This window comes from Periophthalmus magnuspinnatus, chromosome 24, assembly GCF_009829125.3.
Source record: "Periophthalmus magnuspinnatus isolate fPerMag1 chromosome 24, fPerMag1.2.pri, whole genome shotgun sequence".
Lineage (NCBI taxonomy): Eukaryota > Metazoa > Chordata > Actinopteri > Gobiiformes > Gobiidae > Periophthalmus > Periophthalmus magnuspinnatus.
In genome coordinates, this window is record NC_047149.1 from 25,677,269 (window position 1) to 25,809,910 (window position 132,642).

The 132,642-nt window shown below is 42.8% G+C and overlaps 2 protein-coding genes across 4 annotated transcripts; both read left to right on the forward strand.

Moving 5' to 3' along the window:
* The first annotated feature begins 4,549 nt into the window (after positions 1–4,549).
* On the forward strand, positions 4,550–93,916 carry evlb (Enah/Vasp-like b). Its single transcript, XM_055232068.1, has 13 exons — positions 4,550–4,868; positions 68,684–68,852; positions 70,977–71,154; positions 82,791–82,857; positions 86,054–86,121; positions 86,904–87,148; positions 88,088–88,188; positions 88,272–88,299; positions 91,296–91,347; positions 91,430–91,487; positions 92,200–92,257; positions 92,334–92,391; positions 93,728–93,916. Exons 1-13 carry the CDS (start codon positions 4,864–4,866, stop codon positions 93,763–93,765), a joined length of 1,125 nt encoding a protein of 374 aa, XP_055088043.1. The 5' UTR covers positions 4,550–4,863; the 3' UTR covers positions 93,766–93,916.
* A 5,256-nt stretch (positions 93,917–99,172) lies between these two features.
* Positions 99,173–107,604, forward strand: yy1b (YY1 transcription factor b). 3 transcript variants are annotated; one of them, XM_033990926.2, is made up of 5 exons: positions 99,173–99,843; positions 101,231–101,381; positions 102,026–102,086; positions 103,779–103,937; positions 105,866–107,597. In XM_033990926.2, exons 1-5 carry the CDS (start codon positions 99,306–99,308, stop codon positions 106,046–106,048), a joined length of 1,092 nt encoding a protein of 363 aa, XP_033846817.1. In that variant the 5' UTR covers positions 99,173–99,305; the 3' UTR covers positions 106,049–107,597. The 3 variants fall into 3 exon arrangements, with proteins under 3 accessions (XP_033846817.1, XP_033846816.1, XP_033846818.1); XM_033990925.2 differs by having other exon boundaries at positions 99,189–99,843; positions 101,219–101,381; positions 105,866–107,599; XM_033990927.2 differs by having other exon boundaries at positions 99,193–99,843; positions 101,219–101,381; positions 102,038–102,086; positions 105,866–107,604.
* Positions 107,605–132,642: the final 25,038 nt, after the last annotated feature.

Here is a 132,642-nt window from a genome sequence, read left to right on the forward strand (position 1 = left end):
GGAGGAGAGGAGAGGTGAGAGGAGGAGAGAGGAGGAGGGTGAGAGGAGGAGAGAGGAGGAGAGGAGGAGAGGAGGAGAGGAGAGGAGGAGGTGAAGGGGGTGAAAGGAGGAGAGGAGGAGGAGTGAGAGGAGGAGACAGGAGGAGAGAGGAGGAGGGGAGGAAGTGAGAGGAGGAGGAGAGAGGAGGTGAGAGAAGAGAGGAGGAGACAGGAGGAGAGGAGAGGTGAGAGGAGGTGAAAGGAGGAGAGGAGAGAGGAGGAGGAGAGGAGGAGAGAGGAGGTGAGAGGAGAAGAGAGGAGGAGAAAGGAGGAGGAGAGAGGAGGAGGAGACAGGAGGAGGTGCTGTGTGACTCACTCTGCGGGCAAAGTGAGTGTCTGGTTGTGTTTGTGTGTTTTTTGTGTGTCAGTTTTCAGTTTTACTTCAGTTTGTGTTTTATTTATTACTTTAACTTTATTTCAGTGTGAAAATACTTCACATGTGACTCTGGGGTTGAGGAGTAAAGTCTGTACTTCACTTACATCTTTAAGTATCTGTACTTCACTTAAGTATATTTTACAGTGTGTACTTTTTACTTTTACTTCACTACATTTGAGAGCAGTATCTGTACTTTCTACTCCACTACATTTCTGAACAGATACTTAAATACTTTTACTTAAAGCTGCACTATGTAACTTCAGAGGTTGAGGCCCTGCCACTCGCTCGTCTCCATGGATATGTTATTTCTCTGCATGTAATGTTCCACTGTTGGGCTTTAAACACATCAGCCCTGTGTGTTTACATTTACAGTTGTTTTTAGGCTCATGCTCAGCTCGCCTCTCCACAGATCTTACCATTCACTTGTCTCCATTGCGATTCCCAAACATAAATCCATCTATACTTTGGAAAAATCAAGACAAAACAGGATTATCTCCCTGGAGACGAGCAGAAAAGTTACACAGTGCACATTTAAGTCGACTTTTTCATGTGATACTTTTACTCGAGTAACTTTTCCCCTCTGTATTTGTACTTTTACTTGAGTAACACAGTGGAGTACTTCATTTCCCACAGCTCAAAGTTCAGACTCGGGATGTTTTCTTGTTGTTTGTGGTTGTCATGGAGATTAGACGTGTGGTATTTCCTGTTTTTCTTGTTTAGTTTTGTGTTTTTCTTGTGTTTCTCTTTGATTTGGATGATTTTTTTGATGTTTTTTTGATGTTTTCTTGATTCTTCTGTTTCTCTTCGTCTGAAGTTCATTTAAATTTCTCTTTTGGGACTTTGCTCTCAGAAAAATAAACATTTATCTTCTGGTTTGTGTCTCGTCTTTGTAAACGGCAGAAAACTGTTTGGAAAAGAGGCTGAAATATGAGCCGTAAGACACAAGAGCGCCCCCTACAGCACGATCTACTGAAGGAAGAGAGGAGAGGAGAGGAGGAGAGGAGGAGAGGAGGAGAGGGAGAGAGGCTGAAATATGAGCCGTAAGACACAAGAGCGTCCCCTACAGCACGATCTACTGAAGGAGCACAGGAGAGGAGAGGAGGAGGAGAGGAGAGGAGGAGAGGGAGAGAGGCTGAAATATGAGCCGTAAGACACAAGAGCGTCCCCTACAGCACGATCTACTGAAGGAGCACAGGAGAGGAGAGGAGGAGAGGAGGAGAGGAGGAGGAGAAGAGGAGGAGGAGGAGAGGGAGAGAGGCTGAAATATGAGCCGTAAGACACAAGAGCGCTCCCTACAGCACGATCTACTGAAGGAAGAGAGGAGAGGAGAGGGGGAGAGGAGGAGGAGGAGAGGAGGAGAGGGGGAGAGGAGGAGAGGGAGAGAGGCTGAAATATGAGCCGTAAGACACAAGAGCGCCCCCTACAGCACGATCTACTGAAGGAAGAGAGGAGAGGAGGAGGAGGAGAGGGGGAGAGGAGAGGGGGAGGAGGAGAGGGGGAGGAGAGGAAAAGAGGGTGAAATATGAGCCGTAAGACACAAGAGCGCCCCCTACAGCACGATCTACTGAAGGAACACTGGAGAGGAGAGGGGGAGAGGGGGAGAGGGGGAGAGGGGGAGGAGAGGAGGAGAGGGGGAGGAGAGGAGGAGAGGGGGAGGAGAGGAAAAGAGGCTGAAATATGAGCCGTAAAACAAAAGAGCGCCCCCTACAGCACGATCTACTGAAGGAGCACAGGAGAGGAGAGGAGGAGAGGAGGAGGAGAGGAGGAGGAGAGGGGGAGGAGAGGGGGAAAGGGGGAGGAGAGGAGGAGAGGGGGGGAGAGGAGGAAAGGAGGAGGACAGGAGGAGAGGGGGAAAAGGGGAAAGGAGGAGGAGGAGAGGGGGAGAGGAGGTGAGGAGAGGGTGAGGAGAGGAGGAGAGGGGGAAAGGAGGAGGAGAGGGGGAAAGGAGGAGGAGAGGGGGAAAGGAGGAGGAGAGGGGGAAAGGAGGAGGAGAGGAGAGGAGGAGAGGGGGAGGAGAGGGGGAAAGGAGGAGAGGGGGAGAGGAGGAGGACAGGAGGAGAGGGGGAAAGGGGGAAAGGAGGAGAGGGGGAGAGGGTGAGGAGAGGAGGAGAGGGGGAAAGGAGGAGGAGAGGGGGAGAGGAAGGAAGGGAGGAGGAGAGGGGGAAGAGGGGGAGGAGAGGGGGTGCAGAGGAAGGAAGGGAGGAGGAGAGGGGGAGGAGAGGGGGAAGAGGAGGAGAGGTGGAAAGGAGGAGGAGAGGAGGAGGAGAGGGGGAGAGGGGGAAAGGAGGAGAGGAGGAGGAGGGGAGAGGGGGAAAGGAGGAGGAGAGAGGGAGAGGGGGAAACGAGGAGGAGAGGAGGAGGAGGGGAGGAAGTGAGAGGAGGAGGAGAGGAGGGGAAGAAAGGAGAAGTGGGGAGGAGGAGAGGATAGAGGGAGAGAAGGAGAGGGGGAAACGGGGAGTGGATGTTGCTCTTGTTACCGTTAGCAACAGGTTTGATTGACAGGTTGTCAGATGACACGTGGGGGCGGGGCTTGTGTGTTGTTTTAAGGAGCAGGTGACTGTACTTTTTTATTTTGCCTTGTTCTCATTAGTTCGTCTTCCTTCTATTCTTCCTCCTTCTCTTCTTTCTCTTGAGGCTTTGTGTTGTTTTTTTTTAAGCTTTAAAATAATAAAATAAAATATGGGGAATAAATAAAGTTAAAGTTCATGAGATAAAGTTCAAACAGAGACAGACTCCACATGTGTCCACCAGAGGGCAGCACCTGCCCCGCACTCACATGTGACAGCTCTATCTCTGTCTCGCTCTTTTTCTTTCTCTCATCTGTCTTTCTTTTTCTCTCTCTATCTTTCTCTCCTCCTCTTTCTCTCCTCTCTCTCTTTCTTGCATTCTTTCTCCATCTTTCTCTCCTCCTCCTCGCTCTTGTCTCTCTCCTCCTCCTCCTCCCTCTCTCTTCTCTCTTTTACTCAAACTTTTACTTTGTGTCAAACTTGTTCTTTTACTTTTCCTCTGTTTTTATTCACATCTTCATTTTGTAGCAGAGTCTGAGGCAACAGAGCAGAGTTTAGAGTTTTCAAAGAGTTTTCAAAGAGTTTTTAAAGAGTTTTTAAAGCTCATGTGACTCTGTTCTGTTGTTTCCTCGACACACACAGACCTGGAGTTGTGTTTTGTTTCTCACACATTTAACACAAACTCTGCAGATTTAGGCCGAGTTCTTCTTTTAAACTTGTGTGAATGAAACAAAACACAAAGTCTGATTTTGACACAGAAATAACATTAAAACTCGGGTTGAACCTCACACATTTCCACGATCCACAGCTCAACACGAAAACAACAACAACAAACAAACTCAGGGAATATGTCACTTTTATTATTTCGTTAAGTCCATATGTTTGACTCTGTCCTAAGTAAAGACGCGACACTGTTTCTGCAAAATAACTTCACCGATATAAGAGAATAAAAGAAAAATAGAAAAAGTTTTGTTACTAAAGTAAAAATACAAATACCAGAACAAAAAAATACTCGAGTAAAAGTAAAAGTATCATATGAAAAAGTAAAAAAAAAAAAGAAAAAAAAAAAAAAAGGAAAAATATTAAAGTTTAAAAATGTACTTAAAAACCAAAAAGTCAAAGTATTTTACAGATTGATTCTTTTAAAACTTCAAATGTGGAGATTTTGACGAAGATTTGAGCTGAATTTTTTGTTTTTCCGTTTTTATTTGTACATTTTTGATTTGTTTAAATTATAAACGTGTTAAAAATAAACCCTCAGACTTTTCAGCAGGTCTCAGACAATTATGAAAAATACTTTTACTTTCTGTACTTTCTGCTCCACTATATTTTTGAACTGGAAAAGTAAAAGTAAAAAGTATCATCTGTAAAATGTACTTAGGTAAAGCACAGATACATACTTTTTTTTTTTTTTTAACTTAAATGCAGTACTTTTACTCCTTTTACTTGCTTGTGCATCACTGGTTTAAAGTTTTTCCATGAGTCTCTTTAAACTCAACTTCACTCAAACTGTCCCACGCTGCAGTACCGCTCTACACCGACGGGGGGCGCTGTGGTGCAGTAAACGCGTCGTGCACGAGCAGCAGCAGCCTCCTCCTCCACCTCCTCCTCCACCTCCTCCAGTCCAGCTCAGCCTCCAGCGGTTGGTCCAGGGGTGAAGATGGATCCTGAGGCCGCTGTGGTCGCGTCCTTCCCGGGTCTGTGCTCCTGATGTGCCCCCGGAGCTCCAGCCGCCATGGCGCTCTGACCAACCCGGGACTCCAGCGCCTCCGCCCCGCGAACTGTGGCCGTCCGTGTAGCATCTCCACACCCTCTCCACCCCTTCTTCCACCTCACAAACCCCAACGCGACGCCAGTGTTTTGGGGGGAGGACTATTTCCGCAGCGTTTTTGCGTCATTTTGGACTTGTGCGCACGAATTCAACGAGTCCCCGCTCTGCAAAATGAGGTAAGATGCGGGTTTTTTGTGCGTAAAATCCACGTCGTGTGACATTATTGCGCATTTGTGTTTGGCGTCAGCGCACGTTCAGCTGCTTTTGGCGCTAAATGTGACGCAGTTGTGTTGAATCTCCGCACAAAAGAGCGGCTCGTGACCATGTGCGGGTCAGAGCGTCACCTGTGTGCGCCATGAGCCGAGCGCACGCGGCTCCGGAGCGGCTCGAGCGCGAGAGCATCCGCGGCTCAGAGTCACGTGGAGGCTGGCGGCGGATGAAAGGGAGGGAGGTGTTGTCATGGAAACCGGGGTCAGTTTGCTCCTTTAGCCGCAAAAGAGGAGCTTCAGCGGGAGTCCGGGTGTTTGTGGCGCAGATGTGCGCGTGTCTGAGGCGCGTGATGTTTTGAAGACGCGAGTTTAAAGGAAAAAAGATGAAAAATGAAAAGAAGCTGCGCAGATACACGCCCTCATACGTCACAGCCAATCAGAGACGAGAAACGAGCCGCAGCCCCGCGCGACGTGTCTCCTCCTCACCTCCTCCTGCTCCTCTACTCCTCCACTCCTTTACTCCTCCACTCCTTTATTCATTCACTCCTTTCCTTCTCCACTCCTCTGCTCCTCTGAGGTGGGGGCGGGTGGTGCTCACATGTACCGGTAGTTTGTTGTCGGTGCAGCTCCAGCTCCACAGATGAAAGCTGCTGTTATGTCCTTGAGCAAGACACTTAACCCCCCCTCACCCACACACAGAGAGAGAGAGAGAGAGAGAGAGAGAGAGAGAGAGAGAGAGAGAGAGAGTGTGTGTGATGTAAAGTGTGTGCACAGTGATAAAGAGCTGCATAAAAACATGACCTTTTACACAATTTACAGTCGTACAGTTTAAGACGAGAGTGTTCAACTGTTAAACACACAACATAAACACACAACACACACACAACGTAAACACACACAACATAAACACACACACAACATAAACACACACACACACAACATAAACACACACACGACATAAACACACACACGACATAAACACACACACACGACATAAACACACACACACGACATAAACACACACACACGACATAAACACACGCACACAACATAAACACACGCAACATAAACACACGCACCATAAACACACACACACACAACGTAAACACACACACACAACATAAACACACGCAACATAAACACACACACACACACAACGTAAACACACACACACAACATAAACACACACACACAACATAAACACACACAACATAAACACACACACACAACATAAACACACACACACAACATAAACACACACACATGACATAAACACACACACTGAACAGCTGCTCTTGGATGATCCGTGTCTTTTCCTTTTGTCTTTGTTTCGTTGCTGCTTCACAAATTTCATGTTTTTATGGCCCTGATGTTTTATAGAGCTGCTCTGTAGGGGGCGCCACACACGCGCACACACACACACACACACACACACACCCCCACCCCCTCACATACACACACGCACACACACACTTGATTCATGGAGACGTGTTTTTGGTTCAGGGTGAAATCAGGTCCTTGTGATGTAAATGTGTTTTTATTGGACGAACAACAGGGGTCAAAGGTCAGATATGGTTCAAATAGGTTGAGTTAGAGATTAGGTTATGGTCAGATAAAAGGGTGTGTGTGTGCGTGTGTGTGTGTGGGGGTGCGTGTGGGGGTGTGTGTGTGTGTGTGTGCGTGTGTGTGTGTGTGTGTGTCAGTGGAACAGCCGTTGATCTGGTTTAATCGACTCTTCCTCTTGTTTTTCTTTTATTAACATTGATGTGATTTTATTAAAGTTCAAATAAAATAAGAACCGCCACCTTAACGTGGTGGAGGGGTTTGAGCACCCGAATGATCCTGGGAGCTATGTTGTCGGGGGCTTCATGCCCCTGGTAGGGTCACCCATGGCAAACAGGTCCTGGGAGACGGGTCTGACTAAGAGCGGTTCAGAAGCCCAGCATGGAAAATAAAAGATCAAGGCCGGTTACGTCGCCCGGACTGGCGTTACCGGGGCCCCACCCTGGAGCCAGGCCTGGGGTGGGTGCTCGGCAGCGAGCGCCTGGTGGCCGGGCCTTTCCCCACAGGGCCCGGTCGGGCCCAGCCCGAAGAAACGACGTGGGGCCGTCCTCCCGTGGACCCACCACCTGCGGGAGGAGCCATGAGGGGCGGGTGCGGAGAGATCCGGGTAGCAGTCGAAGGCGGGGACCTCGACGACCGGATCTCCGGACATGGAGACTAGCTCTGGGGACATGGAATGTCACCTCGCTGGGGGGGAAGGAGCCTGAGCTTGTGCGGGAGGTTGAGCGTTACCGGCTAGATATAGTCGGCCTCACCTCCACGCACAGCTTGGGCTCTGGAACCCATCTTCTTGAGAGGGGTTGGACTCTCCATTTCTCTGGCGTTGCCCGCGGGGAGCGGCGGCGAGCTGGTGTGGGCTTGCTCATTGCCCCACAGCTCAGCCGCTGCGTGTTGGGGTTCACTCCGGTGAACGAGAGGGTCGCGTCCCTGCGCCTTCGGGTCGGGGACAGGTCTCTCACTGTTGTGTCGGCCTACGGGCCAAACAGCAGTGCAGAGTACCCGGCCTTCTTGGAGTCCCTGGGAGGGGTACTAGACAGTGCACCAACCGGGGACTCCGTTGTTCTCCTGGGGGACTTCAACGCCCATGTGGGTAACGACAGTGACACTTGGAGGGGCGTGATTGGGAGGAACGGCCTCCCCGATCTGAACCCGAGCGGTGTTTTGTTATTGGACTTCTGTGCTAGTCACAGCTTGTCCATAACAAACACCATGTTCGAGCACAAGGGTGTCCATCGGTGCACATGGCACCAGGACACTCTAGGTCGGAGGTCGATGATCGACTTTGTTGTCGTGTCATCTGACCTCCGACCGCGTGTCTTGGACACTCGGGTGAAGAGAGGGGCTGAGCTGTCAACTGATCACCACCTGGTGGTGAGTTGGATCCGCTGGCGGAGGAGGAAGCCGGACAGACCTGGCAGGCCCAAGCGCATTGTGAGGGTCTGCTGGGAACGTCTGGCGGAGCCCTCTGTCAGGGGGGTCTTCAACTCCCACCTCCGGGAGAGCTTCTCCCTGATCCCGGGGGAGGTTGGAGACATGGACTCCGAGTGGGCCATGTTCTCCACCTCTATTGTTGATGCGGCTGCTCGTAGCTGTGGTCGTAAGGTCTGTGGTGCTTGTCGCGGCGGCAATCCCCGAACCCGGTGGTGGACACCGGAAGTAAGGGATGCCGTCAAGCTGAAGAAGGAGTCCTATCGAGCCTTGTTGGCTCGTGGGACTCCTGAGGCAGCTGATGAGTACCGGCGGGCCAAGCGTGCCGCGGCTCGGGCAGTCACAGAGGCAAAAACTCGGGGTTGGGAGGAGTTCGGGGAGGCCATGGAGGAGGACTATCGGACGGCCTCAAAGAGATTCTGGCAAACCGTCCGACGCCTCAGGAGGGGAAAGCAGTGCTTCACCAACACTGTTTACAGTGCGGGTGGAGAGCTGCTGACCTCGACTGGGGATGTTGTCGGGCGGTGGAAGGAATACTTTGAGGATCTCCTCAATCCCACTGTCACGTCTTCCGAGGAGGAAGCAGAAACTGGGGACCCAGGGGCGGACTCGTCCATCACCCTGGCTGAAGTCACTGAGGTGGTTAGCAAGCTCCTCGGTGGCAAGGCTCCGGGGGTGGATGAGATCCGTCCTGAGTACCTCAAGTCTCTGGATGTTGTGGGACTGTCTTGGCTGACACGTCTCTGCAACATCGCGTGGCGGTCGGGGACAGTACCTGTGGAATGGCAGACCGGGGTGGTGGTCCCTCTGTATAAGAAGGGGGACCGGAGGGTGTGTTCCAATTACAGGGGAATCACACTCCTCAGCCTTCCCGGTAAGGTCTATTCCAGGGTGCTGGAGAGGAGAATCCGACCGATAGTCGAACCTCGGATTCAGGAGGAGCAGTGTGGTTTTCGCCCTGGTCGTGGAACACTGGACCAGCTCTATACTCTCCATCGGGTCCTCGAGGGTTCATGGGAGCATGCCCAACCAGTCCACATGTGTTTTGTGGATCTGGAGAAGGCATTCGACCGTGTCCCTCGTGGTGTCCTTTGGGGGGTGCTCTGGGAGTATGGGGTCCGGGGCTCTTTGCTAAGGGCTGTCCGGTCCCTGTATGACCGGAGCAGGAGCTGTGTTCGCATTGCCGGCAGTAAGTCAGACCTGTTCCCAGTGCATGTTGGACTCCGCCAGGGCTGCCCTTTGTCACCGGTTCTGTTCATTATATTTATGGACAGAATTTCTAGGCGCAGCCAGGGGCCGGAGGGGGCCTGGTTTGGGAACCACAGGATTTCATCTCTGCTGTTTGCAGATGATGTTGTCCTGATGGCTTCGTCGAGCCAGGACCTGCAGCAGGCACTGGGGCGGTTTGCAGCCGAGTGTGAAGCGGCTGGGATGAGAATCAGCTCCTCCAAATCCGAGGCCATGGTTCTCGACCGGAAAAAGGTGGTTTGCTCTCTCCGGGTGGTGAGTCTCTGCCCCAAGTGGAGGAGTTCAAGTATCTCGGGGTCTTGTTCACGAGTGAGGGAAGGATGGAGCGTGAGATTGACAGGCGGATCGGTGCAGCGTCTGCAGTGATGCGGTCGCTGTATCGGTCCGTTGTGGTAAAGAAGGAGCTGAGCCGGAAGGCGAAGCTCTCTATTTACCGGTCAATCTACGTTCCTACCCTCACCTATGGTCATGAGCTTTGGGTAATGACCGAAAGGACAAGATCGCGGATACAAGCGGCTGAAATGGGTTTCCTCCGCAGAGTGGCCGGGCGCACCCTTAGGGATAGGGTGAGGAGCTCGGTCACACGGGAGGAGCTCGGAGTAGAGCCGCTGCTCCTACACGTTGAGAGGAACCAGCTGAGGTGGCTCGGGCATCTGCTCAGGATGCCTCCTGGACGCCTCCCTAGGGAGGTGTTCTGGGCATGTCCCACCGGGAGGAGGCCCCGGGGAAGACCCAGGACACGCTGGAGGGACTATGTCTCTCTGGCCTGGGAACGCCTTGGGGTCCCACCGGAGGAGCTGGAGGACGTGTCCGGGGTGAGGGAAGTCTGGGAGTCCCTGCTTAGACTGCTGCCCCCGCGACCCGGCCCCGGATAAGCGGAAGAAAATGGATGGATGGATGGATAAAATAAGAGAAAAAGCTCACGATCAACTTTTACATATAAACTTTTCTGATTGTTCAATTGATACTTTGCCGCTGACGTCATCCACGGCGTGACGCTAACTGTGGGCACTGCTCTGTCTGAGGCTTTATTACACTTTAATCGGAGTTTTATTTTAACACAATCTGACCACAAAGAAGTGACTTAACAGGAAGAACAACTCTCAAATAACATTACAGTCACAAGCTAGCATTAGCATTAACATAAGCATTAGGAGGAGGCGTAGATGTGACAAGGAGGTGTGGATATGAGAAGAGGAGGTGGGGTTTTGTGTGGAGGAGGTGGGGGGTCTTTTTGAGGAGGAGGGGCGGGCCTTTGTGAGGATGAGGCGGGACTTTTTGCGGAGGAGGCGGGTCTTTGTGAGGAGGTGGCGTGTCTTTGAGGAGGAGGGGCGGGGCTTTGTGAGGAGGAGGCGGGTCTTTTTGAGGAGGAGGGGCGGGGCTTTGTGAGGAGGCGGCGTGTCTTTGAGGAGGAGGGGCGGGTCTTTGTGAGGAGGAGGCGGGTCTTTTTGAGGAGGAGGGGCGGGGCTTTGTGAGGAGGAGGCGGGGCTTTTGAGGAGGAGGGGCGGGGCTTTGTGAGGAGGCTGGTTCACTGGAGGAGCTCTACTTTCATAAACACGGCGGAAAATCCAGTGTCGCCGTACGGTCCGCGGGTTTTGGCCTTTTTTTTTTTTCAGACGCTCTTGTGCAGGTTTGACCTCTGAACCCTGGCGACCTCACTGTTAGCGTCACTACTTCCTGTTCAGTTTTATCTCTAAGAGTTTTTTTCCGAGTTACACTAAAATTAGTAAATATTTAAAGATCAAACAGTGGACACGGAGCTGCGGGTGGGTCAGGGGTCAGGGGTCAGGGGTCAGAGGTTAGGACGCTAGGGTCAGACAGTGGACAGGCATCTGCAGATTTAGAAAGAGACACGTTTGCGTCTCAATGCTAACGCTAATGCTAATTTTGAGGCATAATAAACATTAAAACAACACGAACTGAAATTTTCTACATTTATAAATAATTTGAATTTTAATAGGTTGTTTAATGTTTTCCAATTTTCAATAGACTGTGTGTCTGTCCAGAGCTGCTGACTCTGTTACTGCACCGTGACAGAGAGGGGCTTCAGAGGGAGGTCAGCCCAAAAGATCATGGGCCGCCCTCTCCCCTCCCTGATGGATATTTACACCTCCCGCTCAGCAGGGCCAAAAACATTAAGGAGCCCCCACCCTGGCGTCGACCTGTTTCACCTGCTGCCCTCGGGGAGGCGCTACAGGGCCATTAAAGCAACGACCACCACACTCAAAGAAAGTTTTTACCCCGAGTGCCATAACCCTGTTGAATTCATGTATGTACTGACCTCTGACTTGTGCAATATTTATCACAGTGCAATACTTGTTCAGTGCAGTATGTGACTCTGCAGTATTTACTTGTACATTTTGTGTGAGAGTTGTGGTCTGGGGTTTTAATGTTTTAATGTCTGGCACTAGTTATTTTAGTTACACTGTGTTGTAAGTGTCCCATGTGTGTATTGGACGGTGAGTTGTTTTTAATCTGTGTATGTGTAATGTGTGTGGTGTTGTACGTGTGTGCGGTGTTGTGTGTGGTGCTGTACGTGTGTGTGGTGTTGTGTGTGGTGCTGTACGTGTGTGTGGTGTTGTACGTGTGTGTGGTGTTGTACATGTGTGTGGTGTTGTATGTGTGTGTGGTGTTGTGTGTGGTGCTGTACGTGTGTGTGGTGCTGTACGTGTGTGTGGTGTTGTACATGTGTGTGGTGTTGTACATGTGTGTGGTGTTGTACGTGTGTGTGGTGTTGTACGTGTGTGTGGTGTTGTACGTGTGTGTGGTGTTGTACGTGTGTGTGGTGTTGTACATGTGTGTGGTGTTGTACATGTGTGTGGTGTTGTACATGTGTGTGGTGTTGTACACGTGTATAGTGATAATAAATGTATTCTATTCTATTCTATTCTTTTTTATTTTAAGAAAAGTGACTGTTAGCTTGGGGACACAGTGAGCTAGCTAGCGTCCATTTCCTGTTTCTTATTTGTTTAGATTAGCAGCGTTAGCCTCACTTACCTCGAGCTGTGTGCGGGGGGAGGGGACGGTTTTGGGGACAGTAAACTTTGGATTTGAAACCTCCGACCTGCCGTAGCCCGTCGGTCTGACCCAGCTCTCGCCCTCCTCTCGGGGCTCATCTCCTCCGCCGTTCGCTCTCCTCCGGGTCATTTACCCTCACTGTCTCGTATATATTGATTTATTTCCTGAGATCCGCGTCCTCCTTTTTCCACGGACTTTTAAAATTCTTAAAGCGCCAGAGAACACAGAGCTGACTCTTGTTAAAATGTTTCCTCCTCATGAACAGACCTGGAGTTGTGTTTTGTTTCATTCACACATGTTTGAGTCACACTTTATTATTAGTCTGTTACATCTCCAAAGCTCAAAACGCTCTGTTCCACCTTGTGATGTCATCAAGTGGTAGTTTTCATGTTAACAGCTCCTTTTACCTTTAGTTCAGAAGAGATTGGCAATAAATCCAGAAGCTGAAATTATCCAAATGATTCTAGAAATGAAGGTGTGTGGAGTTTAAAAACACAGCGGAGCACTTCCTGTATCACCACATGATGACATCACAAGGTGGAACAGAGTGTTTTCTGTTTGTGATGAGGAAACATTAGAACAGATCAGAAAAAATGGTAAAAATGTGCCTTTCTGTGCAGGGTTTACTTATTTCTCGTTGCGTCTGTGTTTGGCTTTAAGTACGGGTCAAATGCACAGGGTCAATCTGCAAAAAAGTGGACGCTTTTCCAGATCTTGATAAAAAATTGTGTTTCCTGTGAGTAAAAGTCTGTGGTTTGGGGCAGAGTTCAGATTCTGTAATAAAATATCATAAAATACTATAGTTAATTTGGGTTAAATGTCAGTGATTCAAAATTGGTCTGGTTTATGTCCTGAAAAGTGAGATCAAGTCCGACTGTGCTCGTGTGTCTAGAGCTGTAGCGCCCCCTGTGGACAGATGCACATCACACTAGAGCAGCACTTTTTTATACATTTGTACCAAAATGACGACGCGACGCTGCAGAATCCTACGAGTATCAACGATTAAGAAAATAAAACTGGAGAAGGAAGTGCGGACGTCACAGTGGGCGTGTTGCAGTGGGCGTGTCACCGTGGGCGTGTCACCGTGGGCGTGTCCTTCGCAGTCATGAGAGAGGAGACAAGGAGATAAGAGAGGATACGAGAATGAAGAGACAGAAGAGATGAGAATGAGGAGACGAGAGACGAGAGGAGAAGAGAGACGACAAGAGGAGACGAGAGGAGACGAGAGACGACGAGAGACGACGAGAGACGACGAGAGACGACGAGAGACGACGAGAGACGACGAGAGGAGACGAGAGGAGACGAGAAACGACGAGAGGAGACGAGAAACGACGAGAGGAGACGAGAGACGACGAGAGACGACGAGAGGAGACGAGAAGAGACGAGCGAAGAGACGAGAGAAGAGACGAGAGAAGACGAGATGTGAAAGAGGAGACGAGAGTGAGCGACAGTGGGCGTGTCACAGTGGGCGTGTCACAGTGGGCGTGTCACAGTGGGCGGTGAAATCAACAAAATGGCGTCTTGAAAATGATTAAAAAATTTAACTCAAACATGAATCACTCCGAACACAACTTCAGAGGCTCAACGAGAAGAAACGACTAGAACATAAATATCTCTGCTTTAAAGCTGCATTGTGTAACTTTTCTGAGTAATTACATCTCCACGGAGATGTAATTACTTTGTTTGGAACGTCATCTGTTTTTCTTGCATAAATCTATTTACACATGTTTTTATTTGCTCAAAAACACCTTGAAAAAACTCACATTCTCACCATGAGCGGCGTCGCCTCTCTCCACAGATCTGACCTGTAACTTGCCGTGGTGATGTCATGTACTTGTGTGAATAGAGGTAGAAGAGTAATGCTGCACTGCGGAACATTCCAGACAAAGCAGCAGCACCTCCACTGAGACAAACTTGCAGCTTTGAGTCGTGTTTTAAGCGGAAATAAAAACTGATACAAAACACAAACATTTGACTGAACGTTCTGCGTCGTACCGCCCCGTCACGACCGCGTCTCCTGTTCCGTCCCCGGCTGGTGGCGTCTCTGCCTCGCCTCGGTGTAAGTGGGTCTGCGTGCGCGTCGATGTGGCCGTATTGATCCCGTGTCGTCACCGGCTCCGCTCCGATCGACCGCTGCACTCGGGTCGCTCGAGTCTGACCCATTTGTGCAGCTGTGGTTAAACACGAGACTGAAACTGCGACGATTATCAAAAAAAAACAACAACTGCGATTAACGATTATGTAATGTTAACTTTAATAGACAATTTTATGGATGAGCAGGGGCGTCGAGTGAAATTTGGGGGCCCGGGGTAATAAGCCTCACATGGGCCCCCTGTAATACAAATGAATAGAAAGAGGGTCCAATTCTGGGCCCCCTAAGAACCTGGGGCCCCAGACAACAGACTCTTTGTCCCCCCCGTTGACTCCCCTGTGGATAAGTCATTTTTTTCTGCACATTCTGCTGATAAACGATTATTACGTTGACGATTATGTTTGTTGGTGAGTGTGAGTCGCTCTGGAGTCGCACCAGACGAAAAAAAAGTAGAATAATGAAGAAAAAAACATTTCACATTTACTCAGGTGCAACTTTTTCTTCATTATTATGCAGTTTTTTTGTCTGGTGCAACTAAAACAGGACTGAACCAGGACTGAACCAGGACTGAACCAGGACTGAACCAGGACTGAACCAGGACTGAACCAGGACTGAACCAGGACTGAACCAGGACTGAACCAGGACTGAACCAGGACTGAACCAGGACTAAAACAGGACTAAACCAGGACTAAAACAGGACTGAACCAGGACTGAACCAGGACTAAACCAGGACTAAATCAGGACTAAACCAGGACTAGACCAGGACTAGACCAGGACTGAACCAGGACTAAACCAGGACTGAACCAGGACTGAACCAGGACTAGACCAGGACTGAACCAGGACTGAACCAGGACTAGACCAGGACTGAACCAGGACTGAACCAGGACTAAAACAGGACTAAACCGGGACTAAACCGGGACTGAACCGGGACTGAACCGGGACTGAACCGGGACTAAACCGGGACTAACCGGGACTGAACCGGGACTGAACCGGGACTGAACCGGGACTAAAACGGGACTAAAACGGGACTGAAACGGGACTGAAACGGGACTGAAACGGGACTGAACCGGGACTGAACCGGGACTAAACCGGGACTAAACCGGGACTAAACCGGGACTAAAACGGGACTAAAACGGGACTAAAACGGGACTAAAACGGGACTAAAACGGGACTAAACCTTGATTTACAGACACAATAGTGAAATAAAAACCCCAGGATCATTTAAGACCAAAGTGAGTGACAGTTTTTCAATAGAAAGTGAATTGGAGCCAGAGTCGAGTGCACACATGATCAGTTTGTCGCGCGGCGGCTAGCGTGTTAGCTACGTCATGTACATAAACCGTCTGTGCTCTTGATCGCGTCTTGATTAGAAAAACCTCATTTGGACTTGAGTTTATTAAAGTTAAATTGCAGAAATGGACGAGGGCCGAGACTCACAGGACGATTTATCGCTCAGGCCCAGAGGAAATGACCCTTGACCCTTGTTTTCGCTGCCCGTTGTGTTAATGTTTTATTGAAATCCAGTGCAGTCGTGTGTGAGAGGTAACCATGGCAACAAAGTAATTTAATGAAGTATCGAGAATGTGACTGAACCAGGACTAGACCAGGACTAGACCAGGACTAGACCAGGACTAGACCAGGACTAGACCAGGACTAGACCAGGACTAGACCAGGACTAGACCAGGACTGAACCAGGACTGAACCAGGACTGAACCAGGACTGAACCAGGACTAAACCAGGACTGAACCAGGACTAGACCAGGACTAGACCAGGACTAGACCAGGACTGAACCAGGACTAGACCAGGACTAGACCAGGACTGAACCAGGACTGAACCAGGACTGAACCAGGACTAGACCAGGACTGAACCAGGACTGAACCAGGATTGAACCAGGACTAAACCAGGACTAAACCAGGACTAAACCAGGACTAAACCAGGACTGAATCAGGACTGAATCAGGACTAGACCAGGACTAGACCAGGACTAGACCAGGACTTAACCAGGACTTAACCAGGACTTAACCAGGACTTAACCAGGACTTAACCAGGACTTAACCAGGACTGAACTAGGACTAAATCAGGACTAAATCAGGACTGAACCGGGACTAGACCAGGACTAGACCAGGACTAGACCAGGACTAGACCAGGACCAGACCAGGACCAGACCAGGACTAGACCAGGACTAGACCAGGACTGAACCAGGACTGAATAACAAAATAATCTAATGAAGTTTTGTGAATGTGATGTTTATGTTGATGATTCTGTTTGGACAGATCTGGACCTTATATTTTGATTGTTCTTGTCTCGTTTTCCCTCACTCTGCCTTTAACTTACAAAGAGTTTACAGAGTACACAGTAAAAAACGTGTGGGAAGTACTCAGATATATTTACTTTACTACTTTACTTAACAAATATTTACTTTACCACTACTTTAGAGGAAATTGTTGTTTATTTTTCAGCGTACTTTTGAGTCTATATCATCAAGCAGTTCAGTACTTAAGTAAAAATTGTAGGTATTTGTACTTTACTTAAGTACATTTTAAACTGGATTAATTTTACTTGAGTACATTTGAGAGCAGTATTTGTACTTTCTACTCCACTGTATTTTGGAACAGGACTGAAAAGTAAAACTAAAGTAAAGTATTTTTTATTGTTGTCTGAGACCTGCTGAAAAGGCTGAGGGTTTATTTAAAAATATATAAAAATATACAAATAAAAACACATAGAAAAACACTTTTTACTCTTTAAGTACATTTACCAGTACAAGTACAAACAGGTACTTTAATACTTTGCATCGTTTCCTCGTCACAAACAGACCTGGAGTTGTGTTTTTTGTTTCATTCTCACATATTTAACACACAAACCCTGCAGATTTAGGCTGAGTTCTTCTCTCAAACTGAAAACACTCTGTTCCACCTTGTGATGTCATCATGTGGTGATACAGGAAGTGCTCCGCTGTGTTTTTAAACTCCACACACCTTCATTTCTAGAATAATTTGGATCATTTCAGCCCAGGAATTTGCAAATCTTCTACTGAGCTAAAGGTAAAAGGAGCTGTTCACTTTGAAAACTGCCACTTGATGACATCACAAGGTGGAACAGAGCGTTTTGAGCTTTGGAGATGTAACAGACTAATTTACATGGGAGCTGTAAACCTAAAAATCAGACCTGGAGTTGTGTTTTGTTTCATTCACATGTTTGAGTCACACTTTATTATCAGTCTGTCACATCTCCAAACCTCAAAACGCTCTGTTCCACCTTGTGATGTCATCAAGTGGTAGTTTTCAAAGTGAACTGCTCCTTTTATCTTTAGTTCTTTAGTAAATGGGTAATTAGTTTATCTCATAATGTCACGATTAAAAGGAAATAAAAAAATTTCGGATTTTCCAGGATTTATTTTGAAGTTACTTTAAAAAAAAATCCACATAGTAACTTTTTTCAATACAGAAAATGAGCGGTGGAAGTAGTACTGCATTTCGTACAAATACAGGGGCTAAAGATTACACAAGTAAAAGTATCACAGGAAAAATATTTAAGTAAAAGTATTTAAGTTTTCTGTTTAATGCACTTAAAGAGTAAGAAGAAAGTATTTCGCAGAGATTTTTAGCCCTATTAAAGCGTCAAATGTAGTGATTTTGAAAGAATTTAGCAAATTTTAAGTGATTCAAATGCTCTGTTCCACCTTGTGATGTCATCAGGTGGTAGTTTTCAAGTTAACAGCTCCTTTTACCTTTAGTTCAGTCGAGATAAGTGGCAACTCCAGGACTGAAATGATCCAAATGATTCTATAAATGAAGGTGTGTGGAGTTTAAAAACACAGTGGAGCACTTCCTGTATCACCACATGATGACATCACAAGGTGGGACAGAGTGTTTTCAGTTTGAGAGAAGAACTCAGCCTAAATCTGCAGTTGTGTTTGTGCGTTAAACGTGTGTGAATGAAACAAAAAAACACAAGTCCAGGTCTGTTTGTGAGGAGGAAACGACATTAAAACACAGATCAGAAAACAGCGTCATATTTCCTCTTTAAAATAATTGAAGTTGTTATTTGTGCTGATTCAAATGTTTTCACCCTGGGGGAACTTGCTCGTCTTGTTTTCTTCTAATCCTTTCACCGCATTCCCCGTCGCTCCCCGTTTCGGCGCTCCCAGGTGGATGGCGTTGGCGAGAGGCGTCGGATTGGATTATTCCAGACTAAATACGAGCGTAAAACTGAAAAAACTGATTTGGCGTCTGACACATTTGTTCCAGCTGCAGATGGAGGATTAGGAAACACGTAATGACACGGCACCAGCCCCCAGCTCAGCGCACACTCGGCTCTACAGCAGCAACCGGCGTCTGTCTAAGCTCCTTTATGTGGCATTTATAAGATCTACATGTGTGTCTATGGCGGAATGTGCAGCGGTTACCACGGCCACGCAACACGGTCAAATAAGTCTTGAGATAAGTCTGAAAATTCAATTTAAAAAAAACAATAGTGATTTGAAGAGCTCGTTTTCAAGAGCCGGTGATTGATCCGAGCGTTCGATTTAATTTTCAACAAAAAGGTGTGAGCAGCTAACTGCTAAACTGTTGGCTAATGCTAGCTAGCGTGCGACAGTAATGTTATTTGTGAAGGACTTGTTTAACAACACAAACATCATGTAACGCTAAGTCAGCTCGGCGGACTGACCGCTTAAGTAACGTTGTTTTACTGTAGAGGATCAGAAAACTAAATTCAGAAAAGAGCCATAAACTGGACACAGGGTAAAATGAAAATATGAATATATTATAGATATTTCAATGTGCATTTACATATAACCAGGTATGTAATAATATTCAATAGATACAACAACAATATGTGTATATGATAGACATGTATATTAATATATAAGACAGGACAAAATGCAATGAATGAAATGAAAATCAAACCAAAAGGACGACTTCAGTGCTGAATATTTCTAGTCCCGTGAAACTACTGAATGTCCATGTCTTTTGAACCGTGTTTCAAAGTTCAAAGTTCAATCCAAGAATAAATAAAGTTCGATTTCCTACCACAATGTGGTGTTTGTATCTCGCCATCACGGGACTGAAGAGGAATCTCCTTATACCAGAAGATGAAGAGGAAAAGAAAAACCTGGTCAAAGGAAAAATACAAATTAAATTCACATCATTAATTAGAGCTGTAAGCCTCCGAACTAATGACATAAATATAAATTAGCAATTATTTTGAAATGCCATAAATTTAAATGTTCAATAAATTTAGAAATTAAATTCCTAGATTGTTATATTTTAAAAACACTGAGCTCAATAACAAGTCAAAGTGCAGCTTTAAATCAAAATGAGCTGTAAAGCTTACAGTTCATCAGTAGCTTTAAAAGCTTATCAAATATTTTCAAATCAAATTCACTTAGAATCATCTGCGCAAAAAAAAAAAAAACCCAACAAAATATGTAGCTACATTCATTCATAATACATCACAGTAGAAAACTATCATGGCCGCCAAAAGAGTAACACAAAATAACAAAAACGGACACTAAAACGGGCCCATATAACATAAATGAAAGTGTCTTTTAAATACTAAAGGTTTGGCCTTTAATTCGGCAGGAATAATAAATCAAATAATGTCCGTATTTAATCAATAAACACGCTAATAGGTCGCGCTAATAACGCGCTAGCATTAGCCGAATTAGCTGCGGCCTCCGAGGAGTTTTGAACACTCAAACGCAAGATAGCGGTAAAGTGGCGTGTGTTTAACTTTTTAACTAAAACAACGGCAACTTAACATGATATCGTGACTCACCGATGAGCGGAAGATCAGATGGACGGTAAGTTGAGGAAGAATGAGCCACGGAAAAGTTAGGACGCCAACTCCAGAGCACAAACAGCAGCAAACAGCACCACAGTGAGCAGCAGCGGGGAGCAGCAAACAGGAAGTGACGGGGCGGGACCAGGTGATACTGAAGGGGCGGGGCCAGGTGACACTGAAGGGGCTCACCGGAACAGGAAGCAGAGATGGGGGCCGCTAAGTCACGTGGGTTACAATCAGCTCATCCTGTTGTCGGCCCGTTCTTTCTGCTCTGATTGTTGTTCAAATATAGGTCGAACGTGAGTAACAGCGCCTCAGACAGAGCAGTGCCTCGAGTTAGCGTCATAAACAGCTTTTCTTTACGTATACGTTGTTGCCTTCCCTATAAACAAAAATCCGTTCACCTAAGCCGGCTTTTTATGGTCAGAATGTGTTAAAACAAAGCTCGGAAAAAAGTGAAATAACTAACAGAGCTTTAGACAGAGCAGTGCCTCCAGTTAGCGTTACCCCCCAGTTCATTGCATTGGTTCGTACAATATAATTTAACGCACTGACACAAAAACTTGTTATAGCACCAGACATGTACTTGTTTTCTGTTGGAGAGCCCAAAAACCTGTTTCTTTCGTTACCTGGAATATTCCTCAATGTGGCATTAAACTTATCTGTCTCCACGGATGCGAGTGGCGGGCGACGCAACCACGGCCACGTTACAGGTCAGATCTACGGAGAGACAAATGAAACGCCTGTTTTTGATTGCGCTTAAAACTGTAAACACAACTGCAACAGGATAAATTCGCTAATGCCGCACTGTGAAACATTCCCTACAATAACAGCATCTCCATGGCGACAAGCAGGTAGCAGATGCCGCGCCGGGAAATTTACGTAGTGTCTCTTTAATATGTAAGAGATGCTTTGTGTTAGAGACAGGAGCAGTTTCTCGGTGACACAGAGGTTGTCGGTTCAATTTTCGCTTTACGGGTTGTTGGTTTTTTTTACTCTGTTTTTGCGTCATTGGGCAAGACACTTAACGACCGCGCTCGTACATTATGGATGTGATTGTCTGCTCCAGAACAGCTGAGGCTAGAAATAGATCGAGCAGTGAATGAATAATGTACCAGAGTGTAAAGCGACTTGTGTCTTGAAAAGTGCTAGAATGGAATCGCCACGGTAACCCCATTGTGTGTATGTGTATGTGCTTCTATAAAATATATTTAAATGTCCAATATTACACAAAATGGACTCTTATGAGCTTTAAGTCGTGTTATAATGATGTTTCCTCCTCAAAAACAGACCTGGAGTTGTGTTTTGTTTCATTCACACATGAGTATTATATGAGTATTTTCCGGAGTATAAGTAGCACCAACCAAAAAATGCATAATAATGAAGAAATAAACATATATAAGTGGAATTCTTTGGGGAAAGTAACAGTTAATCAGATAACTAAAGTATAAAAAAAAGACTGCTGCACAAGTCTAGAGCGCCCTCGTGTGGTCGTCACTTTGACAATGACAAAGATGTGAAATTATATATTTTAATAATTTCACATATAAGTCACATCTGAGTATAAGTCGCACCTCCGGACAAACTATGAAATAATATTGCGACTTGTAGTCCAGAAAATACAGTTGTTCTGCCCCCAGTGGAGAAAGATATTTCTGTTTGAGTTAATGTGTTTTGTCTATCCAGAGCCGCCGTAGCTGCCATATTGTTCCAGACTTTCAACAGTTCAGTCACTTTTCTCTGTGTTTAATCTCTGTAAACTGTCATTTGTCCCCATGCTGCTATCTGTCTGTGAGTATTGTAACGTTATAATATGTTAGCTCACTTTATAAACTCATCTGAGTCACTTTAAGTTGACTAACAATGTAAAGTCCCTCTAAAATAGAAGACGCTAATAGCGCTAGCATGTCTATGGGATTTTCCATTCATGTTAGCATGATGCTAATCGACATCGATATTTTCATTAGTTGTAGCTATTTTAAAGCTAGTGTTGTGCGTATATTATATTTGAATAAGCCACTATATGTTGTTTAAGTAGCTCTACATAATATTTGTTTATAGGAATATAAAAGCATGGTTGTAATATGCAGATATTTCTTTGTATGTTACAGTTTTTCAGTCTACTCCAGTAAATGTCCAGAACAGAAGAGGTTTCGTGCTCTGTAAAGCTAACTCCAAACACTACTGGAGGCAGAATAACGGTAATATGGGCCCTTTAAATATTACATACTTTTATTTAATTTAAATCTAAATCTAAATCTAAATATAAAGGAATAAGTTTTGTATTTGTTCTGTTATTTCCTGATACCTGTGTCTAATTATAAGCATTGTATTGTTATTTAGCATGTTAGCTGTTGTTAGCTTGACCGTGATAGCAAATGGTCTGGTGAAAAGTTTTACAAAGTGATTTTAAACTCATCATGGTGAATAATTAGAACGTTCTGGATGCATAAGGAAAAATGAGGAACATCTTTGAACCTCTGCAAGCTGTTTAAAATGAACTTTTTCACGTTTTTAAGGCAGAAAAAATCAGGTACAGTCGTATTTTTGATCCCTGTTCTTTTAAATAGCAGTTTAAATCTTCGGTCTGTGCCATAATGTGTTTATATTGCGTATCGATGGTGGTCTCCTGTGTTCATTGGGCAGTAGTAAAGGTGTTATCAGCCGCGCTCAGCCTCTTCATCCTCTTCATCAGCCCTGCAGTGTAAATAAACACATTACAAACTGCGCTGTCAGCTATAACTGTTCAGCGCTGTCATCATCATAAAACCCATTACCTGCTGTCGAAAGTGTCATCAAATCAGACCGGCTCCTCAGAATATATTTAGAAATAGACAAGTTTATTTGTATACGACAAATCAAAAACATAGATAATCATAAATAATCATCATTTCAGTCACATACACAGCTCAACAGAACCGTTTGAGCCTGGATTTAAATACTGTCAAAGTAGAGGCCCGTCTCGTGTCTTCAGGAAGAATGTTCCAGGTTTAAACTGCGCAAAACTGAAATGCTGATTCACCATGTTTAGTCCTGGTTTAGTCCTGGTTTAGTCCTGGTTTAGTCCTGGTTTAGTCCCGGTTTAGTTCCAGTTTAGTCCCGGTTTGCTTCCGGTTTAGTCCCAGTTTAGTTACAGTTTAGTTCCGGTTTAGCCCCGGTTTAGTCCTAGTTTAGTCCTGTCTGTCTCACCTCTCTCTCTCTCTGTCTCTCTCTCTCTCTTCTCTCTCTCTGTTGCTGTCTGTATCACCCCCCCCCTCCTCTCTCTCTCTCCTCTCTCTCTGTTTCTGTCTGTCTCACCCCCCCTCTCTCTCTCTCTCTTCTCTCTCTCTGTTGCTGTCTGTCTCACCCCCCCCTCCTCTCTCTCTCTCCTCTCTCTCTGTTTCTGTCTGTCTCACCCCCCCTCTCTATCTCCTCTCTCTCCTCTCTCCCTGTTGCTGTCTGTCTCACCCCCCCTCTCCTCTCTCTCTCTGTTGCTGTCTGTCTCACCCCCCCCTCTCCTCTCTCTCTGTTTCTGCCTGTCTCACCCCTCTCTCTCTTCTCTCTCTCTGTTGCTGTCTGTCTCACCCCTCTCTCTCTTCTCTCTCTCTGTTTCTGTCTGTCTCACCCCTCTCTCTCTCTGTCCTGCTGGTCTCGTCCTTGTCACACTTCCACTGTTGAGGTGATTGTCCACCTGTGTCCAGGACTGAAGGCCGACCACCACTCATCTCCTCTCATTCTCTCTCTCTCACTCTCTCTCTTTCTCTCTCTCTCTCTCCCTCCCTCCCCCTCCCTCCCTCTCTCTCCTGCTGGTCTCGTCCTCTCTGTCCTCACACTTCAGGTGATGTCATTGTCCTGCTGTGTCCAGGACTCAAGGCCGACCACCTGCTGTTTTATAATAGACTCTAACAGGAACTCCAACAGGGAACTGCTATAGGACTGGTAAATAGAATGGTCCTGGTTTGGTCTTGGTTTGGTTCTAGTTCGGTCTTGGTTTTGTCTTGGTTTAGTCCTGGTTTAGTCCTGGTTTTTTCCTAGTTAGTTCCTGGTTTGGTCCTCATTTGGTCTTGGTTTGATCCTTGTTAAGTCCTGGTTTGGTCCTGGTTTGTTCCTCTTTTAGACTTGGCCTGGTCCTGTTCTCGTCCTGGTTTGTTCCCAGTTTGTTCCCGGTTTGTTCCCAGTTTGGTCCTGGTTTGGTCCTGGTTTAGTCCTGGTTTAGTTCTGGTTAGGTCTTGGTTTGGTCCTGTTCTAGTCCTCGTTTAGTCCTGGTTTAGTCCTGGTTAGATCTTGGTTTGGTCCTGTTCTAGTCCTGTTCTCGTCCTGGTTTGTTCCCGGTTTGGTCCCGGTTTAGTCCTGGTTTAGTCCTGGTTAGGTCTTGGTTTGGTCCTGTTCTAGTCCTGTTCTAGTCCTCGTTTAGTCCTGGTTTGGTCCTGGTTTAGACTTGGCCTGGTCCTTTTCTAGTCCTGGTTTAGTCCACATTCCCAGGTGCAGATAAACTCCCTGCGGTGCCAGGACTATTTTGTTAAAGGGACAGTACTCAATTTTCCCCTGTAGGCTCAGATGCGCCATTCCAGCTTTTTCAGTTCTGATCCTTTATACCCAACATCAACCGACACCACAAAAAACTAAACTAACTAAAAACTGGATTTATTTCCTTAAAAAAAACAAAACAAAAGAAGACAAAACTCTCTATTAACTCCATTGCATCACTAAAAACAAGTGCTGTCCCAGTGTTGATATATTGTTAGCGTCAAAATGAGACCGCTGTGCACTGTTTGCATCTAAAGTTTTATCGTCAGCAAACCAGGAAGTAATGCTGGTGCACTGTTAGCATGCTAGCTGCCGTGTGCTTTACCGTAATGGAAAAACTTCACTCTGAAATGTGCTCATAAACTCATCACCACTTCAAAAACTTCAACCGTTTTTCTCTGTATGGCCCAGTTCTACTTCCTGGTTGAATTAATATAACATGTTTCTTTCTTTCTTTTTGTAATCCATCTCTCGTCGTCGTTTTGTTGCTCGTTCTTTGTGTCTAACCCTGAGCTGTATCTACCGTAAACCACTGACCACCGCTCTGCCTTTTCTGTTGCATTTTTCATGAAGTTATTTTTATCTTTACGTTTGAGACTCGCTCGGCGTTAAACAAGACCGTGGGCCGACCTGCTCAATACATCAACGTTTGTAAAGAGGACGACAAAGATCGACTGGAGCAGACGCGGCGGCCGATGTTGTCAATGTTCCCTATGGGGGTGTGATGCTAACTGGAGGCACTGCTCTGTCTGAGGCGTGGTTAAACTTTGATCTTTATTCGAACACAACCTGCCCAGAGCTACACCAGGTGCGCTGATGTTTGTGCTGTTAAACAAGTCCAGCTCAAATAGCATTTCCGTCATGTACTAGCTAGCATTAGTCAACAGTTTTTCAGTTAGCCGTTCTCACCGTTTTGTTGAAAATCGAACTCCTAAACGAGACAGTGAACGCTCGTGTTGATCACAGGCCCCTGAAAATGTGCTGTGTAAATCACTTTTGTGTTTTTTTCTTGAGTTTTCAGACGATCTTAAAGCTTTTTTTTTTTACCGTGTTTGCTAACGTGTGCTGAATATTCTACCATAGAGTTACATGCAGAACAACATTTTCAGATGGAAGGAAGGGGCTTGTATAGTGTAAATTACTATAGAGTGTACCTGAATATAAGCCGCACCAGCAAAATTTAAGAAAAGAAAATAAGAAAATAAATTTGACACATATGTAAGTAGCACCTTAATATAAGCTGCAGGTTTTTATATTTTAATATGAGATATTTACACAGAAACACGGTACACGGATGTTTTTTGGAGTTTTAATTTAAGACACGCTATAATTTATATATTTTTTAACTGTGCCTGAAAATCGGCACCAACACGACAGTAACACGGGATGAACATACCTGCGGGTTTAGAAAAAAGAAAACAGCATCAACTCGGGCCATCTGAAAGGTTTTGTCGTCTTCCCACTGCTGCCTCCAACGTAGCTCCTTCAGTTCATTGATGTCAAACTTACGGGCAGTGGCTCCATTTCCTTCTTTAATACCAAACTTACGTGCAGTGGCTCTATTTCCTTCTTTAATACCAAACTTACGTGCAGTGGCTCAGTTTCCTTCTTTAATACCAAACTTACGTGCAGTGGCTCTATTTCCTTCTTTAATACCAAACTTACGTGCAGTGGCTCAGTTTCCTTCTTTAATACCAAACTTACGTGCAGTGGCTCTATTTCCTTCTTTAATACCAAACTTACGTGCAGTGGCTCTATTTCCTTCTTTAATACCAAACTTACGTGCAGTGGCTCTATTTCCTTCTTTAATACCAAACTTACGTGCAGTGGCTCCATTTCCTTCTTTAATACCAAACTTAAGTGCAGTGGCTCTATTTCCTTCTTTAATACCAAACTTACGTGCAGTGGCTCCATTTCCTTCTTTAATACCAAATGTACGTGCAGTGGCTCTATTTCCTTCTTTAATACCAAACTTACGTGCAGTGGCTCAGTTTCCTTCTTTAATACCAAACTTATGTGCAGTGGCTCTATTTCCTTCTTTAATACCAAACTTACGTGCAGTGGCTCTATTTCCTTCTTTAATACCAAACTTACGTGCAGTGGCTCTATTTCCTTCATGATGTGCAAAATGCCAGTTCAAAATCAAAACTAGTGCATTCTTCAGCGTATAATCTTCACGTCTGTCCCACTTTTGCGTTTACTGCTAGAGAGCGCCCCCTGGTGGCCGTTAGTCAGTTAAAATCTATAAATTAGCCACACCCTTGTCTGAGTGTGGGGAAAAAGTAGCGGCTTATAGTCCGAAATTTAACTCTATTGTCTGGGATTGGCTCCACAAACTTGCCGTATTAATCTTAAGGTTTAAAGTCCTTTTGACTGACCATAACCACGTATTTGGGTTTGAAAAAATTATGTACAAAACCAGCAGATAAACGAACTAAACCCTTACAGAGATAAATAGTTGTGTAGTTGTATTGTGTACCCTGATCTAATTGGACATAACCATTTTCCACATCCCGTAAACTTGAACACTCAGGTTAACCATCACTAAACCACAGAGAGTTGACCCTTTGAACAAAACAAAATGAACCACGTTAGCATTAGCCGCTACATGTCCAGTCCAATCAATGCGCCCCCTCTGTCCTGCAGGCAGACACAGCGAGCGGACGACTGGAAAGAGGGCAGCTGTTGGGTTAGGTTTTTCCTTTACATCAACGATTTGGGAAAAATATTGAAATGTGATTTTTTTTTTTTTTTTTTTTTGACTAACATTGCGATAATTATAATAATAATAATAGGATTTGGTTCAAATTTCACATTTCTAGAAGAACTGACTAAAGACTGAAATCTGCACTGACAGTTTTTTGTTTTTTTTAGTTATTTTGAGCTTTTTTTTTTTTTTTTTAGGCTTTATTTTAGGGTTGGTTTTTTTGTTATTTTGAGTTTGTTTTTTTTTGTTTTTAGTTTATTTTCTTTATTTTTTTGGTTATTTTTTATTTGTTTTGGGGGTTTTTTTTAGGGGAGAAGGGGAGGAAAGAAAGAGGGTGAAGTAATGTAGGGACAGAGAGAAAGAGAGAGAGAGACAGACTGAGAGAAAGAGAGAGGGATGGGGGAGTAAGAGCAGAGAGGTGGGGAAGAGAGTAGAGAGAGTAAGAGAGAAAATAGAGAGATATGAAGAGGGAGAGAGGGAAGACGAGGAGAGGGGGAGGAAAGAAAGAGGGTAAAGGAATGTAGAGACAGAGAGAGAGAAAGAGAGAGACAGACCGAGGGAGAAAGAGAGAGGGATGGGGGAGTAAGCAGAGAGGTGGGGAAAGAGTAGAGAGAGTAAGAGAGAAAATGGAGAGATATGAGGAGGGATAGAGGGAAGACAAGGAGAGGGGGAGGAAAGAAAAAGGGTGAAGGAATGTAGGGAAAGAGAGAGAGACAGACCGAGAGAGAAAGAGAGGGATGGGGGAGTAAGAGCAGAGAGGGGGGGGGAGAGTAAGAGAGAAAAGGGAGAGATATGAGGAGGGATAGAGGGAAGACGAGAGGGGGAGGAAAGAAAGAGGGTGAAGGAATGTAGGGACAGAAAGAGAGAGAGACAGACCGAAAGAGAGAGGGATGGGGGAGTAAGAGCAGAGATGGGGGGAAGAGAGTAGAGAGAGTAAGAGAGAAAAGGGAGAGATATGAGGAGGGAGAGAGGGAAGATGAGGAGAGGGGGAGGAAAGAAAGAGGGTGAAGGAATGTAGAGACAGAAAGAGAGAGAGACAGAGAGAGAAAGAGAGAGGGATGGGGGAGTAAGAGCAGAGAGGGGGGGAAGAGAGTAGAGAAAGCAACAGAGAAAATGGAGAAATATGAGGAGGGTTAGAGGGAAGATGAGGAGAGGGGGAGGAAAGAAAGAGGGTGAAGGAATGTAAGGAGTGAAGAGAGAGAGAGAGACAGAGGAGGGGAAGAGAGGAAAGATAAAGGAGAGAGAACAGCTTTTGTCCCTTAAATGTGACTTTTTTAGTATCGATACTTGACTCAAACGAGTGTCTAGTTTGTGTTTTGCCTGTTCCGTTTCATTTCGTTTCATTTCGTTTCATTTCGTTTCATTTAGTCTCATTTCGTCTCATTTCACATGTGGTCAGAGGAGCAGGAGACTAAAAAGGGGCAGTCGTCGTGTAGTTTTTTTTCCTTTACAGTAAAGTCAATATGAAGAGGATTTATTTGTGATCACAGGGGGATGTAAAACAGGCCTGGCGCTTAATCCGGCCGCACTCACGGTTTATGGTATATGCGCGTTAATCTGGAAACGTTTGAAGTAAAAGGGACGACATTTTGCGGAAATAGGACGAGGAAAAACGCAACAACTGTCCAAGAAAATTCAGAGCAAAAAAACAAGAAAATAGATGTGTTAATTTATCAGAAAACTCAGATTAATAATGTTATGTTAGATGGAATTATATTATATGATCCTATTTCTTTATATCACATGTCAAACTCAAGGCCCCCGGGCTAAATGCGGCCCCCCACGTCTTTTTATGTGGCCCACGACAAGATAAATTAAAAGGTTTGACTGTCTTAAAATGTCAGTTTATGAGGAGATACAGTTACACAGCCATATTTTTACATCTACGGAAATGTATATGCGATATTTGTAACTCAAAAACAAAATAAATACAGAGAGAGTTAACGAACGAGTCAAATAAGTAGTTGCATTTATTTATTTTACCATTTTGCTGATGTGGCGCTCGGTGAAAATGAACTGGGCTGTGTCGCAGTTTAATGACAGAGTTTGGGATAAGATCATAAACGCCATAAAACGAGACAATTTGATTCATCTAAACCTGTCAAAATCCGTCATTCTGATCTACGTTCGGTCATTTAAAATCCGTCCGTTTAATTTCTTCCTCTTATCCGGCGGGGAGTTCCAGGCTTCCCTCTCCCCAGACACGTGTCCTGGGTCAAATGTAAATCTTCTTTTTGCGTTTGACTTTATGTTATTAATAATTCAGTGACGTTGTAAATCAGGAAACACGTCTCAGAATCTCGATATAACGAATGTTTCCAACCAGCAGCAGCGGAACGTGAAGTAAAAGTAGTAAAGTACAGTGTTTAAGTATCATTTTTAGGTATCTGTACTTTACTTAAGTACATGTTACAGTTGATACTTTTTACTTTTACTTCACTACATTTGAGAGAAGTATCTGTACTTTCTACTCCTCTACATTTTTGAACAGGACTGAAAAGTAAAAGTACTTTTTATTATCGTGCGAGACCTGCTGAAAAGTCTGAGGGTTTATTTTTAACACGTTCATAAAAATATACAAATTAAAAAATGTACCGTAAATTTCGGACTACAGAGCGCACCTTGATATAAGCCGCACCAGCTAAATTTGAAGAGAAAATCAATTTTGTACATATATAAGCCGCACCTGAATAAAAGCCGCAGGTTTTCATATTGTAACATGAGATATTTACACAGAAAGACGGTGCACCGACATGCTTTTTTTTAAACTGTGCCTGAAAATTGGCACCAACACGACAACAACACGGGATGAACACATCTGCAGGTTTAGAAAATAAAGCTGCACCAACACGGAAAATCTGCTTTTATTTCCTCTGAAAACTTTTGTCGTCTTTTTACATTGACCAAGTTGGATTCATTGATGTCGAGCTTACGTGCAGTGGCTCTATTTCAGGGGTCGGCAACTCGCGGCTCCGGAGCCGTATGCGCCTCTTTCAGCCTTATACTGCGGCTCTGCGTGGCTTGGGAACTGACACAGACACAGCTCACAGTCCTGCGTAAAAAGCCCTGATTTTCAGACGTTGTGCGCACAGGGGTCAGGAGCAACTTTGGCCCGTCCCTAATGACACACTAATAAGCTCGTCCGTAGATGTATCATGAAAATCCTGCTGGAAATCGCCACAGAAATCTATTTGATGTAGTAGCAAGTATATTATCTGCTCTTGTCTCCGCGGTGACGTATCACGTATAACACATCAGACACGACGCCCAAAAGTAGAGCCACAAGCGAGTGAAAATGAGTCAAAACAAAAGTCTTTGGAGATCTTTTTAACAAAGGGGAAAAGGACAACTGAGGAGCCAGAAGAAGAGACTACGACCTCCAAGAAAAAGAAAGATAAATTTAACAGACAATGCCTACCGTAAATTTCGGACTACAGAGCGCACCTTGATATAAGCCGCACCAGCTAAATTTGAAGAGAAAATCAATTTTGTACATATATAAGCCGCACCTGAATAAAAGCCGCAGGTTTTCATATTGTAACATGAGATATTTACACAGAAAGACGGTGCACCGACACGCTTTTTTTAAACTGTGCCTGAAAATTGGCACCAACACGACATCAACACGGGATGAACACATCTGCAGGTTTAGAAAATAAAGCTGCACCAACACGGAAAATCTGCTTTTATTTCCTCTGAAAACTTTTGTCGTCTTTTTACATTGACCAAGTTGGATTCATTGATGTCGAGCTTACGTGCAGTGGCTCTATTTCAGGGGTCGGCAACTCGCGGCTCCGGAGCCGTATGCGCCTCTTTCAGCCTCATACTGCGGCTCTGCGTGGCTTGGGAACTGACAGACACAGCTCACAGTCCTGCGTAAAGAGCCCTGATTTTCAGACGTTGTGCGCACAGGGGTCAGGAGCAACTTTGGCCCGTCCCTAATGACACACTAATAAGCTCGTCCGTAGATGTATCATGAAAATCCTGCTGGAAATCGCCACAGAAATCTATTTGATGTAGTAGCAAGTTTATTATCTGCTCTTGTCTCCGCGGTGACGTATCACGTATAACACATCAGACACGACGCACAAAAGTAGAGCCACAAGCGAGTGAAAATGAGCCAAAACAAAAGTCTTTGGAGATCTTTTTAACAAAGGGGAAAAGGACAACTGAGGAGCCAGAAGAAGAGACTACGACCTCCAAGAAAAAGAAAGATAAATTTAACAGACAATGCCTACTTAAAATCTGGGTTTGTCGCTACAGGTGACTCTCACGCACAGAGTCCGCTCTGCGTAACATACGGGAAAAGCAAATGAGGCAATGAAACCTTCAAAACTGCTTTGGCACATGGAGAATAAGCACCTGGGATTAAACGATACGCTACGAGTTTTTTTGTTGTTGTTTTTTTAAAGAAACTGCGGAGTAGAGTAGACATAATCACATAATCAGCGCAGGGCTCCCTCTGATGCAGCGGTTTGGTGAGTTGTATTTTTTTAATGCACTTAAGTTGTTTTTGCCATATTTATCTGCCACGTGTAGAAGGCTTGTCCGTGAAAGTAAAACCTACATTATTCCGTTACATTATTGTTATTATACAGTGTTATCTTCATTTTAGATGTCAAAAAGTATTTGCGGCTCCCAGTGTTTTATTTTACGTGGAAAGTGGGTCCAAATGGCTCTTTGCGTGTTAAAGGCCGACCCCTGCTCTGTTTCCTTTCTGTTTCTTTATCTTAAAAACTGCATCATATCCATTTCATGATGCGCAAAATGATCGTTCAAAATCAAAACTAGTGAATTCTTCAGAGCAGAATCTTTCCCCACGTCTGTCTCACTTTTACGTTTACAGCTAGAGAGCGCCCCCCAGGGGCCGTTATCCAGTAAAATTCCATATATAAGCCGCACTGCTGTAAAAGCCGCAGGGTTCAAAGCGTGGAAAAAAAGTAGCGGCTTATAATCCGAAATTTACGGTACTTAAAATCTGGGTTTGTCGCTACAGGTGACTCACGCACAGAGTCCGCTCTGCGTAACATACGGGAAAAGCAAATAAGGCAATGAAACCTTCAAAACTGCTTTGGCACATGGAGAATAAGCACCTGGGATTAAACGATACGCTACGAGTTTTTTTGTTGTTGTTTTTTTAAAGAAACTGCGGAGTAGAGTAGACATAATCACATAATCAGCGCGATGCATGATGCAGCGGTTTGGTGAGTTGTATTTTTTTAATGCACTTAAGTTGTTTTTGCCATATTTATCTGCCACGTGTAGAAGGCTTGTCCGTGAAAGTAAAACCTACATTATTCCGTTACATTATTGTTATTATACAGTGTTATCTTCATTTTAGATGTCAAAAAGTATTTGCGGCTCCCAGTGTTTTATTTTATGTGGAAAGTGGGTCCAAATGGCTCTTTGCGTGTTAAAGGCCGACCCCTGCTCTGTTTCCTTTCTGTTTCTTTATCTTAAAAACTGCATCATATCCATTTCATGATGCGCAAAATGATCGTTCAAAATCAAAACTAGTGAATTCTTCAGAGCAGAATCTTTCCCCACGTCTGTCTCACTTTTACGTTTACAGCTAGAGAGCGCCCCCCAGGGTCCGTTATCCAGTAAAATTCCATATATAAGCCGCACTGCTGTAAAAGCCGCAGGGTTCAAAGCGTGGAAAAAAAGTAGCGGCTTATAATCCGAAATTTACGTTACGTTTCAGTTTTTTCTGTTGAACAAAATTAAGCTCAAATCTTTCTCAAAATCACCACATTTGAAGCTTTAAAGACTCAAAATCTGCACAAAATACTTTTACTTTTTAGTCTTTAAGTACATTTTTAAACAGGTACTTACTTACTATACTTTTACTTAAGTCAGTTTTTCACGTGATACTTTTACTTGAATATTTTTTTGCTCTGGTATCTGTACTTTTACTTAAGTAACAAAATGGAGTTCTGATCCTTTTACATTTGTCTGTTACTCAAATCTGATGCATTTAAATAAAAATAAACATTAAAAAAAAGCAAATAATAATAAAAGAAGAATGAAAAGCGCTATATAAATAAAATATATTATTATTATTATTATTATTATTATTATTATTATTATTATTATTTAAAAAATGAACAAATAAATAAATAAAATAAAATAAAAAAACACATTTAAAAACTTGCTTTAGCACATATTTGTTGAATTACCAAAATATTACTCCAAAAAATGTTATTATGTTTTATCAATATCGTCACACTAAAACAAACTGAACAAAACACATGTATATTTTGTTTTTAAATGCATTTAAAGCATTTTTGGTTTTATGAAATGATGAATATTTATAATAATTCACCTTTATGTTTTCATTTTCCCCCCGTACAGTCGCCTGCTCCTCAGACTCTGCACGTCTCACAGGTTTATGTTTGTAGACGTGTTTCTTTGTTCTTTTCCACCTGTGTCCTCGTCTCGCGGGCAGCCCCGGCTATGAGGTCACTGTGTGTGCACGTGAGAGTGAGCGTGCACGTGAGAGTGAGCGAGTCGCGTGCGCCCGGCTCCACCCACGGCTATACACACAAACGCACAAACGCACACACACACGCCACTTTTAATCAGAGGAGCAGGAGACGTGAACCATCAGATGAATTAAAAACGCTCCGCTCCTCCCCGTTTTGAGACAGAGCCTGACGCGTCCACCGGCGTTTGACCAATCAGAGCGCGGAGTCTGGAGAGAACAGGGGGGGGAGGGGGAGGGGCCACAGCTGGGAGGAGAGAGCGAGAGAGAGAGAGAGAGGGTAGAGGAAAGAGGAGAGAGACAGAGGAGAGAGGAGACAGGGAGGAGGGAATACACACACACAGTTTGGGCGTTTGGGCAGAGGGGAAACGCCTCATAGCGCTGCGAATCTCTCTCTCCATCTCTCTCTCCCATCTCTCCATCTTTCTCTCTTCTGTCTGTAAAGCGTTCCGACCCCGCAGGACCATCATCTCATTCAGAGTGTCTGCTGCTCGGCTTTGGACGACACCTGTTTTAATCTCTCCGACCGGTTGGTTCACCTGTTAAAAAAAAAAAAATGCAGCGCTGATCAAAATCCGGATTCATATTTTGTCGTTTTTTGCCCGTTTTTTTCCTTTGACTTTTAAGAAACTGCCGGATCATCTTTGTCCGAGCGCAGCCGCTGACTGTACAACGTGGAAATAGGTTAGTAGTAGCAGGCTGCAGAGGTGCGTAAAGTGAAGTTACATGGAGGACGCCGGGACACGGGACATGCTTTCTCAGGCGTAAACTGAAAATCTTCGCCGGAATCTGTGGGACGCTGTTGGGATGAACTCGGGAATTTGGTGCTAGACAAGATCCGAGACAAAGAGGCTGAGGAACCTGCGCTAGCTGCTAACCGCCGCTACTCCGTCAAGGTGCTGCCGCTGCTGCGTGTGGAGAGATCATGGATATTAACCTGCAACACCGATTCTACTTCCCCCCGATTTACTGTGCAGAACCCGGGGCGCAACCGCAGCTCCCGGAATTCAAAGTCAGGTACGCGCGCGGACGTTTAACCCGTCCTAACACGCTCCAGCGCTAATTTGTGTTGTCGTTTGGTTGTGATTGTCAGTGGACCTAATGCCGCGGTCGCTCTTGTGCTTTCTGATGCTGCATATGTCGCGCTGTGTGGAGGATGCTGGGTAACCTTGCAGGGGGATGGGGCTGCATGCTAATAGGAGCTAGCTGCGCGGGTAGTGTACTCCAGGGAGGAAGTAGAGGGCATTGATGGCACCGGTCAAGCGTTTGTGCCAACTTTAGGGCCCCAGACGTGACAGTGCCTCGGTTTGTGTGGGGCTCTGGAGGTGCGTCTGCGGGAGGTCGGGTCCATGAGCTGCAGAACGGTTAAATGTTAGGACTGTTGCTATAGCGATGGACATGTTTAAATACAGATATTATGGATTTTTGAAATGTCAGCGATAACAAGAAGATGAAATTCATAAAGGAGTTATCTGTCTATGTGAAGAGGTGGAATCAGGACTAAACCAGGACTAAATCAGGACTAAAACAGGACTAAAGCAGGACTAAAGCAGGACTAAAACAGGACTAAACCAGGACTGAACCAGGACTGAACCAGGACTGAACCAGGACTGAACCAGGACTAAACCTGGACTGAACCAGGACTAAAGCCAGACTAAAGCCGGACTAAAGCCGGACTAAAGCAGGACTAAACCAGGACTAAACCAGGACTGAACCAGGACTGAACCAGGACTGAACCAGGACTGAACCAGGACTGAACCAGGACAGAACCAGGACTTAAGCCGGACTAAAGCCGGACTAAAGCCGGTCTAAAGCAGGACTAAAGCAGGACTAAAGCAGGACTAAAGCAGGACAAAAACCAGGACTAGAGCAGGACTAAACCAGGACTGAACCAGGACTGAACCAGGACTGAACCAGGACTAAACCAGGACTAAACCAGTGTTATGGCCCAGTTCAGACAGAGACAGTGGGAGTAACAAAACAAACATGGAAAATGGTTAAATAAAGTCATATTTAATGAACAGGAGTGTAAAAGGTAATTTAACAAGGATAATCAAAATAAAGAGGCTTTTTACAAGGACAACAGCAAAACCAAAAGATCCACAAACCACTAAGTGAGGAAAGAACAGCTGTTTACACACGAAAGCTACGACTGAGAGTTTGAGTGTCTCAGGTCACAGCACAGACTGTAAAGAAGTGACTGAGTGAGTCTGACGTCACCACAGAGTTCAGCTCCAGATGAAGCTCCTCGAGGCCGGAGCAGGTGGAGAGACTAATGTGGAGCAGAGTCACAGTGTTTGTGATTCTGACCACGAGTATCAAAGCAACCAAAGAGCCAATCAGGAGCGAGGCTGTTGAAGGTAACGCCTCTTCTCACCTGCACTGCTGGTTTAGTGTTTAGCAACGCTGTCAATCAAACCTGTTGCTAACGCTAACAGGAGCGACCTCGGGGAAAGAAGACGCCTGATTTGTCTGTTTTTAATGTTCATATCTCGATTTACAGACACAATAGTGAAATAAAAACCCCAGGATCATGTAGAGGGTTAATACGAACATTTAAGACCAAAATGAGTCTGAAGCAGCAGAGACAGAGAGAGGACACAGAAAAATACAAAAAAAAAAGAAAACACAAAATACACCCAAAATAAAAAAAAAAAAAAAAAATCCTAATAATTAAAAAACAAAAATTCAAAATAAAAAGAAAGAAAATAAAAAAAAATCTAACTTTAAAAATATAATAAAAATAACAAATAAAAAACCCTCAAAATAAAAATAAATAAATAAAAACCTCAAAATAACTAAAAAACAAAACAAAACAAAAAAAACTCAAAATACCTAAAAAAACAAAAACAAAACTTAACCCCAGGATCATGTAGAGGGTTAATACGAACATTTAAGACCAAAATGAGTCTGACAGCAGCAGAGACAGAGAGAGGAGACAGTTTTTCAATAGAAAGTGAATTAGAGCCAGAGTCGAAGGAGCTGGAAGTGCACACATGATCACTTCCTGTTTGTAACGCGGCGGCTAGCAGGTTAGCTATGTCCATTTAAATAAACAGTCTATGTTTAGTTCGACAGTGTCTCGGGTCACAGGTGTGGACAGTTTCCTTAAATAGAGGACGTGCTGCAGGTGGAAGAACAGGACATAAAGCAGCAACCAATCAGAAACAGGCAGGTAAAGAGTCCTCCAATCAGGAGCCAGAGTTCACGCAGCCCGAGAGAGACGGGAAACTTTAACCACACATACAAAATTTAACAACATTATGGCCCAAAGGAAAGAGCTGAGGCCTGAGGCGGAAACATCACACCTGAGTTTAGACGTTTAACTAAAAACATCAGATTATGAGCCAGAGATGAACCAAAACTGAATAAAGACTAAACCGGGACTAAACCAGGACTAAACCAGGACTAAACCAGGACTAAACCAGGACTAAACCGGGACTAAACCAGGACTAAACCGGGACTAAACCAGGAGTAACCCAGGACTAAACCAGGACTAACGCTAGACAGACCTGAGTATTTCCTAGTTCCATACAAGTATACCATCTCTCTCTCTCTCTCTCTCTCTCTCTCTCTCTCTCTCTCTCTCTCTCTCTCTCTCTCTCTCTCTCTCTCTCTCTCTCTCTCTCTCTCCTCTCTCCTCTCTCCTCTCTCTCTCTGTACCAGTGCTCAGGCTCTTGCTGTGGCTCTTTGCATCCCTCTCTCTGTGTCTCTCGCTCTCTGGCTCTTGCTGTGGCTCGTTGCATCCCTCTCTCTGTCTCCTCTCTCTTCTCTCTCTCTCTGTCTAGCTCAGGCTCTTGCTGTGGCTCTTCGCATCCCTCTCTCTGTCTCTCTCTGTCTCTCTCTCTCTCTCGCTCTCTGGCTCTTGCTGTGGCTCGTTGCATCCCTCTCTCTGTCTCCTCTCTCTTCTCTCTCTCTCTGTCTAGCTCAGGCTCTTGCTGTGGCTCTTCGCATCCCTCTCTCTGTCTCTCTCTGTCTCTCTCTCTCTCTCGCTCTCTGGCTCTTGCTGTGGCTCGTTGCATCCCTCTCTCTGTCTCCTCTTTCTTCTCTCTCTCTCTGTCTAGCTCAGGCTCTTGCTATGGCTCTTCGCATCCCTCTCTCTGTCTCTCTCTGTCTCTCTCTCTCTCTCGCACTCTGGCTATTGCTGGGGCTCGTTGCATCCCTCTCTCTGTGTCTTCTCTCTCTCTGTACCAGTGCTCAGGCTCTTGCTGTGACTCGTTGGATCCCTCTCTCTGTCTCTCCTCTCTCTTCTCTCTCTCTCTGTCTGTCTCTCTCTCTGTACCAGTGCTCAGGTCTTGCTGTGGCTCGTTGCATCCCTCTCTCTGTCTCTCTTCTCTCTCTCTGTACCAGTGCTCGGGCTCTTGCTGTGGCTCGTTGCATCCCTCCCGTCTCTCTCTGTATACCGGCTCTCTCTCTCTCTCTCTTTCTCTCTTTCTCTCTCTCTTTCTCTCTCGTCGCATCCACTCCACACTCCTCCATCGTGGCTGCAGACAGCTCCACGGCGCATGCTCCCATCCTCCCCAGACTCTCTGCTCTTTGTCTGAGAAGAAGAACAGAGCTGGAGGTGTGAGCCGGAGCCAGAGCCAGAGAAAGAGCCAGAGAAAGAGCCAGACACAACATAAAACTCACCTGTTCCTCTGGACTTTACAGCGTGAAACTGCAGCTGTGGTTTTAGTGAGAAATAAGACAATAACACACAACTTTCAACGGTATTTTTTACAAGAAACGTGGGATTTTTTTTGTTTTTTCGGCACCAGAAAGAAGTGAAAAACCTTATCCATAGAACTATGTGTCCAGATGATTGTAGTGAAGGTGTGTGGAGTTTAAAAACACAGCGGAGCACTTCCTGTATCACCACATGATGACATCACAAGGTGGAACACAAGATTTGTTTTCAGCCTAAATCTGCAGTGTTTGTGTGTTAAACGTGTGACTGAAACAAAACACAACTTTATTATAACATAGATCAGAAAACACTGTAATATGGGCGCTTTAAAGCTCTACTGTGGAGTTTTTCTGAGCAGGCGGGGTTCTAGCTGCTTTCTGCGTGTCTGGAGATGCTGTTGCTATGGTTTCCCTGGATATTTTCTCAGTGTGGCATTAAACTTTACTTTTTTTCAGGCACTTAACCTAACAATTTTACAGTTGGGAAAAAAAAAAGACACTGGTGGTGAAGAGGAAAAGATGAGGAGATGGTGTTTATTTTGCTGCTGAGGAAATAGCGCCCGATTTGTCTGATATTAATGTTCATATCTTAATTTACAAACATAAAAGTGAAATAAAAATCATGTAGAGGGTTAATATGAACATTTAAGACCAAAATGACGAGTCTGACAGCAGCAGAGACAGAGAGAGGACACAGTTTAAATAAATAAATAAATAAATAAATAAACTCAAAATAACAAAAATAAATAAAAACACAACTAAAAAAAAACCCCAAAAAACTCAAAATAACAAAAAAAGTAAATGCATAAAAACACAACTCAAACCCCCCCCAAAAAAACCCTCAAAATAACAAAAAAAATTAATAAAACAAACAAATACACCTCAAAATAACTAAAAAATAAAGAAAATAAAGTTAAAAAAAACACCTAAAAACAACTAAGAAAATATGTAATAAAAATAACCAAAATAAAACCTCAAAATAACAAAAAAAATAAATAAATATATAATAACAAAAATAAAATAATAATAATAAAAAAATGAAATAAACTCAACATAACTAAAAAAAAAATGAACCCCAGGATCATGTAGAGGGTCAATACAAACATTTAAGACCAAAATGACGAGTCTGACAACAGCAGAGACAGAGAGGACACGGTTGTTCAATAGAAAGTGAATTGGAGCCAGAGTCGGCTATCAGGTTAGCGATGTCCGTTTATACGTACAGTCTACGTCTCGGCGTTGGCTCGCGGCTGCGGTTGCCGTGGTAATCCTCCGGCGATATGATTGACGAGTCTCCGCTAACAGCTCTGATTAGTGCAGCTTTTTGTCCCTTAAGCAGCTTTAGCTCAGCCACAACTCCAGGCACCGCTGTCAGCGCACGGCCAGGTCCATCGCCATAGAAACGGCACAGAAAAGAAACAATGACGAACATGATCAAATCCAGGGAGTGGGATTAGTGTTGGGCTGTGTGGACTGGGAGCTTTTAACACTGTTTTAAAGCCAATTCAACCAGGAGGTAATTAGACGGAGACAAACGAGGGAGGTGTAATGAAATGAACAGAAGGGTTTAACAGCGAGGAATAATTGGGACCATTGTCACAGGATAGAATTTGGTAATTGAAAGTGGTCCTCAAAATGGCGTCCGCAATAGAACTGACACCCATGAGTAGTTTGAGGTGTGTGTCAGTGATGAGGCTGGGGATGCACCAATAATAATGAAAAAAATAGCAAAATAAATACATAAAATAATATAACATTTAATAAATACATAGATAAATAAATCAAAATAAATTAATACAAATGAAATAAATATAAATAAAATGTAAGAAAAACTATAAAAATTTAATAAATAAATATGAAAATTAAAAATATTCAAATAAATATAAAATAAATACATAAATAAAAATAAATTATAATGAAAAAATTTACAAAATAAATAGAGAAAATAATATAAACATTTAATAAATACAGAAATAAATAAAACAAAATAAATAAACATAAAATGAATAAATAAATAAAATAAAGAAAGAATAAAAAACTATAAAAATTAAATAAATACATAAATAAGTACAAAAATTAAATAAATAAAAATAAACAAATATAAAGTAAATACATAAATAAAAAAATACATACATAAATAAAATGCTGCAAAAAGAGCTGAGTAAAAATAAAAACCTTTCTTTGTAATCCTTGGTCCTCTGCACTTTTGTGGTTAATTTGCCATATTATCACTTTAATATCCTCCTAAAAAAATATAGAGGTATCTGTCCTGGCCAGTTTAAACACAGGGACTAGACTCTGGTGGTGAAGAGGAGAGGAAGAGGAGATGGAGAGGCTGAGGAGGCTGTTTATTTTGCTGTGGAGGTGGAAATAGTTGAATAAGTATGACTGCTGGAAGCTGAAATAACAAAATAAGACAGTGGCTCGGTTGGTGATGTGTTTGTCCAGTGATTTGAAGGTTGGCGGCTCGAATCCCAGTCTCACAGATGAACGCTGTTGTTGTGTCCTTGGGCAAGACACTTAACCCACATTGCCCTCACTGTCTGCGCACACTGGTGTATGAACGTGCGTGTGAATGAGTGAGTGGTTCCTTGATGTAAAGAGCTTTGAGCCTTGAAGCTGAAAAAAAGCACTACACAAAAAATTCGGCGCGTACCATTATGAGCGTCTCGAGAGGTGATTGGTCGAGAGGCGCGGATACTGGGCTGTGATTGGCTGACGCTGACATAAAACAAGGAAATCCAGTCTTTGAGATGGAGTTTGGAGCCGGAGTTTCACCCCAGTGACCCCTGACAGCTCACGAACAGGTCAGATCATGTCAGTGGCTCTCAGTCTGTCAGCGCGTGGCCTTAGAGGGGAAAACATTCGCACATTTCCGAATAAAACTCACACGTTAGATCCTCAGGGGCCATTTTGTCGTGAGGGATGGGCGAAAGTTACGTCAGAGGATGCGGTCGCTGATAAATTATTTACTGTTTTTGTGCGGCCCGGTAGTAAATCATAACGGACGGATACTGGCCCCTGACCCGGTGGTTGGAAATCACTGGATTATATCATGAGATTTTGTCTAAATTAACCCAGTGTTTGGATAATAATTTGGGAATCTATAAAAAAATCTGATGCGCTATTTTTTACCAATTTGTGCAGAAGGCTCAGTTCATCTGGTTTAAGTTTATTTCTCATTTACGGACTATATTAAAGGCGCACTATGTGACTTTTTGTCGTTTTTGTCGTCTCCATGGAGATATCATCAGTGACAATTGTGGCTCAGTTGGTAGCGCGTTTGTCCCACCAATCTGAAGGTTGCCAGTTCTAATCTCGCTCTCGACGTAAACATCATTAGCTGAGCATCAGATCCACAGGTCGGCGGTGCAATTCCAGCTCCCACAGATGAACGCTGTTGTTGTGTCCTTGTGCAAGACACTTATTTTCTACTTTATACTTACTTAATATCAATATAAGAGGCTTGAAGGTGGAAAAGTACTGTACAAATATCAGCTTTGCCTGTAGTAATCGGCTGCATGGATTTTACAGGTGTTAATGTTTCTAAAAAGATACATGTATGTATTCTTCTTGGCTTGCCTCACCACGGATCTGACCTGTAACTTGACCTGCTTAGTGTAGATTACATGTGTAGTGACTGGATAAACATGGAGGAGGATAATGAACCACTTATGCCACTTATGTAAATGAGCAGGTTCAGTATGGATTTTACCGATGGAAAACTGACATGAAATACCAAATAAAATAAATACATGTATAAATAAAAACAAATAAACTAAATACATACATACATAAATAAAAAATAAATAATTACATAAAAACATACAATAAATACATACATAAATAAATAAAAATAAATTAAATAAATACATAAAAAACATAAAATAAATGCATACATAAATAAATAAAAACAAATAAAATAAATACATACATAAATAAAAATAAATTAAATACATACATAAATAAAAAAAAACATAAAATAAATGCATACATAAATAAAGGAAAAAAAATGAAAAAAATAAATACATACATACATAAATAAAAATAAATTAAATAAATGAATACATACATAAATGAATAAAAACATAAAATAAATACATACATAAATGAATAAAAACAAAATAAATACATACATAAATAAAAAAAAAAAAATAAATACATAAATAAATAAAAATAAAATGAATAAATACACACATGAATAAATAAAAATTAAATAAACACAAATTTAGCAGGTTCAGCATGGATTTTAAAAACTGATATAAAATACCATATATTTGAGGAATAATAATGATTTGCACATTCTTGTCTGAAAACAGCCAATAGAAGTGTAGGTTTGTTACATATTAATTATAAAATGATCTGTTGCCTGATATAACAAAGATTATTAACACAATGTGGCTAAAATGATGATTCTTTACAACAGACCGTTATGAAATCGGACTTGAAGCTAAGAACACAGGAGACTGGAGATAGGGAAAATGATAGAGACAGAGGAGGGAGGGAGGGAGGGAGGAGAGGAGAGAGGGAAAAACGCAGAGGAGAGAGGGAAAAACGCAGAGGAGAGGGGGGATGGTGCAAAGAACTGAGTGGATTGTAAACGTGAGCAGCTAAGAACAGGCTGAACCAGAGAACCAAGGGAGGGGAGGGAAGATTAATGCAGTTATCGAGGTAATATCTAATGACATAATGGTAATATCACGTGTCCAGGGCGTCTATTAGAAAATTGTAAGTTTAGACCTTTACAAACACGCTCCAAATTATTCATAATCCAGTTTCCTCATATTTGAATGTAAACTGAATACGTGGTTCCAATTCATATCCTTTGCTAAATCTATTCCATGTTTTCTTCAAATTGTTAAGCCTTCATGGTTATCGACGTGCTTTAGGATGAGATCATTTGCAAAGGATGCTGGGATATGAGCGCACACAGGCTCCATGGTGACCACTATCGCCACATAACCATGACAACGGGGCCGAGCGGTCCGTCAGCGTGTATCGGACATGTTCTGCACCGAACACTCCAGAGAAAAGGCCGAGAGCGTTTAAACCTTGAACGGCAAAGTCATTCACGTTGTTCTGTGTGTTATTTTAATGTTAGCGTTAGCAACAGGTTTGATTGACAGCGTTGCTAAGCGCCCACTCCCTGCTAAAGGAGTGTTACCTCCAACAGCCGCGCTCTGGATTGACTCTTTGGTCGCTGTGATACTCACGGTCGGAATTCCAAAGGTGGAACTTGACTCCAAATTAGCAGCTATAACTACTAGTCCTGGTTTAGTCCTGGTTTATTCCCGGTTTAGTCCTGGTTTAGTCCTGGTTTAGTCCTGGTTTAGTCCTGGTTTAGTCCTGATTTAGTCCCAGTTTAGTCCCAGTTTAGTCCCAGTTTAGTCGTGATTTGGTCCCGATTTAGTCCCGGTTTAGTCCCGGTTTAGTTCCAGGTTAGTCCTGATTTATTTCTGGTTTAGTCCTTATTTAGTCCCGGTTTAGTCCCGGTTTAGTTCCAGGTTAGTCCTGATTTATTTCTGGTTTAGTCCTTATTTAGTCCTGGTTTAGACCTGGTTTCCTTCGGGTTTAGTCCGGGTTCAGTCCTGGTTTAGTATTTCAAATGTGAATGACATTAAATAAATGTCATCATCAGGGAGAGTCATGGACCTGATCATTTTACTTGAGGCAGAGCCCCCCCCCCCCCCAAGACCATCTGTCATCTACAGGCCACACCCCCGACTACAGGCCACGCCCCCAATAGCATGTGCTCATAATATGGTATGGGGAGAAACGACACATGTTAAACATAAACATTTCAGCTGTGATCTTGTCTCACTGCTCTGCACTTTTAAACACTCACACTCAGAATCATGGACTGGGACTAAACCAGGACTAAACCAGGACTTAACCAGGACTTAACCAGGACTTAACCAGGACTAAACCAGGACTAAACCAGGACTAAACCAGGACTTAACTGTAAAACACTCTGAATGACTTTGTGAATCCAGTTGAGAGACGAGCAAAGACTTTCCCTCAAAAAAAAAATCGTCTGGATTTCTGCTAAAACAAACCAAAGCCTTGTCTTGTCAGAATGATTTTTGTTCCGCCGCCCCCTAGAGGCCGGAGTGTGCGGTGTGAGATGTGAGGTGCTGTTTGCCACACGTGCCTGTCACACTCAGGCTGCTCTAGAGTCTCTGAAGATTCTGGGTCACTGGATCCACTGAGCGATGAGTCGTGGCACGAACAAGGACTCTACGGCAAAAACCGCTCCGCACGGCAAGAACGAGCTGCTGTGATTTAAAAAAAACATTTGACAAGTCTGGTGTTAAAATTAAATATCACAATAATTTATTTTGTTCCACTTAAAGGTCCTGTATTACTCAAACTGTCATAATGTTGTTACCTCCTCAAAAACAGACCTGTTCAGCTCCAGACTCTGAAACTGTCTGTAGAGTTAAATCATTTTAATAGAAATGTGAAAAAGTACATTTTAGATAAACGTGTCACATCAGTGTTGTTCATTTGTTTTTGTTCTGTTTCACTGTGTGACAAACTGAGCCTTTGTCCCTTTTTAACATGACCATTTTGTTTGTTCATTTTCAATAATTTTCCAATACAAAACTAAATAGAACCATCCCGGGTTTTAGTTTAGTTTTTCAGTTAGTTTAATCACCACACACTTGTTAAACATATTTTATTTGGTTAAATGCAGTTAATTCAATTATTTTGTCCATACAGTTCTATACTGCATCTCCACATGGTCCAAACAAAGAGGGGGTGTGGCCTATGTCGGCCATGTTTAAAGGCTTGGGTCGTGGGCCGGACCATGTGGAGGGACAACTGGTTTAAGTTTGTTTATTTCTGTGTGTCAGTGTCTTATGTATTTTGTTTCAATGTTTTAAGTGTTTATAGTTTATTTTGTTAAATATATTTAGTTAAGAGACTTGGGCCTGAGAGATGATTTTAATATAAGACACAGCTCATGTTCTACGCACAGCACCTGTGGAGGGCGTGGACCAGGGGGAGGAGCTTCATGTGCAGGAGAGTATTTAAACAGCGCTAATGTGACATTCAGGAGACATCAGTGTAGACAGGGCACACGTGGATTTTCTCCTTAGTCGTTTAAGTTCTGTTGCTTTGTTATGTTGAGCACAGTTAATTTTTTTGGTAAATATGTGTTATTTTTTGTCCACGGTGTAACACGATGCTGCAAATAAATCTCACACATTGTAAAAACCTGCACAGAATGATGTTTACATGTGTTTGGACTGAAGGAAACATCATGAACTGGACGTGGAGACATTTTATTGTATTTTTCACCTAATGTTCTCGACGAACTGATAGTTTTATAATGTAACTGTAATGAAATGTGTGTTTCGATGTGTCACTTCCTGTTTGCAGCGCGGCGTCCAGCAGGTGACAAATACAGTCTATGACATTGAGTATCGAGTCCCTCAGCATCATAATCCAGTTTGACTCTTTTTTCTGCTTATCTGGCTTTTTTGTTCTGTTTTTTTTCTAAATCTCAGTGTTAATCCTTCACCTCGTCTTGTCTTTTGTAACGGGGGGAGAATCTCGCCGATGCCAAATGGAGACACATGCATTTTTCAAACGTCCTCTCGTCTCTGCTCCTCCTCCTCCTCCGTCTCATTGTTATTCCATCAAGTCTTCACACCGTTTCTGTTCTTTCAGTTCATCTTCTCCGTCTCTCTGTGGGGTCTTTACATCCACATACTAACGACCCGCTATTTTTTCCCCCATGTTTTTGCGCAAATGTGTCTTTCCCCAGTACAGATCCACTTTAAAAGCCGCTCTTAAGGTCAAAATAAGTCCGCTGTGTGCTGTCTGTGTCTAATTAGAAAGCATTTTATCGTCTAAAAATCAGGAAGTGCGTGTTACCATCCAGCTTTTTCACTTCCAACACCGATTCTGATGCTGTAGCTTTAAGCATGTACCGATAACAGAGGCAGAAAACGTGTATTTATTTCCTAAAACAAAAATTAAATGAGACAAAACTGATCTAAATTTGTTTCATAACTGTTGTGTATCTCTCGAGTAAAGACAGAACTGATTTGTGTAAATAAAACTTTAAATATTATGAGGTTTTCTGCTGCGATTACGACCAGGAAATAGTCTTATTACGTCCATTTCTATTTCCAACCAGGATATCGAGCGCGCTAGTTGTTGTTAGCTTAACCGTCACGCCAAACCGGTGTCGGAGAGTTGTGAAAAGAGCTTATAAACTCATCACTGTGAATCATTAGGATGTTCAGAATGCATAAGGTCAGTGAGGAGTAACTCTGGACGACTGCAAACTGTTTAAAATGAGCTACACTTCTGTTTTTCACATTTTTAAGTCGGTAAATGTCATGTGCAGAGCGTTTAAGGTGGACCAGCTGCGTCAGCTTCACTGTTGAATCTCCTGCCCTCGTGTGGTTCTCACTGTGACAGTAACGAAGATGTGAAATTATGTATCTGGACCTGTCCACATGAAACAAAAACTGGCACAAATATTGTCCCTGTCAGCATCATAGTCTGTTTATATAAATGGACATAGCTAACCTGCTAGCCACAACACAATCAGGAAGTGCGCGCGCTTCTGACTCTGGCTCCAATTCACTTTCTATGTAAAAGCTGTCTCCTCTCTCTGTCTCTGCTGCTGTCAGACTCGTCATTTTGGTCTTAAATGTTCGTATTAACCCTCTACATGATCCTGGGGTTAAATTTTTTTTTTAGGTATTTTGAGGTTTTTTGTTTTTTTTTGTTTTTTTTTTGTTATTTTGTGGTTTTTATTTTATTTATTTTTATTTTGAGGGGTTTTTATTTGTTATTTTTATTATATTTTTTAAGTTATTTTGAGGGTTTTTAAAAAAAATTTCTTTCTTTTTATTATTATTTTGAGTTTTTGTTTGTTTTTTAATTATTTGGATTTTTTTTTTTTTTTTTTTTTTTGTTATTTTGAGTGTATTTTTTGTTTTTTTGATAAACTGTCTCCTCTCTCTGTCTCTGCTGCTCAGACTCATTTTGGTCTTAAATGTTCGTATTAACCCTCTACATGATCCTGGGGTTTTTATTTCACTATTGTGTCTGTAAATCAAGATATGAACATTAATAACAGACAAATCAGGCACCTCCTTTCCCCGAGGTCGCTCCTGTTAGCGCTAGCAGCAGGTTTGATCGACAGTGTTGCTAACCGCTCACTTCTTGCTAAACCAGTGGCACGGGTCCTCGCTCCTGATTGGCTCTTTGGTTGCTATGATACTCACGGTCAGAATTCTAAATATTGAACTTTACTCCAAATTAGCCGCTATAACTGCTAGCCTCGATGAGCTTCATTTGACTAGACCTTCATTTGACCCTAAATGACCTGATGTGGCTCGTACCCGGCTCTTTCTGTGTGGAGTTTGCACGTTCTTCCTGTGTCTGGGTGAGTTTCCTCCAGTTTCTCCTCATCAACCCAAAACACGCACGACAAATCCTCAAATCCCATCAGCTGAACTCGCCCGGCCCGAGACTAGACCCAGATCTGGAGACGGTCCCGCTGCTCCCGACAGGTTGCCACGACGACGCTGAAGACAATTATTACTTAACCTCAACGATCCAAAAACTGTGGAGGTAAACGCTTTGATTCACTCGTTAAAACTTTCACTGCGGCCCCTCTTGTCGCTCTCAGCAGTAGTTCCTGTTTACAGCGGCGCAGCTTCAGCCGCCGGCGCCGGATAAAAGTCTTTAATCCCACATCAAGATTCCCACAAAGAACCAACGAGAGGAACGTCTGACTCTGCACACGACCGCGTACTTTTGAATACATCAGCAAAAGTACTTTTTATATTGTCTGGGATATAGTGGTGTATGTGCAAGTCACTGCCTCCACAAATATGAATGAATAATGTCAAAGAGATTAAACTGCACTACTACAAGTACTACTGATACTACAAGTACTTCTGCTACTACAAGTACTACTGATACTACAAGTACTACTGATACTACAAGTACTACTGCTACTACAAGTACTACTGCTCCTACAAGTACTACTGCTACTACTACTACTACTGCTACTACTACTATTACTACTGCTACTACTGCTACTAATACTACTGCTACTAGGCAAGGCACATTTAGTCCTGTTTAGTCCTGGTTTAGTCCCTGTTTAGCCCCGGTTTAGTCCTGGTTTAGTCCTGGTTTAGTCCCGGTTTAGTCCCGGTTTAGTCCCGGTTTAGCCCCGGTTTAGCCCCGGTTTAGCCCCGGTTTAGTCCCGGTTTAGTCCCGGTTTAGTCCCGGTTTAGTCCCGGTTTAGTCCCGGTTTAGCCCCGGTTTAGTCCCGGTTTAGCCCCGGTTTAGTCCCGGTTTAGTCCTGGTTTAGCCCTGGTTTAGTCCTGGTTTAGTCCTGGTTTAGTCCTGGTTTAGTCCCGGTTTAGTCCCGGTTTAGTCCCGGTTTAGTCCCGGTTTAGTCCTGGTTTAGTCCTGGTTTAGTCCTGGTCCCTAAAGTCCTCAGAGTGTGAGATGGTTCATGTGGAACATAAGCTACTACTACTGCTAGTACTTGTACTTGTACTGCCCCATATTACTTCCTCCAGAGTGTAACTGGCTTGTTGTACACACACAGTACACATACAGTACATACACACACACAGTACATACACACAGTACACAGTACACACACACACACACACCCCGTACACACACACACACACACACACTGCTCTTGTGCTCGGGGCACATTGTCCGTGTGTTTTGCTTCAGACAAACTCATCAGGACTAAATCCTGTGTTTGTCTCTGTTACGTCACAGGATTTACTGGCACAGACAGAAAGGGCCAGTCTGAGCCCAAATCCCCCATAATGCTTCACTGTTTCCTGTTCGGCTCAGGGGAAACAAGCGGGTTCAGACTTAGGTGCGCTCTCGTCGTTTGGGTCACTTTTTGTGCATTTCGCTTCATCTGGTCCCAGGAGCAAAGTCAGTTGTGTGTTTTTAAAGGGCCCATGCTGCAAACTGAAAACTCTCTGTTCCACCTTGTGATGTCATCATGTGGTGATACATAGGTCTATAGGGGGCGCTGTCTCAACCACGTCCTCTTTTGGCTTCATAAATGTTCCCTTTTCTGTGTTATATTTCCAAACTCCCCTATTTCCTCAGATGAGCGTGAGCATCTCAAACAGCAGCTGTGTCCAAATCCACGACACGAGGATCAGAGCCACAAACACATGAACTGAATCTTAATCCAAAAGAGCCGATTCTCTCCCGATTCTCTCACGATTCTCTCCCGATTCTCTCCTTAAAACTCTTTTACTCTTAATATTGTACCACTATTATTATACTACTACTACTGCTTCTACTAGTACTGCTGCTGCTACTACTACTACTACTACTACTACTGCTGCTGCTACTGCTACTACTACTGCTGCTGCTACTGCTACTACTACTACTACTACTGCCGCTACTACTACTACTGTTAGTTCTGCCACTACAACTGCTACTGCTGCTACTACTGTTACTACTGACACTACTACTACTACTACTACTATTACTACTACTGCCTGTACTAGTGTTGCTACTACTGCTACTGGTACTACTATTACTACTATTATTATTACTACTACGGCTCCTTATTCCTCACTTACTTTCTGCATTCTGAACATCCTAAATATTCACACTGATGAGTTTATAAGCTCTTTTCACAACATTCAGAGACCAGGGCGAAGTTTTGCCATCACGCCGAAGCTAAAAAATAACTCGCATGCTAACTACGCACTTCCTGCTTCTCACACAATAGCCGACAGGACACATCAGACTTATTTTGACTTCAGGAGTTTCTTATACATCTTTACTTTTTACATCTGAACATGGGGGAAAAGTGGGTGCAGTTTCTTTAAAATCAACCTTTAAATCAGTCCTTTTGTGCTTGTGTCTGTATGGTTCTCATCTCTGTCACAGTGGGCGTGTCACTGTGGGCGTGTCACAGGTGGAGGTCAAAACGGGGGCAGATCGACAAAATGGCATCTTGAAAATAGTGAATTAAAGATTAAACTCAAACATGAATCAGTCCAAATAAAACTTCAGAGGCTCAACGAGAAGAAACGACTAGAACGCGGATAAAAACTCCAAAATACGCCGATTTAATTTACAATAAAACTATTTCTTACAGCGGCGGCAGTTGTTCAGGTAATAACACGAACCCTGGAAACAACAAAACTACTTTTTTATGGAGGAAAAAGCTCATTAACCATTAGAAAACTCCTCAAACAAAACGTACAGCTGCTCGTTTATGCGCAAATTATCAGGCAATTAATAAAGACGTCAATATGTTTTTATGATAATTCGTCGCTCAGGGGCCGTCCCATGTGACCTATTAAGAGAACGCCGTGTTTATGACGATGAGCCGAGCCTGAGGGGGGTCTCTGCTGCGACGGTCGCTCTTCTCTCCGCTACAAAAAGTGTGTACGGTCTGCGGAGCTGCGAGGCGTTCAGAGGCGACGTCACGATGCGTTCAAGTCCGTACGTTTAACTCGGTCTCATTAGAAACAAACAGACCGGACGGGGAGTGGAGGAGCTTCAGTCGAATGAAGCTAATCGAGGCTAGCTGTTATAGCGGCTAATTTGGAGCTAAGTTGCATATTTGGAATTCTGGCCGTGAGTGTCATAGTAACCAACGAGCCAATCAGGAGCGAGGATGTTGAAGGTAACGCCCCTTCCTTTAAGACCAAAATGAGTCTGACAGCAGCAGGTACAGAGAGGACACAGATTAAAAAAAACAAAAAATAAAGTAAATAAAACAACAACAACTCAAAATAAAAAAAAAACAAAAAAAAACTCAAAATAACTAAAAAAAGAAAGAAAATAAACAAAAAAAAACACCTCAAAACAACCAAAACAAATAAATAAAAAACTAAAAATAAAAAAAATAATAATAAAAAAGAAGAAAAAAAAACACACACACACACCTCAAAATAACAAAAAAAAAATACAAATAAAAAGTGACAATAACTCAACCCCCCCCCCCCCCCAAAAAAAAAAAAAAAAACTAAAAAATAAACTAAAAATAACTTAAAAAAATAAAATTAATTAACCCCAGGATCATGTAAAGCGGGTTAATACGAACATTTAAGACCAAAATGAGTCTGACAGCAGCAGGTTTTTCAATAGAAACTGAATTGGAGCCAGAGTCGATGGAGCAGGAAGTGCAAACATGATCACTTCCTGTTTGAAACGTGGCGACAGCAGGTTAGCTCTGTCCGTTTATATGTACAGTCTGTTTCATGCAAAAACACCAGGCATGTCCAAACTGTGGCCCGGGGGTCAAATGCGGCCCTCAGACCAATTTTTCTCGGCCCTCACGCTCCAGTTGAATTGGCCCATACCTTAAACTGTACTTTTTACTGTACATTTCTGAAAATCTACTTTAACAAACCCATATAATATATTTAATGTGTCCCACTGAGGATGTGAGGATGAATAAAGGTCTAATGGTTCAGTTTAACTTAATAACACAGATTTAAAGGTCCAATATGACACAAAACTGACTCTTGTGAGGGTTAAGTCGTGTTCTAATGTGTCAAAAACAGACCTGAAGTTGTGCTTTGTTTCATTCACATTTAGTTTGTTTCATCTCCAAAGCCCAAAAACGCTCTGTTCCACCTTGTGATGTCATCTAGTGGTAGTTTTCAAGTGAACAGCTCCTTTTACCTTTAGTTCAGTCAAAATTGGCAGGAATTCCAGGTCTGAAATGATCCAAATGATTCTAGTGAAGGTGTGTGGAGTTTAAAAACACTGTGGAGTAGGAGTAGTATAAGTAGTAGTAGTTGTATTAGTAGTTGTATTGGCAGTAGAATGTACTTATATAATTTGTACTAATTTTATTGAATATTGTTTTTCTTTTGCAGTGAATGACGTGGTTTTATTTTGTGATAAATGTCTGCTGGATTACATCATGTTCTTTATGTTTTGTTTTTTTTCCGCTCTGGCTAATATATCACTCTGTTCATTCATAATTTCATCCTCGTGTGGTTGTATTTTCTAGGTCGAGTCGTTGTCATGGCGACAGATCACAGTGTGTGGCCGCCGCGAGATTAGCACGAGCGACTCTGATAGACTGTGAAAGAGCAACAGGGTTTAGACACATCAGAGAGAGGGATATGAGGACTTAAGCAGCGCCGCACTGTAGTACTGTAGTACTGCAGTACCGTACTACAGTACTACTGGAGTACTGTACTACAGTACTACTGGAGTACTGTACTACAGTACTACTGGAGTACTGTACTACAAAGTGTGTAGTTTGTGTAGAGTGTGCAGTTTGTGTAGAGTGTGCAGTTTGTGTAGAGTGTGTAGTTTGTATAGAGTTTAGTTTGTGTAGAGTGTGTAGTTTGTGTAGAGTGTGTAGTTTGTGTAGAGTGTGTAGTTTGTGTAGAGTGTGTAGTTTGTATAGAGTTTAGTTTGTGTAGAGTGTGTAGTTTGTGTAGAGTGTGTAGTTTGTGTAGAGTGTGTAGTTTGTATAGAGTTTGTGTAGAGTGTGCAGTTTGTGTAGTGTGTGTAGTTTGTGTAGAGTGTGCAGTTTGTGTAGAGTGTGTAGTTTGTGTAGAGTGTGCAGTTTGTGTAGTGTGTGTAGTTTGTGTAGAGTGTGCAGTTTGTGTAGAGTGTGTAGTTTGTGTAGAGTGTGTAGTTTGTGTAGAGTGTGTAGTTTGTGTAGAGTGCAGTTTGTGTAGAGTGTGCAGTTTGTGTAGAGTGTGTAGTTTGTGTAGACTGTGTAGTTTGTGTAGAGTGTGTAGTTTGTGTAGAGTGTGTAGTTTGTGTAGAGTGTGTAGTTTGTGTAGACTGTGCAGTTTGTGTAGAGTGTGTAGTTTGTGTAGAGTGTGTAGTTTGTGTAGAGTGTGCAGTTTGTGTAGTGTGCAGTTTGTGTAGTGTGTAGTTTGTGTAGAGTGTGCAGTTTGTGTAGTGTGCAGTTTGTGTAGTGTGCAGTTTGTGTAGTGTGTAGTTTGTGTAGAGTGTGCAGTTTGTGTAGAGTGTGTAGTTTGTGTAGAGTGTGCAGTTTGTGTAGTGTGCAGTTTGTGTAGTGTGTAGTTTGTGTAGAGTGTGCAGTTTGTGTAGAGTGTGTAGTTTGTGTAGAGTGTGCAGTTTGTGTAGAGTGTGTAGTTTGTGTAGTGTGTAGTTTGTGTAGAGTGTGTAGTTTGTGTAGAGTGTGCAGTTTGTGTAGAGTGTGTAGTTTGTGTAGTGTGTAGTTTGTGTAGAGTGTGTAGTTTGTGTAGTGTGCAGTTTGTGTAGTGTGTAGTTTGTGTAGTGTGCAGTTTGTGTAGTGTGCAGTTTGTGTAGTGTGCAGTTTGTGTAGAGTGTGTAGTTTGTGTAGTGTGCAGTTTGTGTAGTGTGCAGTTTGTGTAGAGTGTGTAGTTTGTGTAGAGTGTGTAGTTTGTGTAGAGTGTGTAGTTTGTGTAGAGTGTGTAGTTTGTGTAGAGTGTGCAGTTTGTGTAGAGTGTGTAGTTTGTGTAGAGTGTGTAGTTTGTGTAGAGTGTGCAGTTTGTGTAGAGTGTGTAGTTTGTGTAGAGTGTGTAGTTTGTGTAGAGTGTGCAGTTTGTGTAGAGTGTGTAGTTTGTGTAGTGTGTGTAGTTTGTGTAGTGTGTAGTTTGTGTAGAGTGTGTAGTTTGTGTAGAGTGTGTAGTTTGTGTAGAGTGTGTAGTTTGTGTAGTTATTTTTAGCCTTGTCTAAATGTAGTTTGTTTGGAGCAGACAGAAGGAGGTTTGAGCGTCGGCTGTTCTCTTTGTTGTGTTGATATAAAATAAAAACCCCAGGATCATGTAGAGGGTGAATCTGAACATTTAAGACCAAAATGAGTCTGACAGCAGCAGAGACAGAGAGAGGACACAGCTTATCAATAGAAAGTGAATTGGAGCCAGAGTCGATGAAGCAGGAAGTGCGCACATGATCACTTCCTGTTTAGAACGCGGCGTTAGCAAGTTAGCTACGTCCATTTATATAAACAGTCGATGCTTCTTGCTTAGTCGTACTTTCTGATTCCTTGTTTGGACCTGGTTTAGTTCTGTTTTGGTCCCGGTTTGACCTGGTTTGGCCCTGGTCTGGTCCTGATATAACCCTGGTCCACTTTGTCTCTATATATTCACAGTAAAAATAACAACCGTCAGACGAGTATGCGCTTCCGACTGTGCACCCAAACAAAAGAGCCGATCTGTGCAGGGCTCAGAGCAGATATATCCACAAACATCTCCGCTTTTGTAAACAGAATGAGTCAGAGCTGTGGCCTGTACGCGCTCTGTGTATACGTTCTGTGTACATGCTCTGTGTAAACTTATTTAAAATATTTGTGTTCATTAAAGAGGCTCTGCTGTGCTGATGGGACGGGCGACAAATCATGTTTATTTAAAAAAGAGTGGGTGAGTTTAGAGATGTAGTGCAGTGGGATTGTAAATGTCATAGTGATAAAACAAAACTCTAAGTGGAGCGTTGATATATTTAAAGTCATTTAAAGTGTTTTACAGAATAAGAAAGACATTAAAATCACAATACAACAAATCAAAACATAAATAATCATCATAAAGTGAAGATTAAAAGAGAAAAGGCAGAATAAAAACATTTCAGTCATATTCAGATAAACAGTCTGGATTTAAACATGGTCAAAGGATAAAACTGAAACACTGATTCAACATGTTTTGTCCTGGTTTAGTCCTGGTTTAGTCCTGCTTTAGTCCTGCTTTAGTCCTGCTTTAGTCCTGATTTAGTCCTGGTTTAGTCCTGGTTTAGTCCTGGTTTAGTCCTGCTTTAGTCCTGCTTTAGTCCTGGTTTAGTCCTGCTTTAGTCCTGGTTTAGTCCTGCTTTAGTCCTGGTTTAGTCCTCGTTTAGTCCTGCTTTAGTCCTGCTTTAGTCCTGGTTTAGTCCTGTCTCTGGGCACCAGCAGGGGGCCGCTCCCTGAGGGCCACCACCTGCTTCTCTCATAAATATGTTACTGCTTCATCTGCAACGTTCCACAATAATCTGTTTGCCCCTCTGTGTTTGCCCTCTGTGTTGCCCGTCTCTGTTTGCCCCTCTCTGTATTTGCCCCTCTGTGTTTGCCCCTCTGTATTTGCCCCTCTGTATTTGCCCCTCTCTGTTTGCCCCTCTGTATTTGCCCCTCTCTGTTTGCCCCTCTGTGTTTGCCCCTCTGTGTTTGCCCTCTGTGTTGCCCGTCTCTGTTTGCCCCCCTCTGTGTTTGCCCCTCTCTGTTTGCCCCTCTGTATTTGCCCCTCTCTGTGCTGTCGTCTCTTCTGTTTCTTGTCACATTTTCAAAACAAATCACTTTTATTATTTCACTACATTTCCCTCCTCCCTGTTGAGCAGTTCCAACATGGCCGCCGTCCAACCTCAGAGGGACAGAGATCCCGTCACACACACACACACACACACACACACACACACACACACACACTGAGACCCTCTCACACTGAGTGGCTCCTGCAGAGTCACACTGTTTAACTCTAGAGCCTCTTGATCAAATCGCTGCTTTTTCTTCCATTTGGCCTGATCCTCTGCACTGGAAAATTATTATTTATTTATGTTGTTGTTTGGTCAATTAAAACTCCATCCATCCATTTTCTTCCTCTTGTCCGGGGCCCGGTCGTGGGGGCAGCAGTCTAAGCAGGGACTCCCAGACTTCCCTCACCCCAGACACTTCCTCCAGCTCCTCTGGTAATAATAATCTGGTCACATAGTTTAAAGCATCTAACAGTGAGATCGACAGTGACTGAAGGTGATTGTCCAGCAGCACCTGGATGTTCTGGATGTTCTGATAGTTTTTGCTGTCATCTGTTCTGTGTTCAGTTTGTGTTCAGTTCTTGTTCAGTTCGTGTTCATTCATGTTCCATCCGTGTTCGGTTCGTGTTCCGTTCTTGTTCCGTTCGCGTTCATTTCGTGTTCCGTTCTTGTTTGGTTCGCGTTCAGTTCGTGTTCGGTTTGTGTTGGTTCGTTTTCCGTTCGCGTTCAGTCCGTGTTCTGTCCATGTTCCGTTGGTGTTGTGTCTACAGTTGTGTCCCTCTCGTTGATGGGACACAGGGCGTGTCTTTGTGCGTTGTGTTTGGGACAGAGATCCTCGTCTTTTGGACTCGTGTTTGGAAACAGAGGATTTTGTGTCTGACACAAAGAGACTGTGTGAGTCAAACTGATGCAACGACAAACTGGAGCATTAAAGGTCCTGGATTAGGCAAACGACATCCAAATGATTCTAGTGAAGGTGCATGGAGTTTAAAGTCAAACTGAAAACACTCCGTTCCACCTTGTGATGTCATCATGTGGTGATACAGGAAGTGCTCCACTGTGTTTTTAAACTCCACACACCTTCATTTATAGAATCATCTGGATCATCTCAGACCTGGATTTTCTCTGTCCTTTCTCTCCTCACTTTTATTATCAACTTTCTTCCTTCGCTTTCTTTTTTAATTGAAATCTTTTTTCAATTTGTTAAATTGAAAAGTACCACTTGATGACATCACAAGGTGGAACAGAGCGTTTTGAGCTCACACTTTTTCAGCCTGGAATCTAATTATAAAATGACAAAAAGAGACAAAAGTTCTACCACCAACTATAAAAATCCAAACATATTTAATTATATTTATTTATTTATATATTTATTTATAAAAATACAAATATTCTGGTGTGTGTCTGTCTGTGTGTGTGTGTGTGTCTGTCTGTGTGTCTGTCTGTGTGTGTCGGGGTGTGTCTGTGTGTGTGTCTGTGTGTGTGTCTGTGTGTGTGTCTGTCTGTGTGTGCGTGTCTGTCTGTGTGTGTGTCTGTGTCGACATAATAAGTTGTAACTCTATTAATTCATCTCTGTTGTGTTTTTATGAATGAATCTGTCTGATGTGACTCGTGTGTGATTCTGATCTAAACATCATTAAACTCCACAGGCTCAGACTCATTTTCCCTCATGACAATTAACGTAAAATAGTCACTGTGTGTGTTTACGTTTGTGTGATCAGGGGTTTTGTGTGTTCTCGTTCTGTGTGTGTTTACGTTTGTGTGACCTCTGTCCTCCCTCTCCTTTTCTCCTCCTCTCTCTCTCCCTCCTCCTCTCTCTCTCCCTCCTCTGTCTCTCTTTCCCTCCCTCCTCTCTCTTTCTCTCCCTCCTCCTCTCCTCCCTCTCTTTTTCTCCTCCTCTCTCCCTCCTCTCTCTCCTCTTCTCTCTCTTTTCTCCTCCCCTCTCTCTCCTCCCCTCTCTCTCTCTTTCTCTCCCTCCTCTCTCTCTCTTTCTCTCCCTCCTCTCTCTCTCTTTTTCTCTCCCTCCTCCTCTCTCTTGTCTTCTCTCTCTTTTCTCCTCCTCTCTCTCCTCCTCCTCTCTTTCTCTCCGTCTTCAAAAACTGTTGACTGTGTTCACTCAAATTGTGGTTTTGATGTTTAAATATTTTCCCAACAAAACACTATTATTATTATTAGTAGTAGTAGTAGTAGTAGTAGTAGTAGTAGTAGTAGTAGTAGTAGTAGTAGTAGTAGTAGTAGTAGTAGTAGTAGTAGTAGTAGTAGTAGTAGTAGTAGTAGTAGTAGTAGTAGTAGTAGTAGTAGTAGTGTGAACACTGGTTTGTGCCTCCATCAGAGAAAAAACCCTCTGAAAACTGTCCATTAGCCTAATTGCTTGTTGCTGATTTAACGTAGCGATAGCAGAGTTAGCGCTGTTAGCTCGTAGACTGATGCTATCCAGTTTGATGCTAATGTGCGTCGGGCTGCGTCGTCCTGTGTCCTGCCTCAAGGTCGTTGTGCAGCGAGTCTGAAACAGGGAGACTTTAGACGAACAAACAAAGATAGCAGGTTAGCTAGCAGGTTAGCTACGCCCATTTATATAAACAGTCTGTGGTTCTGAACTAAATATAAATGTTTTCTATCGATCATATCCTATTCGGATATTAACAGATACGTGAGGCTAAAGTCACATTTTGTCTTAGTGATTATTTCGGTAAATTATGTAGCAGCAATTTGAGTTTCTATCAGTAAAGTAAAATAAAAAAGACGTTTGGCTGCTGGACACTGCCTTATATCTGTCTGAAGAGAGGCGCTAACGACACTGAAGCTAACACGTCTGTTTGTTTACAGTTTTAGGTCTATAGAGCTTCATTAAGTGTGCACTGTGACTCATATTTTGCATAATGGCTCAGGCCCCTAATGGCTGCTCTCACGCCTATTAGCATACTGGCTATTAGCATACTGGCACTATTATTTTCCTTGTTTTGATTTAGGTCTGAGGATGGAGTTATAAACGGGCATGTAGCATATCCGTCCTCGCTAACTCTCCAGACGCTAAGTGGCTTCTACATCTGAGTCGATATAGACTTACTGCTCCACATTAAAGTTAAACCTCGGTCTGCTGCAGCTATTCATCTGTAAACGAGGAAGTAAAAGCGCCAATTAGCTTCTCCGCTAACGGCTTGTGGCTTCTGTCTCGGTGCGCGTGCTGCACCTGGTCCTTCGACGGCTCAAAGCGAAGACGTTTCTCTGACCGTCTGTGAAACGGGAGGAAACGTGGACTCTCAAAACTATAAGTGGAACAAATGTGACTCCAGATGTGTGTGTACAGTTATATCATCACACATTTATGAGACCAATAGAAGAATAATTCAAAATAAAACAAAATATTAGTTTGTTAATCGCGCAAAATTGACTTTTCTGAGTTTTAAACGATGTTCTAGTCGTTTCTTCTCAACTTTTACTCACTTGAAGTTGTGTTTGGATTGATTCATGTTTGAGTTTATCTTTGACTATTTTCAAGACGCCATTTTGTCGATCTGCCCCCGTTTGCACCTCCACCTGTGACACGCCCACTGTGACACGCCCACTGTGACACGCCCACTGTGACACGCCCACTGTGACACGCCCACTGTGACGTAGTAGTCCGCAGTTTTCTAACGCCGCAATCAGCTGACTTTTTTCTTTTATTCAGTCTTTTTAGATGAATATTGTGATTTAAAATGTGTAAATTATAACAAAATAATCCACAGAGATGAGAACCATAGAGACACAAGCTCAATAGGACGGATTTAAAGGTGCACTGTGTAATATTTCCGGTGGAGAGTGCGTGCGTCATTGCTCGTCTCCGTGGAGCCGTTTATTGATTCCTTCGCCTTGAATCTTCCGCACTATTGAATTAAACCTGCAGTATCACCATGGAGACGATCAGCTGACACCACTAGGCCAAGTTACAGGTCAGATCTGTGGAGAGGCGACCCCGCTCCAATTAGAACGCACATGTTTTGAAATGAAATTGAATAAATGCAAGATGATTTAATATTGTGAAACATTAAAGGCCACGTATTAAAGTGGACAAGCATTTGGCAGACTGCGAGTAAGAAAAGTTACATTGTGCGTCTTTAGTTGAATGTTTATTTATCAGAACGTTCATTTATTTCTGTATTTGTGGCTTTTAAATCAGTGGAATAAACCAAACTGAACGTGATTGTCCCTCAGATGCCCCGACACACAGAAACTACCACACCAGCTTCAAATATAACCACAATCTGTTCCAGCAATTAGCCTGTTCCCAGTGAGCTCCAGTGGTGCAGTGTTGAATAATTCATGTGTTTGTATCAGCACAAAACCTCATTACTGTGACGCCGTCTACGCACTGGGCTCCACACAACACAATAACGCACAAGGAGCAGCATTTAAATGGGAAATTCATTTGTTTTGTTTTTATTTTGATCTTCACATGCGAAAGTCTCGTATTTAATGATTGTGAAGCTGAATTTGAGTTAAAAAAATGAGGGAAAATGAGAGCAGTGTTATCATTTTAAAGCCACAGTGTGTAACTTTGTCAAAAATACTACAAAACTAAAATAAATGTTTTTTTCATTACGGATGGTTTGATCGATCGGCAGCTTATGTCTTTAGTCCAACAAAATTTATTCAGTCACTTACAGCCGTACAATTTTAATTTATTCATTTTTATTTTTATTTTATTTTATTTTATTTTATTTTATTTTATTTTATTTTATTTTATTTTATTTTATTTTATTTTATTTTATTTTATTTTATTTTATTTTATTTTATTTTATTTTTATTATTTTTTTATTTTAATTTTTATTATTTTTATTTATTTATTTTTTTTTCATTGTAGATGGTTTCATTGCACTAAAAACACAGAAAAACACACGTCTTTACTCTGAACGGGCTCGCATCTCCACAAACCTGACTCTTATCTGGCTTGTTTCCATGGAAATGTTGTTCCTTTGGCTGTAATATTCCACAGTATGGCTTAAAACTCATCTATCTCCATCGTGAAAGTCCATTCAAAGTGTAGTTTTAAAGTTTCTGTTTCCATGGACTCACATAGTTGACTTTCCACCTCCAGAAAGTTACATATTATCACTTTAAATCAGCATTTTGTTCATCTCCAAGGTAAATAAAACAAAAGCAACTTGTTAGAGTGTTTGTCCTCTGATGTGAAGGTTTGCCGGTTCGAATCCCGCTCTCTTTAATCTCATTTGCTAAAGCTGTGTGGACTTTAAAAACACAGTGGAGCTCTTGTGTGCTGTGTTTCCATGGAGATAGACGAGGTTAATTAATTACCAAACTGTGGAACATTCTACAGGCGAGAAAGCAGATGGCTGACTCTCCATCAGAAAGGTTCCACAGGGTTTTCTATTGAGATATTCTGATGTGTAGAGCCGATATTCGCTCTGTTTAGCTTATGGGCGATCGGTCTTAAATCTCCAAGAGAGGCCGATATTTAACAAACAAAACAAAACAAACAAACAAACAAAAAACTCCAAATAAGTAAAAAAAAAAAAAAAAAAACTCCAAATAACAAAAAAAACGAAAACAAACAAACTCAAAATAACAAAAAATAAAAATAACCAAAAAAAACCCAAAAAAACCTGTATAACAAAAAAAGGGAATTAAACTTTAAACCTAAACTTTAAAATAAAAAATAAAAACTCAAAAAGTGAAAAAAAAAAACTCAAAAAAGAGAAAGAAATTCTAAAAAAAACCCAATAATAAAATAAATAAATAAATAACTAAAAAAAAACTGAACCTGAACAGGATCATGTAGAGGGTTAATACGAACATTTAAGACCAAAATGAGTGACAGCAGCAGAGACAGAGAGAGGACACAGTTTATCAATAGAAAGTGAATTGGAGCCAGAGTCGACGGAGCAGAAAGTGCGTCCATGATCACACCGCGGCAGGTTAGCTATGTCCATTTATATAAACAGTCTATATTTTGTACTAAATTGTTTGGGGAAAATTACCAGAATTGGTTGTGTATATCACTCCGAAAATATGAGCCATCTTCTCCAAAAACACACTGGTTGATCTCTCGTTTCCTATCGAGTGTGTTCTTCCCAGGACACACACTCTCGTTTCCTATCGAGTGCGTTCTTCCCAGGACACACACTCTCGTTTCCTATCGAGTGCGTTCTTCCCAGGACACACACTCTCGTTTCCTATCGAGTGCGTTCTTCCCAGGACACACACTCTCGTTTCCTATCGAGTGCGTTCTTCCCAGGACACACACTCTCGTTTCCTATCGAGTGCGTTCTTCCCAGGACACACACTCTCGTTTCCTATCGAGTGCGTTCTTCCCAGGACACACACTCTCGTTTCCTGTCGAGTGCGTTCTTCCCAGGACACACACTCTCGTTTCCTATGGAGTGCGTTCTTCCCAGGACACACACTCTCGTTTCCTGTCGAGTGTGTTCTTCCCAGGACACACACTCTTGTTTCCTGTCGAGTGCGTTCTTCCCAGGACACACACTCTCGTTTCCTATCGAGTGTGTTCTTCCCAGGACACACACTCTTGTTTCCTGTCGAGTGTGTTCTTCCCAGGACACACACTCTCGTTTCCTATCGAGTGTGTTCTTCCCAGGACACACACTCTGGTTTCCTGTCGAGTGTGTTCTTCCCAGGACACACACTCTCGGTCTTTGCTTCTCTGTTATTTATTCATATCTGCTCTTCGCTGGTGAATATTTGAATATCCATCTTCTTCTGTGAACATCTGTGTGTCCCATAACTGTCACTCAAACTGAATTCCTCGTTTCTGTTTCCGTCGCTCCGTAGCTTCAGATTTCCACGATGTTTTTGCCTTCGCTGAATCGTCCCAAACCTCATTTATTCATCGTGTTGGTGCCATTTTGAGAAGTTGAGAAGTCCCTGTTTAAATATTAATAAAAACGATTCAGACGAGAAGAATCAAACACGTTATTGTATCGATGGTTTTGCAGTGGCCAATATTATAAATGTAAGAGGCTCTGTGTTATACCGGGTCTATATGGCTGATATTATAAATGTAAGAGGCTGTGTGTTATACCGGGTCTATATGGCTGATATTATAAATGTAAGAGGCTGTGTGTTATACCGGGTCTATATGGCTGATATTATAAATGTAAGAGGCTGTGTGTTATACCGGGTCTATATGGCTGATATTATAAATGTAAGAGGCTGTGTGTTATACCGGGTCTATATGGCTGATATTATAAATGTAAGAGGCTGTGTGTTATACCGGGTCTATATGGCTGATATTATAAATGTAAGAGGCTGTGTGTTATACCGGGTCTATATGGCTGATATTATAAATGTAAGAGGCTGTGTGTTATACTGGCTCTATATGGCTGATATTATAAATGTAAGAGGCTGTGTGTTATACTGGGTCTATATGGCCAATATTATAAATGTAAGAGGCTGTGTTATACCGGGTCTATATGGCTGATATTATAAATGTAAGAGGCTGTGTTATACCGGGTCTATTTGGCTGTTATTATAAATGTAAGAGGCTGTGTGTTATACTGGGTCTTCATTGTCAATATTAACAATGTAAGAGGCTGTGTTATACCGGGTCTATATGGCTGATATTATAAATGTAAGAGGCTGTGTGTTATACCGGGTCTTCATTGTCAATATTATAAATGTAAGAGGCCGTGTGAGACGTTAATGAGTGAGTGAGTTTGCTGAAGATGAGGTATTTTTTTGGTATTTCAATATAAAAAGGCAGAATAAACTCGCAAAAGTTCCCAAGTTTAATCTGTGTTTTGTGTAAATACAGTGTTTCCTAGTAGTTTTTTTCCGTATAAATAGTAGTTTTTGCATAAACTCCCCCTGCTGGTATCGTCTTGTCAGTGCAGTTTGTGTCAGATACATAGATAATAGTTCTGAGAGCTTTTTATTTAAGCAATCGGCAGCATATGTCTTTAATCCAACAAGAATTTATTTAGTCACCTACAGCTGTACTATTATTATTTTTATTTATTTATTTATTTATTTATTTATTTATTTATTTATATTTAAATCCAGACAGACATATTAAAATGTGTGTGTGTGGCTAAAGCATGTTGAAATTGAAGGGAAGAGAGTGTGTGTGGGGGAGAAGGGCTCAAGTGGAAACATGAAGGGAGATAAAATTAAAATGAATAGTGATTAAAAAAAAAAATAAAATAAAAATCAGAGCTGGTGGAGCGCTGTGTTCCTTGCACAGCTGTAGCCCCAGATTTTGTGCCCCCTGTTGTCTGGTAAAAACATTACATCACAGACTTTGTAAAGGCCCCCTGTCTGCACCGGGCCCCTCGTAAACCGCCCCCTTCGCCCCCCTTCAGTCTGACGCCCCTGGTCATTCTAGTGCATTCAGATGTACTTTTTTTTACCTTCAAACCCTCCCTCGCTCTCTGCTTTCTCACTTCACAGCTTCAGACGATGTTTTTGTCTTCTCCGAATCTTTCCAAACCTCATTTATTCATCGTGTTGATGCCATTTTGAGCCAGACGCTGAAAAGTCCCCGTTTAAATATTAAAGCCTCCGACAAGTGAAAGAATCAGACTCACGCGCTCCGCTGTCTTGACGTTTCTGTTCGCTGTGGTCAGGATCAAGAGCGTACGAGGCTAAAAAACTCTCACCTCTCAGCCAGAAGGTCACAGGTTCAACTCCCGATGCTGAGTTTGCATGTGCTCCCTGTGTCTGTGTGGACTTCATACTTTTTTCACTGATTTCTCTTGCATATTTATTCATTTTAATTGCAAGAGCTCATGTAAAATGTGTATTCTTGCTCTAAGCGGGGTCTCCTTTCCATAGATCTGACCTGTTATTTGGCTCAGGGGCTTGGGGTTACCTGCTTTTTGCAACGGAGGTGGATTTTAAAGGTCCTATATTACATAAAACTGACTCTTGTGAGGTTTAAGTCGTGTTATTATGTTTCTACCTCCTCAAAAACAGACCTGGACTTGTGTTTTGTGTTTTCTTCTTGCTTTTTCCAGCTAAAACCACACGCTCTGACCGAACTTTACAAAGACGAGCGGATCTGGAGCTGCATCCCGTCTCCCTGATCCCAGATTCGGTGATTGACAGGCGGATTAACCAATCAGAGAGACGCATGGTCCATTCACGTCAAAACAAACATGGCTGCTTATACGTAAAAAAGAAGAAGAAAAAAAAACAGAAACATAAAAGACTGATTTATCTCAAGTTATATTTTGTTACGAGAATTTTTAGGCGTCTTTTGCGTTTGAAAAACACGTGACACAAAGCGGGGACTGTGGTTGGACCATGGAGCGGTTAAAATAACTAGATAAGAGTGTCGAGTTGGACTAGTGGCCACTCATTGGTACTACAACGAAAAAAAACCTCTTGCCCAGAAATTGAGCGAAATGTGATCACAAACCGCTCGTGTTCGTCTCACGGGGACTGACAGGCGCCTACGACTTTCACAAAGGTGGAATTTTGTGCCGATTTTGACCTATTTTCAGATCATAAACTTTTTCTCAGCTCAAAATCTGTCTGTTGTCTTAAAAACACTTTTTAATGGTTAGCTTTAACTACACTCTGTCGCTCAAGCTCTGATTGGTCAGAGCGGCCACATGGTACGACATGAATGTGCTAAACCGTCATGAACCAGCCTCAGGTTTAGAACACGGGTCAGAACCTCCTGGAAAAATAAACATTATCATTTATAATTTGTAATGTATTTATTATTCCCTTGTCTCTTTCTCGTTGCTCTCGTTGCTCAAAGTCTCATGGCGGGAGCTCAACTGTGTGTGATCCACGGACAACGCAGGACTGGAGCTTCCTGTCTTTCTTGCTCTTTCTTTATTCTTTATTTGTCAGGGAACGTGTACAAATTCATTACTCTTACAAAAGAAGAGATTGGACAGAACCAGGTCTGAACCAGGTCAAAACCAGGTCAAAACCAGGACTAAACCAGGTCTAAACCAGGTCTAAACCAGGTCTAAACCAGGTGTAAACCAGGTCAAAACCAGGTCTAAACCAGGTCTAAACCAGGTCTAAACCAGGTCTAAACCAGGTCAAAACCAGGTCAAAACCAGGTCTAAACCAGGTCTAAACCAGGTCAAAACCAGGTCTAAAACAGGTCTAAAACAGGTCTAAAACAGGTCTAAACCAGGTCTAAACCAGGTCTAAACCAGGACTAAACCAGGACTAAACCAGGACTAAACCAGGACTAAACCAGGTCTAAACCAGGTCTAAACCAGGTCTAAACCAGGACTACACCAGGTCAAAACCAGGTCAAAACCAGGTCAAAACCAGGTCAAAACCAGGTCTAAACCAGGTCAAAACCAGGTCAAAACCAGGTCTAAACCAGGTCTAAACCAGGACTAAACCAGGTCAAAACCAGGTCAAAACCAGGTCTAAACCAGGTCTAAACCAGGTCTAAACCAGGTCTAAACCAGGACTAAACCAGGACTAAACCAGGACTAAACCAGGTCTAAACCAGGACTAAACCAGGACTAAACCAGGTCTAAACCAGGTCTAAACCAGGACTAAACCAGGACTAAACCAGGACTAAACCAGGTCTAAACCAGGACTAAACCAGGACTAAACCAGGACTAAACCAGGTCTAAAACAGGTCTAAACCAGGTCTAAACCAGGTCTAAACCAGGTCTAAACCAGGACTAAACTAGGACTGAATCACTTGCACCAGATTTATCTCCTGTTCTTCCGTCTTCAGTCTCTGTGCAGGTGAACACACATTAAAACACATTTCATTAGGATTTCATTACATTATTCGTAGCTGCTAAAGGCTAAACTCGCGACACGCACCATTTTGCTCGACCTTTTGACTCCAGCGTGCGGCCACGTTTACACCCCGAGGCTTGAGTTGGACCGTCTCAAGTTTGGACAGAGGCGTTTCACCTCTGGACCCGTCTGGATTCGATCAGAACGTAAAAAGAACGACCTCAAAAACAACCACATCCTCCTCTGAACCCACAAACAAACCACATCTCACCTGCTTCACTCCTCCACTCTCCTGTATTTGCTCTTTTCAAACTCTTCCGTCTGACTCAGCTCTTTCACTCTCTGCCTTCAGGGTCACGCCGCTAATTTTAGCCTCGCGCCGCGGCCGGAGCAGATGGGACGGATGGGATGTTTTTCCTTGTAAAACTCATTTGCAAGTCAAAAAACGTCTCCGTGTTTCACCTCATCCCGTTAATGCGGACGCTTTGATCCAACGACGGGGCAGCGGTGGAAAGTGAAGGTTTAGACGGTTACGAGACGATACGGGAATCAGGAATCAGAGACACAAACTGAAAACACTCTGTTCCACCTTGTGATGTCATCAAGTGGTGATACAGGAAGTGCTCCACTGTGTTTTTAAACTCCACGCGCCTTCATTTCTAGAATAATTTGGATGATTTCAGTCCTGGAATTGCCAATCTCTACTGAACTAAAAAGTAAAAGGAGCGGTTAACTTGAAAACTACCACTTGATGACATCACAAGGTGGAACGGAGCATTTTGAGCTTTGGAAATGTAACAGACTAATAATAAAGTGTGACTCAAACATGTGAATGAAACAAAACACAACTCCAGGTCTGTTTTTGAGTAGGAAACAGGATTAGAACATGACTTTTGTAGAATATAATATATAATGAGCTGTCAGTTATTTTATTTTAAAGGTTTGGAGTTAAAATACAGTTGTCCCTCGTTATATCGTGGTTCACCTTTCACGGTAACTGTTCTGTTTCTTGGATTTTTTTAGTGCAGTTTCACATGTTTTTTTTTTTTTACAGTCTATGATCGTGCATTGTGTTGTGCGTCCTGATTGGCTGTTGGACTGTAGACCATTGTGTCGTGCGTCCTGATTGGCTGTTGGACTGTAGACCATTGTGTCGTGCGTCCTGATTGGCTGTTGGACTGTAGACCATTGTGTCGTGCGTCCTGATTGGCTGTTGGACTGTAGACCATTGTGTCGTGCGTCCTGATTGGCTGTTGGACTGTAGACCATTGTCCATCAGTCTCCTCCGTGCCGTGTCTCCTGTCCAGTACAGAATGTGTTCAGACAAATTTACATAAACGTTGGATCTCAGTGTGACTCTGAAGTGCTGTACGTTTGCAATTTGTTTTCTCCACCGACAAAACCCACAATGTCGATGAAACGTTCTGCACCGACAAAGACGCCGACGAAGGTTTGAACTTTGAGAGAGTTTAAACGAGAGAGAAATGTGAGAAAATGTTAACGCCTGTGTGAGAAAAGTGTATAAAGTGTGTGGTGAGGGGTTTTACAGACAAAAACATAGAGAATAATGTAAAAAATAAAGCTGATACTTCACGGATTTTGCCTTTTGTGGGTTATTTTTAGAGCGTGACCCCCGCGATAAACGAGGGACCAGTGTAACTTCAGAATGGATTTTGATTTGAGTGAAACCAGCTGAAATTCTGGGTCACAGTTGCACCAGCCAGAGCAGGGACTCCCAGACCTCCCTCACCCCAGACATGTCCTCCAGCTGAGGTGTTACCAGGTGGAACATGTCCTCAACATCTCCCCATTATCGTAAATTAATTAATACAATCTAGATTATTATTATTTCTATTAATTATACAAACAGACCAAAGACGCCGATTCTTAGTCCAGGGGAAGATTTGACTTTTTAAACATTTTCAATCAAATAATCCAGGTCTTTTTTTGTCAAAACTGCTCAGATTAAGATTAATTTATGAGTTTGAGTCAGTTTATGTTTGTTAAAGTGTTGTTTTTCGAGCTCTGGAGCGTCACACAGACACGGTGTTGGACAGCGGTCTCATTAAAGGACAGATGCTGGACGAGAGTTGATTAACGTTGGATTAAACTGTTAGTCCAACATGAGATTAGACCTGATCCTGTCTCTTAAACTCCTCCTCAGATAGTTCAAGTTGTTTAATCTCTGTGTCTCTCTGTCTTGTCTCGATCCATCTGCTCTGTGCTCGTTATTAGGCCTCATTTGTTAATTACCACAGCAACTTATCGTTCAGTAGATGGTAGAAAGAACAGTGTTTTGGGGGATTTAATATTTATGAGGGCTTTTTCTTTTTCACTTATAATACTTTCAGTGGGTAATACTTGTGGTTTTGTGTCTCGTTGCAGTGAGCAGAGCATTTGTCAGGCGCGAGCCTCAGTCATGGTTTACGACGACACCAGTAAGAAATGGGTCCCAATCAAACCAGGACAACAAGGATTCAGCCGCATCAACATCTACCACAACACTGCCAACAACACCTTCAGAGTGGTGGGAGTGAAGCTGCAGGACCAGCAGGTACTGAGCCAGGACTAAAACAGGACTGAACCAGGACTAAAACAGGACTAAAACAGGACTGAACCAGGACTAAAACAGGACTGAGCCAGGACTAAAACAAGACTGAACCAGGACTAAAACAAGACTGAACCAGGACTAAACCAGACTGGAGACCCGGAGGTGGACTCTTCCATCACTCTGGCTGACGTGAGGTGGTTAAAGCTCCTCTGTGGCTCCGGGGGTGGACGAGATCCGTCCCGGGTTCCTCGGGTCTCTGGATGTTGTGGGTCTTGGCTGACACGTCTCTGCAACATCGCGTGGCGTCGGGGACAGTACCTGTGGACTGGTAGACCGGGGTGGTGGTCCCTCTGTATAAGAAGGGGGACCGGAGGGTGTGTTCCAATTACAGGGGAATCACACTCCTCAGCCTTCCCGGTAAGGTCTACTCCAGGGACTGGAGAGGAGAATCCGACCGATAGTCGAACCTCGGATTCAGGAGGAGCAGTGTGGTTTTCGTCCTGGTCGTGGAACACTGGACCAGCTCTATACTCTCCATCGGGTCCTCGAGGCTCATGGGAGTTTGCCACAGTCCACATGTGTTTTGTGGATCTGGGGAAGGCACCGTGTCCCTCGTGGTGTCCTTTGGGGGGGGGGGGGGGGGGGGGGGTGCTTCGGGAGTATGGGGTCCGGGGCTCTTTGCTAAGGGCTGTCCGGTCCCTGAACGACCGGAGCAAATCTGAGGCTATGGTTCTCGACCGGAAAAAGGAGGAGTTCAAGTATCTCGGGGTATTGTTTACGAATAAACCAGAACTAGACCAGGACTAAACCAGGACTAAACCAGGTCTAAATATCTACCAACCAATATTATCACATCGACCTTCCATAAAACCAGGAGTCATGTGAAATGAATATTTAGTTTTTGTGAAATACCCCAGTCATTTTTGGCCTAATGATGATGATTAATATTCTTAATTTGAGCCGTTTAAACCCGTTTCGACGCCGCTCTGCACAGAAATGTTTCAGTGTTTGGGCCTCGATTGCAACATCCAGCTGCTATTTCTGGATCTGGATCCAGAGATGCTGCTTTGAAGTGACTTGAAAAACGTCGTCATCAAAAAAACGGCGCACTTCTCTGTTTAGTTTTGCTTTTGGTGCCGGAGTCAAAACTCAGAAACATGTTCATAAGAGAAAGATCGTGAATTAAATATGACAGAACAAGATGAACTGAAGAGGAGAAAATCAATCCAAGAAAAACAGAAAGTCAGAAAATGTTTAATGAGACGAGATCGAACCAGGACTAAAACAGGTCTAAAACAGGACTGAACCAGGACTAAAACAGGACTGAACCAGGACTAAAACAGGACTGAACCAGGACTAAAACAGGACTGAACCAGGACTAAAACAGGACTGAACCAGGACTAAAACAGGTCTAAAACAGGACTGAACCAGGACTGAACCAGGACTAAAACAGGACTGAACCAGGACTAAATTGGGACTGAACCAGGACTGAACCAGGACTAAATCAGGACTGAACCAGGACTAAATTGGGACTGAACCAGGACTGAACCAGGACTAAACCAGGACTAAATCAGGACTGAACCAGGTCTAAAACAGGACTGAACCAGAACTAAACAAGGACTAAACAAGGTCTAAAACAGGACTAACCTTTACAGTCTTAATGCCCTTTGAATCTCCCCTGACGTTCTCTCCTGTTGTTCTCTCTTGACGTTCTCTCCTGTCGTTCTCCCTTAATGTTCTCTCCTGACGTTCTTTCCTGTCATTCTCTCCTGTCGTTCTCTCTTAACGTTCTCTCCTGACGTTCTCTCTTGACGTTCTCTCCTGTCGTTCTCCCCTGACATTCTCTCCTGACATTCTCTCCTGACGTTCTCTCCTGTCGTTCTCCCTTAATGTTCTCTCCTGACGTTCTTTCCTGTCATTCTCTCCTGTCGTTCTCTCTTAACGTTCTCTCCTGACGTTCTCTCTTGACGTTCTCTCCTGTCGTTCTCCCCTGACATTCTCTCCTGACATTCTCTCCTGACGTTCTCTCCTGACGTTCTCTCTTGACATTCTCCCCTGACATTCTCTCTCGACATTCTCCCCTGTCGTTCTCCCTTAACGTTCTCTCCTGACGTTCTCTCATTGCAGGTGGTCATAAACTACTCCATAGTGAAGGGGCTGAAGTATAACCAGGCCACGCCCACTTTCCACCAGTGGCGAGACGCTCGTCAGGTCTACGGCCTCAACTTCGCCAGTAAAGAAGAAGCCACCACCTTCTCCAACGCCATGATGTTTGCCCTCAACGTCCTCAGCGCTCAGGACGGAGGTGAGTGTTCTACTGGTGCGTTTAGGAAGACGTAAAGACTGAGAGAAAATGAGAGAAGAGAGGGAGAGAGAGGGAGAGAGAGAGGAGGAGAACGGGAGGAGAGAGGGGGAGAGGAGAGAAGAGGAGGGGAGAGAAACTAGAGGGGGAGATCTCAGCGCTCAGGATGTAGGTGAGTGAGACCGATCTACTCAGGAAGAGTTTTATGAAAGAGAAAATGAACGAGAGGAGGAGGAGAGAGAGAGGAGAAAGGAGGAGGGGAGAGGGGGAGTCCTCAGCGTTCAGGACGGAGGTGAGTGTTCTACTGGGAGGCGTTTAAGAAGAGTTTTAAGACTGAGAAAATGAGAGACAGGAGGAGGAGAGAAGGAGAGAGGGGGGAGGAGAGAGAAGTAGGGGAGAGGCGGAGGAGAAAGGGGGAGTTCCCAGTCTTCTACTGATGTCAGGAAGACTTTTAAGACCGAGAAAATGAGTCCTAAAGAGATTATGTCAGCTGCCAGAGGGGGTAGGAGAGAGGAGCAGGAGGGGAGAGATGGAGGGAGAGGGAGGAGACAGGGAAGGAGAGAGAGAGAGGGAGGAGGGAGCGAGGTAGGAAGGAAGGGGAGTGAAGAGATGGAGGGAGAGGGAGGAGACAGGGAAGGAGAGAGAGAGGGAGGAGGGAGCGAGGTGGGAAGGGAGGGGAGTGAAGAGATGGAAGGAGAGGGAGGAGGTGGGAGGTGAGAGGAGGAGGGGAGAGATGGAGGGAGAGGGAGAAGGGGAGGGAGGAGGGAGAAGGCAGGGAGAGAGAGAAGAGGAGGGGAAAGGGGGAGATAGAAGAGAGAATGCATGAGAGGAGAGGGATGGATAAATATAAAGGAGAGACGGGGGAAGGAAGAGAGGGGGTTAAAGGAAGTAGAGAGCCAAAGAGAGAGAAAAAAACACAATCGTCCAATCAGATTTATTTATTTTTGTGACTCATATGAAACGAAGAATCTCATTGGTCATTCATCGTTTGACTTTATTTGTGTACAAACCTGTCTGTGATTGGCTCATCCACCTGTCAATCACACAGGACCCTGATGATGTCATAGCTCGTCGTAATCCCAGCGTCTCAGCGACTTTTCCTCGTGTCAGGGCTCGTGTTAAAGCCGCAGTGTGTCACATTTGCCTCCGAGTTGTTGGAGCAGTTTAAATGTTTTCAAATATTTATCCGTCGTGTTTTAATAATGTTTTTAAAGAACCCGACACAAACTCACCCATTTAAACTGATTTTTACCACTTTTTTTTACCGTTTTCCTCGTGGACTTTGACACATTTTTGTCGTCTGAGCGTCAGTTTATTAGATATACAGGAAATAAACAGGAAATATACAGGAAATAAACAGGAAATAAACAGAAAATAAACAGGAAATATACAGGAAATAAACAGAAAATAAACAGGAAATATACAGGAAATAAACAGGAAATATACAGGAAATAAACAGGAATTATACAGGAAATAAACAGGAAATAAACAGGAATTATACAGGAAATAAACAGGAAATATACAGGAAATAAACAGGAAATAAACAGGAAATAAGCAGGAAATATACAGGAAATAAACAAATCTGTTCAACTTTATCACAAAATTATAGAGATTTTTTAATAAACGAGTGCGTGATGTGATAAAAGGAAACACACATTTATACGAGGGGTTAAGTGTCTTGCTCGAGGACACGACGACAGTGTCATTTGTGGAGCTGGAGTCGCACCACCAGCGCTTTTAATGTGATTTTAGGGATTATTTTTACCACGTTCACAGAAACATCGTGAATAAAGTTTAAGAGTTTGAGCTTCAACTTTGAGCAAAACGGAAATAAAAACACAAAATTTATAAGAAAAAAATAATTTATTAATTTTGTTATTATTTTTATTTTAATACTTTTACTTGAGTAACTTTTACCTCTGTATCTGTACTTTTACTTGAGTAACACAGTTTATCTCAAACTGTGAAGAGATGAAAGACTCAGAGTCGGAGAAAGAGGAGGAGAGAGAGGGAGGAGAGAGGGAGGGAGGGAGAAGGAAAGAGAGGGAGGAGAGAGGGAGGGAGGGAGGGCGGGAGAAGGAAAGAGAGGGAGGAGAGGGAGGAGGGGAGGGAGGGAGAAGGAGAGAGGGGAAGAGAGAAAGGAGGGGAGGGAGGGAGGAGGGGAAGGACAAGGAGAGAGGGGAAGAGAGGGAGGAGGGGAAGGAGAAGGAGAGAGAGGAAGGAGGGGAACGAGAAGAAGAGAGGAAGGAGAGAGGAAAAGAGGGAGGAGGGGAGCGAGGGGAGCACTCGTTATGAGGGACATCCTCATGAATGTCGTGGGACAAATGTCCCGTCTGCCGGTGACTCTGGGCTGATACTTCACTGTGAGGTTTTTAAGTCAAAATTCAGTTTTTAATTCACTTTTCAGGTGATTTTTTTGTGGTGGCCGTTTCCATAGTGATGTTATGATGTTATGTGGGCGACGGTGGCTCAGTTGGTAGAGCGTTGGCTTTCTGATCCGAAAGGTTTGTGGTTCCAATCCCTTGAAAGTGGAAAAACTGTGTATAAAAATAGAACCGTTTACATCGTTTTGTTTTATGTTTTGCACAGAATGAAACATTTTTCCTCCTCAGATAAAAGAAATATTTATCTGGTCTCGTCTTTCAAAAGTAAATAACAGAGACTCAGTCCTGACGGAGCAGCGCCACCTCAGACACAGCCACGTGTCTCCCCCTGCTGGTGCATCCTGGTACTGCAAGACATTATTTTTCTTTTCTTTTTCTTTTTTTTTCTTGAGCCGAGGTGGAGAATGCAGAGTTGAATAACAACTACTGAAAAAGAGAGAGAGACAGGGAGGGACAGAGAGAGGGAGGAGAGAGAGAGAGGGGAGGGACATGGAGGAGACGGAGAGAGAGGACAAGGAGGAAAGACATGGAGGAGATGGAGACAAAGAGGGAGACTGAGAGAGCGGGAGGAGAGAGAGAAGGAGTAAAAAGGAGGAGAGGGAGAGGGGACAAGGAGGAAAGACATGAAAGAGAAAGAGATAGAGGGAGGGACAGAGAGAGAGGGAAATGGAGGAGAAGGGGCAAGGAGAGAAGGAGCGAGGAACGAGGAGGAAGAGGGACAGAGAGAAGGATAGAGGGAAGGACAGAGTGCGGAATGAGAGAGGGAGGAACGAGATGGAGGAGAAGGAGACAGAGGGAGAAAGGGAGGAAAAGACGAGAGGGAGGGAGGACAAAATCACAGTTAATACCGACTCCACATGATCCGACGTGTTTCAGAATCACACTCACATTTTTATGTTGTGGAATTTACAAAAAAATCTTTTAGAGTTTCGTCTCGTTTAAAAAATTGTGGTTTATAATTTGACTTCCTGGTTGGACACGAGCAGCAGATGTGACGCAGGGGTAATTATTGTTACCTAGCAACGGTAATGTAAACAAAGGGGAGGGGACAGATGGAGGGATGGAGGGAGAAGGAGGAGGGACGGAGGGGAGAAAGGGAGGATGGAGGAGGAGAGGGGAGAGAGGGAGAAGGAAGGAGGGGGAAGGAGAGAGGAGTAGGGGAAGAGGGAGGAGGGGACAGATGGAGGGAGAAGGAGGAGGGACGGAGGGGAGAAAGGGAGGATGGAGGAGGAGAGGGGAGAGAGGGAGGAGGAAGGAGGGGGAAGGAGAGAGGAGTAGGGGGAGAGGGAGGAGGGGACAGATGGAGGGAGAAGGAGGAGGGGGGAGGAGAGAGTACATAGAGGTAATTCCAGTGATGTTTCCTAGCAACCGTAATGTAAACAAAGGCAAAAACTGAATGAATAAGGCAATGGTCATGATCAAACAAATGAAAATAAATAAAAACGCCTTTATTTTGTTAAATAAAGTTTAATCTGTTTGGAAAAGGGGAGAGAGGGAGGAGAGGGGAGGAGGAGGAGGAGGGAAGAGAGGGATGGAGAGACAGAGGGGAAAGAGGAAGGAGGAGGGGAGAAATGAAGGATAGTGGAGGAGAGGGGAGGGAAGAGATGGAGTGGGGACAGAGAGAGGGAAGGAAGGAGGGGGAAGGAGAGGGAGGAGGAGGAGGGACGGAGGGGAGAGAGGGAGGAGGGGAGAGATAGAGGGAGAAGGAGGAGGGACGGAGGGGAGAGAGGGAGGAGGGGAGAGATAGAGGGAGAAGGAGGAGGGGGGAGGAGAGAGTACATAGAGGTAATTCCAGTTATGTTTCCTAGCAACCGTAATGTAAACAAAGGCAAAAATTGAATTAGACAAATAAAAGTAAAAACGCCTTTATTTTGTTAAATGGAGTTGAATCTGTTTGAAAAGTGTGTCCCTCTGTGTGTGTGTGTGTGTTTAGTTGTATAAAGTACTGCACACAGTACAAGTTTTACATATCTGTACTTAAGTACATTTTACTGTGGCATGTTTTACTTTTACTCGAGTACATTTGAGTATCTGTACTTTCTACTCCACTACGTTTCTGAACTGGACTGAAAAGTAAAAGTATTTTTCATCTGATTTGAGGAGTTTTTTTTACCATGTTCGTGGAAACATCCAGATGAAAGTTTAAGAAAAGAAAAACAAAAATAAATACACAAAATTCATAAGAAAAAATAAGAAATGGATTATTTTTGTTACTTTTGACCAAAATACGTCTCATTTTAATCAATATCACGACATTTACACTTTAACAAATGAACAACACTGTGAAATACTTTTACTTTTTACTCTTAAAGTACATTTTTAAACAGGTACTTTAATACTTTTGCTTGTGATACTTTTACTTGAGTACTTTTACTCGAGTACACAGTTTATCCTCAAACTGTGATGAGACTTTGAGTCGTTCTGTTCAAAGTTCGACCTTTTAAAACATTTACAGAGACGTCGCTTCACTGCTGCGACGACCGCGGTGTGAGGTTACACCACAGGTCACATGACACCGGAACGAGAGGGGGAGGAGGGAGGAGGGAGGGAGGGAGGGGGAGAGAGGGACAGGAGAGACAGGGAGAGGAGGGGGGAGGACGAGAGAGTAAGGAGAGGGAAGAAGGGGAGAGAGAGAGAAGAGAGGAGAGGAAGAGGTGAGAGAGAGAGGGGAGGAGAGGGAAGAGGGGAGAGAGAAAGGAGGGGAGGAGGGTGGAGGGAGGGAGGACGAGAGAGTAAGGAGAGGGAAGAAGGGGAGAGAGGGGGACAGGAGAGACAGGGAGAGAAGAGAGGGGGAGGAGAGAGAGAGGGAAGAGGGGAGAGAGAAAGGAGGGAAGGAGGAGAGAGAGGGAGGAGGGGAGGAGAGAGAAAAGAAGAGAGAGGGAGGAGGGGGAGGTAGAAGACAGAACGTGTGAGAGGAGATGGATGGATAAAGGTAAAGAGAGGGAGAAGGAGAGAAACAGAACAGGGGATGGAGAGAAACAGGGTGGGAGAGGGGAGGAAGAGAGGAGGGGAAGAAGGAAGAAAAAGGCGAGGAGGAGACAGAGAGAAAGGGAGAGTGGAGGATGTGAGGGAGGGAGAGAGAAAGAATACAGGGGGAAGAGAAGGGGTTGAAGGAGGGAAAGAAAGAGAGGGGGAGGAGAGAGAGGAGGTAGAGAGAATAGAGAGAGCGGTGAAGTGAGAGACTAGAGAAGATAGATGGAGTTGTCTGGCGAGCGAGGAGAGAAAAAGGAAAGAGGGATGGAAAGAGAACAGAGGAGATAGAGGAGGGAGTAGTTGAGGGGGGAAGAGGAGAGGGAGAGAGAGAAAGAAATGTGATAGAAGATAGATAGGATGGAGTTGCCAGGGGAGAGAGAGGGAGAGAAAGAGAGGTGGAGAGACAGAATAGAGTAGATAGATAGGAGAGAGAGGGAAAGAATAGAGAATAGAGGAGATGGAGCGAGGGAGGAGGGAGTGAGAGGTGGAGAGAAAGAATAACGGAGCGATAGGATGAAGTTATCGAGGGGAGAAAGAGAAGAGGGAGGAGAGAGAGAGAGATAGAGGGAGGGGTGGAGAGACAGAACAGAGTGGATAGATAGGAGAGAGGGAGGAGGGAGAGAGAGGGGTAGAGTGAAAGAATAGAGATAGAGGAGATGGAGCGAGGGAGGAGGGAGTGAGAGGTGGAGAGAAAGAATAAAAGAGACAGATAGGATGCATGTTGAGGAGAGAGAGAGGGAAAGAGGGAGGGGTGTAGAGCTGAACAGAGCAGATAGATAGGCGTGAGTTGTCTGGGGAGAGGGAAGCCCCATGTTGCCGGTGGAGATGGAGGAGAGCGATGGTGAGCAGAGAGTGGCTGTGTCAGTGTCTTTGCGTTTGCTTCGGACGCTTCCTCTTCTTCAGCGTGTCATGTAAGAACGACAGAGCGACCCTCAGTTTGACCTCTCTTTACTTTCACGGAAAAACTACACATCCCTCCTTTAAACTTCCTCCTTTTCTTCTTCTTCTTCTGCTGTTTTTGTGTTTGCATGAAGCGCTTTAACATCTACGACGACTAGAGAGGAACGACTTTGGGAGAAACATATTTGGAACGTTTCAAATTGGTTCAAAAAGCCTCAGTTCTGCTCGTGTTTTTTTCTCGTGTTTTTGCGTTTTCTCGGGGTGTAAATGTCCCCAACAAACACGAGGAGCATCGTCGAGGTCGTGTTTGTCCCTCACTGTAAACTAAAGACGTCGGTGTTGTCCAGGTAATAGTTTCGAGATGTTTTTTTGAATGATTATTACAAAAATACAGATACAAACACTTAATATTCAGGCGGTGATGGAAGAAGTACCGTATTTTCCGGACGATAAGTGTCACTTTTTTTCATCGTTTGTCCAGGGGGCGCCGTTTGCTTGTTTTTTCTGCTTTATTTATCTGATTAACTGTTAATATCTTACGTTAACAAACCAGACGCGTGTTCAGTTCTGTCTGTGCTTCAGCTGAATAAATATCCAACGGTTCATTATACGTGTTACAGTTCACGTGTTTGGCCACTAGGTTGCACTGTTGTGTTTGTAATACCTGTAAGAAAATGTACTTGAGGAGGAGAGAGAAAGGAGGGAAGGAGGAGAGAGAGGGAGGAGGGGAGGAGAGAGAGAAAAGAAGAGAGAGGGAGGAGGGAGGACGAGAGAGTAAGGAGAGGGAAGAAGGGGACAGGGGGAGAGAGGGATAGGAGAGACAGGGAGAGGAGGGAGAGCGAGAGGGAAGAGGGGAGAGAGAAAGGAGGGAAGGAGGAGAGAGGAGGGGGGAGGGAGGACGAGAGGAGAGGGGAGGGAGGACGAGAGAGCAAGGAGAGGGAAGAAGGGGAGAGGGACAGGAGAGACGAGGAGAGAGAGGGAGGGAAGAGGGGAGAGAGAAAGGAGTGGAGGAGAGAGAGAAAAGAAGAGAGAGGGAGGAGGGAGGACGAGAGAGTAAGGAGAGGGAAGAAGGGGACAGGGGGAGAGAGGGATAGGAGAGACAGGGAGAGGAGGGAGAGCGAGAGGGAAGAGGGGAGAGAGAAGGGAGGGAAGGAGGAGAGAGGAGAGGGGAGGGAGGATGAGAGAGCAAGGAGAGGGAAGAAGGGGACAGGGAGAGAGAGGGACAGGAGAGACAGGGAGAGAAGAGAGGGAGAGGAGAGAGAGAGAGAGGGAAGAGGGGAGAGAGAAAGGAGGGAAGGAGGAGAGAGGGAGGAGGGGAGGAGAGAGAGAAAAGAAGAGAGAGGGAGGAGGGGGAGATAGAAGACAGAACGTGAGAGGAGATGGATGGATAAAGGTAAAGAGAGGGAGAAGGAGAGAAACAGAATAGGGGATGGAGAGAAACAGGGTGAGAGAGGGGAGGAAGAGAGGAGGGGAAGAAGGAAGAAATACTTGTAAGAAAATGTACTTGACTCATTTTCTTTTATACATTTCATATTTAATCTTCCCTTATTTTTTTCCCCTTCATTTATAAAACGATAAAGGTGATAATTTTTCATTTGGAACAATATGATTAACTAAAAAACTAAACATTTATTATAAGTTTAAGGTTAAAGGTCATGAAAACTACTTCCTGTTTTCTGGTTCAGAAGTTTTTACCGACAGAGCACTATCTAAGAAACAATTGAAAAGTAAAATATAAAGTTTTGTGTTCAGTGTTTTGTTTACTCACAGGCCAAAGTGTTGTGTGTATTTTCCGTGTGGTCATGTGCAGGTTTGTGCGTTTGTGTGATACGAGCCTTGTGTTACATTTTGTGTGTTTGCTCGTTCTCCGGTGTGAACTGAAGTAAGACCACAGTAAACATCAGTGAAAACGACTCTCTGTCTGTCATGTTTGTGGACATTTGTGACGTTTGTGTGTTTTTTTCTTCATTATTTTGCATTTTTTTTGTCTGATGTGACTTTTACTCCAGAGAATCCAGAAAATATGTTTGTGACCTCACTGTCTCTGTACTACTCTACACATAAACATTTAAACACATAAACACACAGACACACACACACACACACACACACACACACAGACACCTGAGCTGTTGTAGAGTCTTATGTGTCTCAGGGGTGACTCAGGTCTTTTGTTTGGTCGCTGTTATTTTTACCTCCGTGTCACCTGATCTACACGGTCGACACACGCCGTTAAACATCTCCACACGACGCCTCGGTGAGCGGCTCCTCTGTGAGCGGCTCCTCGGTGAGCGGCTCCTCTGTGAGCGGCTCCCCTTTGGGAGCTGCTAAAGGGACAGTTCAGACGTGTAGTTCACGCTCAAAGACTCTAGACCAAAGAAGTGACTGAGTCTGACGTCACCACAGATTCAGCTCCAGATGAAGCTCCTCGAGGGCGGAGCAGGTGGAGAGAATAATCTGGAGCAGGCGCCTAGCAACACTGTCAATCAAACCTGTCGCTAATGCTAGAGGGAGTGACCATAGACTGTTTATATAAATGGACAAAGCTAACCCGCTAGCCACCGTTAGCAACAGATTTGATTGACAGCGTTGCTAAGCGCCCGCCTCCTGCTAAAACAGCGGTGCGGACGGGACGGGGCATTACCTTCAACAGCCTCGCTCCTGATTGGCTCTTTGGTTGCTATGATACTCGTGGTCGGAGTTTCAAACATGGATCTCTGCTCCGGCCTCGACGAGCTTCATGTGACTGGAGCCAAAAACTATGGATGACATCACACTCACTTACTCCACTTGTTTACACATCTATGTTCTTCTTTCCTTCTTCCTGTTCACTTTTTTTCTTCTCCTTGTTCACCTCTTCCTTCTCTCTTTCCTTCCTTCTTTTCTTATCTGTCCACTTCCTTCCCTCTCTTGTTCTTTTCTTTCCTCCCTTCTTTCCTCCTCTCCATCCTTCCTTCTCTCTCTTTCCTTCCATCTTTCCTTCTCTCTGTCTCCTTACTTCTCTCTGTTCTTTTCTTTCCTTCTCTTGTCCACTTCCTTCCTCCTCTGTTCTTCTCTCTCTTTCCTTCTCTCCGTCCTCTTCCTCCTCTCTGTTCTTCTCTCTCTTTCTCTCTCTCTGTCCTCCTCTTCTCCTCTTCTCTTGTTCTCCGTCCTGTCTCAGAGATGTTCAGATGAGTCGTTCTTTCTCTTCTTCTCATTCTGTTCTTCTCTCTCTTTCCTTCTCTCCGTCCTCTTCCTCCTCTCTGTTCTCTCTTTCTCTCTCTCCGTCCTCCTCTTGTTCTCCGTCCTGTCTCAGAGATGTTCAGATGAGTCGTTCTTTCTCTTCTTCTCGTTCTTTCTCTTCTTAATCCTTGTGTCTGGCTCCAGTCGTATCGTGTTTTAAATTAATTACACATTTTTATCTGCGCCTCCATCTGCACATCACAGCTCCGTTTAAAGGGATTACACCAGATGCCCCGGAGCTGACTCCACAGTACACAGAGTACACACAGTACACACAGTACACATAGTACACACAGTACACACAGTACACACAGTACACAGAGGCGCTGTCATGAACTGTGTACACTCTGAGGTCTTTATGTCTTTATCTTCAGTGCTGCTGGTGGAGGGTCTGCCTTGGGCTTGTTTCCATGGAGATCTTACTGCTTAGCCTGTAATGTTCCGCAGTATGGCATTAAAGGGGCTGTACCAGTGTTTTTTTTCATGTAATCAAGTGAAATTTGACTCTTGCCCCAGCGCACAAACAGAGTAAAAGCAGCTCTTCTTGTCAAAACGTCATGTGCTTAAGAGTTTTATCCTCCGCAAAACAGGAAATGAGGCTTGTGTGCGCTGTTAGCATGCTAGTTGTTGTTAGCTGTGTCAAACTTATAAAGTACACAATCTAATGCTAGGAATGTGTGAGGAGCAGGTTTGTACCACTGCAGACAGTTTACAATGAGCATAATCATGTTGTTTTGAGTCTCGTTCAGAGATCTCCATGGAGACCAGCAGGTGGCGTCAAAGTTACAGTTTTACAGGTCAGATCTGTGGAGAGGTTACCCCACTCAGTCAATATAAATGCATGTTTTCAAGTTTGTTTTTTGTTTTGTTTTGTTTTAGCAATATAAAAACATGCAACTAAATACAATCATGATAGATGAGGTTAATGCCATACTGTGGAACATTCCAGGGAAAGCGATAATATCTCCATGGAGATGACACATGGCAGACTCCACTCAAGAGAAGTTCCATATTGCACTTTAGGGACATTTGGGAAATAATCAGGGGTGGATGAAGTACTCCATTTTGTTACTTGAGTAAAAGTACAAATACTGAAGTTAAAAGTTACTCAAGTAAAAGTATCACGTGTATAAATCTACTTACAGTATTTAAGTGCTCGTTTAAAAATGTACCTTAAGAGTAAAACATAATTGTATTTGACAAAAGTGTTGTTCATTTGTTGAAGGGTAAATGTTGTGATACAGATTCAAAATGAGATATATTTTGGTCACAGGAGCAACACGAATCTTTATTTTTGTGTATTTATTTTTATTTTGTGTATTTATTTAATTTTGTGTATTTATTTTTATTTTGTGCATTTATTTTTTCTGTGTATTTATTTTTATTTAGTGTATTTATTTTATTTAGTGTATTTATTTTTATTTTGTGCATTTATTTTTATTTTTTGTATTAATTTTATTTTGTGTATTTATTTAATTTTGTGTATTTATTTAAATTTGTGTATTTATTTTTTTGTGTATTTATTTTATTTTGTGTATTTATTATTATTTTGTGCATTTATTTTTTTCTTTGTGTATTTATTTTTATTTTGGGTATTTATCTATTTTTGTTTTGGGTATTTATTTAATTTTGTGTATTTATTTATTTTTTTTGCTCAAAGCTGAAGCTTAAACTCTTAAATTTTATTCAGGATGTTTCCACGAACACGGTAAAAATCCCTCAAATCATGAAATGTACTTTTTACTTTTCAGTCCTGTTCAAAAACGTAGTGCAGTAGAAAGTACAGATACTGCTCTCAAATGTACTGAAATAAAAGTAAAAAGTATCACTGTAATGACGTCGTTGTTCATCTGAGACATGATAATCTCAGATCGTGTGAATTACGCCTCGTTGTCTGTCGTACGTCTTAATCAGGAGTCGCTCGTTAATCCATCGTCACAGATTCATTTAGTCTCGTTGTCATTTCTCTCATTGACAAAGAGAATAATTAACCCGAGAGTCTGAGATCGTCACGGCGATGATTCAATTAACACAGAAAAACATGAACTGGGTAATTATTATGAAAGAGGTCAATGAACTCTGTGTGTGTGTGTGTCTCTGTGTGTGTGTGTCTCTGTGTGTGTGTCTCTGTGTGTGTGTGTCTCTGTGTGTGTGTGTCAGGTCCAGCCGTCCAGCGCCAGGTCCAGAATGGTCCGAGCTCAGAGGAGATTGAAGCCCAGAGAGCGAGGTGAGAAAATGTCACTGAGACCGAAGTGTCTTATGTCGCACAAATGTGACTCTTTTCAGCGTTAAGTCATTTTTCTAACACTGTTTCCTCCTCAAAAACAGACCTGGAGTTGTGTTTTGTTTCATTCACATGTTTGAGTCACACTTTATTATTAGTCTGTTACATCTCCAAACCTCAAAACGCTCTGTTCCACCTTGTGATGTCATCAAGTGGTAGTTTTCAAAGTGAACAGCTCCGTTTACCTTTAGTTCAGTAGTAGATTGGCAATAATTCCAGAGCTGAAATGATCCAAATGATTCTAGAAATGAAGGTGTGTGGAGTTTAAAAACACAGTGGAGCACTTCCTGTATCACCACACGATGACATCACAAGGTGGAACAGAGTGTTTTCAGTTTTGAAAGAAGAACTCAGCCTAAATAAGTCGTGTTCTAATGTTGTTTCCTCCTCAAAAACAGACCTGGAGTTGTGTTTTGTTTCATTCACACATGTTTGAGTCACACTTTATTATTAGTCTGTAACATCTACAAAGCTCAAAATGCGACGTTCCACCTTGTGATGTCATCAAGTGGTAGTTTTCAAGTGAACAGCTCCTTTTACCTTTTTAACTGACTAATTTTGACACAGAAAATCTCATCATATTTGAACTTTTCTTCACCACATCAGGATCTGTTGTTCTACCTCGTTCTTGTGGCAGTTAGAGCAAAGTTTCATATTTGGAATTAAGATTGTGAGTGTCATAGCAACCAAAGAGCCAATCAGGAGCGAGGCTGTTGACGGACTTAGCAACGCTGTCAATCAAACCTGTTGCTAATGCGAGCGGAGGGAATATCAGAGGGGAGGGAGAGAGAGACAAAAAAAAATGGGAAGGATGACGGGAAAGAGGGAGTGAAAGAGAGAGATAAAGAGGGAGGGAGGGAGAGACGAGGGGTGGAAGGACAGACGGAGAGGGGAGAAGAGAGGGGGTGGGAGAGAAAGAAGAGAGCAGGGTAAAGAGAAGAGAGACAGGGAGTGAGAGGGAGAGGAAAAAAATAGCGAGGTAGAGAGAGGAGAGAAAGGAAGTGAGAGACAGGGAGTGAGGGAGAGAGATAAAGAGGGAGGGAGGGGAGAGATACACAGGGGGAGAAGAGAGAAGGGGTGGGAGAGAGAGGAGAGAGAGAAGAGGGAGGGAGTGAGAGAAAGAGGGGAGTAGAGAAAAAGTGGGGAGGATGAGGGGAAAAGGAGTGACAAAATGAGCAAGAAAAAGAGGGTGGAAGAGAAAGGAGAGAGCGAGGTAGAGAGAGAGAGAGAAAACAGTGGGAAGGATGAGAGATAAAGAGGGAGGGGAGGGATCGACAGACAGGGCGAGAGTGGGAGGGAAGAGAGAAGGGTGGGAGAGAAAGGAGAGAGTGAGATAGAGAGGAAGAGGCAGTGGGAGAGAGAGACACAAAGAGGGAGGGACTGGTATCGGTTAATATCGGGTATTGATAGTTAAACCCAAAGTATCAGTATCGATATCGAAACAGAACACGCTGTATCACTGCGTCTCTTCTCTCAGACGCTTAAACTCGTGGATAAATGTGCTTAAATTTGAACTTTTAACATAATCCTCCTTTTAAAAGACGCATCACAAACATAATCCCCTTTTTCCCACAATCCTTCGGGGCGAGCGGCGTCTCGTCCTCATGTCGATGTGGAGTCGAGCGGCGTCTCGTGGTGGTGGGAGAGTAATGAGAGAGTGAGGTAGAGACAGAGAGGCAAATAGGAGGAGGGAGGGGAGAGATAGAGAGAGAAAAGAGCGTGGGGTGAAAGAGAGAGAGGTAGAGAGAGACAAAGAGAGGGAGTGAGGGGGGCAGAGAGAGAGAGAGAGAGAGAGATCCGCTGACTCTGTGCGACGCTTCTGGAACATTCTTCAAACTCGTCCTCCATGTTGTTCAGGACACGGAGGGAGGGCAGACTCACTCGTTCATGATGGAGAGATGTGAGATCGGAGGAGACGGGAGTTTACAGCAGGTTCGGTCCAAATATGACACAAATGTGCAAAACGTCAAACAGGAAAAAGGAAGAGAAACTCCAGATGTCTGAGGTTTTGTCTTTTTATCACCGACTATTTCCAAAAAATAAAAAAACTACAGATACAACATGAAGTTTGAAGATTCTATATGACACAAAATGATCCAAATGATTCTAGAAACGAAGGTGTGTGGAGTTTAAAAACACAGTGGAGCACTTCCTGTATCACCACACGATGACATCACAAGGTGGAACAGAGTGTTTTCAGTTTGAGAGAAGTGTAAATCTACAGGTTTGTGTGTTTAAACGTGTGAATGAAACAAAACACAACTCCAGGTCTGTGTGTGACGAGGAAACGACATTAAAACATCAGAAAACAAAATACGGGCCTTTTAAAACTGAAGACAGAATTAAACTTCACCAAAGAATATTCAGACCATGTTTAGTCCTGATTTAGACCTGGTTCAGACCTGGTTCAGTCCTGGTTTAGTCCTGGTTTGGTCCTGGTTTGGTCCTGATTTAGACCTGGTTTAGTCCTGGTTTAGACCTGGTTTAGACCCGGTTTAGTCCCAGTTTAGTTCCAGTTTAGTCCTGATTTAGTCTTTGTTTAATCCTGGTTCAGTCCTGGTTCAGTCCTGGTTTAGTCCTGGCTTAGTCTTGGTTTAGTCCTGGTTTAGTCCTGGTTTAGTTCTGGTTTAGTCCTGATTTAGACCTGGTTTAGACTCGATTTAGTCCTGGTTTAGTCTTGGTTCAGTCCTGGTTTATTCTTGGTTCAGTCCTGGTTTAGTCCTGGTTTAGTCCTGGTTTAGTCCTGGTTCAGTCCTGGTTCAGTCCTGGTTCAGTCCTGGGTCAGTCCTGGTTCAGTCCTGGTTTAGTCCTGGCTTAGTCCTATAGGTAAATTTTGGTTTAGTCCTGGTTTAGTCCTGGTTCAGTCTTGGTTTAGTCCTGGTTTAGTCCTGGTTTAGTCCTGGTTTAGTCTTGGTTTAGTCCTGGTTTAGTCTTGGTTTAGTCCTGGTTTAGTCCTGGTTTAGTCCTGGATGGTTCATGTTGGAGATGTTCTTTGTGGGTAATATTCCCTGTTGTTGCTTTACACATATTTCCAGACTTTTCTCGTTGCCAGGGCGTTTGTTCCAGACTCGACGGCGAGAGAAGAACCTGGACATTCATTTTCAAACACGTTTTATTGAAGATGTTTGTGTGTTTTCAGGCAGATGATGGAGCAGCAGCAGCAGATCCAGGCTCACATGGAGCGAGAGCGACGCTCGTCCAACTCAGGTGTTTCACCTTTAAATGTCACGTCATAAAACTCAAATAACTCATGACAGAATGATGTAACTTTTGAATTTTTTATTTCAAATTGATTAAAATGATCGATTAAAAAATACCCGATTGTTTTTATATGTAGAATACTTCAGTTCGTGTTGTTTTAATATTTGTTATGCCTTAAAGTTAGCATTAGCGTTAGCATTGAGACACAAACATGTCTCTTCTCCCCTAACCTCTGACCTCTGACCCCTGACCCACACGCAGCTCTCTGTCCATTGTCTGACCCTAACCTCTGAACTCTAGTCCTGGTTTAGTCCCGATTCAGTCCTGGTTTAGTCCTGGTTTGGTCCTGGTTTAGTCCATGTTTAGTCCTGGTTTAATCCTGGTTTAGTCCTGGTTCAGTCCTAGTTTAGTCCTGGTTTAGTCCTGGTTTAGTCCTGGTTTAGTCCTCGTTTAGTCCTGGTTTAGTCCTGGTTCAGTCCTCGTTTAGTCCTGGTTTGGTCCTGGTTTGGTCCTGGTTTAGTCCTTTCCACTGTCTGAACCTGACCTCTGACCTCTGACCTCTGACCCACCTGCAGCTCCCTGTCACTGTCTGATCTTTAAATATTTATTCATTTTAGCAAAACTCGACACAAACCTCATGGAGATAAATCTGAACAGGAAGTAGTGACGCTAACAGGAAGTAGTGACGCTAACAGGAAGTAGTGACGCTAACAGTGCGGTAGAGGGCGCTGTTTTCAGACTTTCTCTTTACAAAAACACATTTATTCATCCGTCCGTGTTTTCCGCAGGTTCTCCCTTCCAGGGCCACCCCGCCGTGCTGTCTGTAGCGCCCCCTGTAGTCCCTCCGTGTATGAACATGGGCGGGGCTCCTCCTCCCCCGCCGCCTCCCCCGGGCCCGCCTCCCCCCACCGCGGCCCCCCAGCCCCCCCTCCCTCCCCCTCTGCCTCTGGGGGGCGGCCACGGAGACGAGTCCCCGGCGCCCACCGGACTGGCGGCCATGATCGCAGGGGCCAAACTCAGACGTGTCCAAAGAGTGAGTTTGAATTCATCTTACTATTTATTTATTTTATTTATTTATTTATTTATTTATTTATTTTAATTACATTATTTTCTGATCTATTTTATAATGTTTCCTCGTCACAAACAGACCCGGAGGTGTGTTTTGTTTCATTCTCACGTTTAACGCACAAACCTGCAGATTTAGGCTGAGTTCTTCTCTCAAACTGAAAACACTCTGTTCCACCTTGTGATGTCATCATGTGGTGATACAGGAAGTGCTCCACTGTGTTTTTAAACTCCACACACCTTCATTTCTAGAATCATTTGGATCATTTTAGCCCTGGAATTTTCTATTTCTACTGAACTAAAGATAAAAGGAGCTTGAAAACTACCACTTGATGACATCACAAGGTGGAACAGAGCGTTTTGAGCTTTGGAGATGTGACAGACTAATAATAAAGAATCTTGACTTTTTTTTTTTTGTGTTACATTATTCAAATATATTGTTAAAGTTATTGTTTCTATTCAGGAAATTAATTTTAAAATATTTTTGTTTTTATTTTAATTAGACAAAATAAAATCTAAAATCAAGATCGTTAAATATGAACTTTTTTTTTTGTGAATTATAGAACAACCCAGGGGGGTCAACAGGGGGGTCAGGGGGGTCAGGGGGGTCTGTTGTCCCGGGCCCCAGGGTCTTAGACGACCACAAATGAAACCACTGCCTATTAATTTATATTTGTACGACGAGGGGCCCATTTCAGTCTTCTTGCCCCGGGGCCCCCAAATTTCTGCTGACAGGCCTGGAATAATTTTTTTTTTTTTTTTGTGGATAGTGGCAGAGTTGTTTAAGCATTTGCCCACCAACCAGACGATCAGCTGTTTAAACCCTCACCTTTGTGTGTCCCTTGGCGTTAAAATACTGTAGTAAACTAGTATTTTCGTAACAATTACTCGAGTCTCTGCTTTTCAGTCAGAGGAGAATTCATCGTCAGCTCCTAAAACTGAAGCGAACCGGACGAGCGGAGGAAGCGGCGGTCTGATGGAGGAGATGAACGCACTGTTGGCTCGGAGGTCAGAGGTCAAAGCGCCATAACTAAAAATCGACTGTATATTTGTGCGTTCACTTATAGATGTGTGTTTATTTGTGTTTACAGAAGGAAAGCAGCAGAAGACGGACAAAATGTGAGTGAAACCTTTTATTTTTCCTTAGAGTTTAATGTTGCTAAGCGATGGAAGGGGCGTTACCTTCAACATCCTCGCTCCCGATTGGCCGCTGTAACTCCTAGCCTTGGTTTAGCCTCGTGTGACTGGAGCTGGACGCTGTGGGTGACGTCAGACTCACTTTGTTCACGTCTTTATTCAGACGATAGGCACAAGTCTGTTTTTATGTTCAGGAAATTAATACAAAGGTTTGTCAGAGCGGAAGTTGTGTAAATTGTGATTGATCAGTAATAACTCTGTGTAATATTATAATCTAATATTATAGTCTTTGTCGCTCAGCCCTAGTTTCTTAAATCTTATAGAAAATGTCTTATTGAGCTATTTTGGACATATTTTGGACACATTTTGGACACATTTTGGACACATTTTGGACACACTTTGGACATATTTTGGGCACATTTTGGGCACACTTTGGACACACTTTGGACACACTTTGGGCACATTTTGGGCACACTTTGGACATATTTTGGGCACATTTTGGGCACACTTTGGACATATTTTGGACACATTTTGGGCACACTTTGGACATATTTTGGACACATTTTGGGCACACTTTGGACATATTTTGGGCACACTTTGGGCACATTTTGGACACACTTTGGACATATTTTGGGCACATTTTGGACACACTTTGGGCACATTTTGGGCACACTTTGGACACATTTTGGACACATTTTGGACACATTTTGGGCACACTTTGGACACACTTTGGACATATTTTGGACACATTTTGGACATATTTTGGGCACATTTTGGGCACACTTTGGGCACATTTTGGACACACTTTGGACATATTTTGGGCACATTTTGGGCACACTTTGGACATATTTTGGACACATTTTGGGCACACTTTGGACATATTTTGGGCACATTTTGGGCACACTTTGGGCACATTTTGGACACACTTTGGACATATTTTGGGCACATTTTGGGCACATTTTGGACACACTTTGGGCACATTTTGGGCACATTTTGGACACACTTTGGGCACATTTTGGGCACACTTTGGACATATTTTGGGCACATTTTGGGCACACTTTGGGCACATTTTGGGCACACTTTGGACATATTTTGGGCACATTTTGGGCACATTTTGGACACATTTTGGGCACATTTTGGACACATTTTGGACACATTTTGGACACATTTTGGGCACATTTTGGGCACATTTTGGACACATTTTGGACACACTTTGGGCACACTTTGGACACATTTTGGGCACATTTTGGACACACTTTGGGCACATTTTGGACACATTTTGGGCACATTTTGGACACATTTTGGACACAATTTGGGCACATTTTGGACACATTTTGGACACATTTTAGACACATTTTGAACACATTTTGGACACACTTTGGACACATTTTGGACACAATTTGGGCACACTTTGGACACATTTTAGACACATTTTGGGCACATTTTGGACACATTTTGGACACATTTTAGACACATTTTGAACACATTTTGGACACACTTTGGACACATTTTGGACACATTTTGGGCACATTTTGGGCACATTTTGGACACATTTTGGACACATTTTGGACACATTTTGGACACATTTTGGACACATTTTGGGCACATTTTGGGCACATTTTGGACACATTTTGGACACATTTTGGACACATTTTGGGCACATTTTGGACACATTTTGGGCACACTTTGGGCACATTTTGGGCACATTTTGGACACACTTTGGGCACATTTTGGACACATTTTGGGCACATTTTGGGCACATTTTGGACACATTTTGGACACATTTTGGGCACATTTTGGACACATTTTGAACACATTTTGGACACACTTTGGACACATTTTGGACACATTTTGGGCACATTTTGGGCACATTTTGGACACATTTTGGACACATTTTGGACACATTTTGGACACATTTTGGACACATTTTGGGCACATTTTGGGCACATTTTGGACACATTTTGGACACATTTTGGACACATTTTGGGCACATTTTGGACACATTTTGGGCACACTTTGGGCACATTTTGGGCACATTTTGGACACACTTTGGGCACATTTTGGACACATTTTGGGCACATTTTGGGCACATTTTGGACACATTTTGGACACACTTTGGGCACATTTTGGACACATTTTGGACACAATTTGGGCACACTTTAGACACATTTTAGACACATTTTGGGCACATTTTGGACACATTTTAGACACATTTTGAACACATTTTGGACACACTTTGGACACATTTTGGACACATTTTGGACACATTTTGGGCACATTTTGGGCACATTTTGGACACATTTTGGACACATTTTGGGCACATTTTGGGCACATTTTGGACACATTTTGGACACATTTTGGACACATTTTGGACACATTTTGGACACATTTTGGGCACATTTTGGACACATTTTGGGCACATTTTGGACACATTTTGGGCACATTTTGGACACATTTTGGACACACTTTGGGCACACTTTGGACACATTTTGGACACACTTTGGGCACACTTTGGACACATTTTGGGCACATTTTGGACACATTTTGGACACACTTTGGGCACACTTTGGACACATTTTGGGCACATTTTGGACACATTTTGGACACACTTTGGGCACACTTTGGACACATTTTGGGCACATTTTGAACACATTTTGGACACACTTTGGACACATTTTGGATACACTTTGGACACATTTTGAACACATATGCATCGATCTTTCACATTGTAAGACTTATGTGTATAGAAAACGCTCTGATTAATCTGAGGCCTTCTGTTTGTGTATAGATCGAATATCATAACTGTGACTTGGATGCGTACACAGACTGTATGTATAAATGGACATGGCTAACCTGCGAGCGTCGATGAGCTTCATTTGACTGGAGCCGAGCGCTGTGGGAGTCGTCCTCGTTACACCGTCTGTGTCGGCAAAAACAGATTCTCAGAGTGTTTTATATTGACTTTTTCTTGTGTTTAGGATGATCCAAATTCACCTTCACCCAGCACTCGTAGCGGACAAAACTCTACAGGTAAAATCGCCTCATTAAACACATCGATATAACAAATTTATACAACGATATTCACATTTGTTTTTATTATTAATTTGTTTAGACGGTGTGAGGAAACCGTGGGACCGGGCCAACTCTGCCGACAGGTCCATGGTGTCAAGGTAAGAGACGAAGGCTAAATTAATATAAATAAATAAATAATAATAAATAATAGACAAAGGCTATTTAAATTAATATAAATAAATAAATAATAATAAATAATAGACGATGGCTATTTAAATTAATATAAATAAATAATTAATAATAAATAATAGACTATGGCTATTTAAATTAATATAAATAAATTAATAATAATAAATAATAGACAAAGGCTATTTAAATTAATATAAATAAATAAATAATAGACGAAGGCTATTTAAATTAATATAAATAAATAAATAATAGACGAAGGCTATTTAAATTAATATAAATAAATAAATAATAATAAATAACAGACAAAGGCTATTTAAATTAATATAAATAAATAAATAATAATAATAATAAATAATTAATCATAATAAAATAAATAAATACATAATAATAATAAATAAATAAATAATAATAAAAATAAATAACAATAATAAATAAATATATACATAAATAATAACAACAACAATAATAATTTGTTATTTATTTTATTATATTTTTATTTCTATTGTTTTATTTTGAGGAGGTATGACTGTAGTAGACCACGTTTCTTAAATAAACATAAATAATGATATCAAAAATATTCCAAAAATCTGTGGTATAACGTGGACTGTGTGTTACTTGTTACTAAACATTAAAATGATGTTTGTTTGTAATAAAAGTGTAACGTGGGGTTTGTTCACTCAGGGCCAGAGCTGCCGGCAGCGGAGGAGACTCAGACGTAGACTTCGATAGGATGAAACAGGTAAAAAAAACTGTTTTATTTTGAAGGTGTTTGTGAAAAGAATATCAGGTTCATGTTTTTCTTTTTTATTTTGAAGGAAATTTTGGATGAAGTTTTCCGTGAGCTGCACAAAGTAAAGGAGGAAATTATCGATGGTGAGTTATAAATGCTGCGGAAAAACAACATATTTCCTTCATTATTAAGTTTAAAGAGAATTCAACTGTGACACAAGGCAGATGTAATGCACAACAATAACCACTAGGCAGCGCTAAAGGTAAAATATAGAGTGAGTCTAATCTAGAACAAGACTGAGAGCTAGAACAAGTTTAAAGGTGCCGTCTGCACTCTGTGTGTGTCCAGAGCCTTAACCTGCAGATAGAGGGCGCAAACGAGTCTGTGTCAAACTTAACACGGACACAGGAAGAATATGCAAACTTTAGTCCTGCTTTTCTTCTGATTTCAGCCAAGTTTAGCCCTGATGTGAACCTAGTTTAGTCCTAGTTCAGTTTTATTGTAGCATTTTATTGTAAATTTGTAGCAGCAGTAGTTTGGACAAGTTGAGATTTGTGGTTGGACGTAAACATAAATAAAATAATATAAATACTGTATTTTCTGGACTATACGTCGCTCTGGAGTATAAGACGCACCAGCCAGAAAAAATGCATAATAATGAAGAAAAAAACATATATAAGTCGCATTTTGTGGGAAATTTATTTTACAAAATCCGAGATCAAGAACAGACATTTTATCTTTAAAGTCAAGTTATAATAATAATAATAAAATGTGGAACAACAGGCTGAATATCAGTACATCACGCTAACGTAACACATTTATATTTATTCAGCGACATGAAGCACAGACAGAACTGAACACGTGTCTGGTTTGTTAACGTAAGATATTAACAGTTAATCAGATAAATAAAGAATAAAAACAAGCAACAAGTTTACTCTGGATCTCACTCCAAATCAATAAATCCATTAAATTCTTCATCGTCAGTGTCGCTTCTGAATAACTCCACCCACTCTGGAGGAAGATGAAGCTCCGCTCTGTGTAGTAGATACTGGTACAAGCCTAGAGCGCCCTCGTGTGGTTCTCAGTGCGACAATAACAAAGATGTGAAACTATATATTTTAATAATTTCACATATAAGTCGCTCTGGACAAACTATGAAAAAAGTGACACTTACAGTCCTGAAAATACAGTAAATGGCTCGTCATGTCCAATGTTTTTGTAAATAAGAATAAACCAACATTAGAGCATTAGAGTCAGTAAAAGATAAATTTAATTTGAACAGATTTACCTCGTATCTGCAGACACAGGTCATGTTTCTGAAATTTAAAGTCACAATCACATACAGTTCCTTTAACCGCTCCAACTTTCACGGCTTTAAACTGAGATACAGTCGCTGCGTTTATTTAATACTACTTTTATTTACATATTTTCACATTTTAATAAACTTTAATTAACTGTTTTTTTGTGTTTCCCTCACAGCTCTTAGACATGAACTCACTCGGGTTAGCACGACATAATCTTTCGGAGCCACTGCCCCCGAAAAACAAAAAAAAAAAAAAAACCTTTTTCAAAAACGTGACCTGCTGCGGCGCTGTGGCCCTCGAGAAGAAGAAACGAACAAAAAGAAGAAAAGAAGAAGAAGAAGAGGAGTAATACTGTGACATCACCGTCCCACATCCGCCTCTGTGACGTCTGTGTATCATGGGTTTGGTTGTTTAAATGTGTGTACGTCGGGGCGAAGAGCAAATCTGTATCTGCACCAGAGTAAAAATGACTGAATTCAGAATCTCACCGCGTTTGACCCGTCGCTCGGTGCTGCTGGGGTCACCTGTCGAGGACCTAACCCCAAAGATCTGGAGCTAGTCTTGGTCAGGACGACGTTAGAGGGAGGATTTGAGCTTTTGTGCACAGGGAGAACATGCAAACGCCACATAAAAAGACCTGAGAGTCAAACCGTAGACTGTTTATGTAAATGGACATAGCTAACCTGCTAGCCGCCGCCGCGTTACAAACAGGAAGTGATCGTGTGCGCGCTTCCGTCTACATCGACTCTGGTCATTTTGGTCTTAAATGTTCGTATTAACACGATCCTGGGGGTTTCATTTCACTATTTTGTCCGTAAATCAAGAGCAGACGCGTCAAACTCAAACTCACACTGGGCCAAACTCAACATTTATTGACAAACTGATGTGAAATGTTCAGCCTTTTCATATAAACTTTAGCTGAAATAACTCAAGTTTCATATTAGAAACATTTGAGACATTAAATTTGAAATAAAAGACACATCAGTAGTATTCATTTCTTATTTAAATAGTTAAAATAAACGGTCAAGTTCCTTTTTAAACTCTTTAAACTATTAACAGTCCAGGCCTTGGAGTAGAAAAAGTGCATCGAGAAAATGTATAATCGAGCACCAGCGTACCAGCAAAGCATTCTGGGATTTGTAGTCTTAGTGGTGCATGTGCTTTACACCAGCAGACCAGCTCTAAAGCACATCTGACATGACATCACGGGCCAAAGATAATTACACCACGGGCCAGATTTGTCCCCCGGGCCTGGCTTTGACATATGTGCGCTAGCGTAAGCAACAGGTTTGATTGACAGTGTTGCTAAGCGCCCACTCCCTGCTAAAACAGCAGAGTGGGTGGGAAGGGGCGTTACCTTCAACAGCCTCGCTCCTGATTGGCTCTTTGGTTGCTACGATACTCACGGTCAGAATTCCAATTACGAAACTCATTTAGTCCACGTTTTTATGCAGTCGGTGAGTCAAACCCGCAGTCGTCAAGTTTAGTCCTGGTTTTGTCCCAGTTTTGATGATGATTAAAAGTTTAAACTCGCCGTTAACTTGACCGTGACCATTTAAACCAGCGACATCAAACTCAATTTCACCGAGGGCCACGTCAGCAAAATAGTTGGTCTCAAATTTGCAAAGATTAAAAAAAAAATGTGTAAATGCGTAACTCCTGATAAACTGACATTTAAAACTGTCATACATTTAAATTTACCTTGTCGCCAGGCCACATAAAAATGACATGTCGGGCCGCATTTTGCCCCCGGGCCTTGAGTTTGACACATGTGATTTAAACAGTCCAAAAATCTAATTCTGGTGACACATATATTTTCACATTTAAAGAATTATATATGTAATTCAGTTCAACTAAAGTGACGGTTTAGACTTTAAAAACACGAGTTCATGCTGCTGTCGCGCCCTCGAGCAAGACACTTCACCCATTTTGCCTTGGTATGAATGCGGCGTGTGCGTGAGTGACTGGAGGTCGGCGGTTCAGGGTATCCGTAGGTTATGAGAGATGAAAAAAAAAAGCTCTAGATGAGACTTTTTACGACGGGTCAGATCCAGATTCTGAGTTGACGCCATTTGAACTCGTGCAGACGTGTTTTTTTGCAGCGCTCCCTCCAGCACTGATCTGTCTCTCCGCCCACTCCCCCTCTCTTCTCGGAAAATGGATCACTTTATTTCTGTTTCACAAATGTATTTTATATTTTTACCCTGTCGGCGTCTTGTTAAAGCTGTCTTTGCCGTGGTTTTCATCAGAGGTGGGTAGTACTCGGTTACTTTTACTTCAGTAACTTTGGAAACGAATCGCACTTGTGTAATTTGACCGGACTTATTCTGCAAAATGGACTTTTCCGAGCGTTTAACCATGTTCTAGTTGTATTTGGAGTGATTCACGTTTACGTCATCTTTTAATTGCTGATTATTTAGACGCCATTTTGTCAATTTCCCCCCGTTTTCACCTCCACCTGGACACGCCCACTCGTCATTTCTACCTTCTATTACGATATTTCTCACATTTTTAAACTTATTCTGTTGAACTGACGTCATTTGTGAGTCATTTTAGGTTTAAACCAACTGGATTTGAGCTTTAAAACTATTGAAAAAAACAAAAAAACAAATGAAAATGTCACGTGCGGACACAGACGGTGTATATAAATGGACGTAGCTAACCCGCTAGCCGCCGTGAATCAAGATATGAACATTAATAACAGACAAATCAGGCGCCTTTTTTGCCCAAGCGTTGGAAACTAGTGGTGCAGGCGGGAAGGGGCGTTACCTTTAACATCCTCGCTCCTGATTGGCTCTTTGGTTGCTATGATACGCGCGGGCAGAATTCCTAAAACGGAACTCGGCTCTAAATTAGCCGCTATAACTGCTAGCTTCGATGAGCTTCATTTGGCCTCACTTAGTCCACTTTTTTACGCAGTTTATACAGGATTTTGAATGAAAACACCAAATTATAACATCAATAAACGGGAAATCTGTCCAATGTTTTTGTTTTTAAGAATAAATCAGCGTTATTAATTGTTATCAGTAAAAGATAAATGTGATTTGAACATGTTACACTCGTATCTGGGGTCACAGAGAGGTCAGGTCTTTGAAATTTTAAATCAAAATGGTGCGTACATCCAGGGCCGGCTCCAGCTTTCAGGGGGCCCCGGGCTGAATGTGTCTCTGGGGCCCCCTCCTGGCTCGGCTGTTGGTGATTCACATTTGACATATTCTGACTCTCATCACTTTGTCCAGTTGTTTTTGTGTTTTTATCTGAACAACATCAGACTGAAAACATCCAGAACGACACAAATACTATAACCAAAAGAATAGTAACAAACGTGAGGGGGAAGGGCTCAAGATTTTTGAAATTCTAGACAGTTTTTTTTGTTTCCAGTGGATTTTAATGTGTTCCAGTTGATATATTATGCTATTTCCACTATAAATGTATGAGCTCTTGGGGGCCCCCTAGTGGTCTCGGGGCCCTAAGCAGCTGCTCAGTCTGATTATCGTCTGAACCGGCCCTGGATACAGTTCTTTCAGTGAGTTTTCTCCAAATGCGTTTCACTTTACTCGAGTAGAGAGTACACTTTTTACGTCTACTTGAGTAATTACTTCAAAGTAGCAGTACAGTTACTACAGTCCAGTTGTCGGCTGCACGTCCCACCTCTGATGTGTTTGTTTTAAAGTCGCTTTCGAAACAAAACAGAGACAACAGCTTCAACGACACGAGTCTGACAGGAAAGATACAGTTTAGTGTTGCACATGTTTTTGTTAGTTTTTGTATTTTATATTATTTTAAAAGAGCATTTTTGTTTTATTCACACGACCTGGAGAGTTTTTACGATGTTTTTTACCCCTTTCGCCGACACAAATATGTGAAAAAAAGGCCTGAAAAAAAGTGAAAGGGTTGAATAAACTTGTTTGGATTTTGCAATTTAAAAAAAAAATAAAAACATAATGATATTACACGAGAATATTTGTGACCATGTTGTTAATAAAATGTCTATTGGCTGCAAGGATCCGGTGATGTGTTGAGTATTTTTTCCCTTTTTATGACAAACCGCTTTGTGACAAGACAAAAAAGACAAAAAACAAACACGAACTTTACAGTGAATTAAATAAAACTCTGAAATATATGTTCAACTATTTGAGCTGGTTTAAGTGTTTATTAAACATCTGGATTCATGGATTTGTTCAAATATTACAGATGGGAATTTATTAAACCTTAAGGCGACAGTGGCTCAGTTGGTAGAGCGTTGGCGGTTTGAATCTCGACATAAACATCGAGAAAAAACAACAACTGTGTGTATAAAGTTTTAACTGTGGCTCTAAACAGGCCCGTCCAGGGAAATGTGGGGGTCCCAGGGCAAAAAGCCTCACATGGGCCCCTCAGTTATAAACATTAATAACAAAAGGATCTAATTCTGGGCCCGTAAAAACCAGGGGCCCGAGACAACAGGCCTCTCTGTCGCCCCCTGTCGACTCCTCTGGGTTTAACAAAATGCATCAACCGCAGATTAAAGAAAGATTTTATATTTAATATGAAGCAAATACTCGACAAATTCACACCAAGTATCACCAGATCTAAACCAGGTCTAAACTAGGACTAAACCAGGTCTAAACTAGGACTAAACCAGGTCTAAACTAGGACTAAACCAGGTCTAAACTAGAACTAAACCAGGTCTAAAACAGGACTATTTCAGGTCTAAACTAGGACTAAACCAGGTCTAAAACAGGACTAAACCAGGTCTAAACTAGAACTAAACCAGGTCTAAAACAGGACTATTTCAGGTCTAAACTAGGACTAGACCAGGACTAAACCAGGTCTATAACAGGACTATTCCAGGTCTAATTCAGGACTAAACCAGGTCTATAACAGGACTAAACCAGGATTGAACAAGGTCTAAACTAGAACTAAACCAGGTCTAAACTAGAACTAAACCAGGTCTAAACTAGAACTAAACCAGGTCTAATCCAGGACTAAACCAGGTCTAAGCTAGAACTAAACCAGGTCTAAACTGGGACTAAACCAGGTCTAAACTAGAACTAAACCAGGTCTAAACTAGAACTAAACCAGGTCTAATCTAGAACTAAACCAGGTCTAAAAGTGGACTTCGGGGGGACAAAGGGGGTCTGTTGTCCCAGGACCTTCATCATATTTATATCAGTGGGGCTGATATGACGTTTCTTACCCTGGGCCCCAGAATTCCCATCAACAGACGTGTGTACACGTCCCACAGTTTGAGAAACACTGCGTTATCAGACTAATTCACCTTAAACTTCACTTAAAATAAACCTTATTTAATTAAAATGATTCTTGAGTTTAACCATAACAGACCATGTAAATGACGTTGGCTTTGGCGACATCTAGTGTTCAAACGTGGAATTACTCAAGTTTTAGAAAGTTCCCTTTTATTAAACTATTATATTTTGCATGTCTCGCTTCAGAATGACTTTAAATTCCAGCAAAACATCTCAAAACCTCATGTGTATCATAAAAACAACACCATCTCGTGTCATTTTCGTGCTCCGGCCCGCGCGCTCTGGCCCGTGCGCTCTGGCTCCCTCTGCCGCGCACGGGCCACATCCGGGGAAACCTCGCGTTGTTTCCGTGTGAGAAACGTACAGAGTCCACGGGATTTCGTCGTGGGAAGGAGCCGGAGTTGTTGTCGAAGAGGGCGCAGACTGCAGACGGAGAGCGGGGGGTGTGTGCGCGTTGGCCCGAGCAGCGGCGTGGATGAAACAGGCAAACTGGCGCACTACAACATGGCATCGGGCGACACGCTGTACATCGAGACAGACGGGTCCGAGATGCCCGCGGAAATAGTGGAGCTGCACGAGATCGAGGTGGAGACGATACCCGTGGAGACGATAGAGACGACGGTGGTGGGCACGGACGAGGACGAGGACGGGCAGCCCATGATCGCGCTGCAGCCGCTGGTCACGGACGATCCGAGCGCCATGCACCATCACCAAGAGGTCATCCTGGTGCAGACGCGCGAGGAGGTGGTCGGGGGGGACGACTCGGACCTGCACGCGGACGGGGGAGGCGGTTTCGAAGACCAGATCCTCATCCCGGTGCCCGCGCCCGGGGTGGAGGACGAGTACATCGAGCAGACTTTGGTGACTGTGGCCGGGAAAGGCGCAATGGGACGAGTGAAGCGCGCGGGCGGCACGGGAGGCAAGAAATCCGGGAAAAAGAGTTATTTAAGCGGGGGAGACGCCGGGGGACGCAAATGGGAGCAGAAACAAGTGCAAATAAAGACTCTGGAAGGGGAGTTTTCTGTCACGATGTGGGCGTCGGGTAAGTAAAGCTGCTGTGGTGTTTTTCTGAGAGGCCTCGTTGTTTGGGCGTTGTCCTGTGCGCCTGGCTGTTTCCTGGAGAGCTCCGTTGCGCGCGGATTCAAGCGACGGTTAATGCGAGTTTTCGTTGCGGAATCCGACGCACAGACGGCTAAATGTTTTTGTTTTGAAGGGAAGCCATGTTTTAGGTGTTACTGGGCGCCGCCATATTCCCCGATACTCGTAAGTATGGCGGCGGACCCGAAAAAATGGCGAACGCGAGAGGCGAGGGACGCAGCTGCGCTCTGGCCGCGTCTGCAGGCCGCAAAAACGTGTCGCACAACGTTTAAACGCGCAATCTCAACCGAACAGCGCGGATAACTGATCGATATGACGGTTTTGGGAGCGTTTGAGCGCATGAAAAGCACGCAGTTTGCAGTTTTTTTGATCGATTTGGCTGCGCGTGCTGTTGGTAATGGTTAACCCGCTTTGCGCACAGCCCGGGCCAATGCAAAACACGACTCCTGACCTGGTGATTGTGTGAAAAAAACGTGTTGCATTGCAGTTTTAAGCACGTTTATTGCATGAAAGTGGATGTGATGAGTGTTGGAGACGTGTGCGCACCCTGGGTTTGGTTGGTTTCTGTGTTTTTTCTTTGTATATTTGTGAGTCTCGCTGCTCTTTCCTGATTGGTCGAGGCATTTAACTGCTGATGTCGCACATGCAGTTAAATGGACCATTGATTTGTTTGTTTTTGGTCGTTTTTAAACAGATAAAATGAGAAAAGGCTAAAGTAAATCAATATAATCACATGTTTGTCATATTTAAATGTGATGCATGATCCATTTTGTGTGTTTTTTATTTAATTATGTGACTTTAAATATGTTTTGGTTAAACTTTTTGCCATCCATGTCACTGTTTTGTTCATATATTTATCATTTTTATTCATGTTTTGTAACGATGTTGTTTTAACACCAGTATTTCCTCAGTAATAATGTTTTAAACTGTGTCTTTATGTGGATTATGTGACTATAATCTGTTTAAATTGTGTATTTATTTGACCGTAGCCATGGGAGATGTAATAAAATAATGATTTAAGATGCGTAAATACATTTGGAACTTACATTTTCATCTTTTTTCTATAGTTTTTCAGCAGCACAGCGTTGATTTTAGGTTAGATTGAAGTTATTGGACCTTCGTTTACACATCAGAACAAACTGTACTCCAATATAAATGCATTTGTGTGGTTTATTTTAAAGGAATAGCTCATAATAATCTTAATAATTGTTGTTTTTGTTGACTTTACACGTCCCATGGCTGCGCTGTCTCCTGTCCTTGTCTGTGTAGCTAGTTTAAGCTTGTATTTTATCCGTTCAGTCTCTGTAACTTGTTCCTAGGATACTCTGAAGACATTGATCATGAGTCAGTGGTGGAGGAGCAGATCGTGGGAGAGAACTCGCCTCCAGATTACTCCGAGTACATGACGGGGAAGAAGCTGCCCCCTGGTGGAATCCCGGGAATCGACCTGTCCGACCCCAAACAGCTGGCGGAGTTTGCCAGGTGAGTGAATTTAGAGAAAGGATGATTTTTATTGTAGCGGCCAACGTGATATTCTGGTGTTTTACGTAGATTATTTATATAAATCAACATGGCTAACCTGCCAGACGCCGCGGTTTGAACAGGAAGTGCGTCGGCTCTCGCTTTAATTCACTTTACGTTAAACTGTCGGCTGTGTTTTTGTTACTGCTGCGGAGAAACGCCTCATTTTAGTCTTTTAGAAACGCTCTGTGAAGCAAAATATATGGAATTATGTCAGAAAGAAAGAAAGAAATAACTCTACACGTTTGTTTTTCATATTTTCTATTCAAATCCTCAAAGTTTCCGCCTTTTGCTTTGTCGAAAAAAAATATTTAGTATTGGTTACGAGAGACAGGACAGTGAACAGGTGAGTTTTGAGTGAAAGGAAAAGAAAAAAAGTAGTAAAACTTAAGACAAAAACGTTAAATGAGATGATGCGGTGTCCAAACCTTTAGCAGTGTAAATAAATATATCTGTGAACAAAAAGCCTGAAAAAACACGACTGTATTTTGAGCAGAACGGCCCAAACCAACACAGAGTTACTGATTAATTTAAGGCTGAAACTCAAAGTGCAGAACGACACAGACCTGATCAATATGTTTGTAACTGATTATTTATTTCCACAGGATGAAACCCAGAAAAATCAAAGAAGACGATGCTCCGAGGACAATAGCCTGTCCCCACAAAGTAAGAACACGACAAAAAACACAACTTTAATGTTTTACACCACAGGGAAATCATGGCTCTAAAAAAAATTAAAAATAAGGAAGAAAAAAAAAACAACTGTTCACCCCTGGGTTCTGAAAGTAAAATTTCTAGTGATTTTTTCCAATAGATTTATATAAAAATAAGTAAGCACATATTAATAATTATAACAACATGTTTTACTTCTTTGTTGAAATCAGGGTGCTTAAAAAAAAATTAAATTAAATAGAAAGGGGGAAAAAATGCAGGTAAAATTTTTATTATTTATTTTTATATAAGTCTATGGAAAAAAATACATATTAATAATCCTAAATAAATGTAATTCAAGTTTTTTAATAGTTCACTGAGGGTCATTGGCTCCTTTACTGTTTTACTTCCTCAGTGAAATCACGGCTCTTAAAAAATAAAATAAAAATGAATTAATTTAAAAAACCTGCTCACCCCTGGATTCTTTAAGTTAAATTTCTATTATTATTTTTTCATACATGTTTTGGAAAAAGTAAACAAGTGCATATATTAATAATAAATAATTTGTGAAAACTAATGAGCAGAAGACACTTAAAATGTTCCATAAAGTTATTTCTAAATAAGTTCATATTAAAAATTACAATTTGAATGATTGACAGAGGGTAATTGGCTCAAAGTTTTACCGTTTTATTTCCTCAGTGAAATAATGACTGAAAAAAATAAATAATAATAAAAATAAAAAAACTTCTGTAAGTTACATTTTTTATATATATTTTTCCATAGACTTGTATAAAAATTAAAATGTATACATTAATAAGTATAACTCGGTGTAATTAAAGTAGTAAGCACTTGAAGGATTGATGGAGGGTAATTGCCTCGTAACTTTACCGCTTCACTTCCTCGTTAAACTTGTGGCTCTTTAAAAAAAATAAAATAAAAATAAAATGACCTGCTGATCCCTGGGTCTGAGTTAATTTTCTTTTCACTTTTTCCACAGACATTTTGGAAAATAAATAAGTACATATATTGATAGTAACTAAATACATAAATAAAATAATAAAAGCATAATACACTAATAATAATGATATTTTATTTTTATTATTGACAGCGGTTTGATTGACACCGCTCACTGCTAAACCAGTGATTTGGGCGGGAAGGGGCGTTACCTTCATCCTCTCTCCTGATTGGCTCTTTGGTTGCTATGACACTCGCAGTCGGAATTCCAAATATATGTAACTCTGCTCCAGATTAGCCGCGATAACATGATCACTTCCTGTTTGGAACGCCGCGGCTAACGGGTTAACTCTGTCCGTTCATACATACAGTTTACAGTCACTCCCACTGGCGTTAGCAACAGGTTTGATTGACAGTGTTGCTAAGCGCCCACTTCCTGCTAAAATTCGCCTCGATGAGCTTCATTTGGAGCTGAAGCTGTGGGGACGTCAGACTCACTTTTTACAGAGTCTGTGGTGACGACGTTTGTGGCGTCTTCAGTTCTGATGAATAATAACGAGACTGAAGATGTTTCCGTTCGCCGTACTGTTAGCGCTCCGTCAGTTTAGCGACGTTGTGCGATATAATGAGTTGTTAAATTGTGATTTGAATGTCTTTCTTATTCTGTAAATCTTTTTGAATGACTTTGTGCCAATTGTGCTGTACAAATAAACCTGCCTGTGTGACCTCTGACCTTTCCCCTTCCTTCTCCAGGGCTGTACAAAGATGTTCAGGGATAACTCCGCGATGAGGAAGCATCTCCACACCCACGGGCCCCGGGTCCACGTGTGCGCCGAGTGCGGCAAAGCGTTTGTGGAGAGCTCCAAACTAAAACGGCACCAGCTCGTCCACACGGGGGAGAAGCCTTTCCAGGTGAGCGAGCTGATTTGTGAACGATCAAACGGCTTTAAAGATGCACCGTGTCACTTTTCCGCGCCGTTTTACTCCGCGGAGACGTTGCGATGCGGCGCTGGAAGGTTCCGCAGTACGACTTTAAGCGGCTTTTAGCTTATTTTCAATGCGAAAAAACAGAAATAATGATTTTTAAACCCGTTGGCAGTGGTCCAAAGTTGTTCTGAACATCGTAAAGATTCACCCTGATGAGTTTTAAAGAGCTTTTCACAACTCACGCGCGACAGCTAGCATGCTAACGCGCACTTTCTGACAGTAAGACGCTTTATATCCATCCGTTTTCTTTCGTTTATCCGGAGGTGGGTCGCGGGGGCAGCAGTCTTAAGCTGACTTCCCTCACCCCAGACGCTTCCTCCAGCTCCTCCACTGGGCAGCCGTCTAAGCGGGGACTCCTTAGACTTCCCTCACCACCAGACACTTCCTCCAGCTCCCACGGCAACAGCGAGACACTAAATAACCCCATTTAAACACTACACAGCGGTCTTATTTAAACGCAAATTCTGCTCAAAAACACGGGAAAAGTTGCGTACAGGGGCTTTACGTGCAGGTTAGGAGTCAGTCAGGACGCTCCGACACCCGCCCACGCTGATCCGATAGAAAGTCGTCGTTATAAAGTTTAACACGGCCGTAAAACGAGTACAGTTTGACGATGTCTTAATATTATATGAGCTCGTTTTGGTGCAAAGAGAATCCGTTTTGTTCAGTGAGTTATTTCTTTATCTTATCTGTAAAATCTGTTCATAGTTTTGTGTCGCACTTCCAGTTCTTAAAGGTCCTATATTACGGAAAATTGACTCTTTGGGAGCTTTAAAACGATTAACGATTATATTAGAATCATTATTAAAGCTGCTGACAGTTTAAAATGTTCTGGATTTTAATTTTAGGAGTAAGTTCCAGGTTTAAAAAGCTGTTCTAGTCTTGTACTTTATCATCAGTGAAAATAACTGAATATTCTGGATGAACAGGGCCGTCAACTGAAATTTGGGGCCCCCGGGGTAAAAAGTCTTATATGGGGCCCCCTCTGATACAAATAAATAGGAAGCGAGTCCAATTCCGGGCCCCTTTGTCCCCCCTGTCGACTCCCCTGTGGATAAGTAGTTTTTTAGTTTTTTTTCTGCACATTCTGCTGATAAAATGGTGATTATCTTTGTTGACGATTATCTCGATTTTATAAAATGACCCACGAACGATTATTGTGGACCCTTTTTATCACGATAAACGATATTATTTTACTGTTCCATCCCTCCCCTCATCAAATGTTTTTATTCTTCTTTGTCAAACACTTTCTACATTTTATAAACACAAATGAAATCAAATATACAAAGTCAGATTTATGGAATTATGTGGTAAAACTACCACTTGATGACATCACAAGGTGGAACAGAGCATGTTTAAAAGGTCGTGTATCACACAAAACTGACTCTTGGAGCTTTAAAGTCATGTTCTAATGTTGTTTCCTCCTCAAAAACAGACCTGGAGTTGTGTTTTGTTTCATTATTAACACTTTATTATTAGTCTGTTTCATCTCCAAAGCTCAAAACGCTCTGTTCCACCTTGTGATGTCATCAAGTGGTAGTTTTCAAAGTGAACAGCTCCTTTTACCTTTAGTTCAGTCGAGTTTTGCAATTCCAGGACTGAAATGATCCAAATGATTCTATAAATGAAGGTGTGTGGAGTTTGAAAACACAGGGGAGCACTTCCTGTATCACCACATGATGACATCACAAGGTGGAACAGAGCGTTTTCAGTTTGTTTGAGAGAACTAAAGAACTAAATATGCAGAGTTTGTGTGTTAAACGTGTGAATGAAACAAAAAAAAAAACACAACTCCTGGTCTGTTTTTTGATATAAACTAAATAAATTCCCGTCTTTCCCTCTTTTTTTCCCAGTGCACGTTCGAAGGCTGCGGGAAGCGTTTTTCTCTGGACTTCAACCTCCGCACACACGTCCGAATCCACACGGGAGACCGGCCCTACGTCTGCCCCTTCGACGGCTGCAATAAGAAGTTCGCCCAGTCCACCAACCTCAAGTCCCACATCCTCACACACGCCAAGGCCAAAAACAACCAATGAGAAGCCCCCAAAGACCCGGACTCCGCCCCCTCGCAGACACTCAGACTGATGAACGATCTGAACCATGAAACGGCTTTAAAGATGCGCCGTGTCGCTTTTCCGCGCCGTTTTACTCCGCGGAGACGTTGTGATGCGGCGCTGGAAGGTTCCGCAGTACGACTTTAAGCGGCTTTTATCTTATTTTTAATGCGAAAAAACAGAAATCATGATTTTTAAACCCGTTGGCAGTGGTCCACAGTTGTTCCGAACATCGTAAAGATTCACCATGATGAGTTTTAAAGAGCTTTTCACAACTCACGCGCGACAGCTAGCATGCTAACGCGCACTTTCTGACAATAAAATGCTTAAAATCCATCCGTTTTCTTTCGTTTATCCAGAGGTGGGTCGCGGGGGCAGGAGTCTTAAGCCGACTTCCCTCACCCCAGACGCTTCCTCCAGCTCCTCCACTGGGCAGCCGTCTAAGCGGGGACTCCTTAGACTTCCCTCACCACCAGACACTTCCTCCAGCTCCCACGGCAACAGCGAGACACTAAATAACCCCGTTCAAACACTACACAGCGGTCTCATTTAAACGCAAATTCTGCTCAAAAACACGGGAAAAGTTGCGTACAGGGGCTTTAATCCACTAAACTAAACATGTAGACGGCACTACGCAAGGTTACGAGTCAGATCTGTGGAGCGGCGATCACACTCACAGTGAGGACGCGTGTTTTTAAAGGTATTTTTTTAGCAATAATACGAATACGATCGAAACGACAACAACAACAAAAAAGCAAAACGATGTTAAAGATGCTACGCTAACATCTCCACGGCGACGCGTCAGAAAAGCCACACGGCGCAGCTTTGAGCCCAGTCCGCAGTCGCATCCCCCCTTCTTGTCCTGCTGTCTTACCGGACGAGGAAGATATGACGCCCCCTGTTGGTCACGACGGCACTTTGCAGCCGCACGAAGGAACTTGGAAAAACATCTGAAGGACATTTTTACCGGGAAAAGGCAGCAGATTTGTAACTTTATTTTATCACATAGTTCTTATTTTAACGAGTGAACATATTGTGCACTTGACTCGGGCTATGTTCAGAAAAATGGTGTTTTGTTTTCGAACTGCATTATGAGATCGTACTTATTATATTATTATTATTATTATTATTATTCTAAACAAACTCGTGTGACCCGTTTCACTTATAACACAATGGGACGTTTTTTGCATTTTCAGACCCTTGGGTTGTACTTCTTAACCACAGATTAACCTGTATACTTGTACTGTATGGCTGTATTCAGTAGACATAGCTAGAGGTGTGATTCAAGTGAAACCAGATTAGTCTTTCTCTTTTCTATGAACTACTTTACACAGATTAACAAAGATTATAATCCCACCTTCATCCCCCCGGCGTCAGTTTGAAGTGACCGCAGACCTTCACTCGTTTCTGAGAATGTATTGTACAGACTTTGGACATTAACCTTTTAGTTGGTCTTTCCACCCATGTATCCCGACTGCCCACAATAAAATGGGTGATTCAAACCTGTGACAGCGCCGCCTACTGTTTACTCTGGTCAAAGCGGGTCAAAAAGTGTGTGTTTCTCCAAAGTTATCGCCGGACAGAGCGAACACGGTGCAGTCTCTTTACAGTTTTTACATTTAATTAGAAAGGGAATGGTGGGAAAAAGAACAAATTCATCCATTTTGTTCGTCTTATCCGGGGTCCCAGACTTCCCTCGCCCCAGACGTGTCCTCCAGCTCCTTAGAGATAAAGTGAGGAAAAGAACAAATCCGATTAATATCTTTTCTTTCCGATATTTGTTTATTTAACTTAAAAGGACAATGTACGAAATTGAGTTTGCAAATCACAAATTTAAAAAAGTAAAAAGGTTCTGCACAAAAACACAAAAAACACAAAATAAAAACAGTCTCCAAATGACAAAAATAAATATAATAAAATAAAGTTTCCCGTCCCGACCGTCATGAGCCCAGACAGATAAAAAGATAAAAAATACTGTGGAAAAATTACAATTCTAGATAAAAAGTGATGCATTTGTGAAGACAGGAGAGTTTTGAAATATAAAAAAAGGTTTATTCTGTGTTGGAGCAGATACAGACGGGACATGGACACAGACCGTCCCCGTGTCCTGAGTCTCTCCCAGAGCGTCTCCCCCTCGTCCTTCGTCCCCTTTAGTCTCTGAGCTCTGAGTACTGTATGTTCCGGAGAATAAGTCGCCAAAAAATGCAGAATAATGAAGAAAAAAACATATATTTCACATATAAGTCTCACCCTCGACCAAACTATGAAAAAAAGTGCAGTTTACAGTCCAGAAAATACTGTAAATTTATTCCAGAATCACAAAGGTCCAAACATTTCAAAGCAGTGACTTGTGTTTCACTTTATGAACCTTTAGACCTGATGATAAAGTGTTTCCTGGACGAGGGGGCGGAGCTTTCACAGTAAAAGTTAAAGTCTGATCTGTGTCTCTTTATTTACACGATGAGTTCACTTAAATTTCCATCTCAACATTCACTGTCCAAAAAAAAACATCTCACACTCTAATATTTGTTTGTTCCACCTTTAGCTTTGATTGTGTCGTTTCAATTTCGCGTCTCCAACGTCACACATTTATTTCCATCGTTGTGTTAATGTTTCTGTTGTGTTGATGATGGTCGAGTCTGACGCTGCAGCTTCTCCAGAACAAAGATTCTCCACGGGGTTAAGGTCTGGACTCTGTGGACGATCCATGTGTGAAAATTATGTCTCTGTTTCTCTCTCTGCTTCTATTTCTCTCCCTCTCTCTTTCTGCTTCTCTTCCTCGCTCTGCCTCCCTCTCTCTCTCCCTCTCTCTCCCTCTCTGCTTCTATTGCTCTCTCTCTCTCTCTTCCTCTCCCTCTCTGCTTTCTCTACATCGCTTTCTCTCTCCCCTCGCCCTCTCAGCCTCCCTTTCTCTCCCTTCTCTCTGTCTCTTTCTGCTTCTCCCTCTCTCCGCTTCTTTCTCTCTCTCCCTCTCTGCTTCTATGTCTCTCTCCCTCCCTCTCTGTCTCTCTACTTCTTTCTCCTCTCACCTTCTCAGCCTCCCTTTCTTTCCCTTCTCCCTCTCTCTCTCTGCTTTCTCTCTCTCTCTACGTCTCTTTCTCTCTCTCTACGTCTCTTTCTCTCTCCCCTCGTCCTGTCAGCCTCCCTTTCTCTCCCTTCTCTCTCTCTCTCTGCCTCTGTCTTCCTCTCCCTCTCTCTGTGCATCTCTCTCTGTCTCTGTTTCTCTATCTCTCCCTCTCTCTCTCTACTTCTTTCTCTCTCTCCTCACCCTCTCAGCCTCCCTTTCTCTCCCTTCTTCTCCCTCTCTCTCTGTCTCTCTCTTTCACAGTTTAATCCAGATGAATCCTGACATTATCATCTTGGAATATTCCCATAAATCCATTGGAATAACCTGGTCATTCCGTACATTCCGGTGTCAGCTGACCTCATCCTGCTGAACCTCGACTGGACCGACTGCAGCAAACACGACACATTTGCCGAGTTAAATCCAGGTGGCGACTTGTTTTGTGTAAATTTATTAAAGGTAGAACCGATGAAGCAGCAGACGCTCGATTATATAAGAAACGTTTTAAATCACGTCGCGTTTTTCGTCGGTTATTGGTCCATTTTTCCTCGACTCACCGCAGACGCCGACCTCAAACTTTTTGTCTGAACCTTCGACCGCCCGGCGTTTTCCAGCCGCTCCACAGACAAACATTCCCAGAGCGTCGGATCGAAGGACGGAGCGGATCTGGCACATCTGGATCTGTTTCTCTGGGGCTGAGTTAAAGACGTCGAGGATAAAACAAAGATACGGGACATTACTGAACTAAAGACAAAGATACAGATGAGACTGAACCGTCGATGAGGCGCCGCTTCAGCGAAACACGGGAAGAAATCCAGTCCTGTCTGGATGGAGCCCGTGTGGAGGATTAAACGAGGGAAAAACACTTCAGAAACACTGAGAATCGTCTTTGTAACGTCTTTTAAATTAAATGGACTTCATGGACTGTGTATTTTTCTGTCCGAGGTCATGAAGTCTGAAGATCAAGACGCTAAAGGGTTAGTTTCTTGGTCGGTTTAGTCTCTTAGTAACAACATTTCACATGGAAACGACAAAATGGTCCCATCTGCACCAAAAAGATGTTTTATTTCACTGAATCTGCTCAAAGACAAAGGGTTTTCTCCCCACAGGGACAAAAGAAAAGGACCTTTAAACTCACCAAACTTCACACATCTGTACAGAATCATGTGTTTATCAAAGTCTGATTCAGTCAATTCTAAAAAATGTGGTGAAATTTGATGTTTTTAGGCCAATTTCCTTCTGTGTTTTAGGATCTAATATGTCGACAAAATGAAGCGAGACTTTTAAACCTGGATTTTTATGTTTTAAATGTCCCGTCGTCAGTTTTGGTTTTATTTCCGTCGTATTTAACATAAACAAAAGTCGTTTATTTAGTGTCTCGCCTTAAAAACATGAGCCTCCACTCTAGGTACATTTGTTCTGTATTTAACCCCTGGATTGGTCCAAACTACAGCGACATCAGGAGCAGAGGAGCCTCACCCGGACATGGAGAAAACTCACCCCAGACACTTCCTCCAGCTCCTCCGGTGGGACCCCAGGACATTCCCAGACCAGACGAGAGACGTGTTCTAGGACAATAATGTCCCTCACACTTATTATTAGTCACTACTTTGAAGGTTCATCTCACAACAAAACCTGGACAAGACCTGGACCAACCCAGGACCAAACCAAGTCTAAACCAGGACTAAACCAGTGCACTTTCTCTGATTACAGTAACACATTGCGTCTTATTATATATTTGAAATATATATTTTATATACATTTCATAAATATATATTTTATATATATTTCATAAATATATATTTTATATTTATTTAATATTGTTCCTTTAAGTTCATATTTTTCAGATTGTTGGATGTGATGACGTCGTGCTGCCAGACGGGGGCGCAACAGCCAGTTTCTCCTGATCACACTGGACTTTACCAGGAGATTCCACGAGGTAAAAGTCACAAATGTTGAACCTGATCATTTGTTCTACAAAGATGGAAGAAGTGCAGTACTTAAAGTATCACATGAAAAAATATATTTAAGTAAAAGTATTAAAGTACCTGTTTAAAAATGTACTTTAAGAGTAAAAAGTAAAAGTATTTCACAGTGTTGTTCATTTGTTCAAGTGTAAAATGTCGTGATATTGATTCAAAATTACACAATTTATTCAACAGAAACAAAATGAATCAATTTCTTAGTTTTTCTTCAGATTTTTTTGTTTTTATTTCAGTTTTACTCAAAGCTCAAACTCTTAAACTTTATTCAGGATGTTTCCACGAACACGGTAAAAATATCCCTAAAAATCAGATGAAAAATACTTTTACTTTTCAGTCCTGTTCAAAAATGTAGTGGAGTAGAAAGTACAGACACTGTTCTCAAATGTACTCGAGTAAAAGTAAAAAGTATAACTGTAAAATGTACTTAAGTAAAGTACAAATACCTAAAAATGCTACTTCAGTTCAGCACTTTACTACTTTTACTTTTACTGTTGACAGGACCCACAAACTCACTGTATTACAACAAAAAACAAACAAAAAAACACAAAAAACATTTATTTTAGCTGCTCCACACCTGTTTTTTTTGTTTTTTTTAAATAATAATAATTCCACCTCACAAAACCTGACGTCGTGTTGTTCCTTTTCACTTCGTCTTCACACGAGTAACTCACCACATTAGAAAATCAATATCATTAATTCTTAAAACACAAACGAGCTAAAATGCCTCATCAGCGCGCGCTAACTTCCTGTTTCACTTTCACGTGAGCCGTTCAGAAGCTGCTGTGTCTTTGCTCGGCTCAGTCTGCCGCCCCCGTGTGGACACAAAGAGACCTGCGGGCGGGGGAGCTGTCCGTGGTGCTGAATCTGGATTTTATCAGCTAAAAAAAAAAGTCTCCACAGCGACGCAGGCGAGGGCGGAGGAGCCGAAACGTGTTCTCGAGTAAGAGTACTGTTACTTTAAGACGGTGTTACTCGAGTAGAAGTGTGAAGTAGCGATTTAAGGGTAAGTATTTGGGAAAAGTACTACAGTTTAAACGACGACGACATCCTAATGTGCGTCTTGTTTTGTGAGGTTGACGTCTCTCCTCATCGTGAAAAAAATAAATAAATACTGACGTTAAAGCCACACTGGGGAACTTTTTCTAGCAGAAGAGGGTAAGGGGAGTCCAACAAATGCTTGTCGCCATGGAGACGCTGTCGCTTAACCTGTACGGCATCACATATTAATGACATACTGCGTGTAAACCGGTGCATCTCCACGGAAACGAGCAGGTGAACGCAGTCGCAGGTGAAAGTACAGGGCAGATCTGCGGAGAGGCGACCCCGCTCACAGCAAGAATCCTGTTTTCCGAGTCCTGTGAAAGAAAATAAACACGATAGATTAGTTTTAATGCCACGTCACAGCAGCCCAAGGTCATAAAAGTTCCACCGTGAACCTTTAAAACGCACACGCTGAGTTCAGGTAGTTCTGGATATTTTTAGCCGAGCCTCATGAGCTTCACACAGACTCTGCTTGAAATTCCAGACACTTCTTCCCCCTCTCTGTTACCTGCGCGACGTTAGCGTTAATGTTAGCGTTAGCGGCTCTGCGTCTTCTTTGTGACGGGGTTTTTTTGATCCCACTCGGGGGTCTTCGTCTGGGCTTTGTTCTGAACCCGAGGGGGCGAGCGTTCGGAGGGTCTCGTGTTTTGATTGACAAAGGCAGAGCGGGGTAAACGCTCCACTTGTTATTCAGCTGAAGTCTGTCAGACGCACAACAGACGCACAACAGACGCACAACACCTGCTCGACTCCCATGGTTTCATTTCACTGCAAAAATAAAAGCGGCGCCGAGGGAAGCGACAAATGTGACATTGTGTCACAAGTAAAGATATATCGAATTACAAGATTAAAAGTATCGCTCTGTCGCAGCAGACGCCAAAAAACAACAAAAAATTAAATAAAACTGCATAGACTAGGAGTGTTCAACCTACGGCCCCAGGGCTAAATCTGGCCCTCGAACCAATTTTTAGTGGCCGTCAGACCTGGACCTGTCACGATAAACACTACATCAATTTATGGTTCAACACGTGACAGATGGAAACATAATCTGTGTAAAGAAGTGACGGAGTGAGTGACATCACGGCGTTCAGCTTCAGTCAAACGAAGCTCATCGAGGCTAGCAGTTATAGCGGCTAATTTAGAGCGGAGTGCCATATTTGTATTTCTGACCGTGAGTATCATAGCAACTAAAGAGTCAATTTTGGAGCGAGGCTGTTGAAGGTAACGCCTCGTCCCGCACCACTGGTTTAGCAGGGAGCGGGCGCTTAGCAACGCTGTCAATCAAACCTGTTGCTAACGCTAGCGGGAGGAATGACGGGGAAAGAAGGCGTCTGATTTGTCTTTTATGTTCATATCTTGATTTACAGACACAATAGTGAAATAATGTTTGTGTTTATGTTTCTGTATGTTTCTATATGTTTAAAGGTGTTTCTACATGTTTCAGTTTGTTTTTACATGTTTCAGTTTGTTTCTATGTTTCAGTTTGTTTCTACATGTTTCAGTTTGATTCTACATGTTTCAGTTTGTTTCTATGTTTCAGTTTGTTTCTACATGTTTCAGTTTGATTCTACATGTTTCAGTTTGTTTCTATGTTTCAGTTTGTTTCTACATGTTTCAGTTTGTTTCTATGTTTCAGTTTGTTTCTACATGTTTCAGTTTGTTTCTAAATGCTTCTTTATTCTTCTTTATGCAGGACACCGGGGACATAGACCATGATCCTTTGCTTCAGGCCACAGTTTCAGTCTGTACTTCTGTTTCGTGGGAATATCAGGTCGGTGTTTTAAAGTCGAGCTGAAAAGAAAATGAGCTTCAGACACAACGAACTTTATTTAACTTCATACATCGTCCTGTTTCAGGTCGAGTTTACGTCTCATGGTTCTCAAAAAAATAAAAAATAAATAAGATGTAAGTTTGATAATGATTTAAACTGAACTGGTCTCTTAGCAACGAGCTTTGATTTAACAACAAAATGTCTGCACCAAAAGTTTTAATGTTTATTTCACTGTGGAGTTTAATGAGACTTTGATGAAAAGTACAGAAGGATTTTTAAATATCTCAGTCCAAATCTGATTTATTTGACTTTTAACACCAGAAAATGAGGAAAATTTGAACTTTTAGTCATTTCTTGAGTCTGTAAGGTATTTTTTTAACAATGTAATATTACCCCCAGATGCCTGTAGCCCTACTCACCAAAGACCCCCACCCTGAGAGGGTCGTAAAGCTCTACAGCACTGGGGCCAAGAAGATAACATCTAGGACCAGGGCCACTTCTTATCTGTGGCCCTGTTCACCAAGGTCTGAGTGCCCCCATCCTGTGAGGGTCATAAAACAATGAGATTGATTGACTTAAAAACGCACATTCAGGGATTTTGCCAAAAGGTTTTTAATGTGTAATCACATGCTGCCGAGAGGAAGACCCGCCTCACACACACACACACACCCCCACCCCCTCACACACACACACACACACACCCACACACACACACACACACACACTGGGAGGCCTATAAAAGCTGGAAACACAAACATCTCAGGACTCTCTTCTGTCCTTTCCTGAGAGTCCGGTGCTTCATTGTTACTTTACCTGTGATGAACTCATTAAACTCTTCTGACTTATATTTCAGTCTCTTTCTCCTCTTTGACGCTTGCATCAGAAACGAACATTTCTTACAACTTAAATCAAGTTTAAATTTGACCCAAATTCCCTCTGTGTGTTTTTAAACTTGTGTCTGTTCATGTTTTTGTCTTAAATTAAATATTATGAATTGAAGTCATTTTAAAGGTTCACTGTGGAACTTTTCCAGTGCTGCTTTTCTTCTTGTAAATGTGATCGATCTTCCAGGAATGTTCCACAGTATGGCATTAAACTTATCTTCACAGAGATAAGCAGATGACACCATTAAGCCAAGTTACAGGTCAGATCTGTGGAGAGGCGACTCCACTCATGCATGTTTTTTTTTCCTTTAATTGGATAAATGCCAAGATAAGATTAGCAAGTTTTAATGCCATACCACGGAACATTCCAACCAGAGCAGTAACACCTCCAGGCCTGAGGTGGCGCAGAACCACAGACTCCAGGGCCGGTCCATATGTCAAACTCAGGCCCGGGGGCTAAATCTGGCCCGCGGTGTAATTATATTTGTCCTGTGAGCTCAAATCAAATGGAGACACATGCACCACTAACACTACACATCCCAGAATGCTTTGTGTTTTGTCTCTGCACTTTTCTACTCCAGGACATGGACTGATGAGAGTTTAAATGTAGAATTTTTATTGAATGCATTTTTTTGTTTTTTGTTTTGTTTTTTTGGCTTGTGAAAAGAATATTTACTTTAAAAAGGAACTTGAAATTCCACAGAGACATAATTTATTTTATTTATTTATATAAGTCTTTTATTTCAAATTCTATTTCTTGTAACATCAGGCCCCAGTTGTTCCAGATTTTGTGTTTATGCAAAACTAAACTTTGTTTCCGGATGAAAAACTTAAACATTTCACATCAGGTGCACAGATTTTCAGTAAATATTGAGTTTGTCCCGGTGCCACCAGAGGGCCCCCAAGAGCACAGCCCCCAAGAGCACAGCCCCCAAGAGCACAGCCCCCAAGAGCACAGCCCCCAAGAGCACAGCCCCCAAGAGCACAGCCCCCAAGAGCACAGCCCCCAAGAGCACACACTGAAAATAAGGATCAGAAGAAACGAAACGTCTCTCAGGAGTTTGGACGAGTCTAAATTTCCCTCTAAAATGATAAAACGATTAGACGTTTTATTTCCAGTCGCTGAACATGAGCTGCCCACATTTGTTTTCTCCTCTGACTGTGACTCCTCTGACTGTGGCTCCTCTGTGGCTCCTCTGTGGCTCCTCTGACTGTGACTCCTCTGACTGTGACTCCTCTGTGACTCCTTTGTGGCTCCTCTGTGGCTCCTCTGTGGCTCCTCTGACTGTGACTCCTCTGACTGTGACTCCTCTGTGACTCCTTTGTGGCTCCTCTGTGACTCCTCTGTGGCTCCTTTGTGGCTCCTCTGTGGCTCCTTTGTGGCTCCTCTGGCTCCTCTGTGACTCCTTTGTGGCTCCTCTGGCTCCTCTGTGGCTCCTTTGTGGCTCCTCTGGCTCCTCTGTGACTCCTCTGTGGCTCCTCTGGCTCCTCTGTGGCTCCTCTGTGGCTCCTCTGACTGTGACTCCTCTGTGGCTCCTCTGTGGCTCCTCTGTGGCTCCTCTGGCTCCTCTGTGGCTCCTCTGGCTCCTCTGGCTCCTCTGGCTCCTCTGGCTCCTCTTCCACCTGGACTCGGCTCTGGTCTCCGCCTTATTTTTGTTCCACTGGGCGAACACAGGGGCGAGCGAGGCTATTTCTATGCAGGAAATATGTTACCAAGGTAACAGAGGAGAGAGAGAGGAGAGAGAGAGGGAGTGGAAGAGAGAGCGAGAGAGGAGGAGAGAGAGGAGGAGAGAGAAGGAGAGAGAGAGGGAGTGGAAGAGAGCGAGAGAGGAGAGAGAGGGAGAGGGAGTGGAAGAGAGAGCGAGAGAGGAGAGAGAGGGAGGGAGGGAGAGGGAGTGGAAGAGAGAGTGAGAGAGGAGAGAGAGAGGGAGAGGGAGGGAGGGAGAGATGAAGAGAGAGGGAGAGAGGGAGGGAAAGAGAGGCAGAGAGATGGAGGGAGGGAGGGAGAGAAGGGCATAGAGAAGGAGAGAGGGGGAGAGAGAGAAGAGAGGGAGAAAGAGAGGGAGAAAAAGAGAAAAAAGGGGGAGGGAGAGAGAGAGAGGAGACGAGAGAGAGAGGAAGAAAGAGGAAGGAGGCAAGAGAGAGGGAGGGAGGGAGAGGGAGAGGAAGAGGGAGAAAAGGAGAAAAAAGGGGGGAGAGAGGGGGAAAAGGAAGAGGGAGCGAGACAGAGGAGGAGGAGGAGAGAGAGGGATGAGGAGGAGGAGAGAGGGATGAGGAGGAGGAGAGAGGGAGAGCGAGGAAGAGAGGTAGGAGTAGGGAAGGAATGAGAGGGAGAAAAGGAAATAAAGAGGAGGAGAGAAAGTGGAGGAGAGAGAAAGGGAGGGGAAGAGAGAGACAGAGGGAGGGAGAAGGAGAGTAAGGGAAAGAAAGAATGTAACCACGATACACCAGGAAAACTCCAGACAACAGCTGACACTTATAAAACCACAGAAATATTTACACTCTGTCTTATGAGGGAAGAGGAGGAAGAGGAGGAGGGAGGGAGGGAAGGGAGGAGGAGTAGACAGAGAGAGAGAGAGAGGGCGGAGAAAACATGGCTCTTGTCATATGTAAGAATTGGAAAGTATCGAATATCAAACTATGTGAATGAACTTACACCTGCAAATGTGTAAGGAGAGAGTGATGAGGGAGAGGGAGAGAGAGAGAGAACAAGGAGGAAAGATAGAGAGAGACAGAAGACATGACATCTTTCCTGTGACATTTTCATTCATTATAAAACCAGAGACTTTTACACTTAATCCACTCTACAAGATAAAATATATGAGGAATAAGAGAAAGAGAGAGAGAGAGAGAGAAGAGGAGGAGGGAAAACGGAGACGAGCGATAGAAAGAGGGAGAGAGGGAGGAGGAAGAACACGTCTTGTCGATATGACACTTTCATTCATTATCAAACCACATGAGGGTTTTACATGTTTGAAAAAGAACAAAGTCACAGAAATAATACAGACGGAGAGAGAGATGAGAGGGGGAGGAGGAGGAGGAGAAAGGAGGAGACAGAGACAGAGGGAGGGGAGACAGAGATGGGAGAGAGAGAGGAGACAGATGTGAGAGAGAGAGGAGAGAGAGCGGGGGAGAAGGAGGAGGAGAAAGGGAGAAGGAGGAGGATTAAGAAGAAGGAGTGAGGGGAGGGAGAGAGAAAGAGAAAGGAGGAGAGAAGAGGCAGAAGGAGGAGGAGAAAGAGAGGGAGAAAGAGAAAGGAGAGCAAGAGAAGGAGGGGAGAGAGGAGGAGGAAGAGGAGAGAGACAGAGCGTGGGAGAGAAAGAGAGAGAGAGAGGAGAGGGAGAAAGAGGAGAGAGAAGAAAGGGGAGGAGGAGAGAGAGGGAGGGATAGATAAGAGGGAGGAGGAGGAGGAGAGAAGGAGAGAGAGAAAAGGGGAAAGAAAGAAGGAAGAGGAGGAGAGAGGGAGAAGGAGAGAGAGCAGTTGGAGGAGGAGAGAGCAATGGAGACAGAGACAGATCATTTACGTTAAGGAGCCGTTCAAAAGAGCCGGCTCTCTGTCAAAGGTCACATGACGAGTCTCCTCCGTCTAAAGTGAACGACAGCTCACAGTTCGGGTGACGTCAGAGCCCTGCGCCATGACACAGAACAGACAGGTGGGCGGGGCTAGGGGGTAGGTGAAAACAGAACAGAGCATTATTACTTAAACATGTGCAGGAGTAATAGTCCTCATGGGGAGCACAGATATAATGTGTAAAAGCTCTTAAAGGCATATTTGCTGTATTAACTCCCCTTTAAGTACGCATACACGCCGGACGCCGTTCATTACCGCGTTCCCGTTCACTTCGCACCCTCCTCATCACCTCTGCTCGTCTCCTACCTCCTCTGCTCGTCTCCTACCTCCTCGGGACTATATTTAGACGCGCATACACCTGTGTCATCTCTCATCTCTGGTGCTAGCTCGCGGCGCGCTTCATTAGCTACTGTAACAGCCTACCGGATCCGCGTCGCTTACTGTATGTGCATCCAGCCCGGTCCATGACGCTGAATGTGGTTTAACAGTGGTACAAATCAGGCAGGACAAAACGCCGCGCGCACATTTTTGTTCATGATTAGCTTTGAACGATGGAGAAACGGGGAAGCAGATCTCTTTGCCTCGCTAACTGGGTTACAGCAGCAGGCGGAGAGACAGAGACGTCCCAAAAATAGGCTACCCTCTCCCCAGACGCTTCCCCTATTTCTTCTAAGGCAATCCCAAAACAAGCTAACGGCGTGCCTTTTGACCATTTTTAACAACGCGAGATGGCAATTTCTAGAAGTTTGGAAAGAGCTGAATGTTTGCGGTAACTTTCAGCTTTGATATTTTTGTTGGTAGCATTTTAATAAGCTCGTTTCGGTCTTTTAATTATTAGGAAAATTCTTGCTAGGTCTGATTTGTAGCTTGACCAAACAGACCTGGAGTTGTGTTTTGTTTCATTCACACATCATTCATTCATTAACACACAAACCCTGCATGTTTAGGCTGAGTTATTCTTTCAAACTGAAAAAAACACTCTGTTCCACCTTGTGATGTCATCATGTGGTAATACAGGAAGTGCTCCACTGTGTTTTTAAACTCCACACACCTTCATTTTTAGAATCATTTGGATCATTTCACCCCTGGAATTGCAAAACTACTGAACTAAAGGTAAAAAAAAAAAGGTAGGAATTAACTTGAAAACTACCACTTGATGACATCACAAGGTGGAACAGAGCGTTTTGAGCTTTGGAGATGTTACAGACTAATAATAAAGTGAAAGTCAAACATGTGTGAATGAAACAAAACACAACTCCAGGTTTGTTTTTGAGGAGGAAACAGCATTAGAACATGACTTAAAGCTACAAGAGTCAGTTTTGTGTCATATAGTAGCTTTAATAGCAGTAGCGTTACTATGGAGATCAGCAGGTGGCAAACCCCCCACAGAAAAGTAACATATAGCACACCTTTAAATGTACTCTATCTGATTTTTACCATCTTAAAAACATGAAAAACAGTAAAACTAGCTCATTTTAAACAGTCTGCAGTCGTCCAAAGTGATTCATCTCTTACTTTATGCTTTCAGAACATCCTAATGACTCACAGTGATGAGTTTATAAGCACTTTTCACAACTTTTAGAGTCAAGAGCGGAGTTTTGCAGCGACCGTAAAGCTAAAAACAACAAGAAAAACCTCAAGAGCTGCTTGTAAACTGTATCTGTACAGGAGAGAGACACATTTAGTTCAAATACATGGGGGAAAAAATCATGTACCGGCCCTTTAAGAACAGTTTAAAAATGTGTTTATTTTAGTTTTATTTTAAGAAAACTGACTAATGACAGCTTAAATCCAAGAACATTTCTATTTGAATGTTCTAAATGCATGTGGAGCTTTGTGTTTATTTCATTTTGAGCCTGTGTTCGTGTGTTTTTTTGTGTCTTTGTGCAGATTTGAGTTTTTGTTTTTTGTTTCTGGCTCATTTTCGCTCCATGGGGCCGTGCGCTTTTTGGATTAAAATCACTGTTGTTAATAATTCACTGTCTGGCGTCTTTGAATGGGGAAACGCAATCAGCAAAAACTCCACATCCAAACGGAAAGTGATCCAAGTATTGTGTAATCTGTGTGAAAGACAGCAGAGGGCGCAAGGACAGAGCAGTTCAAATGAGACTAAAAACAATCGCTGCGTGATTAGAATGAGAGGATAACGAGCAGAACGGTAGAGGAATATTTCAGGATTTTAACTTGAAGAGGTTTAAATCTGTCCTTTTGTGCTTGTGTCTCTATGGTTCTCATCTCTGTGGATCATTATGTTTTAATTTACACATTTTGAATCACAATATTCATCTAAAACCACTTAAAAAAAAGAAACAAATCCGCGGATGACACGACGCTGCCAAATCCTACGAGTATCACAGATTAAGAAAATAAAACTGGAGAAGGAAGTGCGGACGTCACAGTGGGCGTGTCACAGTGGGCGTGGCGCAGTGGGCGTGGCGCAGTGGGCGTGGCGCAGTGGGCGTGGCGCAGTGGGTGTGGCGCAGTGGGCGTGTCACAGGTGGAGGTTAAACGGGGCAGATCGACAAAATGGCGTCTTGAAAGTAGTGGATTAAAGATTAAACTCAAACATGAATCAGTCCAAATAAAACTTCAGAGGCTCAACGAGAAGAAACGACTAGAATAGACATGGGCAAACTACGGCCCGGGGGCCACACACGGCCCGTTGGACTCATTAATCCAGCCTGCCAAACTTGAGCAAATTATATTAAATAGGTGAGAGGACCCCTTGTTCAATTTCCCCTGTAATTCCAACGAGGGCAAGTTTTTAAAAGATTGCATGGTAGAGACGGCAGAGTCAGGACAAGTTTGAAAAAATCAGTTTGTGACGCAGAACTGTGACCTGCCGTGTGGAAGTGACTGATGAACATCTAGCCAAATCTCTAATACATACATGTAAACATACATGTTAAACTAAAGTCCATTTTGCTGAATATTTCTGATTTAAGAGCTGCTGTATATGACGTCCTGATCACATTGACAAAAACATTCTGTCCTGAACCCGCTCCCTGATGTGACGTACACTGGGGATTCCATAACTGTTACCGAGCAACCATACGGCAAACAAAGGTCAAAACGTGTCTAACCCACGGGGTCAAATTTGGCCGCAGTAAATTGTTGCTACCCAAAATTAACAAAAAAAAAAAAAAAAAAAGTCAAATTTCAATAAAAAAAATTTCAAAAAAACCCAGAGTGCCACTTCTGGCCCCTGCATAGAGACCCCTAGTGGGGAAATATTGAACTAAAATGAGCCAGAGTGTTTGTGACAAGATGGCCGACCTGTTGAGCTGGAAAACTACCCAAACAAAATCGTCTTCTCAGCAAACCAGCGGTTGGTAAAACTGTGGGTTGTTGTTTTTTTTTCCGTTAATCTTTTTATTAATAGCTTGCAGAATGTCTAGAAGTACGTTTTATATTCTTTTTGGATAAATTAGCCCAATGGGTCAAATTTGGCCCTGATCTTAAATTAAGGAATAAAGTGTTAAAATTTATGTGGATTTTTCAGATTTCAGTAACTTATAACAGTCATTTAATGCAATGTTCATAATTTTCCTAAGAATAAAAGAGTTCTTGGTTCTCCAGAGCTAAACTGTGCCCCAGTCTGACAATAAAACCTGTAACTGATTAAATGTAAAATAGTGAAGTTTAATGCCATACTGTGGAACTTTTCATCAGAAACAGTTCATAGTGGAGCTTTAAATCCATCACTTTTCTATTTTATGAGCAGATTTCTAAACAATATGAGTTTTAAGTTGGTGAAACGAACCTCAACCGAAGACGTTCATGTCGAGAGCGGGATTCGACCTCCAGACCTTTAGATCAATGGGCACACGTTCTACCAACTGAGCCGCCGTCGCCCCGGTGCCGTACTCTTTGATCTTTTGTGTAGGATTTTTACAAAGCGTCTCATTTTCACGTCATCGTTCGTACGTGAGCTCATGAAACGCTCCGTGTTCAAGAACATGTGCGGAACGGGCTGTACAGTCAAACATCAGACCTCCTGCTGCTGTAACGCTCCAGACTCCACACCTCCACCTCCTCCACCTCCTCCACCTCCACCAGCACAAAGAAACCTCACAGCTCTCTCTCCTCCATATGTTTCTGTCTGTACGAGCGGAAACGCAAACGTCCACAAACCAGAACAAGGCAGAGATACAGAACCGATATGACACGAAAATGACTCTTATGAGGTTTCAGTCGTGTTCTAATCCTGTTTCCTCCTCAAAAACAGACCTGGAGTTGTGTTTTCTTTCATTCACATTAGCCTGTCTACATCTCCAAACCTCAAAACGCTCTGTTCCACCTTGTGATGTCATGAAGTGGTAGTTTTGAAGTTAACAGCTCCTTTTACCTTTAGTTCAGTAGGAGATCGGCAATTGGCATTCACACATTTTTAACACACAAACAAACCTGCAGATTTAGGCTGAGTTCTTCTTCTCTAAAACTGAAAACACTCTGTTCCACCTTGTGATGTCATCATGTGGTGATACAGGAAGTGCTCCACTGTGTTTTTAAAGATTCTATATTCCACAAATCTGACTCTTGTAGCTTTAAATCATGTTCTAATGTTGTTACCTCCTCAAAAACAGACCTGGAGTTGTGCTTTTGTCATGACCCTGCCTTTCCTGTTCTCCCTGTGTGCTCTTCCCCCTCCCTCACCTGCCTGTGCCTGGAGCTTTAAAAAAAAAAATTAAAAATAAATAAATAAATAAAACCACTCAATAACAAAAAAAGACAAACAAAAAAAACAAAAAAAAACAAAACCAACACAAAATAAAAAAATAAAATAACAAAAATAAAACCTAAAAAAAACCAAACTCAAAATAACTAAAAAACAAACAAACAAAAAAACAAACAAATAAACCTCAAAATAAGCAAAAAAAAATAAAGAAAATAAACAAAAAAATAAAAAAAAAAAAAAAAAAAAAATTAAATTAAATAACTAAAATAAAATCTAAAAAAAAAGCCCAGAAAAAAACCAACAACCCAGGATCATGTAGAGGGTTAATACGAACATTTAAGACCAAAATGAGTCTGAAGCAGCAGGTACAGAGAGAGGACACAGTTTTTCAATAGAAAGTGAATTGGAGCCACAGTCGATGGAGCCGAAAGTGCGCCCATGATCACTTCCTGTTTGTAGCGCGGTGGCTAGCAGGTTAGCTTTGTCCTTTTACATATACAGTCTCTGATTATAACATTAGAGTTTGATATAGACGTGTTTTAATCTTAAATATCAAGCCCGTGTTATGTTTTACATGTTTCGCTCTTAATTGGCCACGTAAAGCTCACGTCTGACACACGGGGGGATACGGCCTCCGCGCTCACGCTCTGATCAGCCGTCAAACAAGACAAGTGACGGCACTGATGCATTGTGGGTAAAATTAGCAATATAGCGCAGATCTGCATACGCAAGGCTTTAAAGAGGCGTTTGATACAGGGCCACACAGAGGAGGAGCAGATTTAAGATCAGACTGAAAACACTCTGTTCCACCTTGTGATGTGATGAAGTGGTGATACAGGAAGTGCTCCACTGTGTTTTTAAACTCCACACATCGTCACTAGAATCATTTGGATCATTTCAATCCCTACTGAACTAAAGGTAAAAGTGTGACATCACAAGGTGGAACAGAGCATTTTGAGCCAAGAGTAAAGTGTGACTCAAACATGTGAATGAAACAAAACACAAGTCCAGGTCTGTTTTTGAGGAGGAAACGGTGTTAAAACATGACTTAAAGTTACAAGAGTCAGAGTTTTGTATCATATAAGACCTTTAAAATGGTTTCACTGATTTTAACCCTGAAAAAAAACATTTGAATTATTTTTACTCAGACTTTTTTAATGCTGAATTTTGCTGTAAACTGTTTTAAAGCCACTGCACCTGATTTTTAACGTCTTAAAATGTGAAAAACAGAACTAGTTCATGTTAAATGGTTTGCAGCTGTCCACAGTTACTCTTCACTTCCCTCATGCATTCAGAACATCACAATGACTCACACTGATGAGTTTGTAAGCACTTTTCAGAACTTTCAGAGACCACAGTGGAGTTTTGCCAAAATGGTAGCGCTAACAACTGCTAACATGCTAACACACTCTTCCTGAATCCAGATTTGCTCAAATACATAAAAAAAAAAAGTTTTTTTCAGTGTAAAAATTTTAAATGAAAAATACACATATTCAACACTGTGTTTTCAAACCCCTGTGATATGAGCAGACATGTTTGTTTTGATACAGACGGGACATGTGTGTCTCTGATTGGCTGATCCACCTGTCAATCACACCCATCTGAACTCGAGGAGATTCACTGGTGACCAGACCCGACTGTAGAAAGAAATGTGACGTCACCCACAGAGTTCAGCTCCAAATGAAGCTCATCGAGGCCGGAGCGAATCTGGAGCAGAGTGTCATATTCAGAATTCTGAGCACGAGTATCGTAGCAACCAAAGAGCCAATCAGGAGCGAGGCTGTTGAAGGTAACGCCCCTTCCCGCCTGCACTGCTGGTTTAGCAGGAGGCGGGCGCTTAGCAACGCTGTCAATCAAATCTGTTGCTAACGCTAACAGGAGCGACCTCGGGGAAAAAAGGACCTGATTTGTCTGTTATTAATGTTCAGATCTCGATTTACAGACACAATAGTGAAATAAAAAGGATCATGTAGAGGGTTAATACGAACATTTAAGACCAGAATGAGTCTGAAGCAGCAGAGACAGAGAGAGGGGTGATGTTTTTTCAATAGAAAGTGAATTTGAGCCAGAGCCCTGCTCATTTCCTATTTGGACGCGGCCGCTAGCGCGTTAGCTCTGTCCGTTTCTATAAACAGTCCATGGCGCAGACTCGCGTCGCTGTAAAGTATTAGAGTGAATATTCTGAATCCCAGGCAATGTTTTTGTAGTGATTTGTTCATTACATTTGAGATGAAAGCGTTCCAGCCGACAGTGGCACATCACAGATGATTTCTGTTCAACAAAAGATGTGTTTTGATCCAAACTAATTTGAAACAACTTCTGGATCGTCTCCCCACGGCAACCAACAACAGGAAATAAACAAAGCAACACAAGTCTGCCAAACGCACAGCTGCCGACAAATGAAATGTGAGACTTTTGAGTCCAACTTTTACAATAAACAGACACTTTTGTTTTTCTGCTTTATAAGAGCCATTCTAAAGCTGCACTGTGGGACTTTTGTGTCATACCTGTCTCCACTGGGATGTTCCAAAGTGTGGCATTAAAGTGATAAGATGTAACTTTTATGAGGTGGATAGTCAACTGCAACTGCATGAATTTTCCGTAGTTTGGAACATTCTCCATGTAGATAAATACGTTTCAAGCCATAGTGTGGAATATTATAGACAAAGGAGCAGCATTTCCATAGAAACAAGTTGGAGAAGGCCCTCAGGGAGAGCCAGGTTTGTGGAGATGCAAGCTCAGTCACAGAAAGGACAGTTTTCAGTGCAATAAAACATCCACACTGGAAAAACAAGCTTTTATTTTAGTCTTTTTTAACTTACAGGTTTTGTATTACTCAAAGATAACGTGAAAAACATGGATTCTTATTTTAATGTCACACTGTGGAACATTCCTGACAAAGTAATAACATCTCCATGGAGACTTGCTTGCAGGTGGCGGACCCTTCTACAGAAAAGTTGCTCAATGCAGCTTTTAACAGCCGTTTTACTGCATTTCCGTGAATCCGTCTGAATCCTCCACCGTCTTTGGTTTCCATGACGAAGATGAAAGCCTCCTGTCGCTTTGAAGATTTGTCTCGACCTTTTCCAAATATCTCCGACATTTAATTTAACAAACGACTGATGATGTGACAACGGCGGCTCCACTGGGGTCTGAATGACTTTAACTGTGGGATTTGATCATAAACTGCGTCAGGAATGAGTCTTTTAAAGCTCTTTTTTTCTAGACTTTTCCACACAGCCAGAGTTTGTTTACAAAGTTTTTCGTGTTGTAGGAGCGAAGACGTTTGGCTGCTCGTTCAAAAACCCAAAACGCTTCTTCAGCTCTGGTCAGATTACTCCTGGACACTGCCTTATATCTGAAGGGAGGAGCCATTCAAACCCCTAATGAGTGATTTCACACCTATTAGCATCCTGGCTAGCTCTTTTGTTTTCTTTATTTTGGGCTAAGAACAGATGAATTGGGGCTTTAGACGTCATCTTTCCCCCATATATAACTCCATCCTCAGACCCAAAGCAAACAAAGGAAACAAAGAGAGCAACCTGGCCCCTCCTCACCTCACAGACCTGCTCCACCTCCACACTCCATCTCTCCTCCTCCAGCTCCTCCAGCTCCAACCTCCCGTCCCTGCCCTGTAGGACCAAGCTCCGAACCTTCTCCATCGCTGCCCCCACCCTCTGGACCTCACTGCCCAAACCGCTCCGTGACCTCTGACCTCCCCACCTTCAAAAAAGAACTCAAAACTCACCTGTTCAAAATCGCTTTTAATGTTTGATTTTATGTTGTAAATTGTGTGATATTTTATTCTTGTTTGTGTTGTGAAGCGTCTTTGAAAAGCGCAATATAAATAAAATGTATTATTATTATTATTATTATTATTATTATTATTATTATTATTATTATTATCGTTAGTGTCGTTAGCGCCTCCTTCAGACAGATATAACACAGTGTCCAGCAGGAATCTGACCAGAACTGAAGAAGAAGAGACTTGGACGAGCAGAGAAACGTCTTCACTCCTGCGACGTTTTGTCCAGTTGACAGATTTAACTTTGTCTTTTACTGTCATGATCCGCACCGTCCGCTCCTGGTTTTCCTCCCGTCCTGCTCCTTCCCTCCCTCACCTGCCGGATCTGGGCTGGGCTCCTGGCTCCTCCACCTGCTGTGTATAAGAGGAGCCAGGACTAGACACTCGGTGCGTGATCGTCGTCGTCCCTTCGTTCTGTCATTCCTGTCGTTGTCTGCGGGATCCTACGTGTGTCTTCGTCTCCTGTCCTGTCTTGGTCTCCGGCTTGTTTCCCGTCACCTGCCCTGGCTCCCGCTCGCTGGATTACTCCTGCTGGGTCCTTCCTGTTCCCGCGCCTTGTCCTGTCGTGCTCCGGCCCTGGATGACTCCTGCCCCCTCTGCCCTACGCCCGTCTGGCCTGCCTCCCGCTACCTACGTCCCGTGTGAGATAAATGAACTGTCTGAACGGTCTTGTGCACTCTTTGGTCCGCTACACCCACCGTTACGACATTTACGGAGGATCAGACCAGTCCGAGCTATTACACCGACGTCTGACGATGGAGTTATGTCAGTTTTTATGTGTAAAAACTGATAAAATTGAGCATTTTTTAAGGACGTTCAAAACAAAACAGAAGCATGAAAAGAACCAGATTTACATTTCTTGGTTCTTTTTGTCAGATTAGATACAAAAACACACAGAGGCGTTGGGTTTTGGGTTTTGGGTTTTAGTATTTGAATAAACTACTGTATTTTTTTCATAGTTTGACCAGGAGTGCGACTTATACTCAGATGCGATTTATATGTGAAATGTATGTTGTTGTTTTTTTCATTATTATGCATTTTTTTTGGCTGGTGCGGTTTATACTCCAGAAAATACGATCGATTTGACTGAAAATTTGCCTAAAAATTCAAATCTCACCTCATTTTTAGGAGTTAAAACTTGACAAAATCAGACTTCCATCCATTCCATTTTGCTTATCTGGGGCCGGGTCGCGGGGACATGAGTCTAAGCAGGTACTCCCAGACTTCCCCCACCCCAGACACTTCCTCCAGCTCCTCTAGTGCCGTTCCCAGTCCAGCCGAGAGCCGCTGGAGACGTGCGTTCCGCGTGTCTTGGGTCTTCCTCCCAGTGGAACAAACCAAACGTGGAATTAGATATTAAAAAAAATCCTTCTGCACATTTCCTCTAAATCTTGTAAAGTCCCAGAGTGTAAAGTTTACTGTGTAGGTGCGACTTTAAGGCCTGATCCTTCTGCCCTTACGGGGGAAAACGGCTTTTGAAGTGACTCTGTCCCATATAACTCTACAGGCGGATTAAATGAAATATTAAAACATCTTTTGGTGCAGAGTGGATATTGTTGTTGTTTCCACATGAAAGCTTGTTGCTAGGAGACCAAACTGACCAAAAAACAAAAACTGAGAAAAAAAATAATAATAAAAAATGCCTGTAGCGCCTCCCTTTAACCCAGTCGCTCCTTTAAGATTCACTAAAAGGAGAGAGTGGCTCAGTTGGTAGAGCATTTGCCCTACTGTTGTTGTGTCCTTGGGCAAGACACTTAACCCACCGCGTGATTCCTTGAAGGTGGAAAAGCTCTATCTAAAAAAAACCAAAACATTTACGATCATTTATTCTAAAATTTTGGGCGCGAACCGAACTCCTGGAAGCCCCGTCCGCCGTCGACCTCACACGTCACTAAACACTCGGGTCGTTTCGATGGATTTTCGCGCTAAACGATGCGGCACACGGCCCCGACAGCCACTTCCTGTTTCCCATTAGCGGCAGCCCGGAGCGATAACGCGATTAGCATAAGCGCTCCTGCTATCTGTGAGAATGGGTTTCTTTAAAGAGGCTTAAAAAGTGTCCCCCCTCTCATCCGGGGTGATAGATAGTTAAAAGTGACTGCTCCATCTGTCCGGCCTCCTCAGCGCGAGCGGAGCAAGAGGAATTTATCATGTGGAAAAGGGAAGACGGGCTAAAGCGCCGCTAACAGTGATAGCGGCTATCAGGCTAATAGTTCCTAATGCGGCTTGTCATTACTCAGCGTTTTAAAGGTTTTAGCGTTTGCAGGGAGAGCATCTGTCGTAGAACAAGCTATTTTTACCTCGCTGGAAAAAAACTGTCAGCCGGGCGGTTTAGTAGTTAGCGCGCTCTCGCCTCGCGGCCAGAAGGTTCCCGGTTTGATCACCCAAACTGGGACACACCCGGGTTTGTAGAGATTGGAAATTCCAGAGCGGAAATGATCCAAATGATTCTATAAATGAAGGTGTGTGGAGTTTAAAAACACAGTGGAGCACTTCCTGTATCGCCACACGATGACATCACAAGGTGGAACAGAGTGTTTTCAGTTTGAGAGAAGAACTCAGCCTAAATCTGCAGGTTTGTGTGTTAAATGTGTGTGAATTTGAAGAGGTTGAGAAGAGGAAAAAGAAAGGGAGGAAAGAGTGGTAAAGAGGAAAGAGGGAGGAGGAGAAGGAGAGAAGGAGAAGAGAGTGGTAGAGAGGAATGAGAGAGGAAAGAGAGGGAGGAGAGAGGTAGGAAAGTGGGGGGTAGAGAGGGAAGAGAGAGGAAAGAGGGAGGAGGAGAAGGAGAAAAGGAGGAAAGAGGGGGGAGGAGGAGAGAGTGGTAGAGAGGAAAGAGAGAGCGAGAGATAAGAGAGAGGGAGGGAAGCTGTCAATCAAACCTGTTGCTAATGCTGGGAAAGAGAGAGGAAAGAGGGTTGAGAAGAGGAGAGAATCGTGGAGAGGAAAGAGAGAGGAAAGAGGGAGGAGAGATGGAGGAAAGTGGGCAGAGAGGAAAGAGAGATGAAAGAGAGAAAAGAGGGAGGAGGAGAAGGAGAGAAGGAGGATAGAGTGGTAGAGAGGAAAGAGACGGAGGAGAGAGCTAGGAAAGTGGGGGGGTGGTAGAGAGGGAAGAGAGAGGAAAGAGAGAAGAGGAGAAGGAGAAAAGGAGGAAAGAGGGGGGGAGGAGGAGAGAGGGAGGAAATAGTCGTAGAGAGATGAAAGAGATGGAGAGAGGAAAGAGGGAGGAGGAGAGAGCGGTAGAGAGGGTCGAGAGAGGGAGGAGAGATGGAGGAAAGTGGGGGGAGAGGAGAGAGGTAGAGAGGAAAGAAAGAAAAGAGGGAAGAGGAGAAGGAGAGAAGGAGGTACAGAGGAAAGAGAGAGAGAGGGAGAGAGGGAGGGAGAGAGGGAGGGAAGCTGTCAGTCAAACCTGTTGAGTGAAACATGACGTCGTCCTGTGTTCTTCATATTTCACTCTTTTTCTTTTTTCTCTGACTCTGATCGTCGCCGTGAGCGTTGCCGTGGTAACGTCTTAAACGTCGTCATCGTCACATTTCACCCGAGTCGTCCTCATCGGTTTAACAGTTACACAGGGGAAAAAAGCTGCATGACGTCACTTTTTATCCTCCTCTTTCCCAGTGAGATCCATCATTTTCAGCCCATTTAATCTGTTTAATAATTCACAGGATTTTCAAAGTGTCTGAAAACTTAAAACTACGGAGCCGCTTTGTTTTTCTGAATATTTCTGTTCATAATCACGAAAAAGAAGAGGTTTTTTTGAGTAGATTTTGTTTTTTGTTTTGTTTTCTGTCGTATAAGCAGCTCTCGAGGTCAGGATGAGTTCACTCTGCTCTGACTGTGTCCTCAGGAAGTGCACTGTTAGCATGCTAGTTGTTGTTAGCTTCCTCTGTCGCTCTGGTGTTTGTTGTGAAGCTGCTGGTGTGTCCTCGGGCAAGACACGAGTTTAAAAGACACTGAGGGAAAAGGAGAGAGAAAGAGAGAGAGGGGGAGAGAGAAAGAGAGAATGGGGAAAGGGAGAGAAAGAGAGAGAGGGGGAGAGAGAAAGAGAGAATGGGGAAAGGGAGAGAAAGAGAGAGGGGGAGAGAGAAAGAGAGAATGGAGTAGAGAAAGAGAGAGAGAAAGGGGGGAGGCAGAGAGGGAGAGAGAGAATGGGGAAAGGGAGAGAGGGGGAGAGAAAGAGAGGGGGGAAGGGAGAGAAAGAGGGAGAAAGAGGGGAGTGAAGGGAGAGAAAGAGAGAGAGAATAAGGGGAGGGAGAGCGACACAGAGAGAGAAGGAGATAGAGACAGAGGAAGAGGGGAGAGAGAGAAAAAGAGAGAGGGGAGAGAGGGAGAGAAAAAGGGGGAGAGAGAGACACACGGAGAAAAAGAGAAAAGGGGAGAAAGAGAGAGAGGAAGAGAGTGACAAATGTTGCTGTTTCAGGATCTTAATAGTTTTTTCAAATCATTATCCAAATGTTTTATCAAAATGAGTAAAATGTCACATATGAGGACATTTGATTTGTATCATTTTTTCTCAGAATCTACATAAAGTAAAAAGATAATTCTTTGTATTTAGACTCATCAGGTCCAGTCAGAACAAATAAAGAGAAATGAGCTGGAGTCTGAGGAGGATAAAATAACTCACACTTTCATTTAACTCAGTTTCTTCTTGACGTTGAAGTTGAAGAAGCAAAACCAAAAATCCCAAATACAAAGAAGCAGAAAAAGGGATAAGGAAAAAACTTGGATTTTTCTTCTGAGTGGTGTAGATTTGTGGCGTTTTAAAAAGGAAACGTGGAACTTTTCACCCAAAAAAACTGCTGTGACTCAAAAGAGAAAGAAAATGTATTTTACTTTTACTTTTATGCTCGAAATAAGAAAAATATTTCAAATTTAGAAAAGTCCAAATTGTAGAACAGACGTTAAACGTGGAGCGACAGAAGTAGAGACTCAGTTTGTAGAGCGTTTGCCCACTGACCCGAAGGTCGCTGGTTCAAATCCCTCACTTTTTTGTTTATTATAATTTGATTAAACTGAATAAACTGCATCACTTTCAGCAAAACAGAGAGTTAAGCTGGTGCGTCGTTAGCATGCTAGTTGTTGTTAGCATCATTGTGACACCAAAACTCCGCTCTGGTCTGTTTTTTATATTGTGTGTTTTTACAGTTTCTTACGACTTTTGTACGTTGTTTTTTATGTTGTGTGTTTTTATGTTGACAAAACTTTGTAAAAACACACAACGTTAAAAAAAAATATGTACTTGTGTTTTTATGTTGTTTTATACGCTTTTTGTACGTATTTTTTTACATTGTGTTTTTACATTGTTTTCTATCTTGTGTTTTTACGTTTTTTTAACAACTTTTTGTACGTTGTTTTTATGACTTTTTGTACGTTGTTTTTATGACTTTTTGTACGTTGTTTTTATGACTTTTTGTACGTTGTTTTTATGACTTTTGTACGTTGTTTTTATGACTTTTTGTACGTTGTTTTTATGACTTTTTGTACATTGTTTTTATGACTTTTTGTACATTGTTTTTATGACTTATACGTTGTTTTTATGACTTTTTGTACGTTGTTTTTATGACTTTTTGTACGTGGTTTTTATGACTTTTTGTACATTGTTTTTGTGACTTTTTGTACGTTGTTTTTATGATGTTTTGTACGTTGTTTTTATGACTTTTTGTACGTTGTTTTTATGACTTTTTGTACGTTGTTTTTATGACTTTTTGTACGTCTTTTTTATGACTTTTTGTACGTTGTTTTTATGACTTTTTGTACGTGTTTTTTTAAATTGTGTGTTT

Coding starts and splice junctions, on each gene's coding strand:
- evlb (XM_055232068.1), top strand. Junction 68,853..70,976: donor TGAAGCTGCAGGACCAGCAG/GTACTGAGCCAG, acceptor CTCTCATTGCAG/GTGGTCATAAACTACTCCAT. Junction 71,155..82,790: donor CCTCAGCGCTCAGGACGGAG/GTGAGTGTTCTA, acceptor TGTGTGTGTCAG/GTCCAGCCGTCCAGCGCCAG.
- yy1b (XM_033990925.2), top strand. CDS start 99,306: ATGGCATCGGGCGACACGCTGTACATCGAGACAGACGGGTCCGAGATG. Junction 101,382..102,025: donor CAGCTGGCGGAGTTTGCCAG/GTGAGTGAATTT, acceptor TTATTTCCACAG/GATGAAACCCAGAAAAATCA. Junction 103,938..105,865: donor CGGGGGAGAAGCCTTTCCAG/GTGAGCGAGCTG, acceptor TTTTTTTCCCAG/TGCACGTTCGAAGGCTGCGG.